This window comes from Pinus tabuliformis, chromosome 3_2 (genome assembly GCF_031772625.1).
Source record: "Pinus tabuliformis cultivar Carrire ecotype Pingquan chromosome 3_2, CPIR1, whole genome shotgun sequence".
NCBI classification, from domain to species: domain Eukaryota; kingdom Viridiplantae; phylum Streptophyta; class Pinopsida; order Pinales; family Pinaceae; genus Pinus; species Pinus tabuliformis.
Window position 1 is genome coordinate 1,078,003,813 of NC_142302.1, and position 144,179 is coordinate 1,078,147,991.

Genomic DNA, 144,179 nt, shown 5'->3' on the forward strand with positions numbered 1-144,179 from the left:
CTCCCGTACAAACAGTACGGGGGCTCCCCAAGGGGGCACGTTGGGGCGGATATACTTTTTATCCAAAAGCTCTTGGAGCTACATTTTGAATTCTGTTAATTCAGGTATGCTCATGTGATAAGGAGCCCTGGATACAGGGGTTGCACCAGGAATTAGTTCGATAGTGAAATCAATATCACACTTGGGTGGTAATCCAGGAATGGATTCAGGAAATACATCAACAAATTCCTGAATGATAGGAATGTTTTCCAAGGAGGTCATTTTATTTTTGGAGTTCGTAAATCCCACCTGAACAACATATATCTAACAACCCTTCCTAATACATCTTCTTAGCTGACTAGAAATAATAGGACGCAATTTGGTATTTGTCTTGATCCCTTGAAGTTCCTTCCTTTGTCCTGATTTAGTGATAAAACTGATGGTTTTCTGCTTGCAATCAACTAGGGACCAATATTTTCCCAATCAATCCATCCCTATTAAAATATCATATGAACCCAAAGGGAGTATATTAAGGTCAACGTGAATGGGTTGTCCTAAAATTGTTAGAGGACAACGTTATGTTTTTGCAATTACCCTTGTTTTTGCCCCGATGGCTAATTGAACTAACCATGGTTTTGGAAACTTACTTCTCTGCAGTTGACACTTTTCTACCACTTAAGACTAACATAGCTTAGACTAGCAGTGAGATCAAACAAAACAGAAACATGTTGCTTAGCAATCATACCTTCACATTCGATCATGGTGGGTTGGTATTCTTCTTGATGATTGTCCAAAGCAGCATTAATTCTGGGCATGCTCCTCACCACTTCTCCAACCGTGGATGCTTCCTGCATATTTGATAGTTGTTTCATCCTTGCCTTATGCAGACAATTTTTGTAATAGTAGGGTTCTCCGCATCCCCAGCATTGCAGTAGGGGTTTTGATTGTTTGTCATTAATAAATTTATTAACTCCTTCTGACTGTCTATTTTCAGAATATGCAACTTTGGGTTGGTTCATTGCTGGGAATTTACTGAGAGGTTTTACTGTATATTTTTGCCATTAGTAAATTTTTCTTGTTTGTTTGGGATCAGGCTCCTTCTCTTCCTATTCAATCCTCCTTTAGGTCCTTCATTTTTCTGTTTCATTTGCTGGTAGCAGATGCGGGTTTTCCGCACTGCATCATCCACCGTTCTTGGGTAATCAAACTCAAGCTTCTCCTTCATAAAATTGGGTAGGCTACTAATAAAACGCTGAATTTTGGCCTTTTCTTCTTGCATATAAGGCACATAGTGCAATAAGGAGGTGAATTGTTTCACATATTCGTCCATGGTTAAGGTTCCCAATCTTAACTCGTGAAATTACTTTTCTTTTTCTTCATAATAATGTTCAGTTAGATACTTATCCTTGAAATTCTTTCCACATAACCTGTTCTTCGTCGATTTTCCTCACCGTTTTGATTTCTTCCCACCAAAGAGTAGCCTTACCCCTTAACTGATAAACTGCCAAACGTGCTTTCAGTTTATTGGTGTAATCATAAATCTGAAAATATTTGCTCATATCAATTAACCAAGTTTTAGCTGCCTCTTCAGATTCCCCTTCAAAGAGTGACGGTTTAATCTTTTTAAATTCTCCTTGTAATTCAAATTTCTGTCTTTTTGTCTTGCGCTGGTTGGAAACATTTTCCGAGCATCCTTCTTTGTCTTCCCCATGTTTTTCAGCTGACTCAACATTTTCTTCTCCATGCTGAGCCGATGGGGTCTTCTCTCTGTCTTTAGCACTGGGGTTTGAATTTCGTTAGTTCTATCGATTGGATAGACTTCTGAGAATTCTCTCCTGTTCTAGTCGTAGCCGTTCATTATCTGTTCTTAAATTTGTCATCTCAGCACGCAACCGCTGAACAATTTCGAGTAAAACAACATTAGCTTGACGAGATTCCTCTCCCAGCTGTATCCAAATATCAGGGTTAACATTCATGTAAGTTGTTTCTGGCGGGTTTGGTGGTCCTGGGCTCCTCTGCATTCTGACCCTTTTTGTATTGATGCGGGTCTCTATGTTCACATACATATTTATTTAGTTAAATTAAAGAAATCACATTCATTTCATATACATATAATTCCCAAAGAGTCTCAATGTACAAACCTGAGCTCTGATACCATTTGTAACACCATACACACCTATTATACAGAATATGCGACATAAATTTCAAATTTAAAACTAAGATTATTATTTATTATACATAAGGTGGCGGATGTGGAATTTAATGGCAACATACTCTGATTTGAACATTTGAATAAATGTTACGCAGTTCATAGTGTTGGATCTACCTTACATTAAATTGTCACATGACTTCACTCGGGGTGTTAGGCCCGTAACCAGACCCCTAATTAAATATCGTTGGTACGTCGATACACGTGGCATAATCCTGGTATGTTCTACTGCATGTATCCGTCCGCGAGTTAAGTTTGTCTGTGACAGATGGCCTAGCCCTCATCCATTGATTTGTGGTGGGCAATCCAACGATGAGGAGGGTTTAGGGTTTTTCCAACTAACCACGTCACCACGTCCGGTTGGATGGGAGGTCATTTCTTGTTGGATGGTTGAGGTCTCTGCCGCTCTACAACGAGATTGGCCTTCGGGTTCCCAGTCGGCCCATAAACTCTTCTACTGTTTGCTATGGTGATAATTGTCCACTTTTCACAGGAAGGTATCCAAAAACACTTACCCTTGCACCATTCAAGTTTTCTATGCCATTTGAGTTTAGTTGTTGCCTCAATCTTTCATCTGGTTCGGTGGTTAATGGATGGATTTCATCGTCCAAGGATGGTTTGAGGGTTCTCTGGTTCTGCAGGAGGTTGCTGGTTCTGACACTGGTTTCCGGAAGGTAAGCATGTAATTCCTTCAAGTCCATGACTTCCATGGTTTCTCCTTACAGTTCTTCACATTTTTCTAGATCTAAATCTGACTAATTGATAATTCTTGATGTAATGAAGGTGGACTACCAACTGTTTGAACCCTCCAAGGTCAGGTAAAGTTGCCGCCCTCTGGGTCATTGTTTTTGCTGGTTTACTTAGCAGGTTTTCTTCCTAATGATTCTGAGATCGATAGCATATGTTTGCAGGTAATCTGTTGTGGCCGCCAGGATCTTTTCGTGGTCATATCAACGTCTCTTGAGGTTTTACGAACTTATAATCAACGTGGTTGTTTACAGGTTGGGAAACACTTACCTCTGGTTCACAATGTTTGATTGTTATGAGTTAAATGCTTTGCGGAAGAACTGTTTGTCAGCAGAGGTTTTATGCCGGAACTTGCCGAGATCCTTTTTCGTTTGGAAGACTGGGTATAAATGTTAAATTTTGTGCCTGACATGCACAAGGGTTTGACTTGTTGATATGTTTCAGTTTTCGAGTTTACAAGACTATTTGTTCTCTGAAGGACCATGTTTAACAAGGATTTCTTGTAATACATAAATCCCGATATGGTTATGAACTCGAGGGTTTTGGGTCTATTTAATGGTTGGACACATTCATGCCGTTGAGCTGTTTTCTTGTGGATAACTTAAGTTATTCTTATCTTTACAATTGGATATACATGATCCATCTTTTATTAAAAGAATGAATATGTGGTTTGCTTTATTACTGTCTTTTCTTGAATGATCGATAGGTTTATTTCAGTTTTCGTTTTAATGGAAAAGCTTGCTAACATATACAAATTTTCTATAGGTTAGACTAAGTTTTCTCCTTCTTGTTCTTTCTGTTCGGAATTCCCAGTTACAGTTTACCAAAAGATTATTCTTACAGTTAATCGGAAGGAATTACGTCATAAAGGTCATTCTTTTCTCTGTTACAGTTTACCAAAAAGATTATTCTTACAGTTAATCGGAGCTATGTAATAGAGGGAAATACTCTTCGTGCATTGCTTGTATAATTACTATCTTTTATGCATTACTGTAACATTTACTGTTTTCTCCTTTAATTGCAAATTCAACTCTGTTTTTTGTTCTAATATTCTTTCAAGAAATATTTAATTTATTCTATCACTTTAAACGAGTAATTTCTATAATCCAATATCATTTCTTAAATGAAATCTAGTTACTTATAACCTTAATACTTGTAACCATATAACTCCAATTCTATTTGGAAAGTCTCTCCTCCCATCAGCGAGCTTGGCGATCACGTCCAAACTCTCCCCAGGCACTTTAATTTCTTCACAGTTAGATTAGATTCAGCTACAGTCAAGTATCTTGGGCCTAAGGACTTATTGCACTTTCTTTCTTCACAGTTAGATTAGATCCAACTATAGTCGGGTACTGGACTATTGCACTTTCTTTTCTTCACAGTTAGATTAGATGCAGCTACAGTCGGGTACCTTGGGCCTCTCCAGCTACAGTCGGGTACCTTGGGCCTCAGAACTCATTGTCCAACCTCAAGTCATGTACTTTTCAGACTGTCTTGTCCTCTCCAGCCACAGTCGGGTAACTTAGGCCTCAGGACTCATTGTCCAGCCTCAAGTCCTGTACTTTTCAGACTGTCTTTTAGTAAGTTCCCGCTGGTTTATTCCACCCAGCTCTAGGATCTCTCACTGGACTTTTTCTCCATCTATATCTCCCTTTCTAGGGCAGATAGGTAACTATTTCTTTTAACTATGGCAAACAATTTTTATTTTTATTAACATATCTGAACTCCTAATTACCCATTAATTAGGTAACCAAATGTATCTTGGCCTTCCAGGTTCAGTCATTATCGTAAAGTAAGAAATTAATGCAGTAAAATATAAAAATGGATAACTGTTTCTTTTAACTATTGCAAACAATTTTTATTTTTATTAACATACATGAACTCCTAATTACCCATTAATTAGGTAACCAAATGTATCTTGGCCTTCCAGCGTCGGTCATTATTTGTAAAGTAAGAAATTAAAGTAGTAAGACATAAAAATGAAACATAGTAACTATAGTAATTTCTTTATGTAGCCCGGGGTGTTACAGGAACACTTTACATTTAATGATTATACCACTCAAACTTGAATACTAAAAAATTAATACTTGCATTTAAGACAATTTTAATAGAATAAAAATAAAATCTAATATTTAACTTATGCATTTCACATAATTATAATTAAAAAAATTTCTATTATCTAATTTATGCTTATAACATTATCATTAAACTAAAATACATATTTTATTTATCTGTTAATTATATAATATTTGAACTTAATTTAGTGTATTTGCTTAATGGAACTTTGGATTACATAGAAGGTTAAACAATTGTCCATTATAATTTTGTTGGCATTAGTATTGTTGTAGTTTGTTTGATTTTAATAGTAATTATAGATATAGTTTTGTTGGCATTGGCATTGTTGTAGTTTATTTGATTTTAATAGTAATTATAGAAAAAGTTAAGAGCTTTCTCAATTTTATGATTTTAAGTTTTTTAAATTTTCTTGCAAAATATTATGATTATTTTGTTTTTCAGTTTTGCCTATTGTTCTTTTAGTTTTGGTTTTTGGTTTCTGCATGTAGGTTTCCATTTTTAGTTTTGGTTTGTGGTTTATGCATGTAGGCATCCATTTTGCCAAATCTTCACAATTTTCATAGTTTTTTACTTTAATTTAGCTATATTTAAACGAAATAGAAGATACTCACTACTATGTAACTTGTTATTATATCTCTGAAGTAATTGAAAATTATCTGGCCTCAAAAAACTAAAATGAGAAATATTAAAAAGCACATAATACATTTAAGAGGTTTGTAGTAAATAACATAAAATTAAAACTATGCTCGGAGGATAGTAGGTTATACAACTTGAGTGGGCCTAATGGTTAAGAGCATGTGTTTCCTCCTAAGAGGTTACAGGTTCAAAACTAGAGGGGGGTAGAGTATGTATGCCTTCGTAGACTTAGAGTATGTATGTATGCCATATATTGGATATTTAATGTCTTTAGAACAGCACGCCACTTAGCTCAATACAAATATTATTTAATGCCGAATTTGCCCGCTCGCATGTTATCGCGTTAAGTAGCGTGCTGCTCTGAGAACATTAAATACCCAATATATAGCTGGTTAGCCCTTTCCGCACAGGAGCACATGGATTGATCAGTACGATGTGTACTTTTCAGATCGTCTCAAGATTGTCGACTCTCAATCTAAGATTTCGCTTTAACCACGTCGTTTCCTAGGTTTTCTCAGTACCCACTGTGTTGTCCTAAATTTTCTTGGCACGCATCGAAAGAATATTTATCGGTACAAATTGAAGGGTTACAGCTATTAGCTGTCGTGGTATTTGAGATATGTCGTGTGAAAAAAGCCAATATGGTAGCTTAGGTACTCTGTTGAAGTATCAAATACAGATTAAATTGCAGGTTGTTCTGTTGGAGATACAGATTAAATTGCAGGTTGTGTTAGTAATAGTGGGTGTATCACAGAGAAGTTTCAATGTTAGACGGGGAGCTACCTGCACACAGTGGTCGTAAATGGCTTAACAGAAAGCCCCGCCCTATGCGATCAGGCAGCAGCAGCAATTGGAGACCAAAGAGCAATAGCAACACGCTCTGTAACTCATGGTGTGGGGGCAATTCTGCATTTTCAAGTGAGCAGCATCGCATATCCAGGTTTAAATTTCGGCCATCTTCATCAGAAATTGAGAGATGGTTGGAAAATCAGGTTACAATTCCTACAACGCATCTCATTTCTTATCTCAGCTCACCTGAAGGCCTTCACATGCTGACGCAGATAGTAGACAACCGTTCTCTGTCGTCTGAAATTGTCATCAAATTAACCAAACTTGTAACGCAGAACGGTATAAGATCCAGCGCAGAAAAGCATGATACCAATAAAATATACGGAGTATTTCTGGGATCGGCTTTTCTCACGCAAATTCAAGCTTATATTGGAGATATCATCGAGCCAAGGGCCCAGGATTTGTGGCCTTTTATTCATCTTTTGGATGAGATGCAGAAGCGAACAGCTGATGGATGGAGGTTCCTTCCGGTCGAGACTCTCAGAGAAGCCATTAATGGGATTGCAGAGGATGCTGAAAAGATTGAACTGTATCAACATTTCTCTAACCTCGTAGAATATCGAAATGGACTTAAAAGGCTTCAGCAACTGTCCACGTCCGAAGGTTGTTCCCAGGTAAAGACCTATCCAAAAAATCCATATCACCGTTGTTTATATATGTCAGTTTTCACATTAATGTTTCTTATTTACAGATTAACTGGGTGCTATGATCCATATTATATGTCTTTCGTTCCTTTTAGCCCTGGCTCAACAACATTTATTTAGTTTCTCCCCCATAATGTAATTCGCAGTTTCTCCCATAATCGAATTCGCTTAGATTTCAATTTCATTTAACTATTTTTTTTTTTTTTTCTAAGAACATTTATTTACATTATATTAGTGAAAAATACAGATGCTACATTTTGAAATCATGGGGATTGTGCCTCTAGCCCACCAGAAATCTCTACCCGTGAGCGGGGAAACCAGAGGAAAAGTCACAATAAATTCTCTGCCCTTGGAAGGGAAACCAGAAATGGAAGTTGTGCTAGTCATGCTACTCAAATTGAAGTGAGGTTGACAAAAAAAAAATCAAAATTCAGAAGTATGATCCTAGTGATTCTGAGCCAAGTGCCGACAAACCGAACCAACGGGCTAAAATTGACCGGCCTGTGATAATCCATGCACCCCAAGCAATTAACGCCGTCCTGTGGTGGGGTCGCACTGGAGCTGCCTTGCACCTGTGTGCTGCCCGCTTTGTCTGACACTTGTTCGAGAATGTAACAGTGGATGAGGGGAGGAAGGGGGGCCTCCGGTGCGGGCGGAGGCCGAGCACGAATAGCGTCGCTGAAAATGGGGGAGGGATGACAAGCAGGGGCTAGGATGACTGGGGAGAGGATGAGCCCACAGGGGGAGAGTTCAAAGGCGAGGTAGCAAGGGAGGAGGGGAAGGCATATTAGGAGGGGAGTCAATGTTTAAGTATCTGGTAAGTTTTTGAGGGAGGAGGAGGCATGGCTGTGATAAGTTAAGAGAGGGAGGAAGAGGCATGGCTGATAAGTCAAGAGCTCTGGAATCCATCTAATTGCTTTCAATTTCTCTCTTTCCCTTTTTTTTCATTTAATTGTGTTGAAAATATAATTTCAACTGCGATACAGTTGAGCCATGCAGCAGCATGAGGTCTCTAACCGTGCAATTCACCGAGAATCAGGAGGCAAAAACACTCCAAGATCAAATTGCAGCTGCAGCGATATGAATATCGCCGACGAGCGATCGCCGATATCGCATCGGCAAAGTCGAAGTGAAGGAATTATAAAGGAGCTTTTGTGTTTCCGACGAGCGATCGCCGATATCGCTATCGGCAATATCATAAGGTCGGGGTCTTTGACATGAGTAAAGTTGCGATGCGATGAAGCGCGGACCCGATGGCTTCCCAAAACCAAATTGTATAATGTTTGTCTTTTCCGTTGACCGCCGTGGAGGAAACGCTGAGGTCTTTAATGCATTTACGAAGGTTGGTGGAGGCCCGTCTTAAATGATCATGGGCACATACGTAATTTTTGGTGGAGTCCCATTAATATGGGCATGGGCGCATAGTTTTAATTTCTTTTATATATTTGTTTACATACGGCATGTGAAGTTTATGTATATGTGTTAGTTGTAGGATTTAATATGTATGCTTTCATATTAAGTTTTTGATATGTGTATGAGTCACGAAAAATGTGCTCATTTATTACTGTGTTGACCATTGTTTCTTGTATGGCACACGGGAGGTGAATGTTATGTGTTCGCAGCAGCGAAAAGAAGAACCAGAGGATGTAAGCACAGCAGTGCAAAAATATATTTTGTAATATTTTGTGGGGCATTGAAAAACAGAGGTGAAAGAAAACCATGTGTGGTTTTTGCACAGCAGTGCATAAAGATAATGGTGGAGCGAGTTTTTGTAACTCTGTAAGTTTTGTTTTTACAGCAGCATGTAAAAGTGTTTTACACCAGTAAATGTGAATGGAGGTTTTACAGCAGTAAATGTTATTGGGAATTTTCCAGCAGTGTAAATTCTCATATGAAGACAGAGTGAATTTTTTAATGAATAGAAATCTCTTATGGTGAAATACTCTGTCTCTGAGTGAAATTTTTTAAGTCTTCCTGCATAAAAGATCCTGGAGCAAAGTAAAAACAGAGCATTGCCTCTGTGTGTTTGAATATTTGGTTTTTTTGGTATTTTCCCCATTTAGAAAAATACCCAACAAATTGCTTTCAATTTCTCTCTTTCCCGTTTCTTAACTGGCCAGCCAAGAAGTTGTGAAGAGCCCAGAACGTAAGCCGACCACGACTCGTCTCAACTTCCTCTGAATCACACACCCAACGCCTTATATGGGGGGAGGAATACCATAATCAAAGAGAGTCTCCATAGTGTTGTCGTCGAGGGTGTCTCTTCCCCTCCCCTGCTGGGACGCTGGGAGGGCGCGGAAAGGAGGTTGGCCAGCGTGAGAGACCATGCTCTCAGAAGAACGACTAGGGAATAAAATGCAGGGAACTCATGTTGCTGAGAGTTGTACACTCAGGAATGATAGGGGAGGCAGGGGGATGTGCATGCGAGGATAGACCTCAGTGACTGGAATTTATTGCACACATTGTAGTTGTTTGTAGGAGGATTGTTACCGGGTAGGGAGAGCTGTTTGATGGCAACAAATAACCAGCTTGGCCATGGGACATAAATGCAGGGCAACATGGGACATAAATGTATGGGACTAAATGCATGGAAGTATATGTGAGGATAGATCTTAGTGACTCTGGACATAAATGTATGGGACTAAATGCATGGAAGTATATGTGAGGATAGATCTTAGTGACTCTAGAATTTATTGCACATTGAAGTTGTTTGTAGGAGGGTTGTTACTGGGTAAGGAGAGCTGTTTGATGGCAACAAATAGCCAGTCTGCTCATGGGACATAAATGCAGGGGACGTGTATGTGACGAAAGATCTTAGTGGAATTTATTAGATATTGAAGTTGTTTGTAGGACGATTGTTAATGGGAAAGAGTGCTGTTTGATGGCAACAAATAACCAGCTTGCCCAAGGGACATAAATGCATGGGACATGTATGTGAGGACAGTCAGCGACTGGGACATAAATGCATGGGACGTGTATGTGACCAAAGATCTTAGTGGAATTTATTAGATATTGAAGTTGTTTGTAGGACGATTGTTAATGGGGAAAGAGTGTTGTTTGACGGCAACAAATAACCAGCTTGCCCAAGGGACATAAATGCATGGGACATGTATGTGAGGACAGTCGCTGACTGTGGAATTTATTGCACATTGAAGTTGTTTGTAGGAGGATGGTTACCGGGGAAGGAGGTAGAGGAATGTGCATGCGAGGATAGACCTCAGTGACTGGAATTTATTGCACATTGAAGTTGTTTGCAGGAGGATTGTTACCGGATAGGGAGAGCTGTTTGATGGCAACAAATAACCAGCCTGTGTATGGGACATAAATGCATGTTACTTGTATGTGATGATAGATCTTAGCGACCATGGAATTTATTGCACATTGAAGTTGTTTGTAGGAGGATTGTTACCGGGTAAAGAGAGCTGTTTGATGGCAATAAATAACCACCTTGCCCATGGGACATAAATGCATAGGACGTGTATGTGAGACAAATCTCAGTGACTGGTATTTATTGCACATTGAAGTTGTTTGTAGGAGGATTGTTACCCGGTAGGGAGTGCGGGCAACAAATAACCAGCCTGCCCATGGGACATAAATGCATGGGGTTGTATCTGCCTGTCATTGGATCACTGATCTGCCAAAATCCAATAGTGGACGTATACAACCCCGTGCATTTATGGCCCATTGACAGGGTGGTTATTTTCAGCCTTGGTTTGGCCAAGAACATAGCCTTGTCCATACAAGATCCAGAGCTCATTTAAAGTAACCTAAACATACTATAAAGCAATTACTATGATATAGAGATAGCTAACTATTTAAATTTAATAGGTATGAGTAAAAGATGGAAAAACTCAAAAACACTTATATTATAATACATTTCACATTATTTAAAATAAAAAAGCAAAGCATCTATATTATAATACATTTTTTTATTGTTTACTCTAAATTTTTTATAACATATTAAAAATAAAAATTTATAACATATTAAAAATAAAAAATTATAAATTTATCTTAAATAATTATTATTATTAATTCAAAAATAATAAAATATGTAACATAATTTTTGTATTTAAAAATTTAACCTATTTTATTATAAAAATGTTCTATCATGTAAAATAATCCAGATTCCTTTTATTTATTTAACATTTTCAAATAAATTTACTCTAACCAAATTTATATATATATATATATAATCCTTATACATTTATGAGCGGAATGAACATTCTGACTTTTTGGGTACACAAAGATAAGTATTATCCTTTCTTTTATTTATCTAAAATTCTTCATTTTAAATTACTATATACATGAATATTGTGATCTTTTTAGAAAATATATATACTCTAAAATAATTATTTTTAAAATATTATGTGGTTTAAATTTTTAGTTAAATAATATTTAAATTTAATTATATAATTTTTTTGTAAAGTTATATGTTTTATTATTAAAATAATATTTTTTTAATATATAAATAAATTTAATATTTTAAAAATATTTTTTTTATTTAAATTATATAATTTTAATAATTATTATTCACAGTTTTATTATATTTTTTAAAATATATTTTAAATTTCAACAAAAATAATATTTCAAAATTATTTATAAACTATTTAGTGAAAAGATATATTGTTAAACCCTCCAAAAAATCAAATCACCAAATTCCCAGTAAAAAGGTTTTATTTTAAAATTACTAATTTTGAAATTCAAGCTACTGGGATCCATAACTTGTTTATTCATGAAAATTTTCGGAAAAAATCATATTGAAAATATTTGTTCCACGCGTTTCGAACTAGCCAATGCATTTCATCTTTAGAAAAACTTAGACCAAATATTTTCAATATAATTTTTCCCAAAAATTTCCAATGTAATTTTTTCCAAAAATTTTCAAATTACTAATTTGTTCAGAATTATTACTCACCCTTGGATGCAAATATTTAAAACCGGATCCAAATATTTAAAACCAATCCAAACTGCTATCACTGATAGATAAACTAAGACGCGGGGGAGAAGTGTTACCGTTTTAGTTAATTCTCTTCACATGTAAAATCTTAATTCATTCTGTGTTTTTTATTCAATTTTGTTTATTTTTTAAATATTTATTTCTTTAAAAATTGATTTAGTATTATTATGAGTGATCATTATATCAACAAAATTAATGTGTTTCTACGTTTTGATATTAGTAATATTTAGTTTAATGCAGCAAAAAATATTATTAATGTATTTATTATTAAAGGGCATGTTTAATTGGTTTTTTTTTAATAATTGAATATCTTTTAGAGTAATAATAGTCTAGTTCTAAGCTTAAAAGTAACAGTTTTACAAAATTTTAGCTGAAATTTTCTCTAACTCTAGTGTTGTGATAATGTTTTTTTTCCTTAAACAACTTTTTATGGCACATGCCATGGGAGGGAGTGATACTCCCTCCTACAAATTGTAGCAAATGGTAGAACTTCTGAGAAATATAAGGCTACAAATTCAAATTCCTTTGGGCTGATTCTGCATATAAATCAGCAAGACTTGCAACAAGAAGTTAGACAAGCTAGGATATAGAGACCAAGTAGTTGCTTACCAAAAGTAGTCGTAGACCCTAAATTTGAATTCTAGTCTAATTGAATTGGGGAATATATACAGTACATGTGTAACCATGCTCTCATAGGGAATTTTTTGGAGATATGGCCCTCTGGAAAATCCCTAATCTAATGGATCCAAAACAAATGGAAGCCAAAAGGTCACATCAAGCTGGAGCTCAATGACAAGGGTTTTTTCACCATAATTATTGCTAGCTTAGAAGATTAGGCAAAATGTTTGAGAATGGACAATACTTTTTTAATTTTACTGGTCTTTATCTCGGATTTCAGACAAATCATTTCGTCCTAGACAAGGAAGACTTCACGACAACTCTGGTGTGCATACAAATGTATTCACTCACAAGAGAGTTATGGGATGAGGAGACATTGGTTGGAATAGGCAATGTTGTTGGGAATTCCGTCAAAGCATCAATGACAATGAAGTAGGTGTGATATATTTCATATGCATGTACATGAATATTTTTGAGCCTCTTCTAGAATCACTTGACATCTATCTCTAGGACGAGCTATGGAAACAAATGCTCGAATGTGAGCAAATTCTCTTCAAGTGAAAAAGATGTCATGAGTATGGGCATTTATATTGTGATTTTTGATTAGTGAAACATAATAAAACCCCAAAAGCAACACTGGCTCAAACCAATGATGGGTTTACAGTGGTTGAGAGCCTTAAGTAACCACCCCCTCGGAACCCAACAGAGAAGAAGGAAACATTGACTAATTGCTTTGATCCTCTTGTGTCGTTGAATACCACTAACACTCCTACTTTGGACCAACCAACTAATGTTGAAATAAAAGAGCCTGTGAGACCTTCCTCAACTTCGATGGAACCCCAATGCTAACAACTCCTCCCGCTTAGTCGTTGGTAAATCCTTCAAATTTTGACCAATTGCGCCTTGACTCCACCTCCCCACCACTTTATCCCCCCCCCCTTGTGCTCCATACAATGCCTGAGCGGGCTAAAGCTTTGCTAGGCCAAGTGGAGGACATGGATTTGGACCTAGATGCGCTCAACGTCTTGGAAATAATGAAAGCTTGGAAATGTAAGGATCCATTTACTCTCTGAGAGTATTAATTGTTTCTTCTAGGACAAGCATATATGAATTATAAACATATAGCAGCCAATTGAACTCAGGATCTCGACCCTTTGGGGTCCAAGCACAATCATTGAAAGAGTTAGGAAATCTGCATAGGAAGGAGAAAAGATGGGGATGTCAAAGAAATTTACAAATTTTGGATCAATTGGGTGGTAATTTGGAAAACTCTAGAAATGTTGGGGTTATCACGTAGGTGTTATGTGGCACTAACAAATCTCAACCATGAAGATTATATCTGTTGAAATATGGCAACAAGAATATTCCAATTTAATTTGTCCTTGAATTAAATTGTGAATTAAAATCGAATTTAGTCTTAACAACTACTTGGAAATAATTAATTAATTAATTTTAAATTAATTAGTTCGAGAAATTCAAGTTAGAAGTCTTTCTGAAGTCATGCAAGAGTTATCCCTTAAATTAAGGAGATAAGATTTAATTATATTTGAGTTGTAATTAGACTGAGTTAAGTCCAGTTAAATTAGTTCCAAATTGTTTGAGAAACTAATAGAGAGTTAACAGTGAGTTGATGCATGCATGCACTCAACTAGTGTTACTCCAGTTAACTGAAGATTCCCTCATCAAAAACTCATGCATATCTATTATGAGAAAGACCCAGTTGAGATTAAAGTCAAGGACAATGTACTATCAGTTGCATGTGTTTTCTTATAAAGAAAACTCATGCATGCAGTCAAGGAATCATCCTTGAAGATTGCGTAGTTTTGGAGGCCTGATCATCCACTGGGTAGGAGGCTTTCCACTTGGTGAGGTGAAGATCATCCACTAGGAACAACGCAAGGAAATAGGAGCTTGGAGGGCAAAGAGGAAGGTTGGAGAGAAGCCAAGATTGCCTGTGAGCATCTGTGAGGATTGTACTGAGAGCTGGCTAGCTGTGAGAGCTAAAGCTTCGTATAATTCATATGCATTTCCACCTTGTATGATAATACAGATAGTGGGGTTTTTAGCTTAGGCTTTCCCCAAAGTATTTTCATGTGTATTGTGCGATTGATTCTTCTTCTTTTGGTTATATTGTTCAGCTCGATCTTTAAGCGTCCGCAAATTGATAGTAGAAGTAGGTTATAGTATTCTGCTTTAATTTATATTGCATTGTCGGGTTAACCTACAATTATAATTTCTACATGGTATCAGAGCTAGATTTGTAGAAATTTCCTACATGGTATCAGAGTTGTGAACAATATACTGAGAAGAGAATTCGAAGTTTGAAGTTCGGGGTTGCAGGTGCAAATTGAATTCATATCATACTTCAAGGTTGGCCAATGGCGTTCTATGGCTTGAGACTTGAGTATGCCTTGGAAGGTAGCTCGAATTACATAGCATGGAAAGATAGAATGGAGGTTGTATTAGAAGACAATGGCTTGAAGGAATTCATTGATCAAGAAATCCCAAAGCTAGCTTCAACTAATGCACAAGAGTTGGCTGAGTAGAAGAAGTGTGTGGCGAAGGCGAGACGGATCATCTTTGAGGGAGTTCGAGACCATATTGTCTCAAGTCTCCATGGGAAGGATACTCCATTTTCAATGTGGAAGACATTGAAGGACCTCTACTAGAACAATAGCGACCAAAGGAAATTGGCGCTCAAGGATAAGCTTCGAAGAATCAAGATGGAGAAGGGCGATACTATATCCACATATTCGAACAAGCTCACCACCTACAGAAATGAGCTTGGCAGTGTGTGAATAACAACTGTCGATGATGATATGGTGAGCCTTACTCTCCTTGGCCTTCCAAAGAGTTGGAATAGCTACTAGGACTCTGTGAATAGAAGGGAGAAACTATCAGATTGGGAACGAATGTGGTTGGATCTTATGCAGGAGGAGATCAGGTGGAGCACACAAGATGGTTCTTTATCCAAGGATGATTATGAAGAAAATTTGGCCTTAGCAAGTAAGGCAAGGAAAGGGAAGGGGAAGGCTTCCCATTCCAAATCGAATTCTTCTCATGGAGGGAAGAAGGGTCACATGTTTAAAGTGAGATGATTTAATTGTCATGAGATGGGACATTATGCGACTAATTGCCCACCGAAGAAGTCCAATAAGGGATCCTCGGAAGAATCGGAAGGTGAGGCATTAACCTCTCAGTTCGAAATGGACTTTACCCTCATCGCATGCATGGTATCATTGATGATGGGTTGTGTCTGGTATCTTGACAGTGGAGCCTCATTCCACATGACTGGTGATAAAAAATTATTTAGCGCCTTGGAGGAGAAAGACCTCAAGATGCGCATAGAGGTGGGTGACGATGGAAGGTATAGTGTTTTAGGAGTGGGCACAATTGCTTTTCAGAGGGAGAATGGAGCTCCTCTCACCTTGACAGATGTGATGTATGTGCCTGGACTGAAGAAGAACTTGGTATCGGTTGCGATGTTGGAGGACAAAGGCTATGATGTTGTCTTCAATAAAGGAAAGGCATTCCTAAGATACATAGCCACGCGTCAAACCAAGAGGATAGGGATTTGGGTGAAGAATATTTATAAACTAGAGGTAGATGATTGTGCAACATTGAGTATGAAAGCATAATTGGTGCAAAGCCAAGACATTGGTGAGTTGTGGCACAGGAGGTAAGGCCATTTGCATCATGGGGCTTTGAAGATAATGCAACAGATATCTATAGGACTTCCAAAAGGTAAACTTGAGCAAGTTGACACATGCAAAGGTTGTACCTTGGGAAAGTACACCAACTCTTCCTTTCATGATCGAGACAGTTGAGCAGAGGCTATCTTAGAGCGAGTTCATACTGATTTGTGTGAACCATTCTTGACGACATCCACAACGAAGCAAAGGTATTATGTGATTTTCATTAATGACTATTCTCGTAAATGCTAGATTTATTTCATGCAGAAGAAGGACCAACCCTTCACAAAGTTTTTTGAGTTCAAAGCTTTAGTCGAGAAAGAGTTAGGGAAGAAGATCAAGGCCTTGAGAAGCGACAATGGTGGAGAATATGTCTCTCAAGAGTTTAAGGACTTCTTTGCAGCGGAAGGAATTAAACAAGAGTTGACGGCACCTCATAACCCACAATAGAATTGGGTGGCCGAGAGGAAGAACAAAACTATTGTAGGGGCAGCAAGAGCAATGTTGCATGACCAAGGCCTACCACTTCACTTGTGGGCTGAGGCATGCAACACAACACTCTATTTGCAGAATAGAAGCCCGCATCGCATACTTGGGATGAAAACACCAGAGGAAGCTTTCTCTGGTAAGAGACCAAATGTGGGTCACTTCAGGTTCTTTGGCTCATCGGTATATTTCCATCTGACAAAGGATGCACGGAAGAAGCTTAAGCCGGCAACAGAGTTGGGGATACTTGTGGGGTACACTGATACACCTCACAACTATCAGGTGTACTTGCCTACCAGTCGAAGGGCAATGGTTCGCAGAGATCTCAAGTTTGATGAGCAGAAGGCCATGCGAGTTTCCCTTGAGAGGGAGCTCCAACCATAGGGTGTGGAGGAATAGTTGGTTCCTACGGAGCAGGAGCCTCAGATTGATGCGGAGCAGCTGCATGCAGAGGTTCCAGGAGTGGAGACATCCACTCAAGCAGAGTCTTCTAAAGATGGACGAAAGCGCACAAGAGAAACTGATAGGTTGTTGGAGGATGCGAGAGAGAATGTGGGAGCACCATCTTCTCAGTGCGGATAGAGGAGGTCACCTGAGAGGTACACTGGATACATGGCCCTTGCTGGGGAATGTGTTGAGACCAAGCCATCTTCCTTTGAGGAAGCAGTGCAGTAGCCGATTTAGGTTGATGCTATGGTGGAGGAGTATGACTCCATAGTTCGTAATAGTGTTTGGGACGTGGTTCCGAGACTGGAGAACAAGTCAGTTGTGAGTTCCCATTGGCTTTACAAGGTAAAGCAAGCTGTTGATGGTAGTGTGGAGAAGCATAAGGCAAGATTTGTTGCTCGTGGCCTTTCACAGATCGAGAGGATCATGTTGTTGCCGTATATTTCGACAGAGGAGCAAGACACTGACATTTTGACAAAGGCATTGTCAAAGTGTAAATTTGAGTTCCATAGAGACAGGATCGGGGCGACAGATAATCCCTTTCTTGTTGAGAGGGAGTGTTGAAATATGGCAACAAGAATATTCCAATTTAATTTGTCCTTGAATTAAATTGTCAATTAAAATTGAATTTAGTCTTAATAGCTACTTGGAAATAATTAATCAATTCATTTTAAATTAATTAGTTGGAGAAATTCAAGTTAGAAGTCTTTCTGAAGTCATGCAAGAGTTATCCCTTAAATTAAGGAGATAAGATTGAGTTATATTTGAGTTGTAATCAGTTAACTCAGTTTACTGAGTTAAGTCCAGTTAAATTAGTTCCAAACTATTTGAGTAACTAATAGAGAGTTAATAGTCAATTGATGCATGCATGCGCTCAACTAGTGCTACTTCAGTTAACTTAAGATTCCCTTATCAGAAACTCATGCATGTTTATTTTGAGAAATACCCAGTTGAGATTAAAGTCAAGGATAGTGTACTATCAGTTGCATGTGTTTTCTTATAAAGAAAACTCATGCATGCAGTCAAGGAATCATCCTTGAAGATTGCGTAGTTTTGGAGGCTTGATCATCCACTGGGTAAGAGGTTTTGCACTTGGTGAGGGGAAGATCATCCACTAGGAACAACGCAAGGAAATAGGAGCTTGGAGGGCAGAGAGGAAGGCTCCAGAGAAGCCAAGATTTCCTGTGAGCATCTGTGAGGATTGTATTGAGAGCTGGCTAGCTGTGAGAGCTAAGGCTTTGTATAATTCCCATGTATTTCCACCTTGTATGATAATACAGATAGTTGGGTTTTTAGCTTAGGCTTTCCCCAAAGTATTTTCATGTGTATTGTGCGATTGATTCTTCTTCTTTTGGTTATATTTTTCAGATCGATCTTTAAGCTTTTGTAAATTGATAGTAGAAGTAGATTATAGTATTCTGATTTGATTTATATTGCGTTATCGGGTTAACCTACAATCAGATTTTCTACATGGTATCAGAGCTAGATTTGTAGAAATTTTCTACAATATCATGGAACACGAGGGTTCTTTGTAGAAGATACAAACAAAGGCTCCTAAAAGACAAGTGGTTGGAGGAAAAACTAGGCATTATGATGATACAAGAAACCAAATTCTCAGGGGAGGATTTATCCAATCTTACTAGCAATTGGAGAAGGAAATGCTAGACAACGGCAATAGATGCCCACGTGCACTTAGGAGGATTAGCAGTAATATGGGATGATAAAAAAATTATATTGATCAATATGTTTGCTACATTTCGAGTTTTGATATTGCAATTCCAGATTGTCGAGTCAGGGGAGGTGTGTCACATATCTAATGTGTATGAATTAAATCTCTTGTATTATAAGTCCACGTTTCTGAAGTCGATCTCCCAAGTTGGCAATGTGATATCCCCCTCTTTATAGATGATTGGTGGATACTTTAACCTAATCAAGTTGCTCAATGAGAAGAAGAGGGTAATCTAACAGTGGAGGCGGACAATACTTTAGTTTACGAAGCCATTGATTCCTTAGGGTTCATCGAGATGGAAACAATTAATGGGGAGTTCACTTGGAATAATCAATGAGGGGGCCGACAACAAATTTCATCAATATTATATTACTTTCTCATTTCAGAGAAAATTATGGTCTGGGATGTCTTTCTTGAAGCATCCATCCTTCTTATCCATGGATTAGATTATTGGGCTATATTGATCCCAAGGATTTCCCTTGCAATCGTTTATTTAAAATTGAGAAGTTTTGGCATCGTTGCCCAGATTTTCTATCAAATATCTATAAGTGGTGGGAGGAGATATGAAACATTGATTGGTCAATAATGTTTTCTCTATACAAAAAGCTAAGACACGTCAAATGGCAATTAGAGGGTTGGAATAAGGGGTAGTTTGGTGACAGTGTGGAAGAAGAAAAAAAGAAACTAGAACTTAAAATTGTAGAGATACAACAAGAATATATTTTGAATGGTTGCTCAGAGAATCTAATTAAGGCAGAGGTAGAGACCCTTCAAGCATTTGAAGAGCATACGAGGCAGGAGGAAATTTTGTGGCGACAAAAATCCTGTATTCAATGGTTGAAAGAGGGGGGCAAATATGGCTTTTTTCCATAAATGTATGCTTCATCGCATACACAACAACAACATCTCTTTGCTAAAAGGCTCTGATAGCAGGAAATTAGAATCGCACTAGGAGATATCTCAAGATTTGATTCAATTCTTCTAAAATATTCTTATTGACCATACAAGGAGACATTTTGCAGGTCGCCAAGTATATCCCATTGCTTATAACAGTTGGTCAAAATGCACCACTTCTTAGGGAGAAATCCAATGAGGAAGTTGAATATAGCATCAAGGAAATGCCTCCCAACAAGGCCCCTGGGCTAGACGGGTGTACGATCAAGTTCTTTCAATCTTGCTAGTCCAATGATTGGGGAGGATGTCTAGAGAGCAGTGGAGGAATCTTGGCAGTCAAAGTCCATTCTCAGGGCATTAGATGCCACATTCATAACCCTGGTTCCGAAAGACGATAAGTTTAGATACCCTAATGAGTATAGGTTGATTTCTCTATGCATTGTAATATACAAAGTTATTACTAACAAATAGGCTCAAGCCTTTCCTTCCCAAACTTATCTCACATGAACATATAGGGTTTGTAGAAGGGTGACAGATTCTAGATGGCATAATTGTGGCTCATGAGGCCATTCATTCTTTGAAAATCACTAAGAAACTGGGAACGATGCTTAAGTTAGACTTGTCTAAAGCTTATGATAAAATGAATTGGGAATTTCTATGTATATTGTGAGGGCATTCGGGTTTGAAAATGAGTGGATCACATGGGTGCATAACCTAGTCTCCTCTGACCCTTTTTTTATTTTGGTTGATTGTTTCACTTTTGCACCCTTTCAGTCCTCTCAGGGGATTCAAGAGAGAGTCAGGCTCTCTCCATTCCTCTTCATTCTAGTAGTGGAAGGTTTAGGATGCTTGTTTAAGGAAAGAACTGCATAGTGCAAGCTCAAAGGGCTATGCCTTTATGGGGAATATTTTCCCCTCACCTATCAATAGTTTGTCAATGAGACAATGGGACTTGGTACCCGCACGATACAGGAAGCATGGGATTTCAACCAAATCCTAGATCATTTCTCTGCAGCCTCGGGTATGTTGAATCAACAAAATTAAATCCTAGGACTTTTTCTTAAATACTCCTATGGTTATAAAGAGACATACAACATGAAACTTGGAGATCCAGATCAATAAATTACCATCTAAATATTTAGGTGCTCCCTTGATGAATATTTCTCTCAGATAGTGTTGTCTAAGAGGAACTTCTAACGAAATTTCATAGTAACCTATCAAGTTGAAATTTTAGATATTTGAATATGGTGGGCCACCTAGTCCTACTCAAAGTTGTATTACAAGCTCTCCTTGTGTATCTATGCTTTGCCATGATAGCACCAACGATAATTATTTTGGAATTGTGAATAATTTAATGGTTATTCCTGCGGGGTGGCTAAGAAATGGCCTCTAGTATCATGGGACAAGATGTTTAGGACAAAAACTGAAAGGAATTTGCTTGCAGATCCCTCTATAATGGTAATCGTGCTAGGTACTAAAATATGGTGGAGGTGGCTCCAAGGAGGTATGGGTCTATGGAAAAATATATGGACACACAAATATGCCCCTTTGACCCCTCCTCAAAAACTAATAAGATTGAACACATCAATTCCTAGATCATCCATCTTGACTTCAACAAAAAAGGGTATTGGATTGATTCAGAAGCATTACTTCTGGGAAGTCAAGAATGGGAGCACTGTTAAACACACACATGGCAGCAAGATAATATGAAAGATAAAACATGAGAGTACATTTTTTATTAACAAATGATATACATTTATAGTACATGGTTTGACCATTGGGTTCCACATCCCAAGGTCTCTTGGACTCCTTTAGTCTATTCGGCTTCCACACTAACCCTTAGAGGATTAGGTGTCCAACATTCCCCCCTTTAATCCAAAGGGTTATGTATGAGTCCAAGAAGAGAGCTGTAATACAAAATGTGCAAAAATGCATGGCAACACTAGGCTGAATGTGCTCTCTGAAATGTTGGTATAAAGGGCGGTGGTTTAAGGATGACCACCAACACTGGAATGCTTAATGCAATTCCTAGAACTCTTCCAAAACTGGTAAGACGCTGAAGTCTTCTGTTAGAGGAAGTGCTCCTGTTGTTTTGAAAAGGGGAACTTTCAACCATGAAAGGGAGGTCTAACCCCACATAAAAGGGAGAACTTCAACGTGAAAAAGGAAGTCTCAACTTGTGATGGTTTAAGGATGACCAACAACTCTAGAATGCTTAATGCAATTCCTGAAACTCTTTTGAAGCTGGCAAGAAGCTGAAGTCTTTTGCTAGAGGAAGTGTCCCAGATTACCAACTGAAGACATGCTCAGGGGCATCTTTGTCTTTGGCTACAACTCTGAATCTGGTATGGCAGGTTGTGGCTCAGGCTCGCTTGATGTGGCTTTGAATCTTGTAGATGACCATCATTTCCCCCCCTGTCAGATACAAGGTGAGATGATGGAGAAAACTCAACTGCAAAACTGTTTAATACTCTAGAACAAATTTTGACATGTGACTGGAATATCTTTTTGGCTGTTGATGCTTATTGCCAAGAAGTGATCCATCCAAGATGAATCTTTGTTCTTGCAGGAGGTTTGTTTCTGAAGCATGTATTTGAAGAATGACTGGTTTTATGACAGTGCTTACATGGATGAAGATCAAAACAATGATCTTTCAGATGGCCAACTCGGTCACAATGTTGGCATTTCACAATTTGTTGTAGTGGAGGAGGGGTAGAATCTGGAACCGCTGAAGGTGAATTGTCATGAGGAGCAGGTGAAGATGAATAGTCTTTAAGAAATCCAACACTTTGAAATTGGATTGGCTTGGAGTAGTCTGGAATATGAAAGGACACGTCCTTGTCATATCCAAGACTAGTTCTGTGCTTGTTGTGGACAAGCTGTTCCCAAGGTCTGATGATGGGCTTGGGATGTGCAAACTGAATTTCTGCATCTGCATGTACAACTGCTGCTTTATTGGGCACTAAATCTGAATCAACTTCAACAATATTGACTTGCTGTTTATGGGACTCTGTTTCATTGTTCTGAACAGAAATAGGTTCAGAATAACGACTCCGTTGTTGTAATTTTGCTTTTTGTAGCTGAGATTCAAGCTCTAAAAATTCAATCTTGTCATGTACATCTTGTAAACAACTGTGAATATTGGTGAGAAAATCCTTGCTGATTTTGATTGTATTATCCATAGTAGAGAGTATTAGATTGTCCAGTGACTCTAATATTGCACCAATTGGAGCCATCCTCAAAAAATAGTAAAACAATGAAGATCTCAATGCACTGCAAACTCTAATACAATGCTAAGACAAAGAAGCTCTCAATAAGGTCTAATCTCCATATTAGTTCAAATATCAAAAACCCCACATGCCATTCTGTCCATAAAATGAATTGATAATTTTGCATTAAAATAGAACATGGATTTTTTTTTTTTTTTTTACCACCATCCAAAAATCTCATTATATAACCATTATATACCGCCATCCAAAAATCTCATTATATAACCATTATATACCACCATCCAAAACATTTCAACGAACTTTAATAGACTACCACCGTCTTTAATCGAACTTAATCCACGTGAGTGATGGCTTTAAAAAGGATTTAACATATGTCTATTATAACCCATATACAACCAATTCTAATCCATTTTCTGTACGGTTTCAAGGTATATTTGACACCATCACACAACTTCAATCAAAATAAATACATACCAATTTCAACGAACAATGATCAACAGAGGGTTTGGCGCCATATGGTATCCGTTCATGTGCAGGAATCATCAATGAACAACATTCCAACACCATTTTTTTTTAATACACAACAACATGCACAGTTTGACCAATGTTCACCAGCAACCGAATATCACAAATCCACTTTCAATACCCACTTTCAATTCAGGTTTCGATGGCAAAAGTCAGTCCGCGAACAAATCCAACACGATGTCCTTCAACAACATGCATATCCATTCCCTGCTCTTCAGTATCAGTATCAGTTGAAATCTGTTGCAGTTTTTATTGTTTTCTCTGGAAATGGCGTTTCTATGGCTGGTTTCGTTGGGTCTCCTTTCAATGCTCCGAGCTGCGCATGGTTCCGGATGGACCAGTGCTCATGCTATGTTCTACGGTGGCGGTGACGCTACTGGCACAATGGGCGGTGCTTGTGGTTATGGCAATCTGTACAGCCAGGGCTACGGTACCAACATCGCGGCTCTGAGCACTGCATTGTTCAATAATGGTTTCAGTTGGGGTGCTTGCTATGAAATCCAATGCAACGATGATCCACAATGGTGCCTTCCCGGCTCTATCGTTGTCACCGCTACTAACTTTTGCCCGCCCAACAATGCGCTTCCAAATGACGACGGTGGTTGGTGCAACCCTCCTCTGGAGCACTTTGATCTCTTGGAGCTTGTTTTTCAGCACATTGCTAAGTTTCAACCAGAATCAACAGAGGGTTTGAATCTTTAATGCTGTCAACACATATGGTCAGATTTTCCTTTATATGCCATGGATTACTGCCGAATTACAAAGCACAAAAGCTCGATTTCACAGCGCAAAATTTATTCAGCTCTACTATCCGAAATCGAATTCAATCGCAGGACTGCTAAATTCAGTGATCTGGAAATGGCGAAATGGGGTATGGCCGAGGTGAGTAGCACAGCGTGGGAGGAGAGGCGTTCATATTGAACAACGCCCGCAAGGTCTTTGCTATGTCCTTCAATGTTAAATCACATCTTTCTTTCATTTGAGCATTAGATATCAAGTCCAAGATAGTTTTATGAAAATGAGAGAATGTTGGCATTCACCACTGCAAGCTGGAGTTTTGCAAACACAACAGATTCAAAACAATATAAAAACACATCGTATACCACAACTTCAAAACAACCGGATGCGGTGAGTGTGGAAATGGAAGCAAAGTTCAGGACCTTCATTCAACGTAACTGGAACCTGCATCATACACTATGTCCGATAGCATTTCGCTACGCCATCATCAGAATGACCTTCAAATGAATATTCCATGGCACTATCACCAGAACGACCTTCAAATGACCATCACTAGAATGACCTTGTTGTTCAATGCAACATATATACCATAGTCTTCGCACAGTTCAATGCAACATAGGTTGGTTACTTATTCAATTCCAATAGCGCTTCCAAAAAATATTTGACGCATAGTTAAAGGCAACGGTAAGAGCGGCATTATTAGACTATGTCAGTGAGCATTTTGTATGTAGGTGGAGCAGCGACAAGAGCAGGGCAGCAGAGAATTATAGTGAATAATGCATTTAGGCCAGTGGAAGCGTCAAAGCTGCTAGGCTAGCCAGTCTGCATAGGATTCAAAATACCATAGGTAGAATAAGGAGTTACAAAGCAGAGGGAAGCCAAAAATGGCGCTGGAGAAATGACAGAGGTTGCAGCTAGAATTTAGTTGAGAAAATATTCATGAAATGCAGAACTGATGGCAGAAATGACCTGCACAGAAAGGCCATAAAACAAATGGCTCAAATATGAGTAGGGCAGGATATCGCCCGCTCTGATACCATGTTAAACACACACATGGCAGCAAGATAATATGAAAGATAAAACATGAGAGTACATTTTTTATTAACAAATGATATACATTTATAGTACATGGTTTGACTGTTGGGTTCCACATCTGAAGGTCTCTTGGACTCCTTTAGTCTATTTGGCTTCCACAAGCACAACTTTATTTTGGGAAAACTCTTGGGAATAATTGCCTAAGTTAGAGGAACATGTGGAGCTAGAGAAACCTAGATTACAAATAACATTCGAAGGCAAAGTAAAAAAATAAAGATTACTGGGTAGAGGAGAAAATTGACCAAATATGGCATAAACGGATACCTCAAGAGAATTGGCATCCAAAACAAAATGGTGAGATTTGGCGAAACTTTTGGAACTTGAAGCGTTGCTAGAACCTAGTCTCACATCAAGTTGATAACCTAAGATGGGGTTATAGTTCCAAGGGCATCTTCTCAGTGAATGAAGCATATCATTTGGAAGCTTGGATATCATGATCAACTTCTGGACGAGGTTTGGGTCAATATTTTGAAATAACACTTGTGGCCAAAATTTCTATTTTTTTTGTGGTTGTTGTTAGAGAATAAACCTTTAACATGGGACGATATTTAAAAGAGGAACTTTTAGGGCCCCTCCCACTGCCCTCTATGTTGAGTGAACGCTGAAACCTTAGATCATTTGTTGGGTCTTTGTACATTTTTCAAAGCTCTAAGGAATAAGATTCAAAATTGCCTTTCAAAATTAGACTCCAGAACACTCAGAGCAACTGGAGGATACAAGCTTTTGACAATCCAATCCTCAACTGCTTTTGGAACATTACCCATGGCTTCCTCCTTTGGGGCATCCAGAAAGAAATAAATAAAAGGATCTTAAAGGCCAAGCAATACCGATGGAATCCATTTGGAATTCCTTTGTTAAAAATGTTAAATAAATAGTGTTTGCCTTAACCTAGTCAACCCAAGATTGGCAGGCCTCAAGTGTTGATTCCCATATTTTATGTAATTGGTTTCCTTCCTTTCCTATGGGTTCATTCATTGACTTCCCTACTACTATAATTGCCTTCAACCTAGTGAATTGGTATACCCCTTCTCCCTCTTTCTTGGAATTGAATTTTGATGGTGCTGTGAAGGGTAACCTGGGTCCCATAAGATTTGGAGGCATTGTTAGAGATCATACAGGGATGCTAGGGATCAACACTAATAATGTAGTGAGATTTACATGCTTAAGAATGGGCTTGAAGTATGCCTAGACTCAAGTCTACAATAATCCCTTTGTGGAAGCGGACTCACAACTTGATATCAACATGATTCATATACTCCAAGTTGGATCCCATATCCATTAGGCTTCTAAAAGTTGAAGATTGGAATCATTGTTAGGATAAGTGGCACTCCTCATATCAAACACTTTAGTTCTTATCCCATTGTACGTAAGACAAAACATAAACAAAGTTGTGAATTTTCTAGCCAATTCTGGTTGCTTGTAATATTCTCATCCTATGGTGTCAGCTTGGAATAACCTACCTAATTCTCCTCTAAAGGTGACATTTTAGTAGATAGTGTAGAAATATTGCCCAATCCCAGATGGGGTGGCTTTTGAGACAGGGGTTGGGGTTTCCACTGCCTCATAGGACCAATGGGTTGGGGGACGTGGCACCACACACTTGGAAAGTGTAATAGCTGCATGGTGGGCATTAATCTCACACTAGATTGGGCAAATGAAAGGACATATTGGGGAAAACGTATTAATGGCCTAAAGCATGTGAGGAAGGTGGCCATGTTGGTTTGCATGTTCCTGATAAATTATTTGTGCATATCCACGACTTAGAATGATGGAATGGCATATTAGCTTGTTGTTTAACACTCATAGACTACTACTAGGTATGAGGCTATAAGGAGTACGAGTGAGAGTATCCAAAAGAGAATTTGTCATGTTGAGGATCTTTTCACATTTTGGTGCACTCAAGGGGGGGAATACTTGGGTTCTCAATTGGGGCTTGTAATTCTGGCAAGTTCTAATTTAGTTTGGAGTGATGACTATGGTAATTGTCACCTTTCATGGATGAAGTAAAAATCTCTAGGTTCTCAGGTAATGAAGATGGTAGTGTTGTTGCTTTTTCTGGCTCAAATCAAGCACCTAAGGTGGAATTTCTCCCTTCTCCCACTTGGTAACCACTATTGTCATCTTTGGATTCTTTTTTTTTTTTTGGTCGTGTCTACTATTTTTTATGTCAAGAAGGGATTTTGGGTGCCTTATCCTTCATTGATGGGAGTCTGGTGGTGGGTGGTATCTTCCTTTATGATGTTCATCTCTTGGCCTTTGGGATTTGGGGAAGTTTGTGGAGGCTAAGGGGATACTTGCCTTGTGGTGGTAAGGTTTGGGGTGGATTGTGAGGGTATTTCTTTTGTCTTCTCCGTCAAGAAATTATTTTGATTTCTTTATCTTTTGAATGCTAGGGATTTCTTGCTTTTATTGTTATTATATTCAAGACCTAGGGAAGTTGGATTTGGGTTTGTGTCCCTTTGGAAGTTAGTGGTGTTTGATTTTTAGGGTTTATTAGGTTTATGTTGGTCCCCCAACTCTCAATTATCAAACTTGGTTGGGTGGTGGTCAAATATTCTGTCTCAGATTGTTGGTCTAGTGTCAAAATTGCCTAATGGTGGCTTTTCGAACTCTCTACTGTTGAGTGTTTGGGAGTTGACAAGGGTTGGAGTATTATAGTCACTTTGGTGAATGTGTGCCTGGTTGGTAAGGTTGCCATGCAGGTGGAACGTCATACCATTCATCTAGTAGCTTTGGTCAATTTAGTGTATGGTGGATTTATGTGGGAGGCGTTTATTTTGTTCAACACAGATTTTGTTCCAACTCCCAGGGCCCAAGTGTTGTCCATGCCATGCCTCGACAGAGGGACATAGTAAGAAGAGGGTTCGCTTATTATTAAGAGCGCCCACAAAGGAAATACTTGTACATATAACAAAGTTGAAGGCTTCATGACACGATACAGGGAGCATACCTTGGCCCATGTGCGGGAGGAATTGGCTCGGTTGGGGGGGGGCATCTTCCTAAAGAATATCTCTTTGGGATACTAAAGTTATAGCAAAGTGAACAAATTGGATCCTTGATATGGGATACACGAGATGAAGATTTGATCAATATATTTAGATGATATATTTGTATTGGAAAATGAAATTCCTTTTGGTGCGAACTCTATTATATCACCATGAATCTTGAGCATTTGATCACATGCATGAACATTTGAGGGATTATGATTGCAGGTTGGAGAGAATTGACGAGAGGCTGGAGAGGATAAAACAACATCTTGACATCCCTTTGGAAGTTGGTAGACATTTGATAGATCCAATAGCTCCTATCCCAGTGGCAGGCTCTAATTTTGAACCCCTTGCTTGACCTTGTTATGGTTTTGGTTTCTGGTTCCATATTTGTAGCTATTTTGTTTGAGACTAGTTAGGCCACTATTTAGGTTAAAGTTTGGTTTATGTTGTTTCTGTTAGTTTTCAATTGTCTCTCTTGTCTCTATGGAGAGTTCATTTTTGGTTATGGTTTGGTCTCCCTTGTAGGAGCGTAGAGTGACTTATTATAATCCTTGATTTAATGTTGTTTTTTGCAGTTAATAGAATTCACCCAAAAACAAATTCATAACAATGGAGCGATATAATTCTTGATAAAATTTCCATTTTTTTCTTAAATTTAAATGGTAAATGTAATAATAATTAATGCATCTAAATTTAGTTCCAAGGGTTAGCTCAATTGGTCGAGTTCCCATTGTTAAAGCACCTTTGCTATTGAAAACTCATGGGTTCAATGCTCTTGAAACTCGCGAGGTTAGGCTCCATGGTTGAGCAGACACGAAGGATCCCTTAGGGTGGATTTGCTTGGTACAAACATTTTTTGTATGTAGCGGTCACCGATCTCCGTGGTCCATGAACCATATAAAAAAATAATGAAAAAATAATGTATCTAAGTTTAACACGTTAAATTTATATTCTATACCAAATTTTCAAATAACTCACGGGAAAGTATACTTGTAAAAAGACAATAATATTAAAAAATTATGTTGTGCCTGTACAACTTATATATATTGCACGAGGACCCATGCCCACCAAAAACACCCTCGTAGTTTGACGTTTCGAGGTACCGGATGTTGAAGAATGTAGTTATGGCCGTCTTCATAATCCTTGATGTATTTATAACACTATGTAAAAACACGAAAGAAAAATAATTTTAAATTAGAAGAAATAAAAGAAAATCAACAAAACCACGTAAAATTAAAATCCTTGAAAATAGCTCATACTCACGTAAATAACATATTTGCCATCAGTTACTACCCACCAACTTCAGAGAGGGCTCTCTCTGTAAGATTTAACTTTGTTGTATTGAATATTAGGCTAGTTATGAAGTTTAAGGTTTGATTTGTATTTGAATGGTTGGTTGATAACTAGATTACCATTGGGCTATGGAGTCTGTTTCATAAAGTACGGATCGATTTCAGTGTTTACAGATAGATCTCACAAGGCAGGGTAGCCAAACTGATTGGATTCTTTTAGTTTATGAGATGGGGAAGGAAGAACAAATTAAGATTCACTTTAGATATAGAGCATTGTTACCTGAATTCTATATTTAAAGTTCAATAGAAAACATGGAAATTATTCAAAGCCGGGAGCAGTGTAGATTTAAACAAATTTTGTCCTTTAATTATCTATTGAATAATTTAGATTAAGAAACAAATATGTGTGATAAACAGAGAAATATAAACACATAGAACGATAGAGGCACTTCACCAACAACTTGACACAAGAATCATGTGAAAGAGCTTTCTGTATTACTGGTAAATCCGTTGATGCTTCAACAATGTACAATAGTGTTCTTCTGTATAAAAACCAACCCTTGATACTTCTAAAGATGAAGTATTTATAACTCATTTACAAAAATATCCTGTCAAAACTAACTAGGATGTATCCAAGAATTATTAAACTGAATCTATCTAACTTATTACAAAAAAATTCAGGGAAACTCGAACTGTTTGAATTGGTGGAACAGCTAGCTGTATGGCCCTCGAATTCTACAGTGTTGTTGACGTTGAGCTGCGTAGTCAAACTTTTTGTTTACTCCAGTAATTCACATAGTTAATCCTAGCGTTGTTCACTTAGGATAGTCGTCTTTAGTAACCTTTTGTAAACTTCGTCGACTTCAATGTGTTTAGAAAATGTCGGCTTGGAAATGAATGTGTTTAATTGCATACTGAATTTCCAGGTCATATGCCAACGCTTCCAAGAACGCCTTTCCTGTCATACTGAATCTTCCACCTGCAACCTTTGAACTGTCTCTCGCCTTGGTCATTAGTTTCTCATTGTAATCAGACCACATGCTGAGCTTATCATTAATAACTAATAAATTTGGAAGTCCTTTCTTGTAGAGGGGTCCCAGCTTGGTGAAGAATCTCTGTACACCAGTGTCCAGAATCTAACATTTTTCTTCAAGTCGTCTTATTAGATTTCTCTTAGTCAACACCTTCTTGACTTCCAATATTGTTTCAGTTCTATCTTTAATCTCTAACTCTTCTAATTCATGTTTGTTTTTGGAGTTAAGGAATTTGATGAGCTTAGTGGCTTCACTGGGTTTGTCACCCAATTGCTTTCTGACTTCTTCGATGGCTTCATTGGACCTTTGAATCAGTTCCTGTTGTTCAAAAATTATTTGTATTGAAGGCCAAATGTCTATCATGTCTTCATTGATTCGCTTCCAAATATTCTCTTTTACTTTTGCCAATGTATTACCCATGGCACTGTCTTTTTCCATCTTCTGCAATCTCTGGGACAATGTTTGGGATCTTTGTATTTCTGTTAGGAGGGAATTCTCAAATCTTACTTTTTGCTCCTATAGGACTTTCACCTCTTGTCTTAGTTTCTTTATCTCTTCTCCATGTATAGACATGTTTTCCATGGATTCAGCCAACTTAATTGAATCATCTGCAACTGATGTGGGAAGTACTATAGAAGAGGATGTTCCTGCTGTTGTGGCTATTGTAGGGATACCTGTTTGAAGTAGAGATGCAATTGGTACTGCATCAAGAGGAACCACTGCTAGTTGTGAACTCTGTTCCTTTTCTTTGATCAGCTTGTCCATCTTTGCTTCCATCTCTTTGATTTGTGCACTCTGCTCCACTAGGAGCTTCAACATCTCTTCTTTTTGTAACTCTGTCTCTCCTAGCTCTTTTGCCTGGGGATCTTCAGTCGCAGGAAGCTTCAACTGCTTCTTCAAGGCTGCTATGTCAGCATTCTTCTTCTTAATTATCTCCTCCATGGCCTTTGAGTTACCAGGATCAAAACCTGCTTTGATCACCATTTCCTCCAAATGTTTGATTCTGTTGTCTTTAGCAAGGGAGGACACTTTCTCTAGTTTAAGCTGAGACTGAACATTGTTTAAAGAAAGTTGTTTGGAAGCAGTGAGAGTAGTCTATGTAAAGGTTGAGTAGACCATTTCTCTAGTTTGCCTGTGCATATCCATTTGATCCAAAGGATGAACATCCTTTGCCTCAAACTCAAAGGTAGTTTCTTTGAAGTCTGATGTTGCCTTTGGTTGTGGAACATGTCCCTATAATAAGGCCATATGTATTCTTCCATTTTCTATGTCATAGGCTGAAATGAGCTTGTGCTGGATTGAGGAAGATTGCTTCCTGAATTGAGCAGAGATATTGTCATGAATGGCTTCATTCCTCTGTTTAATCTCTTTATATCTCTGGAAAATATCCAGTTGCCTTTGTTTTGTAGATGACTCTGGTGTGTGAGGTATTGTAGCTGGAATCTCTTTAGTAGTCAAGGATGATGGAGAATCTGTGGTACTGCTATCAAACTTAAAAGTTTGAAAGCTTGAGAGTACAATGGTACCCTATGTTTCCTCCAGTGGTGGGAAGTCTATCTTAGAGCCTGTCTTAACCTTCTTTGTATATATCTTGAACTCTTTGGTTGAGACTTCTGTAATTGAAGGAGAGTTTTCCTTTAGCAGTCTCTTCTCGGTCTTTTCTCTGGGTATAGGAGTCTCTGAAGTTGTTCTAGAAATTACTTGCTCTTCAGCCTCCTGCGATGTGTTTTCTACCCAAATGTGCCGGTTCATGTACTTCTCTATTTTTGGTCTTTGGATATGCACTTATGGAGTTTCCTTATGTTCCACTCTTAACTTAGAAATTACCCCAAAGGGGTCATACGACCAAGTAAAACTAAGAGGGAAATTCATTTGTTTTAGCAGGAGGTTTGCTTCCTCTCCTACTGCTCTACTGTTGTAGATGAAAGGTCCTATCTGTGTCTTAATTCGGAACTGAGACTTCTTCTTGGCTGCCACGAAATGGATGTTGTCATAGTGAATTATTTGTTTGATGTACTCCAAGGCAATTATTATCATTGGAAGGTAGTACTTGGGCAACTTATATGGTGGCAACTATGAGCCATAAAATCTGATCTTTGTAAATGATTGGTATAGGTACAAATCTCCTGTCTTCACCCGTTCACTGAGTTGTAGCACTTTCTGAATATCCTCATTGATCCTTGGAATCTACTGGCCACTCATCAGACAAGCTGCTCGATACACAAACTGACAAATAAACTCTGTAAAATTGAATTCTTGTGATTGCCTTCTGATCATGGAGGTCCAGAAGACAATGGACTAAGGCTCTCCTTGTTGATCAAGCTTTTGCACTGTAAAGGGAAACCTATCTGTCTGAAAGAAAATGAACATATACATAAGAATAAAAGATTATTGGAACATTCCTTTAGTTAGAAAATGAAGGAATATTTCATGAATTACATTTTCCAAGAAGTGACCATAGTCAAAGGTGACTAATAGTCCTTATTTTGTAGAAAGGGTGGATAGGAAGCCTAAAATAGGCTCATATGCCCATTCATCCGAAAAGTAACCAAGTAGGCATGAAAAGACAGAGATAATTTGTCTAGTCCTTCAAGGGAGAATAGAAGATGGATAAGGGGGATTTTTCTTGGGAAGTTGAGAATTTTCAGGGAGGAAGACTTCAAAAATCTTGGCTCTCTAGGGAAAGGTGAGTTTCTGGTATATTTCTTTAAGGACTTCAAGGGAAAAGGGAGTCAAAGAGTCACTGTATGGGACTTGCAACATTTGTTTTATATTTTTAAAAGTAATGGTGAAAAGAATTTCACCATTGGGGGAAATGATAGCCCTTTTACTTGATAAGTAAGAAGCATGACACTTTAGGAAGAATTCGGGGAAGTAATAAGGCTGGGGGAAAACGAACATGGGTAGTTTGGATTGCCAGAGGCTGATTTCATCAGATTGGTCAAGGTAATTGTCACGAAACCAACAATGTAATTCGAAGAGGTCAAATTCACACTGTGTCTCGGCTATCTTATAGTCTCTGTTAGCAAGAGGGATGTGTTCTAAATCCATAAGGGGAGCATGGGATTCACCATAGTGGCAATTTTGGGGGCCATCGTGGTAACATAATGAATGCGAGAGAGATTAGTCAAGGGAATTTGTAGAAGATCTTAGTAATGCTCGGGAAAACGCTAGGTGGGATTTCCTCTGTAAACAATTAGAGATTGGCAATTTGTATGTGAATAGTTGCAGATAGGTGCGAAACCGAGGGCGGGAGCAATGTACAATAGGCAAAAGGAGAAAAGGATGTGATTGCAGGAGAAAATGGATCTTTATAGTTTAAAGATGGGTCGGAACTATTGGATCAACGGTTGTGAGTTGCATTTACTTTGCAATGGAATGGAGGAAATGGGAGGAAAATGCAATGGGACGGGTGCAACGGTCGTCGACATGGCAGATTAGGATAGGCGGATGAAGGCGCGGGGCCGTTGGCGGGAAGTGAATGGAGGAGGGATACATGGCGTCAATGGAATGGAGGTTGAGCAAGGACGTGGTGGGTGAACATTGGCGGGAAGGTAGGTTGCGACGGGATGGCGGAAACCACTTTCGAGGGGGGGTTATGAAAATATGAGGAGGGGACACGTAGCGAAGGGAAAACCATTTTTCAGACCCCCCCCCCTCGCCGTTAACGAGAATCATTGCCGTGGGGGGGGGGGGGGGGGTCCGAAAAGAATTAGGACCGTCAGATTGAAACAGGATGGTGATCAGGGAAGGTGAAGTGTGCGAAGTTTAGGCCGATGGTCCCACAACACATTTTGGGCAAATAACTTTTGCAGTAGAGTCCAAACTTTGGACAAATGACCAAATTCACCAATTATATAATAAATCAATTTTTTTTCTACATTAATGTAACTTTAAATCAATGAGGGTGCATTTAAACGTGCAAACCCTATTTATTTTGTCATTCTTAAAGGACTAAGAATATTTATTTCAAACAACTAAACTAATCTAACAACTGCATTAATCCAGATTAAACTATTGGATTAACTTATTCACCTATTCTACCTATCTAATCTCAGCCAAGATTACACTATTTGGCTAAGTTATTTACTCTATTCTAATTAACATAAATTGAAACTTGCTTGAACATGATTAAACTATATGTTTCAAGCACAAAGGTATTGTGGCATTTAGACAACTTGCACACAATTTCATGCATTTATTTATTTTTGCAAAACCAATAGACTATCAGTGGCACTTCAGCTAGCACCACTTTCACATTTATTCATTTTTTGTGGGGTTCTTTTATCATTTCTTTTTCTTTTTCTATTTATACCCTCTTTTCATTTTTTTTTATTTTAATATATATATATATATAAATATATATATATATATATATATATATATATATATATATATATATATATATATATATATATATATATATATATATATATATATATATCTATTTTTTAGAAATCATTTGCAGTGTGAAATATTATTTATAATATGAAATAATGAAAGAAATCATTCAATCATCATTTGATCCTATAAATTATAGGACCCTAACAGACACCTAATCCTCTATGGGTTGGTGTGGAATGTGAAAAATCATCGTAGTCCAAGAGACGTTGGAAGATGAATCCAACAGTCATGTACAATGTACTATAAATGTATATCATATCAATAATATATTCTTCAAAAACAAGCCCCTTGCAAGAACAAAGATTCATCTTGGATGGATCGCTTCTTAGCAATGGGCATCAAAAACCAAGAAGATATTTTAGTCATATGTCAGAACTTGTTTTAGAGTATTTAATAGTCTTGCAGTTGAGTTTTCTCCATCATCTCACCTTGTATCTTACGGGGGGGGAAGTGATGGTCATCTACAAGCTTAAAAGCCACATCAAGTGAGCCTGAGCCACAAATTGCCATACCAGATTCAGAGTTGTGTGGAATGTGAACAATCATCGTAGTCCAAGAGACGTTGGAAGATGAATCCAACAGTGATGTACAATGTACTATAAATGTATATCATATCAATAATATATTCTTCAAAAACAAGCCTCCTGCAAGAACAAAGATTCATCTTGGATGGATCGCTTCTTAGCAATGGGCATCAAAAACCAAGAAGATATTTTAGTCATATGTCAGAACTTGTTCTAGAGTAATTAATAGTCTTACAGTTGAGTTTTCTCCATCATCTCACCTTGTATCTTACGGGGGGGGGAAGTGATGGTCATCTACAAGCTTCAAAGCCACATCAAGTGAGCCAGAGCCACAAATTGCCATACTAGATTCAGAGTTGTAGCTAGAAACAAAGATGCCCCTGAGCATGCCTTCGGTTGGTGATCAGCCCTAAACCATTTATGTAGAGTTGATACATCATGTCAAATAATTGGGGACACTTCCTCTAGCAGAAGACTTTAGCTTCTTGCCAGATTTGGGAGAGTTCCAGGAATTGCATTAAGCATTCCAGAGGTGGTGGTCATTCTTAAACCATCACAGGTTGAGACCTCCCTTTTTAGGTTGAGGTTCTCCCTTTTTATGCAGGGTGAGGCCTCCCTGTCAAGGTTGAAGGTTTCCCTCTTCCAAACATGAGGGGCACTTCCTCTAGGAGAAGACCTTAGCTTCATGCCAGATTTGGAAGAGTTACGGGAACTACACTAAGCGTTCCAGTGTTGGTGGTCATCCTTAAACCACCCCCTTATACCAACATTTCAGAGAGAATATTCAGCCTAGTGCTGCCATGCATGTTTGCACATTTTGTATTACAACTCTCTTCTTGGACTCATACATACCCCTTTGGATTGAGGCGGGGAATGTTGGACACCTAATCCTCTATGGGTTGGTGTGGAATGGGAACAATGATCGGAGTCCAAGAGACGTTGGGAGATGAATCCAATAGTCATGTACAATGTACTATAGATGTATATCATGTCAATAATATATGCAACTCAATTTTCTATCATTTATCATTGTTTACATTCCATGTATGTTTAACATATTGTCATCCCCAACTTGTCGTCTCATGGAAAATTTGGCGGCGCGCTCTAACCATACCGAAAACTTCTCCTCGTCACCCCATTGTCTCTAAAGGCAATGATATATATATATATATATATATAGATATATATATATATATATATATATATATATATATATATATATATATATATATATATATATATATATATATATATATATATATATATATATATATATATATATATATAAGTTTCTTCACTTCCATCATCCAATGGTAGAAAATTTGTTTTAGGTTAAACTAATAATGCCATATAAATCAAAGCAGAATACTACAACCTACTTATATTTTCAATTTGCGGAAGCTTAAATATCGAGCTGAACAATATAACTAGAAGAAGAAGAATCAATTGCACAATACACATGAAAATAATTTGGGGAAGCCTCAGCTAAAAACCCCACTATCTGTATCATCATAGTGATTTAATTAGCGCGAAAAGACAAAATCAAATCGATTATCAAAATAAAGGGAGTGATTTACAAAATTTTGTGAATCATATTCCTTAAACTGAGTCTTTTATCTTATGGCTTAACTAGTTGGTTGACTTGAATGGTTTTCATTATGGGTTGTTTAGTTGAAGTATGAAACCATACTTCAATTATATAGCTATATTTTGTTGATATTGTAAATACGTTTGTTTTTGTTTTTGTTGTTTTGTTAAAGGATATGGTAAACATGTTTATATATTTTTCTTCAATAGGCATATTTTTAATTTTTTTTCACATTGTAAATGTGTTTATCTTTTTTTTTTGAATATGTACATTCGCAAGAGTTACTTCACTCATTAATAATTTTTCTAACAAAATGATATTTAATATCAATGTGGTTGGCAAAATGTGTTTGCCTTGTCCTATATTTCACTATTCCAAACTCACTTAATAGACTTTTTAACCAAATCCTTTCTTTGCATTTATATGAGACGATCCTATACATTCAAACTTTAGAAGTGGAAAAGACAACAATTTATTGATTCTTTTACATCCAACTAATATATCTTGTAGGAGTAAATGTTGAAGAAAGTGTAACTAGGTTCGGTATTTAAAAATGTAATTTTGATCTTTGTACTTGTTAAGAAAAAGAAATATTATTTTTGTAATGAGTTTCTTGCTCATTTCATAGGTCTAGGAGAGTCAAAGTCATGTTAAAGAGCCCTTCTTGAGCATGTATGTTATGAATATAAGTCAACCTAATGTATACTAGAGTCTAAAAGCCCTCCAATGACAAGCATGATCACTCTTGATGAAGTCGGCCAGCAAAACGAAGTTAAAGCAGACAAGTCAGCTTACATAAATGACACACCTCTTTAATGGGTCAAGTCAAACTATTATGTAGATATGACCACTATATATGTGCAACTAAGGGTCACCATAGTAATGTAGAAAATATATAACTCCTCATAAACTCTCTATGGGCACAACGAAGTATAGGATCTCAACGTGATCTGACTGTAACATGTCTCGGTGGATACTCGGTTTCGGTGTATGGTCTGTCTTCTTATCTATGCTAATAATCTCAGTGAATTGAAGTCACTGTAATATATTCTTGGCACACCTGTGATGAGGAGATACAATCTCAACATACATGTAATAAAGAATGATCACGTGACATCTCAATCATAGTCTCGGGGTAGATGTGTGACATACTCTCGATAGCCTGAACGAAGTCATAATCAAATGCAGTTATAATGTATCTCGATGATCCCATTAGTCTCGACACAATTATGATGATCTCGCAAATCCTACAGGAACACCCAGTTTCGGTGGAGAGTATCATGATGATCTCACTGTATCTCAGCATATACTCTGTCTTGGGAGCAACATATCTAAAATGATGAAGACCTCAACGCAGGAGGAAAAATCATAGTCATAAGTCTCGGTATACTTGTGATGACTATGTCTCTGTCTAGGCATACTTACGATCTTGATGGATTTGCAGTACTACATGTTATGATGAAAGATCTATATGAATGTACAACAGTGCTACAACCTCGGTGAAATAGAAGTAATGATGACCTCGGTGAAGCAGTAGTAATAATGATGATTTCAAACGAAGAAGAGGATTGGTGTCTTGGCCTTGGAGTGGCTTAGGAAGTCAAGGGTCATGATCTTGGTGTTCATCAATTGGAATCTCTATAAGAAGAATTTTGTGTGGGTTGTCCTCTTCAAGAGGGAGAGGTTTTGGCCCTGGCAGAAAGCCAACATTTTGTGTTCTTGTCTCTTTGTTATGGTAGCTATTTGATGAATTAAAGAAGACACACTAACATTAAAGAATATGCTAATAAGCTAAATGTTAAATACCTCACAAATAGTTATCATGCTAAGAAGAATCTCATTAACTCCATGCCCTAGATTCTTCAACATGGTATCAAAGCTATGGTTACAGTCAAAGGAAGGGCAGAAAAGAGACATTTCAAGGATCAAGTTTCTAGCAGGGCATCAAAGCAAGTTGAAGGACATCAAGATCTGCATTAAAGAAACAAACCTTGATCTTGATCAAACCCTAGCAATCTACAACAACAGTCTACATCAACAAGGGTTTTTGTCTATGCAATCAAGGAGACAGTCTACAACAACAAGAACTTGTGTCTCCACAGTCATCATCAAAAGGCCACCAAGACCCTTATCAAGATGTCTACAAAACAAGAGAGCTCGAAGGATTTAAAAATGTAGATCACATCAACTTGGAGAAAGTTGAAACGCTAGCAACAATCCTAATCCAGAAAAGAAGGCAAAGCATATTGAAGAAGAAAAAGTATTTTCATCATATTCAAGGTTATAAAAGCAAAGGATAATTCCCTTTCCCTAGAAGAAGATCATCCGAGGAAGCAGCGAATCATCCTCATCAAAAGGCAAAACCTTTTTCTTTTGAGGAAAGGCTTTCTCATTTGAAAGATCACCCAAGAAGAATCCCTCATACATCTTCTTCAACTAGCATCAAAGTGATCAAGGTGAAAATTTTATCTTCACATGCCAAGTAAGTATCTTTCAATTTTATAATCAAGTTTATTTAATGACATCATGTTTGCAAGGAGATCTATAAATTGGTTGGGTCATCGAAATTCCTTTCATAAGAAAGGAGGATAGATATAATCCTCGGAAGAGAAGTCATTGATGTCTATGGAAAGGTCTATGAAGGTCAAGCATTATTTGAATGCATCAAGAGACTCATAGGATTTGTATGAAATCACTCAAAGTTTTTCTCATGCCTATGTAGCAGAAGAGGATACATAAAGAGTGATATGAAATGCTGGAATATATATTAAAAAAGTTCATATCATCGGAAAGATGGAGGAAGCCGAAGAAAAGGGCCAAGGAAAGAGGGAGCAACAGATATCCACTATGATTAGATGACCTCCCTCACAAAAGGGTTCCTATCATAAGCTTCTAAATCTTTAGATATGACCATGATATTAAGATGCATCATGGCATCATGAGAGAATTAGAAGCAAGATCTTGTGGCATCACCATGGGAATCATGAAGGATAAAATCCATGACAGTCAAACATGAAGGATATAATTCTTGAGAACCTCATTGGACATTGAAGGAAATGAAGAAGTCATCCAGGACAGGTCTCATCATACATCAAGTAAAAAAGGAAACATCTGCCAAATGGGGATATGCAAGATCCTCAAGATTCTTTGATGGAATCCTTATCGGAAAATTCACTAACCTAGAGAGGAAGCAAGTGTTTCATAAAGAACTCCAACTCATGGATGATGTATGGTGACATAATAAAAGAAGCAGATCAAGGGATTGAAGACACTTCAATCAAGAAAGTTGTTGGAAGAAGCCTAGATGACCTAATGGTAAAATAAGGTATGTATGTTTATGTTTAAATTGTATAATGTCATGTCGTATGGTTGCATGTAACATGGATCAATACTTCTATCTTGAGAAGCATGATCAAGGAAAAATGATATCCTCCTTTGAAAGGATGCAAAAAGGCACAAGTCACACTAGATAAAATCAACATAATATGTCCTCATATAAAGTATGAGGGGATTAACTACGATTACAGAACTCTGATTAGAAACTCCTGAGAATGGAATGTGTGAGGAAGGAGGAGATCATGAGCTATGCAACTATGATGAAGGAAATCAACAACCAAAAGACCAAGAAGATTTCACTAGGAAATCTCCATGAAAGATAAGAAGACTTTGATGGAAGTCTGGAAAAGATAGAGGCCCTTAACAATGTATATCTTTTGGAAATGTGTCAACATATATGCAGGATGTTGATACCTACAGAAAGATGTCATGATGAAGAGTAATCTCGAAAGGTATGATTTGATTTAATGTTATGCTTTGATTTATTGAATAATATTTGGATGAGTTCATGCAGGGCTATTGGAACAAAAGTTGTAAGTACAAGTAAAACCAACATTTGTGTGATGGATGGAAACGACTGAAAGAGCATGAAGAGAAAAGAAGTAGGCATATGAAGGGGGTTCCAAATATGTACCAAAAAGCCCGCTTTCCATGAAGAGAGAAATGACATGACGAATCAAGAAGGAAAGTGATCAAGGGTTGTTGCCCTACAAGGGAGAAGCTCAATTGAATTTCATGACATCAAGAAGAGAAGTTGATCAAGCAACTGAGGGAACCATGAAGAATAATTTGTTGATGTATGGAAGAGTCCCTAGCTAAGAGGGAGCTCTGACAAGTTCTTGATTAAAAGGGAGCTTGGGCAAGCTTCTGATCAGCGGAAACTTGGGCATATCTTCCCCAGTTGAGAGGGAGAGATAGACACAACATTCTTGTCTTCACTTTGGAAGACAGAATGGAGGATTGGGTAATCATCTAGGATCCGATGCTCTTTGAGGATGTGTAGGGCATCCAAGACAAGAGTAGGCAAGAGGACCGATATTCTTTGAGGGCTGGGAACCCAAGATAAGAATAGTCCTAGAAGGGCATAGTGAACACACGGGTGGGTATGTACGTTGAGAGACAATGATGAAGGTGTCTATAGTCATTGGTCTCGCCAACATTGTGCTCTGATCTAATAAGATATAGAGTTGTCAGTCAAGCAATTGTTGTGGAAAGAATGTTGGTTACTATGATGCTATAACAGAGGTTACCAATCCAATTCTTCTTATGGGAAATTATTCAGATTAAGAATGACCAAGTAGCATTATAAATATAAGATGGAGTGTTGAAGAAAGTGTAACTAAGTTCAGTATTTACAAATGTAATTTTGATCTTTGTACTTATCAAGAAAAAGAAATATTATTTTTGTAATGAGTTTCTTGCTCATTGCATAGGTTTAGGAGAGTCAAAGTCATGTTAAAGAGCTCTTCTTGAGCATGCATGTAATGAATATAAGTCAACCTAATGTATACTAGAGTCGAAAATCCCTCAAGCATGATCACTCTTGATGAAGTTGGCTAGCAAAACAAAGTGAAAGCAGACAAGTTGACTTGCATAAACGACACAACTCTTCAATGGATCAAGTTGGACTATTATGGAGATATGACCACTATATATATATGCAGCTAAGGGTCACCACAGTAACGTAGAAAAGATAGAACTCCTATGAAACTCTCGATGGGCACAACGAAGTATATGATCTCGATGTGACCTGACTGTAACATGTCTCGGTGGATACTCTACCTCAGTGTATGCTCTGTCTCGATGGATGCTCTGTCTCCTTCTCAATGGTTATTATCTCAGTGAATTGGAGTCACTGTAATATTCTCTTGACACACTTGTGATGAGGAGATACAATCTTAGCATACGTGTAATAAAGGAGGATCACATGACATCTTAGTCATATTCTTAGGGTAGATATGTGACATACTCTTGACATCCTGAACAAGTCATAATCAAATGAAGTCATAATGTATCTTGGTGATCCCATCAGTCTCGACACAATTATGATGATCTCGCAGATCCTACAACAACACTCAGTTTGATGATCTCACTGTATCTTGGTATATAGTCTCTCTCAGGAGCAACATATCTAAATTGATGAAGACCTCAACGCACGAGGAAAAATCACTGTCATAAGTATCAGTATACTTGTGATGAGGATATCTCTGTCTAGGCATACTCACGATCTTGATGGAAGATCATAATCTCAATGGATCTGCAATACTACCATATGTTATGATGAAAGATCTATATGAATGTACAACAATGCTAAAACCTGGATGAAACAACAATAATGATGACCTCGGTGAAGCAGTGGTAATAATGATTATCTTAGACAAAGAAGAAGATTGGTGTCTTCGTCTTGGAGTGGCTCAGGAAGTCAAGGGTCATGGTCTTGGTGTTCCGTTGTAGCGCCTACAACCACCCTCCAAAATTTTGATTTAGTTTCATTTTGGAGCCTCCCTACCAACCTTCACAACAGCATGCCTTGCTTTGCCAAGTACAAAAGCTCTAGAGAGATAGCTTGTCGATCAAACCTTGATGCATTTCCCTCACGGGTTGTTCATCTGGACTTGGTCTAGCAGCAAGATGAACAACTCCTTCAAGAATTTGTGCAAATATGGAGGGCAACCAGCCTTCCCTCTAGAAATTGTGCAATCCTGGCTGGCAGCCTACTGGGCCCCAGAATTGCGCAATTCTGCTGAGCAACCTTCACCCAAAAATTGCGCAATCCTTCCTCGTTGGGCTGCTCAGCCCAAAAATTGCACAAATCTGGGCAGTAGTCAGGTGCTTTGCCCAGAAATTGTCAAATCTTCTAAGCAGCCAGCCCAGCTTCCAGCCTGAAATGCGCATTTTCTCCCAACAGATTGAGCAGCCTCTTGCATGTGCGATGGAGTTGACCGGTTCCCTCTGGGACCAAGGAAAAAAGAGTTGCATGCATGGGCATGGGCTGCTTCTCCCAAGGCAGCATGCAAATGCATCCCTTGTTTCAGGGATCTATTTTTGGCAGTTGGAGGTTACATGCGAGGATCATTTCAGAAACCTCTTGCCAAGTGTCGCTCTCCCTAGATTTGTGGCATGCGCAACACAACCTTGATTTTATTAAAACTCAAGAACCGGACGCTGCAGAGCTCACTCCTCACATCGACCTTGCAACTCTGATATCCCACATTGCATCTAGGAGTCATCGGCACATTCAGCGCAGTTTTTTGGTAAGCCCGCCTTCCATGTCTTATGTTGCATTTCTGGTGCTTTTTGTGTTTCGCTTCATATGAAGGTTGTTTGATTGATTTCAGTGAGCGCCTGTTGTCATTTTGATACATACTAGCTTTTACTAGCATCATTTCATTTTTCATTAACATCTCACTATTGTCGCATGCATGAAATTGTTTTTCACAAACGGTCGCCGATTCAGCGACTCGCCTCACCCACATGCATGTTGTTCCATTTTCTGAATCTGTCATTCACCGTTTGCATGCACGATCATTCACTTATGCTTACACTCAGTATTGCCATGCATTTGCATTCACATTCGCTTTCAGTCGCCCATCGGTGAGTCTGGCCAACCTTGGCCCAGACTTTGCTTTCACTGAGACAACATTGCGTAATCCAAGGAAGGAAGGCTCTGTCTTCCTCTCTAGAAATGCGCATTTCTGCCCAGGCATTGTCCTCCAGGACTTTTTTGCGCATTTCCGAGGGACAGTGACTGCTGGCCCAGAAAATTGTGCAATGTAGTCCTTGAGTCTGCAGTCACTCCTAGTTGGAATTACGCATTGTGAAATTCTAGCAGTCAGTAGCTAGACTGGACTATGCATTGCTCAATTTCAAGAATCAGTCAGCCTCCCAACAGCCCAGACTGTGCCTTGCGTAGTCTTGGCAGTCAGTGTCCCGACCTCCCGATGAAAATTGCGCGACCTTCATGATTAGTCACACAGGCATGTTGCAAGTCAGTTCTCAAGTTCATTTTGGTTTTCGACTAATAGATTGCTTGCCATGAGTGTTGCCATGTCTCCAGGAATCGTAGGTGTTCATCTGCTTCTCAGCAGCATAGGTACAATGGTTTTTAGGAGAGCAAAGTCGAAGACACCGTTCAAAGCACACTTGGGGATGCAGTCGATCAAGTGTCTATGAGCTTGCCTACTTACAAAGACATCAAGTTGTTTGTAGACAAGGACATCAAGATATGATGGCAGCAAAGCAACATCATGAACAACAATTGAAGGCAACATATTGGATGCAACGAATGCAAGAGGAAGGTTATTGACAACACAGAGGCGGAACAAAGTTGCAAGCTCAAGCAGATCCACCGATGATGAAAGAAACTTTGGAGACTCAAGCTATGAGGTGATGACGTGATTGCACGAAGACATAAAATGGAACAAAGGAGGAGTTGCATGTACTGAAGCAACAACTCAAGGAAGAACATGAGTTGCACAGACAAGTGAATGAGTTGCAACAGGAACATGAAAAACATGGGGTGCAACATGTACTCGCGGATGAAACTATGCCTGTACAAGTTATAGGTCCATTCCAGTAGCTGGCATGGTGCAGACATGGTGTGCAGTGTTTTTGAACGCATGAAAGGGATTCAATAGCATGTATGTCATTATGCGCACGCAAGCGATCCAACCCATTCAACGCAATCACCAAGGCAAAGACAAGAAGCAAGTCTGCCTGGAGTTGGGCATATAATTGACAGTTGATGTGCATGACCACCAGCACACACTGGAAGATCAACACAGACACTATGCATTAGTGTGTTGCCGGTTCGGTTGCACCAAGAATATGTGCATGCTAGCAGACGCGTTGGATGAATGAGCCACACTAATGCACTCAGATGCAACAGAGGCAAGAGTTCGCTTTAGCAAGATGTCACCATGGGGTGCATGCACACCATCACAGACGACCAAGCTTGGCATCAGCTCACCATCTTCACCATCACAAGCACGTCAAAGAGTTGGTGTCACCACAACGGACCGAGTGTTAGTGATGTCTTGCATGGCTTGCTCATGCCATTTTGTTTCACATGAGCACATGTGCATTGCAATGTAACGTCGCGTCAAGTGGAAGTTCAAGTGTCAATAGTTGGATGTAACAGTGATAGAGTATATGAAGAGTCATGAGGGTAGACGAATTGTTACAAAGGGGAATATCAAGGGTTACCCCACCCTTTGCTATAAATAGAACCTCATAACTCAATTGTAAAGGGTTTTGGTTAGCCAAGCTTCCATAGGAGTATCTTACAGAAAGCCTGGACAATATTGTAATGAGCCTTGGCTTCTCCACTACGCAGAGCTAGTACATCTCTTGGAGGAGTAGGCGGTTGTGGTTGTAATGTTCCACTATCGAAACTAGTGGTTGGACATGGATGTATTGTATGACCGAAACTTACACTTCTTAATATAACAAGAGCCAACAAATTTCATGCAAATTGTATTCTATGCTATCTGGTTTACTCTAAATGATATATGTATTTGCTTTCTTACGCATGCATGTATAGACTATTCTATATAAGTATGTACGAATCTTTATGAAATGTGCTGTTGGTTTAACCATCACTTTGGATTGCTCGCTAACTTGCCTTCCATGTTGTGATGTATCTTTTCTCGTGTGTTCCCTTCCAAGTTGAGTGCTATCACAGGTTTCCAAGGGGCACACTCACCTCACCCTCAGTGTGTTAGAACCTTTCATGCACCTTCCTTGTCTTACTGTAGCTGTCACACCCTTGCTACCAACAGAGACATCTTACTTGCCTCTGTGCGAAATCACGGTCAAGGCATTACCATACGACCCACTGCTGGGACTCCTACACCAAACAGTCTGAGGTCTAATTGGGACTTCTTACCGGTGAGATCCCCTTACATGTTGGCAAGTCTAACACTGTCAACATGTTCATCAATTAGAATCTCTATAAGAAGAATTTTGTGAGGGTTTTCCTCTCCAAGAAGGAGAGGTTTTGACCTTGGCAAAAAGCCAACATTTTGTGTTCTTGTCTCTTTGTTATGGTAGCTATTTGATGAATTAAAAAAGACACACTAACATTAAAGAATATGCTAATAAGCTATGGTAAATACCTCACAAATAGTTAACATGCTAGGAAGAATCTCATTAACTCCATACCCTAGATTCTTCAACATTAAAGACATAACCTGAAGTAGATCTCTTTTTTTTTTTAAATTACCTACAAAATGGTGTTTCCTTAAAAGTGAGATGGCTAAGCACCCCACCTCTTAGAAAACACCCATGGTGTTCCCCAATTTTTTTTTAATCTAAATACTCATGAAAATTTAAAAAAATAGAGAGATAAAGCTTTGAAGAGTGTAGGAACTCAATAATTAATGGTATTATTAAATTCTTAAAAGATAGTACGAATAAATCTTATACTTTCTATGTTTTAGATAAATTATTTCAAAGCATTTCATATATAAAGTAGAATTTCACATCCCAATCAAAATTTAGTAAAATTTAGATTTCAGAATTGACAAGATTATAGCATTTCCACTAAATTACACCTTAATAAATTTACATAAAATAAATTGTTATTATTGAAATTTTACCAAAAATAAATGGTTATATTTTATAAGTTTAAAACCAGAACCCCTATACCAGAAAAGTACCATCTAAATTTTCCTAAAATTTGGAACTTCTCTCGCGAACCCACCCATTTGATAGCAGTTAGATCGTTAAATACAATGTCTGAAAACCAAATTTAAGCCATAAAGAATGTAATTAGAATCGATATAGAAAATATGGGATCTTCACACAATCATGTAAAATCCTCATAACTTACAAATTACAAGTGATGATTTCAATATCATACCAACAAAAATAAGGAGACATAAGTCTTTGGATTGACGATCAGTAAGGAGGAAAATGTGGGTACTTGGTGTAAGAAGTGGGTTGGTTGGATGTAGGAGCTGGGGGAGGGAGTCTCCACTTCCTGACCAACGCCATGCGGCGGATTGAAGGTGGTGTCGAAGAAGAACATCGATTCGGTTCAACTTGAATACATGGATTCCTCCCTGTATCCATCACCACCTCTTCCTTAAATATATTTCTATGTCCCTTGATCGTTGTTTCTCCTTCATGCTTAGGCTCATGCACCCTTATAAACAGCCCTTCTGCAACCAGAAACATAACCATCCATAACTATAACCATTGAGACAATTAGATAGAAAATTAATATAGAGGGATGAAAATTAATGGAATACCTGATGATCTCGCAGCAGTCCGGCTTGAAAACCCAACAATCAGCAGCAGCAGTATCAGAAAGTAAGCCATGCTTCTCTGTGGATCCATGTTGTACAGGGCTGCTTCCAATAGTTCTGCATTTAGGCCTATATATATTCAATGGTTTCTTGAGTGGGCATTAAAGTCTGTAGGAATTCCATCGACTTGGCAGATTTGATTCCTGTGAATGAAATCGCTTCAAACATGGGCAACTCTGCGGCTGCAAGTAATACATTGGAGGCCTAAAACGTTCGTTTGTTTAACATGCTTGGTGTCCATTCAGAACGATACTAAGCAAGCACGACTCTGTAACCTTGGTAACGAAGGGCGGAAACTAATGGCGGGCAGGGAGCTCTCACCCCACGATCAACCTCCAGCTGTTTGTTCAATTAAATTCAAGTTATCTGAAAAGTGGGTATGTCGTTAATTTTACTCAACTGAAAAGCGATGGACTGCACTGTAGGAGAATGCTTCATCCTGTCTGCTTGATAATAAAAATATAGGTAATCACTGGACGTGTGCCTTTTCTCAAAAGGACATCACATCTGAGCTGGTTTTCATTTATTTATTTAATGCATTCTATGATTGCTGCAAGTTTTGCTGCACTATTCTTTGATTGCTTTTTCCCGTTCCTATGATTGGACCCTAATTTGTTCATATTTCATATGCTCAAAAGCCATATTTCATATTCTTAAAAACAAAAAAGGTGATATATACATATTATTACACTTTACCTAGCATAGATAAGTAAACTGTGTAACATTTAAAAACACTACAATAATGTTAGTTATAAACCTTGGTGGTTGACTTTTGTAAAGCGTTTTGTCCTCCCCAACCAACCCAACTCTTTGGCCACCTCGTTATTGACAGCGACAAGCATCCTCATGAGTATCACAATATCATGTTGATAACTTGGACACTCAAACATTACGGTTCTTCATCCCTTGCACACATGGAAGTTGACTATTCAATATCGTGGAGATCTAGGAGTGCTTTGAGCAATGATAGCGAAGTTCACGGAGGAGAGTGTTAGCATTTTTGGGAATAGGAATTTTATTTCCTTGCAAAGTTGGTAAAAGGTTTTTTATTCTATCCTTGTCATATCTAATGTGTTACGTGTATCAATATAAAAAATAAGCATGAACATAGCAATTTATTTGATTTCATTATTTATCAGTTGAAGTATAAAAAAATGTATAGGTCAAAAATATAGGTTTTAGTCACAAATGGCATTGTACACTAGTACTGAAAGTACTCATTGCAAAGGCCCATCATAGGTTAGATTTTTGCACATTTTTGGGCAATTGTACCTTCTAGTTTTATTGTTGGCTTTCTTCATATTCCTAGCCATGTTGATCTTTGCATTTTTTCCTAATATTTTAGACAATGTATCTGGTGAAGTCTCCCTAGTAGTAGACACCTGCTACTTCTTCAATATCCTTACATTCGTATGCTTCTTTGTTTTGATCCAAATCCCATTTTTGTTTGAGCAAGACATGTGTTGAACTTCAGTCCAACCCATCTTGTACCCATAGCTTGTATTGATTGCTTATATAGTGTTGTCCTTGCTATAGTAACCTATGAATAGTAAGTAAATGAGGTTCTCTAATTTCAAGGTCCTCAATCACTCATGCCTTGCCCACGAGGATAACGCTATTAGTTTCAGGTCTCCCATGCAAGGGTTAGGGTCCCATGTACGTAGATGAGAAAGGGTGATTCCTCAAATATTCATGTCTTATCCATGAGGCGAGGGCCATCAATTGCACATATCCCATGTAAGGGTTAGGGTCTTAACTCTGTAGATGAGAAAGGATGAAGTTGTGAAGGTAGAATTCACATCGGCTTTACTCTTCCTCCACACTGCTATTTTGATATGTTTGTATTAATGCTTGCGATGTTTGATTGTTGAACTCTCCTAGTTGTGTTAAGTTAGAAATTTGTTCCTTGCACCAATGTTCTTTGAGGAACAAGGCATAGGTCATGGTAGGTGACCTATGTTCTATCATTTCCATAGCTAAATGAGGCATTGTCGTTAGGGATTCTCCCAATAAGTCTGTTGGGTCCCTATAATACTAGTGATTACCCCATTACTATTGTAGTTATACCCCTTATTTATATTGTTGTGCCCCTATTACCCCCATATTGTTATTATTGTGCCACATAGAAGCCCACTATTGTTATTGTTGTGCCTACAATATTATTGTTATGTCGGCTTGGATTGTATTGGGACCCTTAGACTCCTATATATAGAAAGGAGGTATTTTCATTTGTATCATCCAAGAATTGTTCATTTATGTAATGTAAAGGAGGTTGCCCCCTCGAAGAGGCTGAATTCTAAGGCGTTGATCTTTCTTTTCTATCTTTTCTTGAGCTGGTTTCATAACATTTGGTATCAGAGCTTTGGATTCTAGGGTTTCGCTGCTCCAAACAGGTCATCGTGGCATTTTCGCTATAACTTTTTTTCTGTGACGTTTCAGAAGTCGCAAAAAAAACCCATTTGAGAAGAATTGGCGCTGAACCTTGGGTCCGAATTTCAGAGCTTTTCGCGCGATATTTTCGGAGATATGATCTGAGGAAGTTGGCCTTTTTGCAGACTCCTGAATTACATTCAAAACAGGTGACCTGGGGAAAATCGTCATAACTCTCTCTCTGAGGATCGGATTGAAATTTCGTAAAAAGGTACAGAAAGAGGACGGACTGTAGTTTCTTGTATGTGTTTTTCAGATTCAAAGGTTGAAACAGTGACTCGTGGCACGTCGTACAAGTTCGCTCTACTGAACCAGTCTAAAAGCAAGTCACTGTGGGAGATTTCACATAACTCTTCCTTGGAGAATCCAATTGGGCTCAGACTTGTGGCATTGGAAAGAGGACGCAGAAGGCTACTACAGGTAGCAATTTCAGAATTGGATGATCTGAAATTACAGAGATACATCAGATTCAATATCAGGCTTCTATAAAGTGAAAAAAGGTGTGTAGTTTTTTTTAAATTTTTGTGTAAGCTTGGTTTAATGGAATTCAAAGGGCATAGTAAAGCATTATTATCGGTAACTGATGCCCCGAGGAAAGAAAATGCAAACACCTAGTAAGGAACCTGAAAGCTCTAGCATGACTCATGAAGAAGAGGAAGAAATGCTACATGATATATCAAAATTACAAGAACAAGTGCAACATATGTCACGCTCACAAAAGCTAACAGAAGCTAAGATAAATGGTGTGGAATCTAAGATAAATGGCGTGGAATCTAAGATGAAGGGAATGGAAGCTAAGATGGATGATTTGAAGACAAACATGGCAGATTTGAAGACAGATTTGAAGACAGACATGGCAGATTTGAAGACAGATTTGACAAATTTTCTACAAGAAATACTTACTAATGGTGAAAAGGTAGTAAAGGAAACTCATGATGAGAACAAAAGAAATGTTAATCATGATTCCATAGACTCTAATGTTGGATCGAAGACTCACCATGTTCCAAAAATCGATATGAGGAAGTTTGATGGCAAGGATCCCGCCACATGGATATTACAGATGGAGCAATTCTTCGATCTCAATAATGTGCAAAACACACAAAAGGTACGTATGGCAACTTTATATTTGGAACCAAATCAGTTTGTATGGTATCAATGGCTTTGTTCTCGTAAACAATTTATCACTTGGGCAATTTTTACGGAAGAATTGATAGCACATTATGAGGATACAAAAAGCAACACTTTTTTTAGCCAATTGATAAGTCTCAAACAAAAGGGTTCAATAATGGAGCACATTGAGGAGTTCCAAAAATTGAACATAAGGGTAAAAGATATTCCAGAGGAGCATAGGATTGATGTGTTCATAGGGTCTTTAAAGGATAATATCCAACATGATGTTCGCCTTTGGGAACCTGATTCATTAGAGAAGGCATTCAGGTTAGCAAGAAAAATGGAAAGCAAAATTATGGCAACTAGGAAGCATACCACTCACAACTATAAAGACGGAAGTGTTGCCCATAGTCTTCCACAACCTACAAGGTTGACACCACAACAATTGGAAGAAAAAAGAGCAAAAGGGCTTTGTTACAATTGTGATAGCAAATACACAAAAGGTCATAAGTGTGCTGAGAAGAAATTATTCTACATAGATTGTGAAGAGGAAGAAGAAAAGGAGCAAGAAAGGTCAAAAGAAGAGGATATATTCCAGGAACAAAGCCTAGATGAAGAACAAATAAATCCGACCATATCTTGTAATGCATTGGCGGGAATTACCACTCCTCAAACCATCAAGATAGAAGGACAAATCAAGAAGAAAAAGGTAATAGTGTTGATTGATTCAGGAAGCACCCACAATTTTATTCATTGTAGGGTAGCAAAAGAATTGAATTGCTTCCTATATCCAGCACCAGAGTGTCAAGTGATGATTGCAAATGGAGGAACAATAAATTGCTCTGGAAAGTGCCATAATATCAAGCTATCCATGGGAGAATATGTATTGACTAGCCCAATGCTTTCCATTCCAATGGGAGGTGCTGATGTTGTACTAGGAGTCCAATGGCTACAATCCTTGGGTACAATAGCTTTTAATTTTCAAGAACTTTTCATCAAATTTTCTGTGGAAGGAAAGGAAGTTGAATTAAGGGGTATTGCAGGGAAACCAGGAAAGATAATCAGCTCTAATGGTATGACAAAGCTTCTAAAAAAGGAGCAAAGAGGTGTAATTGCACAATTATGTTCGCTAGATGTTTCCACATTGGAATCATCTATTTCTCCAGATCTCCAAAAAGTCTTGGACAATCATTCCAAGGTATTTGAGACTCCCAAAGGTCTCCCACCTATGCGTGATCATGATCATGCTATTCATCTGATTCCAGGAAGTGTTCCTCCAAACATCAGGCCGTACAGATATCCCTATGTCCAAAAAAGTGAAATTGAACGTATGGTTGCAGAAATGCTAGAGGCTGGTATAATTCAACCGAGTCAAAGTTCTTTCTCAGCTCCAGTAGTATTGGTGCACAAGAAGGATGGATCATGGCGCATGTGTCCAGATTATAGGGAGCTCAACAAGCTCACTATTAAAGATAAGTTCCCCATTCCTGTCATTGATGAATTACTGGATGAATTGCATGGATCAATTTACTTCACCAAGTTGGATCTTCGTTCGGGATATCATCAAATCAGAATGAAGATTGAAGACATTCCAAAACGGCATTTAGAACTCATGAGGGTCATTATGAATTTTTGGTCATGCCTTTTGGCCTTACCAATGCACCTTCAACATTTCAAGGTTTGATGAATTCAATTTTCAAACCATTCCTTAGAAAATTTGTGTTAGTATTTTTTGATGATATACTAATCTACAGCAAGTCTTGGAAGGATCATGTTGAACATGTTGACAGGGTGCTACAACTATTGGAGGAGAAACAATTATATGCAAAAAGATCCAAATGTTTCTTTGGAGTCCAGGAGGTGGAATATTTGGGTCATATTGTATCTCATGAAGGAGTTAAGGTAGACCCTAGCAAAATTAAAGCCATTAAGGAATGGAAAATCCCCACATCCATAAAGCATCTGCGAGGATTTCTTGGGTTGACAGGGTATTATCGCAAGTTTGTTAAGAATTATGGGAGAATAGCAGCACCTCTAACAACATTATTGAAGAAAGATTCATTTTCATGGACTCCGGAAGCAACAAAGGCCTTTGAACATCTTAAAGAGGCAATGTGCCAAGCACCGGTCTTAGCTACACCGGACTTCACAAAAACCTTTATTGTGGAATGTGATGCTTCAGGAAATGGAATTGGTGCTGTTCTAATGCAAGATGAAAGACCCATTGCTTTTGAAAGTCGTCCAATCAAGGGAAAGTTTTTAAGCAAAGCTATTTATGAGAAGGAAATGTTGGCAATACTCCATGCACTTAAGAAATGGCGACCCTACCTAATGGGAAGACACTTCAAGGTAAAAACGGATCATGATAGCCTTAAATACTTTTTAGAACAAAGATTATCCTCTGAAGAGCAACAAAAGTGGGTCACAAAGATGTTGGGTTATGACTTTGAAATCATCTACAAAAAAGGGAAGCAAAATGTGGTGGCAGATGCACTCTCAAGAAAGGATGAGGATGTGGAAGCATTGTTGTGTGCCATTTCTATTATCCAACCAGATTGGATAAACGAAGCAAGGGAGGAATGGAAGAATGACGAAGAAGTGTGGGCACTTATTCGAAAGCTACAACAAGATTCCAGTACTTCTGATACATTTAGCTGGAAAAATGATTCGTTATGGTACAAAGATCGCTTATACCTCTGTAAGAATTCCCAGCTAAAACAAAAGATTCTTATGGAATTGCACACTTCTCCCTTAGGAGGGCACTCAGGATTTTTAAAAACTTACCACAGGGTTAAGAAGGAATTTTTTTGGGATGGCCTTAAATCAGATATTCAAAAGTTTGTGGCGGAATGTTTGGTTTGCCAACAAAATAAAGTTGAAACAATTAAGACACCGGGTCTATTACAACCTTTATCCATTCCAAGCCAACGTTGGGAGGAGGTTTCAATGGATTTTATCACAGGTTTACCCAAGTCTGAGGGAAAGAGTGTCATCATGGTGGTAGTTGACAGACTTACCAAGTATGCACACTTTTGTGCATTATCACATCCATTTAAAGCCAGTACAGTTTCTACTGCATTTATGGAAACAGTTCAAAAGCTACATGGAAACCCAAAGATTATTGTAAGTGACAGAGATCCCATTTTCACTGGAAATTTTTGGACAGAATTATTTTCTTGTCTTGGTACTCAGTTAGCTCATAGCTCATCTTATCATCCTCAATCTGATGGGCAAACTGAGATAGTAAACAAATGTTTGGAAGGATATCTTCGTTGCTTTGTATCTGATAAACAGACACAATGGGTCAAATGGTTGCCTCTGGCTGAATGGTGGTATAACACTTCCTTCCATACAGCAACAAAAATGACCCCATTTATGGCACTTTATGGGTATCAACCACCATCCATCACATCATATTTAAGAGAAAATTCTAAGGTTCAGGCAGTGGAACATCACATCGAACATCAACAACAAGTCCTCCAACTCTTAAAGGATAACCTCGTGTTGGCACAAAATAGAATGAAACAACAGGCAGATCAACATCGCAGTGAAAGAAGTTTTGATGTAGGTGATTGGGTATTCCTACGGCTACAACCATATAAGCAAATGTCCCTAAAGCAAGCTAAGAAGGATAATAAATTATCACCAAAGTATTATGGTCCGTACAAGGTGTTGCAAAAGATTGGTACTATGGCATACAAATTGGAGCTTCCTGCAGCTTCTCGATTGCACCCAGTTTTCCATGTTTCATGTTTAAAGAAGGTTATAGGTGACAAGCTCCCAATTCAAACAATATTGCCAGAACTTGACGAGGAAGGAAAAATTATATTGGAACCGGAAGCAGTCACAGAAACAAGAACTCGACAGCTACGAAATCGATCAATTTCAGAGTATCTTATCAAGTGGAAGAACTTATCCGCTGAAGATTCCACATGGGAGGATGAGAATTTTATGCAGAAGTATCCAGAACTACTCAAGCGTTGAGGACAACACTTTTTTGAAGGAGAGGGGCATGTTGGGTCCCTATAATACTAGTGATTACCCCATTACTATTGTAGTTATACCCCTTATTTATATTGTTGTGCCCCTATTACCCCCATATTGTTATTATTGTGCCCCATAGAATCCCTCTATTGTTATTTTTGTGGCTTATATTATTATTGTTAGGTCGGCTGGATTATATTGTGACTCCTTAGACTCCTATATATAGAAAGGAGGTTTTTCATTTGTATCATCCAAGAATTGTTCATTTATGTAATGTAAAGGAGGTTGCCCCCTCGAAGAGGCTGAATTCTAAGGCGTTGATCTTTCTTTTCTATCTTTTCTTGAGCTGGTTTCATAACAAAGTCAATTATATTATCTCTAATAACTACTTCCTTTTTAACATCTTCTAATTCCTACCTGAGTGCTTTGTTTTCCTTGAGGAATTGTTGTTTTCTACTCTCTTATTGCAATCTCAAAACCATCATATCTTCTCTTAATTGTTTTAGCTATTCTCATAGCTTTACATAATCTCCCAGCCTTTGGTATGATGGCTCCTCTTCTCATTTATGTTCTTCATTTCTAGGTTTCTCAAGTTCCAGCATAGTACGGGTTAGAAGGAATGCGACAGTAATTCTATTTGGGCACAGAACACTTGCTATTGCTATGGGTTCTTGGTTTGCTTGGGGTATCTATTTTGGCTTATGTACTTCCTATTTTGTTGCAGGTGCTTCTGTAGAGTTCGGTGAATCTTCAATTTATACCATTGTAGTGGAATGTGGTGTTGTTTTCTTAGAGGCCACTTGGTATACAATCCTCTTTCTACTGTAGATTTGGGGACACAGTTGTAGGGTTGGTGTGATTCTCTTAGGTTTTAGAGGTTTGATCAAGGTGGTAACTACCTCATTGTCTAAAGGGATCTATTTTAACCTTTTTATTTTCCTTTTGCTTAGAGGGTCTCAAGGCTTTGAGTTTTTTTATCTGAAATGATCATATGTTAAATTGAAGTAGAATTGATTAATGGCAACAATGAATTGAATGTTAACTTAAAGTGCTCTAACCCTGAGAGCTGCTTGAAAAGGAATGAATTGATGACAGAATTGAAATATAAGCAAAGATGCAAACAAAAGTGAAAAGCAGCAAAAACACAATGATACCAGACAACAAGATTGATTACGGAGTTCATCCCTGATGGACTACATCTCCGAGTCTGCTTTCAAGATGGGCATCTGCTTTATTAGGATTGAATCCAAGGAGGTCAATTAGACAACAAATTAACCACACTGATTGTGCACACGAGCACTTCTGGTCACTATTACAAGAAAGCTCTCTGAAATAGCTCTCCAATACTTGTCACGTTTCCCAATTCTGATTTCGGATGCTCCTGTTACACTAAAAACAAAAACTGCCTATAACCTCCAGAATCTGCACACGAAACTTCAAAAACCACTCTCCCCTACCTCCAAAGCACCAATCTGCCTTTATAGTCCTTCAGATGCATTTGAACCCCTTTATACTGAGCTTAGAAATGGATTAGCTAATCTTTAGGATTAAGTTAGGGTTTATGGTTAAGTTTTAATGTCACATAGTGACATTCACCATTTAGGAATTAATTGATTTATCCAAACCGCAACTAAAAACCCACTTTAGAACTTTAGTTTAACGCGAATCCATTAGCGGCAAGCTAACCGGGCGTAGGAAATGCAGACAGCATATGTGATCAGGTGAGATAAACCGTTTGTGGTAACCTCCAGGTCGGCAGTTCCGGTGACTCACCCACTGATTGTTCTCATGTGCGGTGATGGTTGGCAGTTATTCCGGTGGTTTCAATGCGATCTCCCCACCGTGGTTTGCAGAGTAGTACACATGTCATAGCTAACCCTGACCACAACTGTCAACCCGAGAGGCGGAGACTAATCCTCTGTTTGCACGGTCTGCTGCCTTGTGTTCACACGCCTGTGGTTTCGACGCGGTCTAAACTTGCAGTTAAGGACCTGTGGGTGTTTTATATGGTTTTGTAATGTTTTTATGTGTTTTTTATTGTATTTCATAACCCGAGAGGGTTTAGAGTTTAGGATTAATGTATTTTAATACATGAATTGAAGGATTTAGGATTGTAGACTTAGGTTAAGGTCAAAGTGTTAGGGTTTAGGTGTAGGTCTTTGGATCTTTACATCTAAGAACAAATCCTTTTACAACAATTGTCACAATGTGACATACAACCACATTACGATACCTGAATCCTTTTTGACAACCAAACTCTGGCGGAACGGATGATGACGATGTCGACAACCAAACCCCGACGGAACTGACGAAAAACACATTTCGACTACCAAACCCCAACGGAATTGACGAAAAACACATGTCGACAACCAAACCCTGACGGAACTGACGAAAAACACATGTCGACAACCAAACCCCGACGAAACTGACGAAAAACACATGTCGACAACCAGGTACAAAACCCTATCCTTTGAACACCATGAAAACCTTATCAACTATTGACATCATCCGACAACCATAACATTACTGTTTGAGCTGAAGATATCAGGCATTGAATGTTGACGACGAAACTGGTGAAGCTGATAAAGTTCAAGACCTCATCGACCATGATCATTTAACGATCACTTCGACTTTGAACCACTGAAGATTCCGCTTATGCTTGACTAACAAGATCCTCCTGGATCATTTTTACTTTCCTTTTACTATAATATTTTTTTTCCTCTCATGGCTTCTTAGGTTTCCAGGAAGGCCTACTTATCCATGTTCCTAAAACAAGGCTACAAAATTTTTGTTTTGGATTATCCAGTGTGGCAAACTATTAGATGAATGAGCCCATATTGGGCTTATGCTTCCTATTTTCCTCCCTTTAGTTGAGTACTCATCTCATTTAGAAATTGTAGCAAAAATTATGGTACACCAAGAGTTGGTTTACAATGCAAGTGGGGTTGGTGCCACTTCATTCCATGGGAAAGGTAGGTTGTTCTAGTTCAAGCTTGAAAAAATATCCTACAATCCATGTTTATGGTGCACTTTCCTTAACAAGTTTGCACCTTTCTCTGTAATAAAAATGTGAAGGAAACTTTTTTGATTTTAGATAGTGACAAATTAAGGGGAAGGTGCTTAGATGGAAAATAAGTGTTCATTCGGGAACTAATCATCCATAATTTTTCCATCTACTGGATTGGCTAGTTTTTGAAAAATTCCGCAACAAAATTTTGGCTTTCTAGTCTGTCCACTATATTTCAGGGTATTTTTTAAGGATTCAATAAATTATGTCTATGTATGGTATTATAAGTGAATATTCTGGTTTGAAAAGTCATACATATAGAATGTAGGTGAATATTGAATCAAAAGCATGCAATTAAATATTACAATTGGTAAATTTTTGGCTAATTTCATTCATTTAATCATATATATGTAAAAAATAGGTGAATTTTTAACCAAATGGATGAATATTTTTTAGAAAATGTCCAAAAAATATCCAATTAGCGAAATTTCAGCGCTAAAATTTTCCTTGCTATATTGAGATCAAATTGTCGTAACAGTAGAATCCATCTGATAACTTTGTCATTAATATCATGTTTGTTCTCTTGGTTTTGTAAACATGTCTAGACAATTTTCTCAAGTATGCACTTTCTTAAGAGTTACTTCACCTCTATCGATAATTAGTCTAACAAAATTGTATTTGATATCAATATTGTGGGTCTTATTATGATGAGATATATTGATAGACAAATGAATAACTATTTGAATATCCCAAAATACATTCACCTTGCCCTATACTTTTTACAAACCCACTCAATAGACCCTTTAACCAATTTTTTACCTTGCATGTATGTGAGATAGTTATATATTCTACCTTTGTACTGGATAAAGGCACTGCTTCTAAATTCTTTGACCTCCAACTAATATATCCTCCTGCAAGAGTAAACACATAACCTGAAATAGATCTCATTTGGTTGAAATCGCCTACAAAATATAAGTGATCTATGTGGATGCGTCCCCAAGGGTACGGGTGCACCCCCCTCATTTTCCACACTTTAGGGAAAAGGGGATCCATGGGGAAACAATTTCTCATGTCGCCCCTTTGAGGGAATCTCAAGTAAACACACGAGGAAATGTATCCTTGATGTGACTGATGCATTTACCCAAAAGTGGGATGGTTCATTATGACATGCATGGAGAATATGATGCAGTTCATCCTCCTTTGCACATCTTCTCAAGATATGTTCCAGTTCAAACTTGAATAAACATCCAATAATCCAAGTATATGATGCACTTTACTTGACAAGTTTTCATATTTCCTTGTCGGGAAAATGTGAAAGAAACTTCTTTGATGTTAGATAGTTGGATGTCAGCGAACCAGGGGACGTGTTAAGATGGAAAAGAGTTGTTCATTAAAGAACTTGTTATCACTTAAGAAGAAATTTCTAAATTGTTCACATCAGATTGATTGTAAAGGTTAGGTGTTAGTCCAAGTTCAGTTTTTCCATCTTTACTTTAGTGTCTAAGTCCTAGGAGTCTTGGTGGTATGGTTAAATAAAGGTCAACAATCCATTCTCATTCATCACTGGTCCCACAACTCACGTAGATTTCATGTATCAAAATTGTTTCAAGGTTCTTATGCGCTACGAAATTGTGTAGGAGTTTTCGTAGTGCAAAAACCCAGTCTAGGTGTTTTCGTAGCGCAAAACCCAGATTTTGCACTGGTTGCGCTACGAAATCGGGGATTCGTGCAGATTCGTAGCAAATCTCACCCAGCTGTCAAATCTATCAAAATCCGTTATCCTTACATCATCAGTGGTCAGTCCATACACTTTTCCTATCACATTCAACCGCTTATCCTCATCATTAGGCTCATTAAATGTCTTGGTACGCTCAGGTTACAAGTTTCAAAAAGAGGCTAAATACTCACAGTCATAATTATGTTTGAGTTCGTGCATGAGGAGTAACTTAGCAAGCGTCCAGTTTGAATTCCTTGAAGATCAAGAAAGGCAATTTTCAAGCAAGGTAGCTTTCAAGCGAGGCAGTAGTTGAAGATTGAGACAGTGCCAGTTTTTCAAATCTTCATTCCGCTGGAATTTCATGGAGGGGTCTGCAGAAAGAAAGGATCATAGGTCAGGGAAATGTCTAAGGAATGAACTTGAGGGTTTAGATATCCTCCTAAAGAACGATGAAATCGAACAAGCCTTCAAAAAGGTTGACTGTTGGAGGTTTTGCGAAAAACTTCAAGGAGGCCATATGCAAGTCACTAAGGAATTTGCTTTAAATTTCACAGGACTGAATTCGAAAGTTGGGGTGCTTGAATTGCCAATTTCTCCAGAGGTTATATCTGCAGTCACTGAGATTCCAAGGGGACAGGAAAGATGGTTTAAAAATTTCAAGTTTGATATGACCCCCTGCAAAGAGTTTCTGAAGCCGGAGTTCATTGATTCAGACTTAAACAAGTCTGTGCCCAGGAGTTTTGTCAAGGACTCATATGCCAATTTACTTACCTGCATACAGAGGTACTTCACCTGCGAGGGGAGGTATCATAAGGTGTATTCATATCACTTCAAGCTTCTGCTGCATTTCACAGGAAAGATATCTCTTGATTTTCCTTTCTACTTGTTTCGTAGCCTAGGCAAAATGTGTGACAAAGTTCAGTTAAAGAAGGAAGCCTGTGAGACCTCATTGTTTCATCACGGATTAGTCAAATTGATCGTTTTGCATGAGCTCCAAAAAGTTGATAGGGAATGGTCCATGTTCATGTTTATGTTTGGCTTCAAAAATGAAACTGGCCTCAACCCTTAGGCTACGAAGAGTTCTCCACCGGCAGTTAGTCATCGTGCAGAAACAAGATCGAGGAGATTCGTAAAATTGAAGGCTAGGAAACAAGTAAAGGGGCCCACCAGACCACTGGTAATCCAAGACACACCCCAACAGTCACAGAAAGAGAAAAATCAGTTCAAAGAGGGTGTACATGAACCATCTACAGGTGAAGCAGTCCAGAGAAGAATAACTAGGAGCCAGTTCGCTAAAGAAAAAGGCAAGACAGTGGTGACTGAGGAAAGGTTGGTTTCAAAGGGAAGTCTGAATGACTTGCTTCAAGCTATTGATATTGAGGAGTCTCCTCTGGTTCGAGCAGACTTGATAGAATCAAGTAAAGAAAAAACCCAGAAGGCTAAAGCCTCTAAAAAGCTCAAATTTGATGATCAGGTTTTTAAGTTTGTCTTTAATCCAAGAAGACCTATGACGAGGCGTTCAAAGGAGGTACAAGAGGAGCTGCCAGAGTTAAGTGAAACAGAGGAGTTAGCAAAAGCTCATGAAGAACCTGTGACTACATCAGAAACACCATCTCAGCTGCATAAAACGATAAAGGTAAGGCAGTTATCCCTCAAGAGGAATATAGTGTTGAAGAGTTGAAAAAGAAGTTGAAATTAACAAACCTTGAAATTGCTAAACTGAAGAAAGCCTCAATGATTCATGCAATCAAGGAAGCTCATTTTAATAAAACGGAGGCTCTATGGGAAGACAAAACAATTTCAATACCCGAGGTGGTCAACTGTCATGCTCAATACTACACCTGGTCAGTCTCTGCAATAAAGGAAGCAAAATTCATCAGAAAAGTTAATACAAGACGAAGAGCTAGGATCATAATTATGAAGAGGAAAATCGAGGATTTGAAGATACAACTAAGCCAGCGGGAAGGATTTTCTTAGCTAAGGAAAATCACACAACAAGTAAGGTTAAGTCCTAAATTTTGATGACTTATCTTTTTGAAAGTTTTCCTTGAAGAATGGTGCCTATTCATTCAGTTTTGAACAGCTTCAGAGCAGATGAAAAGGACATTTCAAGATAAAGAAGCTCAAGACAGTTGAATTTTGGCATTAAAACTGTGTTTTTGAAATTACGCAGCAGTTTCGTAGTGCGCTACGAAACTGTTGTAGGTGATGCCTAATGCACAGCAGTTTCGTAGCGCGCTACGAAACTGCTGTAGTTGCATGTTATAATTCGGTTGACCAATTGTGAGTAACAAAGGGCATATATTTTTGAAAGGAAGCTACGAAACTGCTGTAGTTGCATGTTATAATTCGGTTGACCAATTGTGAGTGACAAAGGGCAAATATTTTTGAAAGGAAGTTTATGAAGAGGATCATTAACAAAGTGTGAGCATCCAGCAAGGGCAAAACAAGCAGAGAAAGGACATATATGAACTCTAAAGCTATGTGTTATAAAAATGGTCATTATTCATAGCTAGTTTTGTTCATGATGCTTCAGGCAACATTAAAGAGGTTTTGTCTTCACATGTATACATGGGCCAGGTCTATAGTGCATGAAAAACATGGCAGTCCAATACATTTTTGTGTAATTAAAGAAGAACAACAGGGATAATTGATTTCGAAGACCCTTGTGGAGGCCAAAACAGAAAAATAGGAACAACTTCCTAGTTTTCATGAACAGGTGTCATAGTAGGCAGAATTCGAGTTCTCCTCATGCTAGAGGAGGAATCTCAGCTATGTAAAAATTATATATATAGGAGAAAGAGCAATGTACCAAGGGTTGGAAAATTATTTAGAAAAGCTCTCATATTGTGCTTTGTGTAAAGACTCTGTTTTTAGTAATACAGTACTTTGGCTTTGCTTCTCAGGAATCAGAAGGAATTAGATGTTCTGAATGTCTTGTATTGTGCTCTTCCTATTATCTATAGTGTTATGAATGTGTGATTAGTTAGAAATCACTAACAGTGCTCTAATTTCCTTCATGCATTTGTAAACTGTATTGGTCCTATGTGTTTCTGGTGTATTCTATATGCATTGAATTCTAAATGCCCTGACTTCTATGTAAAGCTAACTTTACTGTCAATACTGAAGCATACCTGACTCGATAAGCCCAATCGATGTTTATTGATTGTGTTTCAACCACTTACACTTTTTCATTCGTTTAATAGAGTTAGCCATCTAATCCATTATCAATATCAGTGATCCTTTGAGAGAGCCCTCTTAGGTTGAGGAGGCTAAGCCTCAGCCAAAAGTAGGTTTGAAACAATTACTCAAGGTCTACTTGATCAGCAGCCTATCAGGGCTAGGATCCTGTGATAACAGAACTAATCATCCATCATTTTTCCATTTGTTGGATTGGTTAGCTTTTGGAAAAATTGTGTAACACCATGTTGGCTTCCTAGCTTGTCAACTATTGTGAGATCAAATTTTTGTAATAATAGAATCCATCTAATAACTATGACCTTAATATCAGGTTTGTTCTCTTGGTTTAGAAAAAATTTCTACATAATTTTCTTGTGTATACACTTTCTTAAGAGCTAGTCCACCCCTATCAATAACTTGTCTAACAAATGGTATTTAATAACAATATTGTTGGTCTTATTGTGATTAGATGGATTGATATCTAAATGAATAATTATTTGAATATTACAAAATACATTCACCTTGTCCTATACTTTTCCAAACTCACCCAATAGACCCTTTGACCAAATTGTTTCATTGCATGTATGTGAGACAACTATATATTCTGCTTTAGTAGTGGATAAATCAATTGTTTCTTAATGCATTGCCATCCAACTAATATATCCTCTTGCAAGAAAGTTATAGCCTGAAATAGATCTCCTTTTGTCAAAATCACCTACAAAATCTCAGTATTCTATGTGGACGCATGCCCAAGGGCAGGGGTGCGCACCCATGCTTTTCACACTCCAGGGATAGGGGGATAAATAGGGAAACATTTTTTCATGTCCCCCTTGTAGGGAAATTTGGATAAACACATGAGGAAATGTATCCCCAGTGTGAGGGATGTGTTTTCCCAAAAGTGGGATGTCTAACCTCCCAAAGGGGATATGCCTAGGCACTCACCCCAAGAATTTTGGTCTAACAACCCATGAAGTAAGGGATAGATATTTTACGAGTCTAGAACCTTGGTAATTAATTATAGTCTTAAATTTTTGAAAGGATACTAAGGTTTGTTACATTTTCTATCCTTTTACTTAAATTTTTAACATTACCATTAATTGTTTCAAAATATTTGACAATGATTCCAATGTCATTAAATGCCATATGGAGATATTATAATTTCATATCCTGTTTAAGATTTAGTAGACTTGACAAATTTTAGGATTGGCGAGATTATACCATTTCCCTTGGATCACACAATGATGAATTTGGATGGGATGAATTGTATTATTGGGATTTTACCATTATGATTTCTATTTTTATAATTTTAGAGATGAGGAATCCTATGCTAGGGACCATGAAGTCCCTCTCATCTCCCTTAAATATCCCTAAAATTTAGGGGTACTCCCACATGGCCCCCTTGTGTGTTTCCTTTCTCTCGTACTCCCCCCTCCTAAGAACTTGGCAGAACATAGAAAAATATAAATTAACATAACCACATATTGAATCATGACAACTATAAAAGGTGATGCAACAATTACTTGCGCCTCTAAGATATCAAAGTGCACATTTTACTATTTCCCAATGCTCTTTATTTGGATTTTATATGTATTTATTGAGAACACAAATTTCATGTAAAATATATGTTCTAGTACATAACATTGCATACATTAAACTTACTATTGGACTCACATATATTACATGAGACATATAATCATTTTCTTCCTTAGGATTAGTACATAAACTTGAAGAAAGCTTAAAATTGAAAGCCAATGAGATATTTACAGGTTTCACATTATTTATATTAGATTTCACGAGTATTTTATCCATATACTTTTGTTTTGATAACCATATCTTACCATTTTTCTTGTTTCTGTGTATTTCTATGCCCAAAAATTGTTTTGTTGCTCCTATGTCTTTATTCATGTCAAAGTCCTAGTCATTTGAGTCTTTAATTTGTTAATATCAACATGCTTTTGCTTGCAACAAGCATACTTTTGAAGTAAACATAATGGTTGTACTCCCTTCTAGTAAAATTTTGACTCAACATGCATGAATCGAACTTTTGCTACGATTGACTAGGATATTACTTCGAGCCATATAACGACTTCTTGAATTTGCAAACAATTCTTCCTTTGTGATCTTAAAGAAGACCTAATTATATAGCCGTATATTTTTTCTCATTCGAATGTACATTTAAAAATGTTGTCTTAATATCTAATTGATGTAATTCAAGATAAAATTACCTAACTAGTACTTGTAGGTTTTAACCCCATACATAAATTACTTGCATACGAATTCTAAAACACAAAAAAAAAACAATGTGAGAGCATAACACATAAAACACATATACACAGATATTTTCCCTGGATCCCAAAACCGGGACTACCAGCTTCATTTTTCATTATATTTATTTCAATGTTACAATACATATATATACATGCTGAAGCATCCAATACCATGGACTGAAAACCATTGCGCCTAAAACCATGTACGAAAACCATGCAAAAAACCATAGGTAGGTTCGCCCACCTAATATAGGATCCAAAAAAAATTCCCCGGTGCGTTGCCCCAAACCCCATAGAGGGGGGCTAACTGCGCCCCTCAAACCCCCTATGACCCCCTCACTGTGCAATCGGCACAACAAAAGGGGGGCTTCGCCCCCCCTCTAACTCTCCGGTTAACTAGGAAGGCTAGTCGTGGAAAGAATATAACACAACCTAACAATACTAATACCTTTTTTTCTATGTGATTCACAGACCTTGGAGATCGGTGACGACTACTTCCACGAAATATTTGTACCAAGCAGATCCACTCAAAGGGATCACTTCCTGTCAGCTCAACCACAGAGGCTGACCCCAAGGGTGTCAAGAGAATTGAATTCACGACATATCAATGGCAAAGGTGCTTTAATGATAAGTACTCGACCAATTGAGCAAACCCTCAGGGCTAGCTAGTGCTAATACTACACGAATATAAACAATTTTAGTGATAGGTGGAAATATTTCATTGAAATCATTATCTTTCCATTTGAGAATACCATTTCTATACCAATCTTTCTTTGTACTTTTCAACCTTACCAAGAACTCCCTTTTACATGATGTATACACATTTTCACAGAACAACGTTTCGATCTTAGGAATTCTACTAGGTCCTAAGTTTTGTTATTGCCCAAGTCATCAATTTCTTCTTTCATTGCTATTTTCCATTTAGCTCTTTCAATATCATCCATCGCTTCATGATAGCAAGAAGGTTCCCCATAATTAGTAATCAATGCAATGGATTAAACATAATCTTCATACCTCTTAGCAACAATTTTTCTCATATAACTCTCTTCGTTGTTGGTTGTGGTATTTCCACAATTTTTGTATATTTTTTGCATCCACATATTCTTCCTTCTTAATTTTTTTAGATAAATGAATTTCTTATTGAATTTATTTATTTTGTTGTACTTGTTCTTGTTACAATTCAAATTCTACAATGTCTGATTTTATGAGAGGGGATTAATCATATACTACATCTCTACTAATGATGATTTTATGGGTAATAGGATCCTATGACCTATATTTCTCAACTACATCATCATACCCAACAAAGATATGCTTCTTAGGTATGGGGTATAACATAAAATGTTGATTTTAGGTGTAAGAGCATAAGCTTCATAACCAATATATTTTTTTTTAACTTTGAGGAATCGTAAGAATTACCCATCCATAACATTTCAAGAATCTTATAGTGTATTTAACATTAATGTAATATTCCTTTTTCTTGATATGGTCAAGTGGACGAAATATGCCCATGGTATTTGCTTTCATTTTTCGAAGGAAAACAACAAAATAAGGTTTCTAGAGAGTCCATCAAGCCTATAAAGGGGGATAGGAGCTAGAAAGTTGGATCATATTGAGTTGTCTATGTTATTGTGTTTGTTGAGACTGGCGTGGCCAGTTCCACTTCGATCCCAGGGTGAAAACTCATGGTGAATTTGTTTGGTGGATCCAGCTAGGATTCACAAAGGTGCTTAAGTGTCTTAGATCAATATTTTAATGAGCAGCCATGCATGCCATTTGCAGGGGTTCCAATCTTATTTGTATGGGCATGTATCTTTGTTTTCAGTTATTAATATAAATATGAGGCTGCATTTTCATATTCCCTTGTGTTTTTGTTATTGTTGAAAGCTTATTTTAATCAGAACACTAAAGTGTACTAGATTTGTTAAAAATTTCGATTTTTGGGATCTTACAAGTAAGGGGGCTTTAATTTCTTAATTAGATGTCTCATCAATTTGAAGAATTCATATTCCTCTGCTTTGGTATGTGACAAGATGGGTTGTCTTGAAGAGATCCCAGAAAACAACCAGAGACTTCTTGACAATCTAGTGAAAGCATATGGGTCCTTTACACACCAATACCTCCTTAGACCAAAATAATGGTCAAAGAATCAGACCATTCTTTAAAAGGTTCTATGCCATTTTGCAGTAGAAACACCCATGGGAAGTGAAGGAAGGACAAGGAAGAGGGGCTAAGCTCTTTGCACTTGGAACTTAATTGCAACGAACAAAGTCAGTCATAGACCTTCGTAAGTTGGAGGAATTAGACATGTGTCTGTCCGGGGTGGGGCAGCGAGAATGGAAGAAACTTAGTTGGGCTCTCAATCCATCCATGCTTGTGTCGATACAACCCAAATTATGGGAACATTCTTGTGAAGAGGTGAGTCTCACAATTGCTTCTTGTCTCAACAGGATCATAGCTTTAACATCGTCACTACTGCCTTACAATAATGATATCATGAGGGAGATATTGCAGTTGATAGTAGAATCCCTTCAAGGGTTGAACAACATCATGCTTCCTACCTTTCAGAAGCGGTGAAAATCTTAGAACTCATGGCAGAGTTCAACTTTGGCACATTCATGCTGAATCTGGAATGTGACGACTTAATTTTTTAGGTGTTTCAAAACTTTTACACCAACACTACATTAGCTCATCCAGACTGTGTCAAAACGAGCATGCAAAAGATTGTGTCCTTGTTCCTAGAAGGAAACGCTGATATCTGTAGGATACTAAGATCCAAATTGTTGACCGTTTGGAGGAAGGAACCAATTGTTTCACTAGTTGGTCATGCAAAAGATAAAATTGCTCAGAATGGTGCTGACTAAGAAGGAGCTTAAAACGATTGATAGAGGAAGCAAGAACAAAGGTAGTAAAACCTACAACAAGAATGAACTAAGAAGGAGAGGACTATGCTTTATCTGCAAGGGATCTTGGGCACTTAACCATTCATGTCCAGGTGATAGGAGGCAACAAGGACAAAACAAGAGGAGATTCCTTCAGATCATGGGGATTCTTCTACAGTTGGGTCTATTGATTTTCAGGATGGTGAGCACAATGTGATGTTATTCAGGGAGACAACCGAAAATTCTACCTAATGATACAATCGAGTCCATAGGTCTCTAGGAGGATATCCATAAAGGATATGAATAGTCAAGTATAGATAAAACTCCACTGGTGCATCTTATGTTTGACAACTAGAGAGGATGAATAATAGATTGTCTTCGCAGGTTGAGGAGGCCAAGGAGACTTGAGTGAGGAGACAACAATAGTGAATCGACAAGATGAGCATGATCATGAGGGGGGGCATGACAAACATAATGTGCATGATGAACCATTCCCAGAGGGTCGGTTAATGGATCAAGTTGGAGCTGTGATAGTTGGGCATCCAGTGCAGGCAGATACAAAGACATTCAGCAGGGCACTAGAATTTCTAGTAGAGGACGTTTGGGAAAATATCAAGCATTTCAAGATAGATATTATTATGTTAAAGCAGAAAGTTTGGACCAGTGTTGATAATATCGCCGAAATATCGACGATATTCAAAAATATCGCGATATTTTCGGCAAGTTGAAATATTGCCTAGAAAATATCATGATATTTCTGAAATATCACCGATATTTTGGCAAAATATCGTGCAACGACCCTAAAAATCGTTGTGCAGGCTAGGTCGCGGCTAGAAAAAGCAATTTTGGTCATTTCATTTGCTCATTTTGGTTTTCGAGTCTTGGAGAAGGAAGGGGAAGAGCTTTGTGGTGGTTGTTAGGGAGGGATTGAGAATCAAACAACCATTATCACCCACCAACTAAATTTGTTTGTGGATCAAAGATTGAAGATTAGTAAGACAAATTTCATTTCTTCCATTAACATTTATGTTCTTACAAACCCCTTTGTTAATGATTTTTTTCATAGATTTAGGTTTATGCTTTCTTTCCTCTTTGCATACCAACATTTTGCTTCTTTGTTTTTTTTTCCATTTGCTATGATTTTCATGCCCATGAGCCAATGCAAGGGTTTTATCCATATATGGATAGAAAAATTTTTTCCCTTGTTTTTTTTTGTTTTATCTTTTGTTTGGTTGTTGTTGTTGTTGTTTGTTTCTCTGTAATTTGTTCGGTTAGTTGTTCTTTTTTGTTTTGTTCTTTTAACTTTCTTATGCACCCTATTATTGCCAGTTTTCATTCACATTGCCAATAATGTAGTCAAAAATTATTTTTTAATAAATGAGGTGGTTATTACTTATTATTTTTGGTGTTGGGGTGTTTAATGCCATTTTTCTTTTTTTGGTGCCCTAGGTTTTTATTAGTTCACTAAAAATATGCCAAAATCCTTGGACCCATTTTGGGAGCCATGGGGACTCTGATGGTTGGACAAATCGAGCATACCTATCATGCAAATTGTGTGGGACCAAGATGGCAGGAGGGGTTACGTGATTGAAATACCATCTTGTTAGACTTTTTGGACATGATGTAATGCTTTGTATGGTTTCTAGTGCAGAGTTATACAAAAAGCTCTTGAAGCAATTGATGAAAAAGACAGAAAGATAATTGCTAGGGAGAGGGCATTGATCTCAGATAGATATTTGTTAGTTTTATTTATTTTGCTACATATAACTCATGATGATGAGATACTTTTAAATATGTAAAGTTATTTTGTATTGATTCTCCATATTTGAGTCCTTGATTGGACAATTGTCAAGTATCAACAAGATTTGGTATCGCCTTAGATGTATCATTTTTATTTTACATCCACTACATCATATATATCAGTTCTTTCTTCATATTTATGTGCCAATGTGTTTATTTCATGTTGTTATTGCTTTATATGTTTAAAATTTTGAAGAAAAAAAATGAATATACTATGCATTTTTTATGTTTGTCGATATTTATTGATATTTTGCCGATATTGTCGATAAGATGTTTTTTGGACCCTCGTTGATAGTTTCCTGATATTGATATTTTCAATATTGGTCTGAACAACCTGAGACACTTACTTATAGGAGAACAAAAAATAGAGGGGCTCATAGGGGTATGTGCCGAGTCAGCGGCCAAGTTTTCTAGTGTAGAGGAACGTCTCAAGTCTCTCATAAGAAAAAAAGAGAAGTACATTTGGGAGTTCCAGAGCATCCCCCTACAGGGGTACATAGATAGGGCTTGTGGCACTACTAACCCGCCTTTATACATTAGGGAGAGGAGGCTAGAGTTCTCGAAATGGATCATGTTGGATGATCATGTGGAGCAACATGAGTTGAGCATTGGGCAACATCAACATAGTAGACTTGTTCCATGTGTAGGTATTCATCTTTCATCGATGAGTGATAATGAGTTGGTACTCTATTGATGGGATGATTCTTAGGAGGATAGTCTTAGCCAAGGGCATATCATAGCATGGGCCCTTGGGCACAGACAATGATGGAGGGTTGAGGTGGTATCATAACCCATAAGTCCCAGGACTTAGGTGGCATTCGGATACAGGTGGATCTATTGATAACATGATTAGTTGGGATCCAAGTATGAAAGGATCCATTCATGTCCATTTTGCAGGGAAGAATAGAGTAGCACAATGGTTTGTATGTGATCTTCATATTAGAATACAAATGTGCATATTATGGATATAGATGTGGATTGCTTGAGGGAAAGCAATCTTGGGGCGGGAGGATTCGTAATATTCCATTTTCTTGATATGGTCAAGTGGACAGAATCTGCCCAATGGAATTTACCGTGGTATTTTCCCATGGTATTTGCCTTCATTTTTCGAAGGAAAACAATAAAATAAGGTTTCTAGAGAGTCCATCAAGCCTATAAAAAGGGATAGGAGCTAGATAGTTGGATCATTCTGAGTTGTATATATTATTGTGTTTGATGAGAACTTGATGTGGCTAGTTCCACTTTGATCTTGGGACGAAAAATCGATAGTGAATTTGTTTGGTGGATCCATCCAGGTTTCACAAAGGTGCTTCAATGTCTTAGATTAATCTTTTAATGAGCATCCATTCATGCCATTTGCAGGGGCTCCAATGTTAATTGTATGGGCATGTATATTTGTTATTAGTTATTAATATAAATAAGAGGTTGCATTTTCAGATCCCCTTGTGTTCTTGTTCTTGTTGAAAGTTTACTTTAATTAGAACACTAAAGTGTGCTGGATCTGTTAAAAAATTTGATGTTTGGGATCTTACAACTAATTTATCATATATCAAGCTATATTAATTGTTTTTGACCATAACGCTTGTTCCAAATTGATGTTACTTAGTGTCATGCGTCTTGTTCCCTATAGAAGAGATTTTCTCAATGCATTTTTATATTATAGTTGTATACCTTGAGATCCCAACTTTCTTGCAATATATTTCAAATTTCAATGATGTGAACTAGCCTTACATTATATATTCTTGAACATTTGATGGACCTACTCATTCTTTTTTCAAGCAAAGCTCTAAATTTCTTAAATACCTTTAACAAATCAACTTTTTTTCTAAGATCATAGACCCACACCTTTTTATATTAGTCATCTATAAATGTTACAAAATATGATGATATTCCAAAAGAAACTATGGGGGATGGCCCCCAAATATCTAAATATATATAATTTAGAATAATTTTATGACTATTACATTTAAATTTTTGTCTACACTACTTCCCAAAATCACAATGTTTGTATAAATTCAAATTCAAATATTTTAAATATTGAAATAACTTGCATTTTATAAGCATCTTGATCCCTTTCTAGTTCATATGACCTAATTCATGATGCCATAATGAGTAGATTAATTTTCTTCCTTAGATACTGTCGTTGCTTCATTTATTGAGTATTCCCTTCCAAAGTGTAAAGGTTCCTAATATTTTTAGCTTTCGTAACCACCTGTTGTTGGGAAAAGTATCCAATACGGAATGACCCTATCCCACTCTAAGGGTGATAGTACCTCAACAACAATCAAAGCAAAGCTATTTGAGATTACTTCTTTATGAGATGTAAGAGAGGGGAGAAAGAGATCCACTAACCGTTGTCTTCCGCTAATGATTGATCCAATCTTCTCTCTTTGTTGCTTGCTCCCAGCTCCTTGCTCTTTCACTGGCCCAGCTACACCAAGATCCTGCAAAATAACAAGAAGGAGAAACTACAAGAAGCATACATTCATAATTGATTCAAGGAATAGAATAAATCAAATATACAAGTATCAATACGCCATTGAGACACATGCAATAGAAGAACCTCAAATGCTTTATTAATGGAAGAAGTAAAGTTCAGGAAGTAATACAACCATAAAAGGCCCAATCCAGCATCACCTCCCAGCAGAAAGAAATCTCCTCTTCACCTCCTTCAAGCAAATCACCCAATAGTTCTATACTCAAACCAACAGCACTTCCTTACATTCACAAGATTCCAGCCTCTCTAGACCTCATGAGAGAGCTCTATATATAGGAGTTTTGGAGAAAGGATGAGTCAGTTTGAGCTTGGCATGGAGCTGACTAGTGTCCTCTCCCACTTCAGTTATTCTTCAGTTCTTGAGTCCACTTGGAGGTTCTTGCTTCCACTTGGAGATCTAGATCCTCTTACTCATCACAAGGCGAATTCCCTGATCCAAGTGTCATTTTGGAAGCTTCCTGGGCATTGACACCTTGAGGAATGACTGTGCCACTTGGCCAAACTCGCCCAGCGCAGGTAGCCTTCTTTGCAGTTGACATTCAACGCAGGTACACAGTGGAGCAGTTGACATTCAGCGCAGATGCTCAGTGGAGCAGTTGACATGATCCAGAATTAGCTTGTTTTTGAGTGTTTTCAGGTGGAGAACTGATATTTAGTGCTGTGGTTTGCTGACCTTGTTCCTCTAGGGGTAGGAACAACATGTTTAGGGACTTTGGATCCCTTAGATTATTGACATTTCATGCTTCATGCTGTAAGGCACAAAAATGTCTATAACAGTTGCCCCCTAAAGTATGAGGTCGTTTATCGGGTGAAATGCTTTATCAGGAGGATCCGAAGTTCATTCAATCGCTGAGAGGTGACCTGTAATAAAATACAATACAATACATTATTTTTCATTCTGCTTTCATGATCTAGCTGAGGCGGGCATTCCCATGCTCAGCTTTATAAATTCATTTTGGTACATATAACAGACGATCGTCTGATGATAGACTGATAATTCTCTGCTGAAATTATCATCCTTTGAGTAGGATGATCATCTGCTGCAATGATGTACATATCAAATGTCTTTATTTTTCCTGAATATATATCGCAGCCCGGATGGATGAAACTAGATCCGGGGTCTTCAAACTCGTTCGATCTTCACTCTAAGTACAAGTCGATCCATGTGAGAATTGCGCTGAAGTCGAACATGGAAAGACATCGCTTGATTACCGGTCAATAATGTAAACCGTTAACAAGCGCGAGAGGAATCACCGATAATGATAATGACCCTCAAGGTACTGCAGTACAATTCACGTGGTGTGAATAAAGGACTTGGCGTCGAACACCACGCAAAATCTTCTGGTCGAAGGTCATTGATGTATACCTGTCGCCGGAAGTGAGAAACTTGCCATTGAGGCATGCAAGCTTCAAAGTACTGGGGGGTGTTCCTAGATCAACTTCTTGGATAATGAGCTGAAGTCGACAAGAAGCGATCCGTCAAAGGAGGGCCTTAATGAATCCCACATCAGTGACACGGAACGGAGCTAATGATTTTAGTGGAGGTGAAAACAATCTGTGAAATATGATTCAGGGTGGCGATCATGGGTGGATGAAGGATAATGTATGGCAGTGGATGGGACACGGTTGACTCTTTCTGAACAACATCTCTTGAACATATAACGACACTGATGTGATGGATCGGTAGCATTACCCCAAATGTGGATGGTTTGGCGAAGACCATGGTGATGAGACCGGTGAATGAAACAACCCAACCCGATGTGATACGGAGGAAAAGTGTCATGTTCAAGAGCGACTTGCTACCATTAAAGCTTTGAGGTTCTCCCAATTTTTCCCCAGTCATTTCTGACCAGTACCTCTTTATTTTTGTCAAGCTTGAGGAGGATAACATATGCTTGTTCTATAACCTGCCCTTCGGGCAAGCCCATCGCTATGTTTTAACGAGCCTAGCGATAGGGAAACTCGTTCTCGTCTAAAGACAAGTTTGTCGCTATTTAATCATTTTAACGAGTCTAACGACAAGGAAAACTCGGTCCTTTTCATTTTTAGAGAGTCTGAAAAGGTACAGAAAGTTAACTCCAAAATTCCTTTTTCGTCATCTAATCCCTTAAGTCCGAAAAAGTATAAAACAATACAGAAGGGATGAGTTTTCGATAATTTTAACGAGCCGAATAAAACAAGCGCTCGACCTTTTTGTGCAATAATCCCTCAGGTCCAAAAAGATTAAAATCTATGGGAGGGATAGCTCTTCCGGTCCTTTTAACGAGCTGGAAGGCCAAAACTCGGCAAACTTTTCATATTTTACGAGTCAGGAGAAAAGAGCTCAAAGAAGACTCGTCTTTTGAGGAACGAGTGATAAACAGGGATAGCAGCAGATTCCAGGTACAGGTTGGAATTTTCCAATCACGGCAGTGTCACAAGGATGGCTAGGTGAAATCACTCTTCGCAGCTGTTCCTCAAAATGGGTAAACAATCATATGGAGGTGAACGATTGGCCAAATGGAATGGAGGTGGCAGGTGCAAACACGACCAAGGCTTTTTATGGCTAATAAATTTACGATCACAATGGTTATTTACCGGGGTATGTTCATTTTTTAATGAGCTTGACTGCTCAATCTTATGTTTATTTTTTAACGAGCATGAACTATGTATTAAAACTGCTCGGATCTCGCTTTTCTATTTTTTAACGAGCATAAATTCCGCGGTAAAACTGCTCGATATACCAGTCATAAGATAAGAAATGTCTCCTGCAAGATTCCATTTTTTATAGAGCTCGCACCTCACATAAGCTATGCTCCCTCTCCTCCTTTCTTTATGCAAGTTCAGAAACGGCTAATCCCAAAAACAGATAAATAATCGCTCTTAGCTTGCACTCCAAAAGGTTTGCATGCCCCCAGGTATAAAGTATAATTTCAAGGCTGCCCCTACTTATCCGATAAAACATTTGTTTTAAAGGGTGAGGCTTGCCTCTTTCTGGTTACCCAAAGATTGTCTTGTTAACTTCTTCAAACGAAAACATTTCCTCGGCACTGTCTACCGAAGTAGACAATGGTGAATGACCTTTTTCAAACAAGTAACCTTGACAAAAGAATCCTGTTCTAGAACAACCCCTCTTCCTTCCACGGACGGGGTACGGACTAGTCATATTCTTTCGCGGAAATTCTACCTTATACCCAAGGTTTCCTCTGCCCAAAGCAGACCAGGATGCATGCCCCCTGGGTTCCAGTCCCATCTTTCCGAATCACTCGCACTCATCGAGAAGGAGGACTGGGGGTGGAGACATTTCTTGAGTGAATAGACCATTGAGGGTTGGTATGTGACTATTTGCGATGCGTGATCCCGGAAATGAAAGTTGGTCTACGAGCTTGACCATTCTTCCTTCGTGTGGAAAACACATTACTCTAAAGAGTGAGGAGACTATAGCTCCCATGCAATATATATAGTCTCGTCCAAGGAGTAGGTTATAATCCAAGGGTCCTTGAACGACCATCACGTTCATTTGAACGGTCTTCCCTTTCAATGTAACAGGCACATTGGGGAGGATCCCTAATGGTCGACTGGTTCCTTTATCAAAACCCGAGAGATTTCTTATCTCAGGCAAAAGCTCCGGGGAACCCAGTGCTTTCCAAGCAATAGAGGAAAGGATACTCACAGATGCCCCTTCATCAATGATAGTGCCAGCCATTACCATTCTATAAATTTGGACTATGATTCTGAATGGTATACTGGCTGGCAACCGGGGTCTGCCTAGTTGGTTCCAATCAAAGGACACAACCAGGTTGCTTGGTGGTGGGACCGAATACACGGCCGGATATGACCCTGACGATGTTCCTTCCTGCGATAAAGGAATGGGCGCATTGCCCTGATGCTCATCAGAGTCGGTGTTGATGAAAAGAATCTGGATGGTGTCATCCTTATTCTCTTCAGTGAGGGTGTCATTTGAAGATGAATCTTCATTGACGGTGTCATTTGAAGATGAAACCTCTGAAGGCGGAACCGGGTCAACTGCCGTTTCGACCTTTGGACTTTCGTCCGGTCTGGATTCAGTAGGTTCATTTTCAATGACTGACGCTTCAGCTGACCACTTGAGCGGGCCAGCTGTATTTTCAACCAACGAAGGACTTGGCACGAGTTTTTTGTATCCAGGAGGAAGTCTTAACGGTGAAACCGGTCGATCTTCCAAAACTCTCTTCGCTTCGTCTAAGAAGGGACAACGGTGGATGGCGTGATCGCCTTCACACAGTCTGCAGGGGGATCTTGATCCCCCTCTTTGTCTTGAACCTTCACTTTCGCTGGTTGACGGTAAGCATTCAACATGGCTATCAGAGGTTGATGCTCCCGAATTGTGCAAACGAGGGGACCAGTCCCTTAGTATCCGGGGAATACAGGGACAATCTCTATGGAAGTGGTCTCCTCTACATATGACACATGGCGATTTAGGCCCGGTCTGTGCTGTGTGTGGATTTTTGTCAGATGTCTTTTGCTTGCCCCCAGTCGCCTTAGGCTCCTTCTTCTTCTTCTCTTTCTTCTTCTTCTCCTTCTTCTCCATGGGAGCTTGGCTTTTGCCGGCTCTACCTTGCGAAGATGAAGGATCGGAGGAAGAGTTATAGGAAGTAGAAGGCTGGTGGGCAGCTCTAGACTGATCTAACTGTTGACTCGACTGTTCAGGAACCATGGTGTTCTGAACTACATTGGTTGAGAATAGCCAAATTGGCAGGCCAATTGTCAGTCCTGGAAGCGACAATGTGGCCATGTGGGGCGCACCAACTTCTCCCCAAGAGGAGAAAGGACTAGGATTTCCATCATGTGGAATTCCTTGGTTGGGGCGTTCCATGTTCTCAACCTAAAGATCAACGTAGGAATAGGAGGTGATTATGTTCCGTTTAAAATAAATTTTATAACGACGCTTTAGACACAACTTGCTTTTTCACTTTTTAAGAGTCGAGAAAAAGCTAAAGATGACTCTAGTCTCCTTCGATGTTTTAACGAGCCCGAAGTGACAAATGCTCGGATGGACTTTTTCAGTTATAGAGTTTGAAAAAGGCCAAAAGAAACTACTCTGGAGTTCTAGGCAGAGGGTGTGCCAAACTTTTCGCAAAACCACAGAATACGTTTTACGGTACGAGTGGTCGATCTTCGTGAATGCTGTGTTCACTGCATTGCGATCAGTAGGGCGGCCGACACGATTTCCTATGGATAAAGGCTTTGTTCCTATAGGGGTCTCCCAATATATACGCGACGGTACGTGGGAGCACAAGTCCGTATTGATACTTATCGCTTCACCGTGGAGGAATCACCCAACCACTCAACGCTAAGATATCACGTTTAACGACGCCGGAACACGTCTCTAGCTTAGACCTCTATGTGTTTGCGTTATGTTTCAATGCGTTGTTATGTAAATTCAATTTATTTTAAGGTTGATCTTGTTTAGCAGTTTGCCTTTATGGATCACCACGAGATGTATAGTAACACTCCTAAATGCAGTCTAAGATGATAAGCAAGCTTTTCAATCTTTCAACTTTGAAAATCTTAACTACTGAGGGAAAAGAAAGACAACATCTTTTCACACAGATCATAGAGCACACACTAATGCACTTTTTCCTAAATCAACATGCAAGCTGTCAAAATGCACATGCACAATGCAGGTATTTCTTTTCTCTTTCTTAATGTTGGTGCAATACAAAAAGAAAGCTGTTGTATAATTTTGAATTCAATTTCAAGTGAAAGCAAACAAGCTTGTCCAAAATCAAAAGACACCTTAAGATTTACTTGTTTCGACACTAGAAATATATAAATTCAAACCATATGATGAAAGCAAAAGCTCAATCAGCTATGAACAACAAACAAACTAACTCTTAAGATCAAAACGACACTTATCACAGGTCTAGATCTAAGAGGCCACAGCAAGACTAGTTCACTTTTCGTTATGGGAAACTGCAAATGATATAAGAAATACACAAAGAACAAATACAGTTTCTTTATACAACCGAGGCAGAATAGTGGTAAGGAAAGTTGGTTTCAGATAGGTACATTGACTGGTAACAGGCAACAAAAACAAGGATGAAAACAGGGCAAGAAACAGCAGGAAACCCCAGTAGCACAAGGCAAGACTGGTTCAGCGCAGGTAGTACACTGTCAGTTTGACATTCAGCGCAGGTAGCCCCTTCGGGAACTGCGCTGAAATGCAGACAGCCTTCACACAGCCTGCACTGAAGAACGAAACTTTCGTTTCTCTTGGTTTCCGGGTCACAGATTGCTAAAAAATTCACAGTTTTTGGCCAAATCAGAAGCTATCAGTCAAGTACACACTAAGGGATGAAAAGGAGGATGAAAAGCTATCACTAAGAGCTGTTCAGAGTCCTTGTGGATCAGCTCTTCAAATCATAAACTTGCCCAGAAACTGAGCTAGAGTAGCTGCCCTCTACTTTGCATTTGAAAGATCCAAATGCAGTTCGATTCGGTACTCCCTGTGTTTATGAAATGAATAGCAAAAAACACAAACAACCAACAAGATACGATCCCCAACGGAGTCGCCAATTTGTTGTTGGGAAAAGTATCCAATACGGAATGACCCTATCCCACTCTAAGGGTGATAGTACCTCAGCAACAATCAAAGCAAAGCTATTCGAGATTACTTCTTTATGAGATGTAAGAGAGGGGAGAAAGAGATCCACTAACCATTGTCTTCCGCTAATGATTGATCCAATCTTCTCTCTTTGCTGCTTGCTCCCAGCTCCTTGCTCTTTCACTGGCCCAGCTACACCAAGATCCTGCAAAATAACAAGAAGGAGAAACTACAAGAAGCATACATTCATAATTGATTCAAGGATTAGAATAAATCAAATATACAAGTATCAATACGCCATTGAGACACATGCATATAGAAGAACCTCAAATGCTTTATTAATGGAAGAAGTAAAGTTCAGGAAGTAATACAACCATAAAAGGCCCAATCCAGCATCACCTCCCAGCAGAAAGAAATCTCCTCTTCACCTCCTTCAAGCAAATCACCCAATAGTTCTATACTCAAACCAACAGCACTTCCTTACATTCACAAGATTCCAGCCTCTCTAGACCTCATGAGAGAGCTCTATATATAGGAGTTTTGGAGAAAGGATGAGTCAGCTTGAGCTTGGCATGGAGCTGACTAGTGTCCTCTCCCACTTCAGTTATTCTTCAGTTCTTGAGTCCACTTGGAGGTTCTTGCTTCCACTTGGAGATCTAGATCCTCTTACTCATCACAAGGCGAATTCCCTGATCCAAGTGTCATTTTGGAAGCTTCCTGGGCATTGACACCTTGAGGAATGACTGTGCCACTTGGCCAAACTCGCCCAGCACAGGTAGCCTTCTTTGCAGTTGACATTCAGCGCAGGTACACAGTGGAGCAGTGGACATTCAGCGCAGATGCTCAGTGGAGCAGTTGACATGATCCAGAATTAGCTTGTTTTTGAGTGTTTTCAGGTGGAGAACTGATATTTAGTGCTGTGGTTTGCTGACCTTGTTCCTCTAGGGGTAGGAACAACATATTTAGGGACTTTGGATCCCTTAGATTATTGACATTTCATGCTTCATGATGTAAGGCACAAAAATGTCTATAACACCACCAAAATGCCTTTGGACACCTTAAGTGCTCCAACTTGACCTATAAATTCTGCCATAATCCAAAATTTCCAAGGAAATTAAATTATTTTTGAGTTTTGGTACATGTCTCACCTTTGTCAACGACCTCACAATACCATAAAATTTTTTAATATTAATCCTCCCAACTCTAACAATCTTACAAGAAAAAATATTTTCCATAAGAACAATACCACCATCAACAACTTCATAAAAGGAAAATCAATTCCTATGTTGACACATGTGATGTAAAGCACCATAACATTAAGGAAATTTTGAGGTCTAAAATGGACCTCCTAAGAAAAGAATAAAAGAATAGTTAAAATAATGAAATAATAGTTATGGATTTTCAAGATTTTTTGTTTGTTGAAATTGTATTCTTAGCTTATCTCCTTGTAACTTTATTCAAATGTCCAAGTGTAGGGACCTGTTGGATGCATATTTAAATTTTAGATCCAACAAATACATAATTTATATACTTTTTATTATATACACACCAAATAAATTGAAAATACATGAGAACAATGTGTTTTCTTAAGTAACATGTGTTCTCAAGTATTTTCGGGTTTTTCGAGGTGTGAGTCTACCAAAAAGTATGTAGAGTACCCACTTGTTGGTTATGCGATTTAATTTTTCATATAACAATTATCTACACTTTAACATTTGAATATTTATCGATAATAAGATAAACCGAAACTATAATTACAAGTAGTTTTCTTCTTTTTCCTCCAAAAATATATACCATTAGGGATGACATCATCATCTTGAATCTTATTGGTTCTTTTAAAGTTGACTTTGTTAGTAGATTTTTGTAGATAGAGTTTAGGCTTCTGTGAACCATATCTAGTTTCTAAGAAATATTTTTCGGTGATAATCACGTCAAGATTCATTTGTTGACGTGCTTCAAACCAACCAGTGTGGTTCATTGCCAAGACACTATGAAATATTAGATCATGGCAACAAAGAATCTGATTCTTCATCTTGTCTTGACAATGAACCAAACTTGTTGGTTTGAAACACGTCGACAAATGAATCTTGATGTGATTATCACCAAAAAGGATTTCTTAGAAACAAGATTTTTGTTTTGAGGCTCTTTTTTTACCTCAAAAATCTCCTAATCATTAATAACCATTATTCATGGTATTATTTGATGTTTAGAAATAGGTAAAATGTTATCAATTATACCTAGACTTTCCTCAACTAGATTTGTGTTAGATGTTGTCAACTATTTCCCTATATTCTTGGGGCAATAGCTAAATTTGGTTCCTTTGGCTTGGTTTGTTTTTCCTAATTTAAGTTTTTGGAAAAAACACATAAAAATAATTTTTTTTTAATGTAAAAAGTTTCTTATGTAACTGCTTTAAAATTTGTGGACGAATTTGAAAAAAATTGACAGGTTTCTATTCATACATGTAAGCCTATAGAGGAAATAAGAAAACATAAAACGAATGGAGAGTGGGTTGAATGGTTGGATAATGTATGCCTGTGAGTTGGTTGTTGTAAATCTCCCTTGAATAATAAGAATACCGATTATCATTGCCCCATGGATGTTTCCCTCACAAGGAGGGTTTTACCACGTAAAACGTTGTGTCAATCTTTGTGTTTGATTGTTCTGCTATCTTGTTTATTTGCCATTATTTTCTACAATTTCAATTTATTTGTAGGTTATGCTTTCGCTGCTCAACTCAACAAGTGGTATCAAAGCTTTCGGGAAAAGTTTTTGTTAATGGCAAAGATGCAGAGTGAAGTTTGAAATTGAAAAGTTCAATGGGAGTAACAAGTTTGAGTTATGGAAGGTTAAGATGCGGGATATGATCCTACAACAAACAGTGGCAAAGGCGTTGCTGGATAGGGCAAAGAAACTTGTGGGCATTGATAATAACGAATGGGAGGACATGGATGCAAGAGCCCTCAGTGGTATTCATCCGTGCCTTGGCAGATGATGTGTTGTTTAACATCATTGGAGAGAAAACAACTGTAGAGTTATGGACCAAGTTAGAAAGCCTTTATGTGACGAAGTCCTTGACCAATAGAATCTACTTGAAGCGACAATTATATAGTTTGCGGATGAAGGGAGGTACAAAGACCTCTGATCATTTGAATTATTTCAATGCTATTTTATGTCAGTTGTCTAGTATAGATGTAAATCTCGAAGGGGAAGACAAAGTAGTTACACTATTGTGTTCTTTGCCCAAGTCTTGGGATCATTTTGTAACCTCTATCAGTTTTAGTTCTACTGATACCACTGATTTTGCTGCTGTTGTGGGAGCTTTTTTGTCTGAGGAAACTCAGCGGAAATCTAGGCTTGAAACCTTAACATCAAAAGAAAAATATTAGAATTTGAGAGACACGTCAAGATCGAATTCAAGAGGCAAGAAAACTAAGTTGAAGTGTTGGTAATGTAACAAATCGGGGCTTCTTAAGAAGAATTGCTGGAAAAGAAAGTAATAAGTTGCTAAAAAGGACTCTACGAAGGAAGATAATTCAACTGAAACTAGTGCAGGTATTGTCCACTTGTACTGTTTCTCAACATCATCATAATTGGTTGCTAGATTCTAGTGCTTCCCATCATATGTGTCTTCATAGGAATTGGTTCTCTTCATACCAATCTATTGATGACGGTGTGGTTTTCATGGGTAATGATGTTACATGCAAAATTGTTGGGATTGGTAGTATCAGGATTAAAATGTATGATGGTATTGTTAGAACATTAACAAAGGTGAGGCATGTTCCTGAGCTTAGAAAGAACTTAATATCTTTGGGAATATTAGATTTTGTTGGTTATAAATGTACAGTTCAAGGTGGAGTTATGAAGGTGACGAAAGGAATCTTGGTAATCATGAAGGATAAAAGGTTTGGGAACCTTTATAATCTTGAAGGAAGGACAAAAACAGATCATGCAACAATAGCATATGAAGGGGCGAGTGACTCTACTTGTTTATAGCATCAACGCTTGGGTCATATGAGCGAGAAAGGGGTGAAGGTATTGGTTGATTGTAAGTTACTTCCAAGCTTGAAATCTTTAAATTTGAATTTCTATGAGCATTGTGTTTATGGAAAGCAATTTAGACAGAAATGTAAAACAAGAAAACATCTTAGTGAAGGTATCCTTGATTACATCCCATTCAGAGCTTTGGGGACCATTTCCTAAAGTCTCTTTTGGAGTATCTTCATCTTTTGTAACATTTATAGATTATTACTTTAGAAAGGTGTGGATCTATATACTGAAAAGAAAAGTTGATGTATTTGACGCTTCTAAGCGATATAGATATTTGGTTGAAAAGAGCACTAGTAGGTCAATTAAATGTTTAAAAAATGAAAATAGTATTGAGTTAACATCAAGGGAATTTGAAAATTATTATAAGGAAGCTAGAATTGAAAGACATAAAACCACAGTTTATACTTTTCAACAAAATGGTGTTGCTGAACCCATGAATGGGACTCTTCTAGAGAGAGAAAGGAGTATGCTCAGTGATGCCAAGTTACAACATGCTATCTGGTAAATCAGTCACCATCAATTGCAATTCACTGTAATATTCCATAAGACGTATGGACAGTTCAACCTTGTGATTATTCAAATCTTAAAGTGTTTGGTTGTGATGCTTATGCTCTTATTCCAAAGAGTCAACGTTCTAAGTTATATCCAAAATAAAAAAGACTAATATTCGTTGGAGATGGTGATGGAGTTAAGGGATATAGATTATGGGATCCTACTACCCACAAAATCATCATTAACAAAGATGTCATATTTGATGAATCATCACTCATAAAATCAGATGTAGATGGTGAAATGAAATAGGTAGAAGTACAATAGATTCAACAAGTTCAATTGGAAACTCAATCATCTTCAAGGGAGGAGGATCATGAAGAAACTCCTACATAAGCAGATGAGGATACATAAATTTCTCAAGAAACTGAGGAAATATCGCAACAAATTGTATGAAGGTCTACACAGATTGGATCTTTTCCTAAAAGGTGTGACAATTTTGCTATATCTGTTGCTTTAATTGATAATGATGGAGAACCTAGTTTTTAGCATGAGGCAATCGAAGTGTCTGATAATAATAAATGGAAAGTAGCAATCAAAGAAGAAATGAATGCCCTAAAAAGAAATAAGACATGGGATTTGGTGGAACTTCCTAATGATAGGAAGGTTGTCGGTTGCAAGTGGGTTTACAAATTGAATAAAGGAGTTGATGATATTGTTCAGAAGTATAAAGCAAAACTGGTTGCAAAAGGATATTCTCAGAAGGAAGGTATTGATTTCCATGAGATTTTTTCAGGAGTTATTAAGCTTGTTTCAATTCGAGTTGTGTTAGCATTAGTTGCATTACCTGATATAGAGTTAGAGTAGTTAGATGTTAAAACATCATTCTTACATGGAGATTTGGATGAGGATATATATATGGAACAACCAAAAGGGTTTGTTCATAATCGCAACCATTACGGGAATTTTGAGGTCTAAAATGGGCCTCATAAAGAAATTATAAAATAATAGTGGAAATAATAAAATAAGATTAGATTACATCATCAAGTTTTAGAGGAAAAAAAAACTATTTTTTCAACTCGTATTTTCAACTCATCTCCCTATGGGTTTAATCAAATTTCGAGTGACAACATTTGTTGGATGCAAAATTTGATTCTTCATCCAAGGAGTACCCATGTTTCATACTTTCAATGGGATTTACTACACGAAAAATGAGAAATACATGAAAAACGTGATTGCAATCATGTTTTTTCCTGTATTTCTCATTTTTCGTGTAGCAGGGTCCATTGAAAGTATGCAACATGGGTACTCCTTAGATGAGAAATTAAATTTTGCATCCAATGAGTACTCTTGCTCGAAATTTGAGTAAAACCTTGGGGAGATAAGTTGAAAATACGAGTTGAAAAAATAGTTTTATTATTTTATTATTTTTACTTTTTTACTCCAAAAATGGTGAATCATCCCCCATGGTTGACATTATCATCTTGAATCCTACTGGTTCTTATAAAGTTTATTTTGGTTGTCCATTTTCTTAGGAGGCCCATTTTAGACTTCAAAATTCCCCTAATGAAGAGGTTTGTTTGCAAACTGAAGAATGCATTGTATGGCATGAAGTAGTTTCCCAGGGAATGGTACAAGAAGTTTGATTCCTTCATGATGAGCCACAATTTTACCAGAAGTGAGTATGATCATTGTGTTTACTTTCAAAAGTTGGAAAATGGCATATTCATTATTTTGGTGTTATATGTTGATGATATGCTTGTAGCAAGCAAAATCATGGTTGAGATCAATAGGTTAAAGGCTCAGTTGGCTAGGACTTTCGAAATGAAGGATCTTGGAGTAGCAAAACAAATCTTGGGCATGGAGATACACAGAGACAGGAAAAATGGTAAGTTGTGGTTATCACAACAGAAGTATGTGGAGAAAATACTTCTAAGATTCGATATGAATAATGTGAAACCTGTTCAAATCCCTTTAGCTTCTCATTTCAAGCTTTCTTCAGGTTTGTGTCCTAGTAATGATGAAGAAAAGGAGTATATGTCTCGTGTACCATATGCTAATGCAGTAGGATGCTTAATGTATGCGATGGTTAGTACAAGGCCAAATATTTCACATGCAATTGGTGTTGTCAGTAGATACATGGCAAATCCAGGTAAAGAGCATTGGGAAACAGTGAAATGGATGCTTCGGTATCTTAAAGGAACAAGTAATTACTGTATCACCTATAATGGTAGTAGTGATTTAGTCTGTGGTTATGTTGATTCAGATTTTGTAGGTGACGTGGACAAGAGGAGATCCAATTCCAGATATCTTTTTACTCTTCTAGGTGGAGCTATTAGTTGGATGTCAAAGCTTTAGAACATAGTTTCTTTATCCACTACAGAGGCAGATACATAGATGTCTCACATGCTTTCAAAGAGGCAATTTGGGTAAAAGGTCTGCTAGGTGAGTTTGGAAGGATGAAGGGCAAGGTGAAAGTATTTTTTGATAGTCAAAGTGTTATTCATTTAGAAAGGAATCCAACTTATCATAGTAAGACAAAACATATACCTGTTAAATACCATTTTGTAAGACATGTTATTGATGAAAATGGCGTGGTGGCTTTGGTAAAATTCCATATAAAGAAAAATTGTGCAGACATGGTCACAAAACCAGTTTTGTCAGGGTAACTTCTCTTGGCTTTCAAGGAAGGTGGTGGGTATTTGGGCATGATATATTAGGTAAATTGTTGTCAAGGTGGAGATTGTTAGATGTTTCCAACTATTTCCCTATATTCTTAGGATAATAGCTAAGATTGGTTTTTTTGGCTTGGTTTATTTTTCCTAATCTAAGTTTTTGGAAAAAGCGTATAAAAATAACTTTTTTGTTTTATGTAAGAAGTTTCTTATGTAACTGCGTTAAAAGATGTGGACGAATTTAGAAAAAATATGATAGGTTGCTATTCATACATGTAAGCCTATAAAGGCAATAAGAAAACATAAAACGAATGGAGAGTGGGTTGAATGGTTGGATAATGTATGCGTGTGAGTTGTATGTTGTAAATCTGCCTTGAATAATAAGAATATTGATTATCGTTGCCTCGTGGATATTTGCTTCATAAGGAGGGTTTTACCACATAAAATGTTGTGTCAATCTTTGTGTTTGATTGTTTTTCTTTCTTGTTTATTTTCCATTTTGCAAATTCAAGTTAATTGCAAGTTATGCTTTCCTTGCTCAACTCAACAATTTGCTTCCTTTGTGGAGTCTGCCTTCGATTCTTTCATTTTCCAACAATATTTCATGGGATGCCTTAATTTATTGAAGTTCCAACATTTTTGTTAACCCTTCTTTCCTTTTGACTCTTGACTTCTCCCCTAGCCACCATTGTTTTTAGTGTGGAGATTTTTATACTAGATTTCCTCCTCACCACCTCAGAGAACAAGGCTCCCACAACAAAATCATAATCAAGAGTGTTAATTGTGCTAAAGCTAATAAAAGTGATTAAATGTTTCCAAGATTTAGGTAATGAACACAATAACACAATTGTCTTACCTTTTTCGTCAATTTTTACATCCATAGTAGATAACTGACATATACAGGTATTGAAAACATTTAAATGATCAACAATGTTGGTGCCTTATTTCATTCATAAATTGTACAAATATATGTTCAAGTAGATTCATTTTGTTAAATATTTTTTCATATAAAGACACTCCATTCTATTCCATAAACTTGTCATTATTTTCTCTCCAACAATATTGAAAAGAACATATGCTAAAAATGATAGAATAGTGTTGATATCTCTTGCTTCCAGATCTTCCCAATGCTCATTGGTCATACTAATAGGCTTTTTTTCTTTGCCATCCAATGTCTTGTGTAGTCCTTGTTACACCAATTGATCATGCATCTTGAGCTTCCATCGCTTAAATTTATTTTTTTCGTTGCACTTCTCCACCTTGAACTTTGCATTCAAAATTTTATCTATTAACTCGACATAGGTTCCCACCAACTTGAACTCTTTTATTTTCAATACCTCCACCAAATTGGGAAAACCTCCCCCAAAACGAACTTTGTTGTGTGTGTACTTAACACCAAATTAAACTTTCAATTTTTTTTAGTTCTTTTAAAATATACCTCCATTGAGTCGAGTGGACCTCCAAATGAAACTTTGGATATTACAGACACACACGCTCCCCACCAAAGTGGTAGACCGAGCTACACATTGTCCACTAAATTATGCATGAATAAATGTTTGCAGCATTTTCCAAATTGTGTAGGGTTTGCATTCGACCTCGAGACCTAATACCACTTGTTGGAAACATGAGCAAAAAAATAAATATTGATGTGTAAGATAAATGTGAAGAAATAATGAATAGTAAACCAAGATAACATGAATTTACTCTGTAAAACCATGACAACACGTTAAAAAAAATTTGTATTCTTATTACTTATGAACAAATAGTACAATATTATCACATTAGACCTATAAAAATAACATTTATGTTTCTCATGATACATAGTGTTGTAGCGCTACAACCACCCTCCAAAATTTTGGCTCGCATGCAAATTTGGGAGCCTACCTTGGATCTTGCTATCAATCATTCTTGGTCACTTATTGGTAAGATGATGATTTCAATCTCCCCTCTTTGATCTTAAGAGTTGTCTGTGTTCTCATCTTTACGCAACATGTGTCATCTTTGGGCATAGGGGTTGTTGTCTGTCATGCACAGGGGATGGTTTTTTTTTTTGAAGGGAAAGCATGCGCGCATGAGTTGTTATCATCACATAGTCATGTTTCATACTCACTACACGTACTCGTCACGAAGGTTGTTGCATCAAGTAAAGTATATTTATACATTTTGGATGGTATACATTGTATTAAGTGTTCGTGTGCGATCAAAGTCAAGTCTTATCAATGTTTACATATGTTTCATTGATCTTACACTTAGCCAATTTCCCAATCAACTTAAACTCACCCAAACTCTCGGAACTATGCACTTTGTTTTTGCAACCATCAAGCTTCCTCCCTTTCTTGTTGAAACCCCGCAGTGAGCAAAGACCCCAGCCAGCACTGCTCTCTAGAAATGCGCAAAGCAGTCCGACAGCCAACACTGCTCTCCATAAATGCGCAGAAAAGTCCAACTGCCCTGCAGTCGGACGTTGTGCAGAGGTGTCCTCCCAGGACCCCCATCCCGCAGCAATGTATTGTGCCTCAAAACTGCGCAGTGTTGTACAAGTTGCCTTGACTGTCTTGCATGCAGAAACTGTGCAGTTGGGCCTCCCAGGACCTCATTCTAGCAGCAGTCCCAACAAGCACTTCTCTCCAGAAATGCGCAAAGCAGTCTGACAGCGAACACTGCTCTCCAGAAATGCATAGAGTAGTCCGACTGCCCTGCACTCAGACGTTGTGCAGAGGTGTCCTCCCAGGACCCCCATCCCACAGTAGTGTCTTGTTCCTCAAAACTGCGCAATGTTGTACAAATATCCCTGACTGTCTTGCATGCAGAAACTGTGCAGTTGGGCATCCCAAGACCTCATTCCAGCAACAGTCACTGCCCGTTGAAACAACGCTAATCTATCTCTTAGTGACTACAGGAAAAGGTGACATGCTGAGATCACTCCCAAGGAGTTGAGGAGAAGGACAAAGAGACTAAGTGATGGCAAAAGATCAGGATCACACGCAAACTCGGTCGAATGCATGATCATCTCGAGAGTAAGCATGGGAAGTAAAGAACAGCTTTCGAAATACACCTCTTAGTTGAGTTTGTAGGACTGCTTGTTATTGTCATATCATCCTATTTTCAGTAACATGCATGTGCGAAAACACGAGGTCATTTCATGTGTTTCCTCTACATGTCTTGCTTCCTTTTCACTTGTTTGACCAATTGTCATCTTCAACATGATGATTGCTATGTAATTCTTGTGACCTTGTTCTGGTGATGCTGAAGGTTGTTTTTGTGTGAATGAGTTGTGTTCGCTATGTAAACATACATTGCACTCACGCACGGTGTTGTAAGAAATGTTGCGCAAGTGTTGTCATAGTCGTTCGAAGATCTATTTGAAGTGTCACACTCGTCGCCTTCACCACTAGACAGTCCCACAGTTAGTCACACTTAGACATATTGTCTTGTTGATTTGAGGTGTCTTGTCTTCAAGTCATGTTGAGGGTGTTTTTGCAAGGTCATGTATGCACGAGTTCATTAGCTCACACACTTAACCATTTTGCCGAAAATTTGTCGACCAGACTACCCTCCATCAGCTGGACCCCCACTGAGCTGCACTGCGCACTCTCAACCCTCAATGACCAAGCACTATTGCCCAAAATTACACAAAGCTTGAGGCTGCCTCCCAAGCAGTTTGCACTGTGCAATCCCGGAATCAACTTGGTTGATTGTCACCCAAAACAACACAAAAGTTGCCCAATAAGCTATCTCAATCTGCACTTCCCGAAATCCTATCCATCACACCTCTCAAAAATTATGCAGACGCTGTGAGCCAGCCTACCAACACTAACTGACTAAATTGCGCAAACAAGAGGGATAGACACTTGTTGTTTGTCACTGCATTGTTTCTGAAAATTGCGCAGTTTTGTCAGTTAGTCTCATTTTCGGTCGGCCTGCTACTCCTCTTGAAAATTACGCAATTTTCTTAGACAGTCTACTAGTTTCCCGACACCCTGCTCAGCGCGGAAACTGCGCAAACATGTTCTGCATGACTGCCTCCCAGATCTGCGCAGTTTTGGCTCCTCTGAAAATCTGCGCAGTTTTCACTGTCAGGGCATGACGCTGCCTGCACTACCTTCCCCATAAAAATTACACAGTTCTGCGTTCCAGCTGAGCCAAATCTCGCAGATGTCACTGTTGTCCTAGATTGATCAATCCAACCTCTCAGTGACCTCTGTGCAATTTTTCCAAACAGTACCTTGAAGCCTTGCATCCTCTGGCCCGACATGTTCTCTGCATTGTTTCAGAGCTTTTTCCTCTCTCTTGGTTGCACCCAGAAATGAAAGACAATACAACATGGTAAACTAGGGGATTTCTGGATTTGATGTCGTCTCATCATGAGTAATTGGAGAACCATGTACATGGATGAGACATGGCGCGATGACGAACAGGATGAACAAAGAGCACATGCTAGAAGACTTGCTCACGGTTGGACGAACAAACGAAGCATACCAAGTAGCAAGCGAAGGATACACATGCACACGCATGAACCATCAAGCGAACACCAAGACCATTGGAGACTCCACGCACTTTGCCATGTGAAGGTGAAGCTATGGTATACCAAGGGCACACTCATCACTTAGCATCACAACATCTCGACACGAACACAACAACCAGCATGTGCACATCAACAGTGTCATGTCGAGTTGTGTCATGAGTTGCCTTGGCCACATCACTACATTGGTCATAATTGTGTAATCAATGTAATGTAACGTGGAAGTCCAATAGATCTACGGATGAAGTCAAACAGTCATGTAAGTCGAATAGTCACGAGGGTCAGTTTCACCTTTGGCTATATATACCCCTCATTTGTACATGCAAAAGATTTTTCACCTTTGCTCTTTCCACATAGCCTTGAGAGTCGGTAATATTTTCTTTGAGGAGCGAGCAGTGGCTTCAATGCCCTGCTATCGGGGTTAGTGATGTATTGTGTACGAATGTGTCTTGGAACTTTTGCTTAATTCAGAAGCATGTTAAAAGGCCAACACATTTTCACACATGTATTGTATTCGTTTCTAAGATTATTCTTTGGATGCTTGTAATGCATGTGGTTTTAACCTGTACTAAGATAGTTGAACTATTTCGGTTGTTTTAGTGCATATGATGTTGGAAATGTGTTGGATCACTTGTTAATGTTGTCTTGTTTGTGTGGTCTATTCCGTCGGACACTAGATAGATTCATTCTTGTAAAGTTGTTATAATGACAGTCACACTCGTGTGGACTACTCCATTGGTTGTTGTACGTGTTATCTGTTCATTTTGTGTTTGTGACTGCCGCATCTGTGTGGATTACTCCTTCGGAAGCTGCCCAGATCTTGCTGTGTTGTGTGTTTCTAATAGAGTTGAGACTATTCCTTTTCAACTTGAGACTCACTCTCACCCTCTCCCTCTATAGTGAAAGAGCTTTGACACAAGCGACACTAAGCACTCACCAGGTACGCGAACCTCATTGTTTGAAGCACTGTTGATAATATCGGCGATATTCGGAAATATCGCGATATTTTCGGCAAAACGATATATCGCCGAGAAAATATCGCGATATTTTCAAAATATCGGCAAATATCGGAAAATATCGGCAAAATATCGCGGTATTTTGAAAATATCGGCAAAATATCGGCTATATTTTAAAATTTGAAAAAATTATTTTTTATGCTTGCCGATATTTGCCGATATTTTGCCGATATTTTCGCCGATATTGCCGATAAGATATTTTCTGGACCCTCGCCGATATTTTGCCGATACCGATATTTTCAACACTGGTTTGAAGAGTAAGTATAACAATATCATGCGCTGACAAGAAAGAGCTAAAGCATATCTTTAAGATAATTACAATCGGGCCATCGCACTGCATGGGGCTCCTACATCAAATGGTGTGAGGTCTAGATGGGACTTCATATCGGGAGATTCCCTGAATGTTGGCGGGTCTAGCACCGTCAACATAAAGATATATAATTATCTTGGCACTGTAACATGTGTTGCATGAATTTCCACTATTAGTTGAACCACCATTATTATACAAACTACCATATATATATATATAAAACTATTGCCACAATTCCAATAAACCTATCCTAACTTTAGTTTTTCCAAATTGTGTACGGTTAGCATTCAACCTCAAAACCTAATGCCGCTTGTTGGAAACATAAGCCAAAAAATATATATTGATGTGTAAGATAAATGTGAAGAAATAATGAAAAGTAAACTAAGATAACACGAATTTACTTTGTAAAACCATGACAACGCGTTAAGAAAACATCCTCACAAATATTACCATATTACAATAGTATCACATTAGACTTGAAAAGTAACGTTTATGCCTCTCAGGATACATAGATATATAATTACCCTTGCATGGTAACATGTGTTGCATGAATTTCCACTATTACTTGAAGCACCATTATTATACAAACTACGATATATATATATATATATATATATATATATATATATATATATATATATATTTCCACAATTGCAATAACGCTGTCATAATTTAGTTGCCAATTAGTAGTGGGGACAATGCTAATTGGTTATTATTTACAAGTACGAGTTGAATCATCATTATTATCTAGAGAAAACCATGTCACTTTGTTAGTGGTTTTTAAGGGGTAGGGTTTCACTCATCACTGTTATTCAAGGAAATCTATGCAACTCTATTAACGGTTTGTAATGTAGACTTTCATTCCTATAAATGCCTCTAGGCCATGGATCATTAACCTATTTACTTATGTCTAAGGAAGATAAGCTCTGACTCAGAAAAAATATTTGTAGGTCATACTTTAAAACCAATAGATTCAAATCTTTATCATCAAGACTAGAAAAGAAAATTAATGACTATGATTAATATTTCCATCAATATGATCTTTTTAAATATTTGATTTATTTGTAGTTAATATTATTTTTCTAATATTTAGCCTCCAGAATTAATTGGTCGATTTCTTGTAGTTAAACACATCAGCAATTGAGAGGTCACAGGTTCATATTTTCTTGACACTCAACCTTTGTATTTGAGCTGGCAGGAAGTGATCTGTTTGGATAGATTCACTTAGAAAAATATTAAGTGGACGTAGTGAGTCACTAATCTCTGAAAACCATAAATCATATAGAAAAAAATATTTTATTTTCTTAATATATATAAAGGAAACTAATGACTAATTAATTAAAATATATTGAAAATAGTTTAAATTTAAATTAATATTTAATGCATTGATGCATAATAACAGCCCATTGATGCATTTTATTCATCAATACAATACAATATAATAGAATTAAAAACAAACCCTAAGTTGCAGATGAAATCTTTTATATAAAGTTTTAATGTGCAACATTGCTAGCAACTGAACAGTATGGGCTTTCCATCTAGACCCGAATTTCCATTGATCCAGTGCGGAATGCAACCAGGGTGCTAACATTGCTAGCAACTGAACGGTATGGGCTTTCCATCTAGACCCGAATTTCCATTGATCCAGTGCGGAATGCAACCAGGGTGCTAACATTGCTAGCAACTGAACAGTATGGGCTTTCCATCTAGACCCGAATTTCCATTGATCCAGTGCGGAATGCAAGCAGGGTGCTAATATTGCTAGCAACTGAACAGTATGGGCTTTCCATCTAGACCCGAATTTCCATTGATCCAGTGCGGAATGCAACCAGGGTGCTTACTGTGCACCTGTTACACAAATATTCAATGAGTAGTCTATACACATCATATGGTTTTTCATGTCCGTAACTATTTCGTACTGGTTGGGTCACAAAGCCAAACATGGCACTCTGATTCCAGATCTCAGCCTGTAATGTAATCTTTCCACTAAAATTCTGATTACACTAAAACTCTGCGATGTAATCCTTCCAGGCTTCCTCAAGGCAAAAATATCGTGAATGATTTGAAGCTTGAGATGGATTGAAACGCCCGTCTTTATCGCATCGAACCGAAGAGCCTGTCAATCTCTTGCTTCGGTAAATCTATGCGGTTTTAAGTTATTGGTTTTTGCAAAAGTTTCTGGATTTACGAGTGGCAGTCACTGAAGCAATAGATTTACGACTTATACTTTGAAATTTTGTTATATGTTGTATTTGAGGATAATTTTGAATTAGAATTTTAATCTCAGGTTGTTATACGCAGGGTTCAAACTTGGGGTTTATACTTTGAAATTTTGTTATATGTTGTATTTGAGGATAATTTTGAATTAGAATTTTAATCTCAAGTTGTTATATGCAGGGTTCAAACCTGGGGACTTTGCCAATTATCCCAACTGAAGATGAAATATCTTCCCATCGCCCAGAGCAATTGCCAGTCAACCGAATATGCCAGACTTATAACAGTGTTGACGAATACTTGTCCACAAACTTTCATTTGGTCCGTGAGGACTGCTTCGCCTCTCTGAGGCGTGCTATTCAGGACTTCCGCAAGAATCTTGTCCCAGATAATATTAAGAGATACAAGGAAGTGAAATTAATGTGGATCCAATGCGGGGATCAAGGTCTGGAGCACTGCATCCGTTTCAGAGCAACAAAAGAGAATCCAGTTGATTGGAGCTCGTCGAAACAAATTATGTCTGGTGCACTGCTGTGCATTTCCTCCGATGGATTTCGGAACTATGCATGGGGAATTGTCAAGGAGAGAGATATCAAAAGCCTTGAGAAGGGAATTGTTGTTTTGCAGCTGATTGAAGGTAAGTTTGAGAGTTTAGAAAAACACAAATGTTATGAAATGATTGAGTCAACTGCAGCTTACTTTGAAGCGTATGTCCATGTTTTGAAATGCCTTCAACGGCCAGAAATGAAAGAGCTTCCTTTCTTGGAGCACTTTTTGTCATTACAACCCCAAGTTATGGAGCCGGGTTATCTGAAAAAGAGGCAATTAAAGGATGCATATAATCTAGAATGTGCATTTCCAAGGATCAAAAGTTATTTGGGCAGAAGCACAATCCACATCTTGGAGAAATGGCCTCTGTGGAATTCCAACCTAGATGACAGTCAGATGGAAGCCGTGAAGCTGGGCCTGACAAAGAGGCTGGCCCTTATTCAGGGCCCTCCTGGAACTGGGAAAACCTTCGTCGGCTTAACCATTGCCAGAATCCTCCTATCTAACATCCAGTGCGGTCCTATTCTGGTCATCTGTTATACCAACCATGCACTGGATCAGTTCCTGGAAGCCATTTATTCAGTAGAAACTAACATTGTTAGACTGGGTGGTAGATCTACTAATGAAACTTTGTTGAAGCGAAGCTTGAAGGAGCTCAAACATGGTGCTAGTATTTCTGGGACACTTCGTTCCCGGCATGGAGAACTATTGCGTACAAAAGTGCATTTGGAAGAGCAGATCAAAAGATGTGTATTTCCTTTGAGAGCATGGCGAATCTCCAGGAGGATGCTACCGGGTATAGCTTCACAACAACAAATTGAGTCCCTCTATAGCAAGTATTCAACTAATGATAAGCCAATAGAAGAGGTATGGTTGGAAGGGAACGAAGATGAACTGGTAGCTGATAAAGGGGGTTGGAAACGGAAAGGGAAGCAGAACATGTTGTCAAACATGCATGTAACAACATATAATACATTCTCCTCACTAGACAAAGCTGATGATCATGATGAACCTAATGTTATTCCTACTACTGCTGATGAGGGTGGTGAACCTAGAGTTATTCTTACTGCTGATGATGATAATGGTGAGTCTAACGGTATTCATGGTGATGATGATGAAGTTGTGCCTGCAAATTGTTGAAATATAATTTCAACGCAGCCGTACGCTCCCCAAAACCGCCAGCAAAAACCACAAACCGGTTTAAAGATTTCTCGGACCGCCTACCTGCAGAGAATGGTTTTCGTACACAAGGGCCCGAGAAAATGTGGAGCTGACACGTGGTTCAGCCCTGACGTAACGCAACGTCATTTTCTCGGAGGTTAATGTTCAGCACTTGTTGCGTTTCCGATATTGTTGTCCACCGTTGGATGTGCTCCCGTGTTCTCCGCCATTGATCACCTGGAGCTGCATATGAACCCACATCAATTCAATGTTTTGCGTGGAGTAAATTAAAAGCATGGTTGACCATACCTTTCATTAATGCTTGTCATAAACTTAGGTGAATAGTTAAGTTTTTTTACATAGGGCACGTAATGCATTTAGTTTTATATATACGGCATATATTTATTTAAGTGTTGACCATATGTAATGTAAAAAAAAGGGGCCACGGTAATATAGAGTTTTTACGCATTATGTTTTATATAGCGAGCAAAACATATATGCTTGTTTTTTTTTGCTCATTGTATTTTTGAAAAAGGGAAAACACACAGCAGTGTGTAGAAAAACAAGAACAGGGGTGTGAGTTTTTTTTTGGCGATGTAATTTTTTTTGTGTTGGCCATAGCTAAAAACCATGTGTGGTTTTGCACAGCAGTGCATAAGGAAAATGGTGGAGCGAATTTTGTAAGCCTGTGTAAGTTTTGCTTTTACAGCAGTATGTAAAATTGTTTTACACCAGTAAATGTGAATGGAGGTTTTACAGCAGTAAATGTTAATGGGAATTTTTCCAGCAGTGTAAATTCTCATATGGAGACAGAGTGAATGTTTTTTTTGTTTTAATGAATAGAAATATTTTATGGTGAAATCCTCTGTTCCTCAGTGAATTTTTTTTAAGTCTTCTGTGTGCACAAAAGATCCTGGAGCAAAAGAAACAGAGCATTGCCTCTGTGTGTTTGAATATTTGGTTTTTGGTATTTTCCCCATCAAAAATACCCAACAGTGGTATCAGAGCAGGCTTAGGCTCTTTAAAAAAAGTTAAAGAAGCTGAAGGGAGAAGGTTGTTGCTGCAGCAAAACTTCTCAGGCAGACAGAAGACTCAGACAACAAAGGATTCAGGTATTCTTCATAGCTATCTTGTTTGTTATTGAAGAGACAGTCAGTGTTTTAAATACACAGTCAAGGAATGGCCAGCACAAGCACTGGTATGGGTTTGTTTAACACCCAGCTCCCACAGTTTAATGGGAAGAACTATGACTACTGGTCAATAACTATGACAGCTCTGCTTGCTTCCCAAGATTTATGGGAAATAGTTGAAGAAGGCTTTGAAGAACCAGCAGATGAAACTGAGTTCAATGCATTAACTCAAGGAGAGAAGGATCTGCTGAAGAACAATAGGAAGAAAGATTCAAAAGCCCGTGTGTTGTTGTATCTAGCAGTAGACCAGAGTATGTTTCCAAGGTTAGCAGCAGCTAAGACAGCCAATGAAGCATGGCAAACCCTCAAGACAGCCTATCAAGGCATGGAGAGAGTGAAGACAGCAAAGCTACAATCGCTGAGAAAGGATTTTGAGAACTTGAACATGAAGGAGTCAGATAACATTGACTCATTCTTCACTCATGTGATTGGTGTAATCACACAAATGAGAACTCATGGAGAAACCATTGAAGACAAAAGAATTGTGGAGAAAATATTGAGGGTCTTACCCTCAAGGTTTGATGCCATAGTCACCACCATTGAAGAGACAAAGGATCTCTCAAGCTATTCAGTTGATGAGCTGCATGCATCACTGATAACACATGAGCAGAGGTTGAGTAGGAATGAAAACTCATCTCTTGAGCAAGCCTTCAAGACCCAGATGTCCTTTGGAAGAGGCAGAGGTCAAGGCAGAGGAAACAAAAGAGGAAGAGGCAGAAGCCAGAATAGAGGTGGAAGGAACAACTCATCAAATGCACAAGGAAGAGGCAACAATCCAAATCAAAACCAAGGCCAAGGCAGCAGCCAACAAGGAGGACAACATCATGCTCAAGGACAAAGGTATGATAAATCTAATGTTCAATGCTATTATTGCAAAAAGTATGGACATTATGCAAGTGATTGTAGAAAGAAACAGCATGATATGAACAGCAGACAAAATGCAAATGTTACAAGAGAAAACAGCAGTCAAAATAATGTCCTGTTAGCTTGTAACATGGCTGAAACACATAGTGAGGACATATGGTTTTTAGACTCAGGTTGCAGCAACCATATGACAGGGAATATAGCCCTCTTTTCAGCCTTAAATCAGAATTTGAAATCAGAGGTCACACTAGGAACTGATAGTAAAGTGTCTGTTATGGGAAAAGGGGAGGTAAAAATATTTACAAAACAAGGAGAAAGGAAAACCATAGCAGATGTATACTATGTCCCCGGAATGAGATGTAATCTCTTGAGTATTGGACAGCTTGTCCATAAGGGCTACAATGTTTTCTTTAAAAATGATGTGTGCACCATCATGGACATACCACCCAGCAAAAGATGCATTGCTGAAGTGAAGATGACAAGGAACAGGATGTTCCCTTTGAGGATCAGGGCAGATTTGAAAAACAAAAATGAAATTGCAGCAGTTACCCAAGAGGCCTTCCAAAGCGTGCCAAAGGATGAAAATTGGTTGTGGCACTTGAGATTTGGGCATCTCAATTTTGGAGGTCTAAATTTGTTGAGTAGGAAAGGAATGGTAAAGGGATTACCATTGATAGAGAAACCGGACAGCCTATGTGAAGGCTGCATTTTGGGAAAACAACATAGAGAAAGTTTTCCATCAGGGAAAAGCATAAGGGCAAAGACACCCTTAGAGATTATCCACTCAGATTTGTGTGGACCAATGCAAGCTCCATCGTTAGCTGGCAGCCTATATTTCTTGACATTCATTGATGATTTTACAAGAAAGACTTGGATATATTTCCTCAAGAACAAAAGTGAAGTCTTTGAGAAATTCCAAAATTTCAAAGCACTTGTGGAGAACCAAAGCGGGCTGCACATAAAAGTATTGAGAACTGATAGAGGAGGTGAGTATATCTCAAATGAATTCCTAAAGTTTTGTAGAGAAAATGGAATACATAAACAGTTTACAGCAAGGTACACTCCGCAGCAAAATGGAGTTGCTGAAAGGAAGAACAGGACCATCATGGATATGGCAAGGAGCATGTTAAAGGCAAAGCATTTGCCAAATGAGTATTGGGCTGAAGCTGTAAATTGTGCAGTGTATATTTTGAACAGGTGTCCTACAAAAGCAGTCATGAACAAAGTGCCAGAAGAGGCATGGAGTGGGAGAAAGCAAGGAGTCACCCACATGAGAGTTTTTGGGTGTGTGGGCTATGCACACATACCAGATCAGCTAAGGAGGAAGTTGGACAGCAAAGGGGAGAAATGCATCTTCATTGGATACAGTGATGAATCCAAAGCCTACAGGCTGTACATTCCATCTACCAAGAAGTTCTTTGTCAGCAGGGATGTTCAATTCATTGAAGAGGAAGCTTGGGATGGAAGCATAGAGAAGACAGTTAATGTTAAACACTGTTTGTCTCATGATGAAGATGAAGAGGAGGTGGCTGAAATGAATCCCCAAACAGCAGCACCAACACAAGGACAGCAAGGGACACCATTGAGGATCAATGAGAGTGCTTCTCCAAGCACACCACAAGGAGGAAATTCAAGTGCATCTCCAAGCACTTGCACACCAAGTGAACGAGGTAAGAAGTTTAGAAATCTAAGTGAAATTTATGAAGAAGGAATGAATTCCTTATTTGCCTTGTATTGTCATGTTGATGATCCTATTCATTTCGAAGAAGCAATCAAAGATAGGAAATGGATAGAAGCTATGGATGAGGAGATGAACGCCATAGAGAGAAACAAAACATGGGATTTGGTTGAGTTACCAAAAGGCAAAGAAGTCATTGGAGTGAAATGGGTCTACAAGACCAAAAGCAATGCTGAAGGCAAGATTGAAAGGCATAAAGCAAGGCTGGTTGTTAAAGGCTACAAGCAGCAGTATGGAAGAGATTATGAGGAGACTTTCGCCCCGGTTGCAAGAATGGAAACAGTGAGAGCAGTGCTGTCCATAGCAGCTCAAAACAAATGGAAAGTCTACCAAATGGACGTGAAGTCAGCATTCCTAAATGGAGTGTTAATGGAAGAGGTCTATGTGGAACAGCCTCTTGGATATGAGAAGAAAGGTGAAGAGCACAAAGTGTGCAAATTGAAGAAAGCTCTTTATGGGCTGAAGCAAGCGCCAAGAGCATGGTACAGCAGGATAGATTCATATCTATTGGATAATGAATTTGACAAGTGTGAAGGAGAACCCACAGTCTACATCAAGGAAAAGGATGGTAAGATTTTAATTGTTGTTTTGTATGTTGATGATGTGATTTTCACAGGTAATGATGATCAGCTCATTAAAAATTTTAAATCAGTCATGAAGGATGAATTTGAAATGACTGACATGGGTTTCTTGAGATACTTCTTAGGCATAGAAGTAGATCAAAATGAAAAAGGAATTTTTATATCTCAAGCAAGATATGTAAATCAAGTTTTGGACAGATTTAACATGCAAGAATGCAAGGCAGCCATCACTCCCACAGTAATGGGATTAAAACTCAGCAGAGAGGACAGCAGCAAGGATTTTGATCCTAGCTTGTATAAAAGTATTGTGGGCAGCCTTATGTATTTAACAGCAACTAGGCCTGATTTAATGTATGCAGTTAGTTTAATTTCCAGGTTCATGGAGAGGCCGAAGGAGGCACATTGGCAGGCAGCAAAGAGAATTTTGAGGTATGTCAAAGGTACCAAAATGTTTGGAATTTTATATCATGCCTCAGAACATTCAGATTTGGTTGGATACACAGACAGCGATTGGGCTGGAAGTGTAGATGATCGGAAGAGCACTTCCGGTTATGTTTTTAATATGGGTTCAGGAGCCATTTCATGGGCTTCTAAGAAGCAGTCCATTGTAGCATTGTCTACAGCAGAGGCTGAATATGTGGCAGCTACAGCAGCAGCATGTCAAGCAGTGTGGATGAGAAGAATGTTGAGAAGCTTAGGCCAAGAGCAGGCAAAAGCGACAGTGATTTTTTGTGACAATAGCTCAGCTATTGCTTTGTCAAAGAATTCAGTGTTTCATAAGAGAACGAAACACATTGATACAAGGTTTCACTACATCAGAGAATTAGTGAACAATGGAGAAATTGTCCTAGAACATTGCAGGACTCAAGAACAGGTAGCAGACATCTTGACAAAGCCACTTGATCAGAAGAGCTTTGAATTTTTGAGAAAGTGTCTCGGTATGACCGAATGCCCAGCTGTTGAAATTAAAGGGGAGTGTTGAAATATAATTTCAACGCAGCCGTACGCTCCCCAAAACCGCCAGCAAAAACCACAAACCGGTTTAAAGATTTCTCGGACCGCCTACCTGCAGAGAATGGTTTTCGTACACAAGGGCCCGAGAAAATGTGGAGCTGACACGTGGTTCAGCCCTGACGTAACGCAACGTCATTTTCTCGGAGGTTAATGTTCAGCACTTGTTGCGTTTCCGATATTGTTGTCCACCGTTGGATGTGCTCCCGTGTTCTCCGCCGTTGATCACCTGGAGCTGCATACGAACCCACATCAATTCAATGTTTTGCGTGGAGTAAATTAAAAGCATGGTTGACCATACCTTTCATTAATGCTTGTCATAAACTTAGGTGAATAGTTAAGTTTTTTTACATAGGGCACGTAATGCATTTAGTTTTATATATACGGCATATATTTATTTAAGTGTTGACCATATGTAATGTAAAAAAAAGGGGCCACGGTAATATAGAGTTTTTACGCATTATGTTTTATATAGCGAGCAAAACATATATGCTTGTTTTTTTTTGCTCATTGTATTTTTGAAAAAGGGAAAACACACAGCAGTGTGTAGAAAAACAAGAATAGGGGTGTGAGTTTTTTTTGGCGATGTAATTTTTTTTGTGTTGGCCATAGCTAAAAACCATGTGTGGTTTTGCACAGCAGTGCATAAGGAAAATCGTGGAGCGAATTTTGTAAGCCTGTGTAAGTTTTGCTTTTACAGCAGTATGTAAAATTGTTTTACACCAGTAAATGTGAATGGAGGTTTTACAGCAGTAAATGTTAATGGGAATTTTTCCAGCAGTGTAAATTCTCATATGGAGACACAGTGAATGTTTTTTTTGTTCTAATGAATAGAAATATTTTATGGTGAAATCCTCTGTTCCTCAGTGAATTTTTTTTAAGTCTTCTGTGTGCACAAAAGATCCTGGAGCAAAAGAAACAGAGCATTGCCTCTGTGTGTTTGAATATTTGGTTTTTGGTATTTTCCCCATCAAAAATACCCAACACAAATCCAGCTAATAAATCTTCTCTAGAAAGAATCCTTGGTTCCGAGGATGTATGGCTATTACCAAAAAAATCAAGGATCAGGCTTCATAATTATTGGTTGCAGAGAGCCATTGAAAATGCTGAAGAGGAACTGCATCGCTTGTCTGAGATATACAAAGAAGTCTGTGATGGGTTACTTCAGCTTGATCGTAAGCTATGCCTGCAAATTCTAAGACAAGCAAAAGTTGTGGGAATGACAACCACTGGGGCAGCTAAAAATTATGATGTTCTCCAGGCGTTGAGAGCAGAAATAGTGGTCATAGAAGAAGCTGCCGAGGTTCTGGAGGCCCATGTTTTGCCATGCATTGGCTCCTTCACCCAACATCTTATTCTTCTTGGCGATCACATTCAGCTGCGTCCTTCTGTTGCAGAGTATGAGCTAGCCACGAAACACAAATTGGAGATCTCAATGTTTGAGCGATTGATAAGCGGAGGGATCGAACACGTCACCTTAAGATGCCAAAGAAGAATGAAGCCTTCAATTTCAAGATTAATATCTGATCTCTATCCTTCCTTGCGAGACCATGTTAACGTCACCAAGTATGAAAACATCAAAGGAATTAGAAATGATGTGTTTTTCTTGGATCACAAAGCCATGGAATCGCAGACCAGTGAAGCAAACAGCAAAGTTAACGTAAGTGAAGCGCGGATTGCTGTGGAACTTTGTGTTTATCTTCTCAGACAAGGATACGACAACAGTGACATTACAATTCTGACAATGTATAAGGGCCAGATGAATGAAATTCAAGGGGACCTGAACAACCGTTTTCGTTATAGGAATAGGCAAACTGAGAATGAGAAGGTAAATGACACCCGTCCAGCTACTCCTCGAGTTTGTTCTGTGGATAACTATCAGGGTGAAGAATGCAACATTATCATATTATCTCTGGTTAGAAGCAATAAAAAGTTGGGAATTGGAGGGTCAAGAGGCAATATTGGTTTTCTCAAGATAGCAAACAGGGTCTGTGTGGCATTGTCGAGAGCCAAGATTGGGCTGTACATCCTCGGCAATGCGGAGCTTCTAGGCTCTAAAAGTAATCTGTGGGACTCAATAATTCAGAAATTAAGTAGTTCCAATTCCATTGGGCCAGCGTTAACACTGGCCTGCCAAAACCATCCTCAAACAGAAACAAAAGTCTCTGTAACCGAAGATTTCAGACAAGTGGAGGATGGAGGGTGCAACAGACCTTGCGAATATCAGTTAAAATGCGGCCATGCTTGTCCAAGGAGGTGCCATCCATCTGACCATGACTCCATTGTCTGCCCCAAGCCTTGTCCTCATAAATTCGAGGCTACATGCGGTCATCAATGCACCAAGATCTGTCATTTTCTCACAGATTGTCCTCCTTGCTAGGTGCCCGTGTCCAAGATTCTTCCAGGATGTGGCCACCGTATAACTCTTCCTTGCTCCACTGTTGTTGAGGAAGCCATCTGCAATGAACCGTGCCCTGTTCAACTTGATTGCGGTCATCCATGTAAACTAAAATGTGGAAGGCCTTGCGGACCGTGTAAAGTAAATGTTTTAAAAATTTTGCAATGCGGACATGGGGCACGCTTGCCATGTTTTGAAGACCCTGATAAATTTCATTGTGATCGGCCCTGTGGTCAGGTTCTGAGACCTGGATGTGAGCATATTTGCAAAGGAACATGCTGGTCATGTAAGCAAGGCACTTCACACATTCCATGCAAGGAGCGATGCTCCAGAGATCTCCCATGTGGTCACCAATGCATGGCCGGTTGCTCCGAGAACTGCCCTCCCTGCAAGTATCCTTGCGAAAAACGTTGCTTGCATAGTCGCTGCATTTTTATCTGCGGAAGCTTATGCACGCCTTGCATGGAGAAATGTGACTGGAAATGCCAACATCATACTTGTGATCTCCTTTGCCATGAAACTTGCACCAGGCCACGTTGTGAGGAACCTTGCCAAGAAATTCGAAGGTGTGGGCATCCGTGTATAGGTCTATGCGGGGAGCCTTGCCCCAGGGTCTGCAGGATTTGCCATCCCGAGCATTTGGATGTCATTACGCAGATGACTTTAGAAGAGTGTGATCCATCTGACAGGTTTGTGGAGCTTGTAGACTGTGGATATGTATTTGAAGTAAGTGGGCTAGATACTTGGATGGACATGGACGATGCAGTAGCTGAGGCTGGTGCTGCTGCCATCAAGCTAAAACAGTTGGTAAGTATAAATATCCCGAGTTCTCATTGTTCCGTAATCTTTTGATTTTGAATAAAGATTGCTAAAATATACTATGAACCTTCTGAAATGCTTTACCACGCAGTCCCGGATGTAGATCACCTATTAGAAGAACGCTGCGGTATTCAAATATTGTGAAGATGAAGTTGCAACAGATTGAAGGAGTGAAGAAGCGGGTGATTGGATTCGAAAAAGTGAAAATAGGGAACGATATGCTGGCGATGAAAAATTATGAAAAAGCAATGTTGGAATTCAAAGTAGCTCTCAGCAGCAATCCAGGGTTTCTTGAAGCCCATCTAGGCCAGGCCCGTGCTTGTTGGGTATTTTTAAATGGAGAAATACCAAAACCAAATAAAATTAACCACCACAGAGACAATGCTCTGTTTACTCTGTCCAGGATCTTTTGTAGACAACCTCTTAAAAATCAAAATGACTCAGAAGACACCATTACACAGTCACAACACATTTCTATTAATTTAAAACAAGCATTCTGTTACATATTTCTTCCTCTGTGCAAAGAGGGAATCAAAAAAAATAAAACTCTGCTTCTCTCACAGATTTACCACTGCTGTGGATTTTACAAAAACAGCTCTCTGTTCTTCAATGGCTGAAATCAAAACATTACAATTCCATTTCTATAACGCACTGCTGTGCAATTACAAAATGAAAAACACACACTCTCGTGCGTAGCCACTCCACTCACTACATAAAAAAAACTACACACAAAACTACAGCACACGGGCTATATTCAACATATGACAACGTGTTATAAAAAAATAAAGAAAACGTATGCCCATAACTATTTTAAATACATGCCCGTAACAATATTAAAGCCTCACTTAAATCTATATAAAACATATATAAAAGATATATGGGACGTATGCCCATTACCAAACTTAAAGCCTCCACCTAAAAACTACGGAACACATTAAACTCTATTTAATTCCTCCCACGGCGGTCAACGGATAAACTTTCACTCCACGTAAAAATTGACTTGTCGTGGGCCCGTGCACCTTCCGGAGATCGACGGCGGAGATCGCGCGTCCAAAATACTTGGCTGATCCAACGAGGTTCGCACACCAACCTCGGGCAAAACAAACGAACTTTACTGTCCGGGGAAAATGGTTTTGGGGGGTTCGTACAAGAGACGCGTGGCGGCAGGTGAGAGTGTTCGGAGGGCTCCAAGGAAAAACAGCCTTTGTCAAAAGGCGGTGCGATATCCCTTCAGTCGGTTTGTGGTTTTGCTGAAAACCACCGCGCGCTGTAAAATTACAAATTTAACACTCCCCTTTAATTTTAACAGCTGCGCGTTCAGTCATTCCCAAACACTTTCTCAAAAATTCGAAACTCTTCTGAACCAGTGGCTTTGTCAAGATGTCTGCTACCTGTTCCTGGGTCCTGCAATGTTCTAGGACAATTTCTCCATTGCTCACCAATTCTCTGATGTAGTGAAACCTTGTGTCAATGTGTTTCGTTCTCTTATGAAACACTGAATTCTTTGACAAAGCAATAGCTGAGCTATTGTCACAAAAGACCACTGTTGCTTTTGCCTGCTCTTGGCCTAAGCTTCTCAACATTCTTCTCATCCATACTGCCTGACATGCTGCTGCTGTCGCTGCCACATATTCTGCCTCTGCTGTAGATAATGCTACAATGGACTGCTTCTTAGAAGCCCATGAAATGGCTCCTGAACCCATGTTAAAAACATAACCGGAAGTGCTCTTCCGATCATCTACACTTCCAGCCCAATCGCTATCAGTGTATCCAATTAAATCTGAACTTTCTGAGGCATGATATAAAATTCCAAACATTTTGGTACCTTTGACATACCTCAAAATTCTCTTTGCTGCCTGCCAATGTGTCTCCTTTGGCCTCTCCATAAATCTGGAAATCAAACTAACAGCATACATAATATCAGGCCTAGTAGCTGTTAAATACATAAGGCTGCCCACAATGCTTTTATACAAACTAGGATCAAAATCCTTGCTGCTGTCCTCTCTGCTGAGTTTTAATCCCATCACTGTGGGAGTGATGGCTGCCTTGCATTCTTGCATCTTAAATCTGCCCAAAACTTGATTTACATATCTTGCTTGAGATATAAAAATTCCTTTTTCATTTTGATCTACTTCTATGCCTAAGAAGTATCTCAAGAAACCCATGTCAGTCATTTCAAATTCATTCTTCATGACTGATTTAAAATTCTCAATAAGATAAATATCATTTCCAGTGAAAATAACATCATCTACATACAAGACAACAATTAAAATTTTACCATCCTTTTCCTTGATGTAGACTGTGGGTTCTCCTTCACATTTGTCAAATTCATTATCCAATAGATATGAATCTATCCGGCTGTACCATGCTCTTGGCGCTTGCTTCAGCCCATAAAGAGCTTTCTTCAATTTGCACACTTTGTGCTCTTCTCCTTTCTTCTCATATCCGAGAGGCTGTTCCACATAGACCTCTTCCATTAACACTCCATTTAGGAATGCTGATTTCACATCCATTTGGTAGACTTTCCATTTGTTTTGAGCTGCTATGGACAACACTGCTCTCACGGTTTCCATTCTTGCAACCGGGGCGAAAGTCTCCTCATAATCTCTCCCATACTGCTGCTTGTACCCTTTGACAACCAGCCTTGCTTTATGCCTTTCAATCTTGCCTTCAGCATTGCTCTTGGTCTTGTAGACCCATTTCACACCAATGACTTCTTTGCCTTTTGGTAATTCAACCAAATCCCATGTTTTGTTTCTCTCTATGGCATTCATCTCTTCATCCATAGCTTCTATCCATTTCCTATCTTTAATAGCTTCTTCAAAATGAATAGGATCATCAACATGACAAAACAAGGCAAATAAGGAATTCATTCCTTCTTCATAAATCTCACTTAAATTTCTAAACTTCTTACCTCGTTCACTTGGTGTGCAAGTGCTTGAAGATGCACTTGAGTTTCCTCCTTGTGGTGTGCTTGGAGAAGCACTCTCATTGATCCTCAATGGTGTACCTTGCTGTTCTTGTGTTGGTGCTGCTGTTTGGGGATTCATTTCAGCCACCTCCTCTTCATCCTCATCATGAGACAAACAGTTTTTAATGTTCACTGTTTTCTCTATGCTTCCATCCCAAGCTTCCTCTTCAATGAATTGAACATCCCTGCTTACAAAGAACTTCTTGGTAGATGGAATGTACAGCCTGTAGGCTTTGGATTCATCACTGTATCCAATGAAGATGCATTTCTCCCCTTTGCTGTCCAACTTCCTCCTTAGTTTATCTGGAATGTGTGCATAGGCCACACACCCAAAAACTCTCATGTGGGTGACTCCTTGCTTTCTCCCACTCCATGCCTCTTCAGGCACTTTGTTCATGACTGCTTTTGTAGGACACCTGTTCAGTATATACACTGCACAATGTACAGCTTCAGCCCAATACTCATTTGGCAAATGCTTTGCCTTCAACATGCTCCTTGCCATCTCCATGATGGTTCTGTTCTTCCTTTCAGCAACTCCATTTTGCTGTGGGGTGTACCGAGTTGTGAACTGTTTATGTATTCCATTTTCTCTACAAAACTTTAGGAATTCATTTGAGATATACTCACCTCCTCTATCAGTTCTCAATACTTTTATGTGCAGCCCGCTTTGGTTCTCCACTAGTGCTTTGAAGTTTTGGAATTTCTCAAAGACTTCACTTTTGTTCTTGAGGAAATATATCCAAGTCTTTCTTGTAAAATCATCAATGAATGTCAAGAAATATAGGCTGCCAGCTAAAGATGGAGCTTGCATTGGTCCACACAAATCTGAGTGGATAATCTCTAAGGGTGCCTTTGCCCTTATGCTTTTCCCTGATGGAAAACTTTCTCTATGTTGTTTGCCCAATATACAACCTTCACAAAGGCTGTCCGGCTTCTCTATCAATGGTAATCCCTTTACCATTCCTTTTCTGCTCAATAAGTTTAGACCTCCAAAATTTAGATGCCCGAATCTCAAGTGCCATAACCAGTTCTCATCCTTTGGCACGCTTTGGAAGGCCTCTTGGGTGACTGCTGCCATTTCCTTCTTGTTCTTCAAGTCTGCCCGGATCCGGAGAGGGAACATCCTGTTCCTTGTCATCTTCACTTCAGCAATGCATCTTTTGCTGGGTGGTATGTCCATGATGGTGCACACATCATTTACAAAATAAACATTGTAACCCTTTTGGATAAGCTGTCCAACACTCAATAGGTTACATCTCATTCCGGGGACATAGTAGACATCTGCTATGGTTTTCCTTTCTCCTTGCTTTGTAAATATTTTTACCTCCCCTTTTCTCATAACAGACACTTTACTATCAGTTCCTAGTGTGACCTCTGATTTCAAATTCTGATTTAAGGCTGAAAAGAGGGCTATATTCCCTGTCATATGGTTGCTGCAACCTGAGTCTAAAAACCATATGTCTTCACTATGTGTTTCAGCCATGTTACAAGCTAACAGGACATTTTCTTGACTGCTGTTTTCTCTTGTAACATTTGCATTTTGTCTGTTGTTCATATCATGCTGTTTCTTTCTACAATCACTAGCATAATGTCCATACTTTTTGCAATAATAGCATTGAACATTAGATTTATCATACCTTTGTCCTTGAGCATGATACTGATCTCTTTGTTGGCTGCTGCCTTGACCTTGGTTCTGATTTGGATTGCTGCCTCTTCCTTGTGCATTTGATGCGCTGTTCCTTCCACCTCTGTTCTGGCTTCTGCCTCTTCCTCTTCGATTTCCTGTTCCTTGACCTCTTCCTCTTCCAAGGGACAACTGGGTCTTGAAAGCTTGCTCAAGAGATGAGTTTTCATTCCTACTCAACCTCTGCTCATGAGTTATCAGTGATGCATGTAGCTCATCAACTGAATATTTTGAGAGATCCTTTGTCTCTTCAATGGTGGTGACTATGGCATCGAACCTTGAGGGTAAGACCCTCAATATTTTCTCCACTATTCTTCTATCTTCAATTGTTTCTCCATGAGTTCTCATTTGTGTGATTACACCAATCACATGAGTGAAGAATGAGTCAATATTATCTGACTCCTTCATGTTCAAGTTTTCAAAATCCTTTCTCAGCATTTGCAATTTTGCTGTCTTCACTCTCTCCATGCCTTGATAGGCTGTCTTGAGAGTTTGCCATGCTTCATGTGATGTTGTAGCTGTTGCTATCCTTGGGAATATACTCTGGTCCACTGCTTGATACAACAAGACAATGGCCTTTGCATCCTTCTTCCTATTGAGCTTCAGCTGATCCTTCTCTCCCTGAGTTAATGCATTGAACTCAGTTTCATCTGCTGGTTCCTCAAACCCATATTCTACTAGTTCCCATATATCTTGAGCGATGAACAAAGCTCTCATGGTTATAGACCAGTAGTCATAGTTCTTCCCATTAAAGTGTGGGAGCTGGGTGTTGAACATACCCATGCTTGTGCTTGCCATTCCTTGCATCTTGAACTATGGTTTTAAATCCTTGACTGTGATTTTTTTTAAAAAAAACTGACTGTCTTCAGCAATAACAAGAGAAATGCTTTTGGGGAATACCTGAAACCTGAGCTGTGTGAGTCTTCTAACTGCCTGAGGGGTTTTGCTGCAGCAACAACCTTCTCCTTTCAGCTTCTTTGTCTCCTACAAAGAGCCTAAGCCTTGCTCTGATACCACTGTTGGGTATTTTTAAATGGAGAAATACCAAAACCAAATAAAATTAACCACCACAGAGACAATGCTCTGTTTACTCTGTCCAGGATCTTTTGTAGACAACCTCTTAAAAATCAAAATGACTCAGAAGACACCATTACACAGTCACAACACATTTCTATTAATTTAAAACAAGCATTCTGTTACATATTTCTTCCTCTGTGCAAAGAGGGAATCAAAAAAAATAAAACTCTGCTTCTCTCACAGATTTACCACTGCTGTGGATTTTACAAAAACAGCTCTCTGTTCTTCAATGGCTGAAATCAAAACATTACAATTCCATTTCTATAACGCACTGCTGTGCAATTACAAAATGAAAAACACACACTCTCGTGCGTAGCCACTCCACTCACTACATAAAAAAAACTACACACAAAACTACAGCACACGGGCTATATTCAACATATGACAACGTGTTATAAAAAAATAAAGAAAACGTATGCCCATAACTATTTTAAATACATGCCCGTAACAATATTAAAGCCTCACTTAAATCTATATAAAACATATATAAAAGATATATGGGACGTATGCCCATTACCAAACTTAAAGCCTCCACCTAAAAACTACGGAACACATTAAACTCTATTTAATTCCTCCCACGGCGGTCAACGGATAAACTTTCACTCCACGTAAAAATTGACTTGTCGTGGGCCCGTGCACCTTCCGGAGATTGACGGCGGAGATCGCGCGTCCAAAATACTTGGCTGATCCAACGAGGTTCGCACACCAACCTCGGGCAAAACAAACGAACTTTACTGTCCGGGGAAAATGGTTTTGGGGGGTTCGTACAAGAGACGCGTGGCGGCAGGTGAGAGTGTTCGGAGGGCTCCAAGGAAAAACAACCTTTGTCAAAAGGCGGTGCGATATCCCTTTAGCCGGTTTGTGGTTTTGCTGAAAACCACCGCGCGCTGTAAAATTACAAATTTAACAGTGCTCACTGTGGATTGCATAATTATGAACAAGCAATACAACATCTCTCTTTCATCATAGAGAACAGCTCCTACAAGGTGCTTATGCTTGAAAAGCTTCCCATACTGAGTCTGAAATCTAGTTTAAGCGCCAATATTGTTATCTCTAAATTGGCAGATAATGAGTTGGCCATTGATGCACTTCTTCAATGGGCCTTGGTTTTCTCCGCCCGTTATGACTTCGCCACTGGGTTGGCGATTTGCGACATTATTATGAAGAAAAACCCTCACCATGCAAAGACTAGGAAAATCCGAGAAGAGATGACAGGAAATCGAGTTAGGCGAGAGGTTATTGAAGTTATTACTAAAGAGGTGGGAGGAAGAGGGCACTGGTATCAATGTCCGAACGGCCATTACTACGTGGTGGGAGAATGCGGAGGACCTATGCAGACATCTCAATGCCCAGATTGCAGGGCCACAGTGGGAGGAGAGTCTCACCGTCCAGCAGAGGGAAATCGCCATGCAGATATTGATGGCAGTTCTCATCCTGCCTGGAGCAATGCCACAGGTTTGGGTGGGCTTTAACGAATGTCAGACATCTGTGGGAAGCTTTAATGTTCACTAGATATTTTACCAAGTTTACCATGAAACGGTGTTCTAACGTACAGGTGCAGTTTAGTGGTTGGAAGTTTTTTTAGTCAAACTATCCTGAATATAGTCATAACGTACAGGTGCAGTTTAGTGGTTGGAAGTTTTTTTTAGTCAAACTATCCTGAATATAGTCATATATAGGTAAATGTTCTGTACCACAATACTATAGTTGATTAAATGGCGAGAAAGATATTTTCCAATTATCTCAGGTTTATTTGTGTATGTCCAAGTATTTGCTATTATTTAGTCTTATATGGCACGTGCTATTCCAAAGATTAAAAATATTATATACTGATTGAGAGGGTTTTTCAATTATTATTTTTATTTTTTTAAATATATTGATACTAATAATTTAGTTGTATGAAATATTTTTATTGGGAATACTTTGTGATATTTGATACTAAAAATATTTTTTATTGGGTATACTTTGATATATGATACTAAAAGTGATGGTGGTAAACATAATTTAATTTATAATTTGTAATAACTCATATGAAACATAGTTTTAATTATTAAATTTAATACTAGTTTAGATTTATTATTTTAGATTTATCAAAGCTAAAGATGAGATTTTTTGTATCCAAGGATATTAACATTTCGAAGAAATTTGACCTTTCTCAATCTTTGATGCTTGGTAGTTCAGGAGTTAAAGATGGATCTAGCGTAGTTTAATTCTCCTTTTAAATAAGCTTATATTCCACATGAATACCATAGGTTGGATTCTACAAACCACTCAACCTTTTTTTTTTGTAAGCTACTGTAGGATCTTATCTATTATATACAACCAAAAGAGAATATGTACATTCAATGATGACCTCAACCCGCCCCGAGGGGAAACCAGGTCTGAAGGTCACCTTAACTCTGAGAATGTCAGCTTATAACATATGCAAATACTTAACCGGGTTTAAACTTTAACCTTAACCCTACCAACATACTATTGCTATATTCCTATCAGCTATTACAGTTCTATAACGTGTCCACAAAACTGATTCTCATAGACCTAACAGAAAGTTCATTTGAAAACATAGCAGAACACATCAATCTACCATGAAATCCGGCTTTATCTCCTCGCGCTGCATGGTAGTTGTCTTTTTCAGCAGAATTTGAATTTCCTCTAGCTTGTTGTCCTGCATCAGGAGCGTGAGTTGGAGGTTTTTCATCTCCCTTTTTAAATTCGGGATTCCTTGAGCTATTTCCGTCATCTCCTCGGCGACCTGTTCCATGGCTTTTGCTAAAAGACGCTTTACAACCCAATAGATATGCAAAGCCTGTTTATACTGAGATAGACGCCCCCTCGTGTTCCCTAGGTCCGGAAGAAGAATGCCCCATTCCTCCATTTCTGGATCCGATGCCTCCTGCAGAACTTTATTCTCCATCTCTTCGATAATTCTTCTTATCTCCGCGTTGGTCCCTTCATTGTATGCTCTTTCTGCTTCCTGAGCTATTTGCTCAGTAGTGCGTCGACCTCTGTTTTGACGATTTGGGGGTGGCGACTCAGCTTCATAGCAGTCTGCGTGCCTAATTCTCCCACGGCCCCCGCGCCTTCTGCCCTTACCTCTTCTAGAGGGTCTTCCCCTGATGTTACCCCGACTACCTTGACCAGCCTCGGAAGTCCCCTTCATCATGCACTCTTCCTTGCCGTTCTCCATTTCTCCTTCCCTGCGAATTCCTTCTTCTTCCGTCTGCTCCTTCTCCGTCCTGTTATATCTTACCTCTCTTTCTTTGGATAGCTGGTGTTTTTTGGTCTCCTGCAGGCTTTCTTTCTCCTCTGCCCTTTGCTTAACATTCTTTCTTATGTTCCGGGCTTCCTGCTAATCCTTTTCTTGGCCCATCCGTCTGCCTTCTTCTTCATTGTTTTCTCCCGCCTTCTTTCCTCTCTCCGCCATTGGGCCTTGCCCTCTTCGGAGATGGTCACCAGGGTTTCTTTCCCAGATAGCCTCTACCTTCACCACCTTTCTAATCCTCAGTTTATCTGCTGTAATACCTTCCCCTGCTCCTGGCAATTTATCGCCACCTATCCTGCACTCCACCGACTGAACGCCGCCGTCCTTCTCCCCTGCCTTCTCCATTATTCTTTCACTTCCTTGTCTCGGGTTTCGGCCGCACCTGCATGCCATCTCTGCATTCCTTGATATGATTGTCTTAAGATGTGTGTTGTACTGCCACGCCCTGACCCCCATCATTTCTTCATACATGTCCCTTTTCTCCACCCCGATCGGGGTTTGGATGTAGCCTTGATCATAACTGTGTTGTATCATTAATATCCTACTTGGTGATTAGATTTAAGTTCTCCCATCGTGGTCCTGCCAGCTGAGTTTGCCATATGTTGTCCACTTTCCTGTCCGATTCGCTACAGCTCTATTACCTTCTCTCCTCACATGGTGGATAATCTTATACTCTATATGCTCCATACTCTGCCAGGTCCTGGATTAGACCCGCCGTTCTCCAGCTCTTTGCCACCTGTTCCCATTCCTTCCCATTATTCAGTTTTCTGATAGTCTCAATTACTAAATTTGAATTGCCTTCTATTTCTAGCTTCCTATATCCGTTTCTTATTGCAACTCTAATTCCTTGATAGGCAGCCATAAATTCTGCTTCATTATTACTCATTATACCTCCTTTGTCTGCATAAATCCACCTGGTGTGACCTTGGCTATCTCTGAAAATCCCTCCGTATCCTGCTGGCCCCGGGTTTCCTTTGGAAGCCCCGTCAAAGTTTAGTTTGATGAAGCCATCCTGGGGACGAATGAACACAGCTGGGCTTTGGATCTGTATGCTCTGAGTTTTTTGCTTCTGTGGATGCACCATTCCTTGTTCTAGATTTAACCTTCTTAAGATTTGTTTTTCTTCCGCAGTAGTTTTCCAATCCTCCTGGTCCCAAGCTTCCGATAGGATTGTTTCCCTTATAAGACTTTGAGTTCTTTTCCATAACACCTCTGGGGAATTGATCTTGCCTTGAAAAACCTTTCTATTTCTCTCTTTCCAGATAAGCCATATGTTGAATCCCGCTACCAGACTCCATGCTCTCCTCACTACTGGGCTTAGAAATTGGCCTTTCCCCCATTGGAGGATGGTTTGAACTATGTCTTGAGGGTTCCGGTTTGTCTTTCCGAATAGGTTTCTGGTCTCTTCCCACTGTTGCTGAGCTACCGGCAAGAATTTAAGATATGTTCCTGAGTTTCTATGTCTTGTTTACATAAACTGCATCTGGGTGGTCCTTGGAACCCTCGTTTCTGAATTTGATCCCATGTCAGAATGCGTCTTCTTCCCACTAACCAAGCGAACATGGTGACCTTTGGCCACCATCTGTTCTTCCATAATTGTTTCCATTCTTGTGACTGTTCTTCCTGCGCTTGTTCAGACTTTATGAGGTATGCTTCCTTAACCGTAAAGGTACCTTTCGTAGATCCGCCCCATCTGAGAATGTCCGGCCCAGTTCTGTTTTTAATTCTTCTTGAATCCATCTCTTTTACTATCTTTGCTTTTAGATCTTCATTGATATTATTATCCCATTCTTCTGGTTCTTTCCATTCCCTCCAAATCTCATTCTCTCTTCCTTCCTTCCAGTAATCGCTGACATAATTTAAGCCTTTGGCTTTGGCTTCCCTGTAAGTTTTTTGCATCCCCTGAATTTCCACCATTCTTCCCCTCTACTGCCAGGGTTCCTCCCAAAATTTTGCTGACTTTCCATCTCTGATTTCCCAAAAAGCATGCATATTTATGATATCTCTATTCTGACACGCCAGATCCCATATCGTAGAGCCTTTTGGCATCACTTCCTTTCTCAAAATTTCTTCAGTTGTAGTAGGAATGTTATATTGTTGAGTCCATATTTCTTTCAATAAATCTTTGCCCCCATTCATCCATCGCCACCATAGTTTCGCCACTAGGACTTGGTTCAAGGTAAGTGGGTGTCTTAGCCCTAGTCCCCCTGCCTCCTTTGCTTTTGTTAGGCTATTCCATGATATTAAGGCCCATTTCTTCTGTTGTTTTGGCCCTCCCCATAAGAATTTCCGGAAGATTTCAATCATTCTGGTGCATATCCCTTTCGGAACAGCCATTACCGATAGAGGGTAGATGGGAATTGATTGGAGAGTCGATTTCAGTAGCACTAATCTTGCTGCTATATTAAGAGACCTGAAGGACTAGTTGGCTAATCTGTTCTTGAGTTTCTCTAAGGTAGGCTGCCAATTAGCTATCCTCAACGGGTTTACAGCAAGCAAGGTGCCCAAGTATTTTGTAGGTAATTCTCCCTTTCTGAACCCCAACGTTCTTGTCAAATGGTTTTTAACCATTTCAGGTGTATTGAAGATAAAGGTGCTAGATTTGTCCTTGTTAATTTCAGTACCTGAAGCTTCCATGAATAACTCAAGGACCCCTTTTACCCTTTTGACTTCTCTCAGTGAGACGTTACAGAATAGCATAATATCGTCTACGAACTGTTGGTGTGTAACTAGGAGGTTGTTTCCCCATGGTCTCAGCCCTCTTATTTTCCTCTCTCTCAGCTCTTTTTTGAGGTATCTTCCCAATCCTTCAGCCGCTATTATAAACAAGAATGGAGATAAGGGGTCTCCTTGGCGCAGTCCTCTTGTAGCATTAAAGGTCGCGGTTGGAGTACCGTTCAAAAGGATGGAGAAATTAGGCGTAGAGATCATGCTGAGAATCCATTTCACCCATCTGTTACAGAACCCGTAAGCCTGTAGAATTGACTCTAAACAGTTCCAATTTAGGTGATCATAGGGTTTTGAAAGATTGAGTTTAATCATCATTCCTGGTTCTTTTTTTTGTTTCAAAGTATGGATTACTTCCTGAGAAACTACCAGACCATCTAAGATTTGTCTCCCTTCCACAAACCCTGTTTGTTCTGGGGAGATTATACTGGAAAGGATTGGCTTTAGTCTTTTGACCATTAAGGTGGCAATGATCTTATAGATTACATTACAGAGAGCAATCGAGCGGAATCCCTCTGCTGTTTCCGAATGAGCAGTTTTAGGAATAAGAGTTAAAAGAGTAGAGTTTAGACCTGGCCATACCTTTTGTTGTCTACGCGCTTCCTCCACAACTTCTAAGATTTCTTTTCCTATGAACTGCCAACTTGCTTGGTAGAATTCTGTTGTATATCTGTTTGGTTTTGGGGCTTTATTTCTTCTCAGGCTCTTTACTATTTCCTCCACTTCCTCCAGGGTTGCTGCCCTCATCAAAGCTAGATTTTGGTCCCTGGTTACCATCTTTGGGATTTCATTGCTTATCCTGCCTATAGCCTCTGATCTGTTCCTTTGAGGTTCGGTGAGAATATCTTTAAAATGTCCTACTAGCTCCTGTTCCATTTCTTCGTGCTGGGTTATACAGTTCCCTCCCTTATCTTTAATTAAGAAAATCCTATTTCTCTGACGATGCTGGATCATGGCTTTATGGAAGAACTTTGTATTCCTTTCTCCTTCTCTGAGCCACTGCATTCGGGACTTTTGTTTCCATAAGATCTCTTCCTGTTTTCTTCGCTCCTCAAGTTGCCCTATTACTATGCCCTCTTCTCTACTTCTCTCCTCATTCCTGCCTTCTGATATAATCACCTGTTGCAGCTCACTCATTTTTTGCTCTAAGCGTTGTTGTTCTTTGAATATATCCCCAAATTCTTCTTTATTCCACTTTTTTATTTTCCCCCTGAGTTCTTTCAATTTTAATTGGAATGTGTGCATCTTACTTCACCCACTTTGTCTGCTCGTAGTCCACCATTCTTCTACTTTTGGTAAAAACTGTTGGTTCCTGAGCCAAAATGATTCAAACCTGAACGGTCTTCTTTTAGGACCCTGCTTAAGGTCAATTTATAACTTTATTGGCTAGTGATCTGAGCCTACTACTGGAAGGATCATAGCCTCTATGTATACATCTCTCATCATGATTTGTTCCGAAACTAGGAATCTATCCAATCTCGAAGCTATTTGATTTGTTCTGCCTCTACGATTATTCCATGTATGGGTACCATTTATTGTTTGAATATCCACCATTCTTTGCTCCGATATCATGTCTCTAAATGCTTCCATATCTGGATCTATTCTTCTCAATCCTCCTCTCTTTTCTGCTAAGGTCGTGATCATATTGAAATCACCACCTATAATCCATGGCATTTCTGGGTAGAGTCTTCGGATTGATTTCATATTCTGTAGGAATCCTTTGCGTTCATTTGGTGAGTGCGGTCCATAAACTCCTGAGAGGACTACCCACTCAGATGACCCTATCAATCTAAAAATGCCTGAGAGGATCCGAGGAAAGCTTATCCAATTTCCAAATTGTATTTCCTCCGGGTTCCATAGGATTGCCAATCCTCCTGCGCTGCCTACCGCATCCTGCCCCATTACCTCATACTGAGTATTACCCCTGCTCATTATTTCTTCCATTTTTTGCATGCTGATCTTTGTTTCTTGAACTATCATTATACTTGGTTTGTCTTTTTTCAATCTGTCTCTCAAATATCTCTGTTTACCCCTGCTGTTAAGACCTCTAATGTTCCAGCTTGTAATTATCATTTTAATAATTTTGGGGTTTGTTGGAATACCTCTGATAGAGGTATGACTCTTCCTGAATTCACCAGCGTCTCTCCCACCTCTTGAATTGTTTCGCTCATCGAACGCCTGCCTCTTTTTTTTCCTCCTTTGCCAGAGCTGCCCATTCCTGAGTTCTGAGTCCCTTGCATTTCTATCTGTTCCAGTTTGTTTGCTGTTGTTGCCCCTGCCTTTTCCTTATATTTTTGAAATGCTTCTTTATATATTTGCTTCTGTTCCTCAGGGATGAATCTTTCATCTAAAAACCTCCATTCCTGTAGCAATTTCCTCATTATTCGCTCCTCTTCTCCTCCTTTGTCTTTATGTGGGTCTATCTCCATTTGAGTTTGTTCATTTGTCTGTTCCCCTTTCTCTTCTACCTCCCCTTGTTCTGTATCTCCTTGTCCTGATTCCTGTTTTCCTGTCTCTTTTAAAATTTCCATTGGCTCCTCGTCGCTGCCTTCCTTTTCCATCCCTACTTCCTCCTCCTGGAGGACTTTGAATTTATTTTGCGTTTCCAAGGGTATATTTTCCTTGGGTATTTGTCGCTGGGGTGTACTTTTCCCTGATTTCCTTTTGTTCTGTACTTCTTTAAATCCCTCTTCCTCTCGCTCTGGGTCCTCTGCTGGTGCCCTCTCTTCTTCGCTCTTATCCGTTGCTTCCTCTGTTCTATTTAAGGGGCATTGTCTGTAGAGATGGCCATATTCATGACATCTTCTACACCGGAACGGTATATGTTCGTAATCCACTGGTTGTTGCCAGACCTCATCATGATATTCTAATTCAATAAATTCTGGGAGGGGTTCAGTTATATTCATATACACACATATCCTGGCGTATGACGTATATCTCCCTCTTTTGGTGGATTCAGCTACTTTCACGAATGATCCTATTGCATTACCTATCCCTTCTAGAATCTCCGGATCCCAAAACTCCATTGGAAGCCCAAAAAGTCTTATCCAAACAGGGGCTGCTAGCATTTTCTCCTTGTCTGGATTGTAGCAATCTTCCCAGTGTCAGATAAATAGGCCAACGTTGTTCATAAAGTAGGGGCCTCCCTCGAAAATCCTTTTTTCTTCTATGTTGGAGAATATTACTGTAAAAAAACCCTTGGCTCCTAGTTTTAATTCAACATGACCCTTAGGTTTCCATATCTATTGTATCCATTTGGATAGATCTTTCTCAGATGGCCAAAACCCTACAAATTTACATATTAATGCATAGTCTCTCATGTAACTTCTATACTCTTCAAGTTTGTTGTTCGGTATTACAAACCTGGGTTTCTTCGATGCCCTAGGGAGACATTTTCCGCTTAATCCCGTATGCTAGCCGGTTCCCTTTGTTGGGTTCTCTCTATTGTTTGCCCTCGACCCATTTTGCGTTCGTTCCTTACTTGTCTCCCTTGCTGCCATGCTCTTATAGGAGGGGATCTCTCCCCTCCCGTCACTTGCTGCCATTAAACCTTCAGCGCCTGCTGCTTTCTGCGCACTCTCCTTAGCTAATGTCTGTAAATCTCCGGCTTGATCTTCCGTAGGTGGATCCAAACTCCCTGCGTTTCGTCTTAGCGCCTATGCTGCATATAAGGTTGGCTGTTCGAACCTTCACCTTCTCTTACAAACCACTCAACCTTTGATGCTTGGTAGTTCGAGAGTTAAAGATGGATCTAGGCTAGTTTAATTTTCCTTTTAAATAAGCTTATATTCCACATGAATACCATAGGTTGGATTCTACAAACCACCAAATGACCAAACCGGTAAGTCAAATTTCAAGTTTACCTTAATAAAATTTTTATTTTAACAAAATTATTTCCGCAGGTGGATCCAAGCTCCCTGTGTTTTGTCTTAGCGCCTATGCTACATACAAGGTTCGCTGTTCGAACCTTCACCTTCTCTTACAAACCACTCAACCTTTGATGCTTGGTAGTTCAAGAGTTAAAGATGGATCTAGGATAGTTTAATTCCCCTTTTAAATAAGCTTATATTCCACATGAGTACCATAGGTTGGATTCTACAAACCACCGATAACTTGACCAAGTCAAATTTCAAATTTACCTGAATAAAAATTTTATTTTAACAAAATTATTTTTATTTTAATCCAATGAATGTGGCTAGATTTTTTATTAATACATTTTTGTTAAATCTGTAATTCTCTTATTCATTTACCTCACCCAAAATCCAATAATAATATATAATGCACTTGACAATAACCATCACTTTAAAATTCAACAAAAAACATCACCAAATATCAATCAAAACCATCACTTTAAAATTCAGCGATGAACATCACCAATAACAATCAAACGTTCAATATAATGAAGCATATGTAACTAATTTGCATGTTCAGTTTTTTCAGCAACTAAACTAATTAGTCAAACAATTGTTAGAAAACATAGAGAGCTGAGATAATTACACATAAATTACTCGTTTATTTTTTTATTGATTTCAATGGTTACACATTTATAGTATATAGATCATCGACTAAGATAGATTTAAATAGCTAATACAACTCACACATAGAAAAACAACTACTACTAGATTGACACAATGACACTGGAAGCATTATTTCCAAGGCCGTCCCCTTAATTCTTACACGTAACAAATACAGAAAACACACATTACAATAACAATATAATCTTTGTCTGACTCGTCTTCATCAGTGTTCGCATCAACTCTGGAATTTCGCATTTCTCTTTCTTCACCACCACATCTTCACACTGTTACTTGACCTCCATTTAAAACATAACTGCCTCAAGGCCATCCTTAGCAATTTTTGTACAATTGATGCTTTTTGACTGCTTCGAAAAATAGCCTAGACACTGAGTATCTCTATAGACATACTTTCATCCTAGTAGTATGCATCCAAATACATACTTTTACATACTTTCATCCTAGTAGAATGCATCCAAATACATACTTCTAGTCCATCACACAACTGCTATTTTCTACAAACACACTTACATATTCACAAAAACATCATATATTTGATGCTCGTGAAGCCTGAAACACAACAAAATCCATAAATATATAACAAACTCACATAAACAATGATATATTCTATTGGCACCCAAAAAAACCCTCAAAAACCATTGACTTGAATGATGCACCACACAAATTTTTTATTGCAATTGGTGAAACTAGACCACTAATAAACCCACAGACAAGAAAAAATATTACTCAGCAACAATGGCATCTTGATGGCACCTAATTGCCGTTATATCGGAGTGCTTGGAACAAAACATCAAACTGACCTCTTTGCCTATGGTAGCATAGCGACCTTGCACCCTGCTCAACAACTTGGAGGTGGGATCTGGACCACAAACAATCGGTTCGAAGCCTTTGAAGCGTTGCCACTCTCGATCACACAGCTCACAGAATTCAAACTCAACAACACAGTCAGACCCCATTAAGCAGCTCACGTCCTCGTTCACTTTGAATCTCGTTGTTGTTCAACCGAGGGACTGCAATTATTGATATTTCCAAGGCATTCCTTCCGCTAAGGATACACTGTCTATTGGCCGGCTCTCTATCGACAATTTCTCATTCTCTATGAACTTGCTCGAATCGATGAACAAGTAGGCTCTTTCCAGAGCTTGCATAGGAGGACAACGTCATACAAACACAGGGTGTCGCTGAAGAATAAATCAAAACATACACGATCCACTATAATTTCGGTAGTCCTTGCTTGATGGAGTATTTTCTGCAAAATGATGTCGGACTGCGGAAAGGCTTGGCCAGCATGCTGCAAAATACACTCACAATACACCCAAAATTCATAAATCCCGGAGCTCATCTAAATTTTGGATGTGTTCTGCCACAAATGCCTCATCTCTGTCGCTCTGCGGACTCCTCACGCAAACATATCCGTGCCCAGATCTGAGAATTACATGAGATTGTGATAATACTCGGGTCATCGAATCCATTCAGGTCCGAAAATACCGCCAATTATTGAATTCCTTTGACAGCAGCATGTGTTGTCGGTTTTTTTCTCACAATCACGCCCAACAATTTGCATGGACTCTTACAATTAGGGGTGGTTTCTATTTTGTATTCTATCAGTTTTTTGGATGGTATAAAGACTCATCTAATACTTGCATCAATTTCAAATCTTTTCTCTCTCTAGTATGTGGAGGCAATTGTTTTTGGATATGTCTTTTCTCCTGTTTTTTTTTAAATACTCAGTTCCTGGAAAGGGCTGATATATTATAACTATCATATTTTCCTCTTACTAATATAAATACCGCTTTTTTTTTTCCTCTTATTAATATAAATATCGTTTTTTTTCGTGCTGAATTTTTTTTTACACAGACTCAATCTACACAATAAACCAATCTATGCATAAAAATATTTTTCCCAGCAAGAAAAAACACTCTATTTATATTGATATGTATAAACTAGTACATTTGATAATACTCTGGTCATCGAGTCCATTTAGGACCGAAAATACCGCCAATTATTGAATTCCTTTTACAGCAGCACGTGTACACTTTTGACAACGATTTCACACTCCGTTTTTTTCTCACAATCACGCTCAACAATTTGCATGGACTCAATCTACACAATAAATAAACAAATTTATCCACAAAAAATCCTTTTTTCACCGAGAAAAAACACTGTATTTATATTGATATGTATAAACCAGTGTATTTGTCGATATATCATATACATCTTGACATCTCTTTCATATAGAAAAACTATCTACTCCTTAGTATAGATCTTGTCCACATAATAAGTATCTTTACTTTGCTATCTCATCATCATAAAATAGGAAAAATAGTAAGGAAGAGTATAATTGATCCCCTATAAAAGAGCACATATATGCTTCATCAGTGTTAACTACAGAGAGCCTGTTTAACAGTGATGTATCCAAAATTACAAAAGCAAAAGATAAAATAGTCTATGAAATCTTCGTCTACATAAGACGACAAAAAATATATCTCCTATCCAGGGAGGGGAAGTGTCCCCAGATCCATTGTAATGCTGCCCAATCTTAGCTCAATATGCATCCCGTCCATGGAGTCCATAAGTCCCATCTTTGACAACAAATCAACATTTTGGTTGAAATCCTGACTGATATGTTGGATCGAATATTCACTATGAGAGTCCCATAATGACCCAATATGATTGAGCCATCCCTGAAGATGAAATTGAGTGATATTGCTATTTCCCAATATATGTTCAATGATAGCCTTTGAGTTGCCAAATATGTGAACACTGGGAATATCCAAGAAAGTAGCAAAATAAAGCAATCTCCATATAGCAATAATCTCAGCCTTCATGTTTGTTCCTCTGCCAGCATGCTAATGAACCTAGTACCTCTGCTCCTCTAAAATCTTGAGTCAGAAATCACAACCACAAACATCCCTTTGTGCTGCCCCATCAAAAAAAGCAGTCGAATATATATCTCCAGGCTCCGACATCTTTTTATGAGTGGCCATGGTATCCTTTTTGTGATTTTTTGTTGTATGATACCATTCAAGGATGTGATCCACAACCCTTGAGGAGTGCTCCCTGAAATTTTCAAATATAATCTTGTTTCACCACCTCCATATTTCCCAAAAATATATTAAAGGAATAGATCTCCATATACTATTTTGTTTACACCACCATCCCAAATAGTCCAAGATGTCAGAGAAGCTTGTTTGAGGGAAATCTATATGCAGCGCAATCTGGCACCAGATCTTTATAGAAACCGGACATCTGAGAAATATATGATCATTATTTTCTTCTGCCTCCCTACATAACACACAAATACTTGGCCCTTGCCAATTTCTCTTCTGTAGATTTTCCCAAGTTAAGTTCTTGTTTTTCCAAACAAGCCATACAAAAACAATGATTTTAATGGGAACTTTTGTTTTCCAAAATTTGTAAAATTCACATACCTCCACACTGAGTGACCCCCAAAGACAAAGTGTGTGATAAATATCCGCCACAACAACACAGTTGGATTTCATCTTACCCCGCCATGTAATCCTGTTTGCACCTTGCTCCCTTTTGACGCCTACCCACCGCAGCTCCAATCGTATCCGAGCCCACTCCCCAACCAGATTGTGCGCCAAGCCCATCTCATTTGTCGTGCACCATATAGGGAAATGTCCATTCCATGCAGAGATAACCTGATTCCAATAAAATATTCCCGAATTGTGAAGGCGTTGTACGAGCTCCTCCGAGATAGTGATAGTATTACTAATACCCAGAATGTAATCATGACCAATCAAAGTCCGATGTCCCGAACCAAAAGCCCAGCAAATGTTCTGTAAAAAATAGTGACTGATTTTCTTGAAGCTACGCCAAATAGCCGACCCCGATGGAGTCCCAATAAGATCCCGACGCACCCATACAACAAAATCTTGATCCTTTAAATATTTATGTTTTAAAATATTACTCCATATGCCTCCGCCAAATATGCCCCACCATAATGCCTTTTGTAACAGAGTGCCCCCAAAACGCCTCAAATCCAGGATACCCCATCCCCCCATCCTCTTTGGAGTGGTGATATTGGCAAGTTTTGTCAAATGGTATTTTTGTTTGGTAATACCCCCTGTCCAGATATAATGAGCCATGATACTATTCAATTTTTTAATGATAGCAATCGAAATAAAGTATAAGTGAGCCAATACACACAGCTGTGTAATCACTGATTGAGTAAGTGTAATGCGGCCCCCCAGTGAGAGACATCTGTTCTCCCAGCTCGAAATCCTCTTATAATACTGATCCACCAGCCACATCCAATCTATAATTTTGTATTTGTTGGGCTTTATGATATATCCCAAGTATTTCAATCCACCCTCCAATGATGCTGCACAGATATGAAATGTATCCTTAATGTATTCAATATACTCTTGACCGCAATTCCCATATAGAATAATAGATTTCAATAGATTCATGTAGAGACTCGAGGCTCTCCCAAATATGTCAAAAATATATGATAAAACCCTCCACGCCATCCTATTAATCATGCCCATAATCAATACATCATCCTGTTGTGGCCAACAACAACCCCCCTTCTTATTTAGTGTTATTCCTAATACTAAATAAGTGGGGACCCTTAACTAAAAATTTAAAAAATCAATTAGTTTTTAGATTTCCTTTTCAAATAAAAGCTTACCATCATAAGCTTAGGAAGACCTCCTTGAAAAATCTAAAAATCTAAGTTTTATGATAAGGTAAGACAGAAATCTTTCCTTAGGAAATATCGCATCCCAAAAGGATAACAGGATACCACCTTACAAGCGGAATTCCAACATTGCGAGATCGCGATACGCGATAATAAACAAATATCGCATCGCATATATCAAGCACAACTTACATTGAAACACTTTAATTTGCCGATATGTGATGATGGCGATCGCAAATCGCATTTTGCAGGAAATAGAATAACAAAGGTTGTCATATATCACGTTCCTGCGATTTGCAATATTGCGATGTCACGATACAGCGATAATGCGATAATGCGATGTCACGAGCGATAAACTCTGCGATGTTATGATTCTGCGATATTGTGATTCTGCGATGTTGCGATCTACGATATTGCGAAGCAAATCGCAAAATCGCTTCATCGTAGATCTTTCGGGCTCGTTATTCAAAAAATATTTTCCATAAACTGACACCTGGTTATGCGTTTTAATGCTAATAAATGAGTTAGTTGCTAGTTATTATAGAATATGGTTTCGTGCTTATCAAAAAATCATCTCACGTAAGGTGGTATACTTTATGCATCTTCAGTGTTTAAAACTTTCCCATCATTCTTTTCACTTCACTTGTGAATTACAGGAACAGAGAATAGAAAACAATACAAAGCAATACGCAGGATATTATGGGAAAGAAAAGCAAAGCTCCGAGCTCTGAAGAGAAAGAAATGGGGCCCTTGTATACAGACACGGCCTGTAACAGAGACGCAGGAATTGCTACGTGGGAAGGCATGTATAATCTGCTTGAAGAGAAGAATCCCAGAGTAATGGAAGTCACTGCTACTGCGGGCTCACATAGTTCTTCTGAGGCATCCATCACAGAGTTAGTTTGCTCATTCTTACACCGGATAGCAGCAAGACCCAAAATTCTCCCATATACAGACATGGTTAAGTGGATACTGGACAATGTTGATATCAGAAATAAACAGTTTAAAACTCAGGGTCGAGTTTATGAAATCATTATTTTCACAAAATTTGAACTTTATATCCGCTAAAAGGAAAAAGCGCAAAAGGCGAAAAACACATCAAGGAAACCCGGATCAAGAAACGGAGGTAGTTTCCGGAGAAAAAATTCTCGAAAAGGAAAGCTTCTAATTGCTCAGTTACTTGCAAGCCCCAAAAATTGCACAGCAGCAAACAGTGTTATTGATTGTGTAAATGAAAATCTGCACAGGGCAAATTTGATCGCAGAAACCATTCCAGGGTATTTACCTAACGTACAACAATTACAAACAGATTGGACGCAGAAAACTCAAGAAAAGGCACAAGCAATCCAAGGGTTAACCAAGTTGAACTGGGATTATTACTGGGCATACTTGGTAAAGCCACATAGCCAGTGGATGACTATCAAGTGTATCATCAATTTGGCTGAAAAGATGGCGCCAGCTCTTGTCGATTTTTTTTTCTCAGCTCAGCGAAAATCGGAAGTCCGCCAACGGACTCTTCTCAAACAGATGCTGTATGCATGCGATTTCAAGGACCAGATACAGAAGTAGTTTTAATTTTTCAATTTTAGTTTTAATTTTGTTTTATTTTGCCAGAAATGGGGACAGTCATTTAAACCGCATCCTACATTTTTGTAATAAGTTATTTTTAGATTTAGTTAGTATTATTTAAACCCTTCTCATGAATTTAGAGAAGGGTCCTGAAATTTGTCAAAAACTTATCCCCAGAACATGCACTTCTGTACCCTCTGAGGAGGTTTTGATGAATGAATGGAACATGATTTATTGATATTTGCATTTGATATCTACTACTGATGTTGCACTTTTGTACGCTTAGTGGATGTTAGATCAAGAAGAGATAAATAATTATCACTTGAAGCTCATGAGTAGGACTAGTTATAAATGGTACTTCTATCTCTTAACTATTTCTGTCTTTGTGTTAAAGTGATTTTCATGTTCAGTTATTTATATATTGATGTATGAATGCCTGAGTTATCATTTGGCACTTTTGTACGATGATATCTATTTATTTATGCTTAATGTATGAATAGCTTATTATGCGATATATTTTTCACAACTGTTTCGTCTAACTTTTTATACGAAGTGGTTCGTCTTTATTGAATTCTTTTCTCATAACAGTTGAATAATCTTTATTACCAGTTGTTATTTGAAATCATTTTAGATCGCATAAAAGAAATGTTACACCTCGGGTTAGTGTAGATTTAGATATTTCTGCTTATTAGAATACAATTTTTATATTATTAGATTAGAGTTAAAGTAAAAGTATTCCATTTAGAAACTGTTAGAAAGAGAAATATCAGTCTATCACACACACACACACATAAATTGGGAAACTGGTTCCATATCCCCAGTCGGACCCACTATACCAAACGGAAAATGAGCCGCTAACCAAGGTTCGGACCGGGTGGGTATCCCCCTTGTTGTAGACCCGATTTTCGGGGCTTCAACACAACCACAAAAAAGTTGTAGGATACTTGAATATTGCAGCCCATATCCAACGGAACGAAAATACAAGTCTCCACAACATGTTTAATATGTGCACTTAGACCATCCATAGCCAATATAAAAAGTAATGGGGATAGGGAACAATCCTACCTGAGACCTCGACCTGCTCGAAGAAATTGGTGGGAATACCATTGATTAAAACAACAAATCGCACATTTGAAATACAAGCCATAATCCACTCCAAATTCCTGGCCTGCAAACCAATTTTGTTAAGAACCATTCTCATTAACCCCAGTCAAGACAATCATATGCTTTTTGTAGATCAACCTTCATAACAACAACATTTAATTTTCTAATATGAATGGCATGTAAGCACTCCTGGGCAATGGCAATGACATCCTGATGGAAGAAAACCAAATTGCTCATGCGATATATATTTGGATAGAATAGACTTCATTCTTTCAACAATAGCCTTAGAAATAATCTTATAAATAAGATTACACAGAGAAATCGGCCTGAAATCCGAAAAGGTCCCAGAGGAAGACCCCTTTGGAATGAGAGCAATGAAAGTCGAATTTATATGTGGATGGATATACCCTCGAATTCTTGACTCCTCGACCATGGCAAATATATCCCCCTGGAATATTTCGAAGACGTGTAAATAGTTCGACATTCCACCCGCAAAATTTCATCATGAGTGTGGCATTTGTTTCCATTAAAATCCATGATTTCCCATACACTGTTAATGTTCCTTCTGTGGTTGGCAAAGCGATGAAAAAATTTGGTATTCTGATCCCCCTCTTGGATCCAAATAACCTTGCTTTTCAGCCTCCATGTAGCCTTCCGCAGCGTCAAAATATGACTTCGCTTCGTCTCTAATGTGTCACTGTCCAACATGATGGACGCTGGGGGATTTGGGAGGATAAGCACCTGCCTCAGATTATCTAGAGCCCTCGAAACCTCATTTAGCTCATGCTTCATTTGGGACATTTTTTGTTGCTCCCGTTACTTGACCATATTCTTTAACTCCATGAGCTTGTTTACGATATTTGACATAGGGGATATACCCCTCGCCGGTGGCCTCCACCAACACTCCCGCACAAGAGCATTAAAATTCGGGTCCTGTAACCAAATGTGATTAAATTTGAATGGAATACCAAAATGGAGTTCTCCCCATCGCCACAAAAGTAATATGGGTCTGTGATCCAATATAAAGTTACTCAAGATACCGCATTGTACAAAGCCAAGTTTGTCCACCAGATCTTCGTGTATAAGGAACCTATCCAGACGTTTCGCCACATAGCCATTACCCGTCCGCCCATTATCCCAAGTAGGGCCGATCTTGGGAGGACATATATCAACATAGTTGTGGTCCAGCATAATATCTTTGAACATATCAGACGTTGTATCAGATCTTTTTGAGCCCCCCCATATCTCATCAGCCCCTATCGTGCAATTCATATCCCCCACCAAAATGAGAGACTGTAGATCTAAAATCTGGGATGCAACCAAACATTCCCAGAATATGTGACGTTCTTTGTATGGAGCATATATGTTGAGAATATGTATATGTCCCGAGAAACTCCGAATACCATTTGCAAGTAGAATACCCGCAAAACATGAAAAAGCCCTCATGTGAACCCACCTGGGGTCCCATAAGGAAGCCAGTGCACCCCACTGGACAACATCATCTGTAGCAACCATGTACTAATCCAGAAACATTCTCTTGAAATATACAATCGCCTATTGTGCAGAGTGCATAGTCTCTTATATAAGAATAATATATGGTCTAGAGGAGAGGAACAATTCTTTGAGAGCCAAAAAATTTGGAGCGGCCCCCAGTCCCCGAATATTCATAGAAATAATGAAATTCATGGCAGACCCGATGAGGCCGCATTTTCTCTAAGGGCCCAAGTGGGAATGGAGGTAGCAATGGGAACATCAACCAGGTCATTAGATTCAGAAGGACAAAAAGGGATAGTCTTAGCACGACCCCTAAAATGTCGGCTGTCCCTACCCTTTTTACGACGAACAGTGATATTACCTGCAGAATTAGGACTGATAAGAGGAGATGTAGCACCAGGGGGTTTATGAATGGTAAGAGAGCGGAGGTCTAAGGTCTTGCGTTGCAGTAAACATTCCAAGTCACTATCCACTGAATTTGTAGGGGAGGTTATAGGAGAACATGGCGAAATGGGACGGGTCTTGGTGTCCGGAGAAGTATGAGGAGCCGGTGGAGTAGTAATTTTGGGGATATACATGATATGTGATGGAGAGATATCACCATGTGACATCAGGAGGGGAGGCATCACCCCAGATGTAGATAGGTCCATACTAAAGAAAAGAATATTTTGGTCCGACATGGGCAATGAGTCATTAGACAGAGCAGTCCCAGTACCCTTAGAGGAAGGGGATGTGGGAATCTCGATAGGCACGAGATTTACGCGTTTAGGTGACAAAAAGCCAGAAAGAGAGCAAGGGAGAGAGAAAGGTGGTGTACCTGATATACGATGTATATCACCCGATTTTTCACCAAGCGCCATGCCAGCAGCAGATTCAACATTCCTGCCACCCTTGGACACTGGTTGTGCATGTAATTTATGTCAAAATGCCGAGCGTCTAGCCCCCAATCGACGTAGACATTGAGCCATCAGATGGCCTGTATGGTGGCAAATGAGACATCTGAATGAAATACCCCAGAAATCCAATCTTTGATACAAATGAGTATCCTCCCAGTGGATTTCAATATGGTCAAGGAAGCCCCCACTGTAATCTTTCTCAATCAATATCCAAGCAATGCGTTTGTCCCGAGCACCCAAACATTGAGGATCGATGTATACAAATTTCCCAATGGCATTACCTATATCCATGAAAACCTGCCATGTCCAGAATTCAATAGGTAAACCAGGTAATTTAACCCAAATCAACGTATTTTTGGGCGTCTCCTTCAAAGGGTTAAAGCCAATATACCATGCATGGAGGGCAAAAAAACCCCGCCCACGTACCCATGGAATTCCTTTGATCTTCTGTAAATCCTCTTGACACAGAAAATGGAAGCTATACCACTCATTCATGAGCCGCACCACCGATGACATATAACCCAGAATGGACTTCCACTTAGATTCCACCCATTTCCTCATCTCACCTTCCCCCATCGCTGCAAAATGCCATCTACCCACTAATGCCCGTTTTTGTAAACTGCTCACCCGATCCTGTAGAACGTCGTAGCCAAAACTAAGAATAGGTGCAGGGGAACAAATTTTGATAGAATGTCCATTCCAGGATTGATTATGTCGATAACCACGCGGACCCTGAAGTGGATTGAATTGTGCATGTGCACCACCTAGGACACCTCCAGAAATATCTACGTGGCCACCATTTCGGGATCCACACACTAAACGAAAACCAATGCCCCGGACATACCATATAACCCCCACATAATCATCAAAGAATGAAACCACCGGTGGGGATAAGTGCGAAAAGGGAATGTGGCAGACGCTGCTATAAAAAAATGTTATATCCATAAACGGACATATCCCCCACATCATCCCTTGTTAGAGGGAACAGGAAGAATACAACACAGAATTAATAGTATAACAACCCACGTCCCATCACATTATATCCATCCTCGCGTCCCGCCTTTTGAAAAACTCAAAAACTAAATCGGAAAAAAGGTGGTGGATGGAAAATGATATCCGGCCCCCGGAAAAACCAGACCAAGCCCTGTTCATGGAGGCAGAACCAACCCGATAAACCATCGACCCTGTCACCCTACCCTTCACAGCAGCAACATACCCTACAAGACCACCACTGATCGCATAACCTAATACCAATTTCTTTGCAGGGCCGAGAGATAATGAAGGAGTCAATCCACTGATTCCAAATGGAATAGAAATCAGCGGGATAAAAACAGAGACCAGCACTTCCACGCAGTTGTGGGCAAGCAATGTTAAGAAAAACAGCCCAGTGGGACATCAATATCTTCGGAGATGTAGAACTTGACGATGATACATACAAATTAAAATATAGATAGCGGCCAAGAACAACACCATGATATGGATTATCTTCGATAGAAAAACATTCGAGACCATCCGCAATATATACATGTAAACCAGGGAAGCAGAAGTGGTCCCAATATAAAGGTTGACATCGAAAACAATCCTAGAACACCGACATGTACAAACAGACAAGAAATAAATGCAAATACGAGACCAAGGACCGCAATAACAATTCATAAAACCAGTGTTCTGCAAGATGGGAAAACAGAGCACAAACTATATCACCAGAGCTAGATATGAACCACCGAAATTGTCCATATGAAACATACTTGAAACATTCCTGCTTATGAGCTGCCACTCCAATCTATTCCAATCTTAAAGGAAGAAAGCGCACCTAGAGTTGTATCCAAATACCATGGAGGAGTTTCATACCAAACGTCCCTGTTCAGGGGTGTTCCACTATGGACCTCAAAGTCGTGTCTGCTTGGATAGCATAACACTATTTTAGGGTTGAACGTGAAGGTTTCAGCCTTCAAATGATCAAAATTCACACGCACAAAAATCTTTACAGGAACAAAACAAGAAAACAGGCACACATCTAAACTCATCGAGTCTAACCGATTATTCTCTTAGCTCTCACATTTTCTTGACTTTCTCATAACGGAATCAGGTCAGCGCAGGCTGTGATACCAGGGTAGAAAATATAGAGAGTTGAGATAATTATACATAAATCACACAAGCTCGAATACCAGGTTAGAAAACATAGAGAGTTGAGCTAATTACACATAAATCACATGCTGTATCTTTTAATGATCTCAATGGTTACATATTTATAGAATATAGATCACTGGCTACAATAGATCTAGATAGCTAATACCATTCGCACAGAGGAAAACGACTACTTCTACATTAACACATAAGGGCCAACAATAACACATAAAAGCATTAGTTTCAATAACAATAACTTTCAATAAACACAATCAATATTAAATTCTAAGCTTTCAATAAACATAATTATTATTAAATTCTAAACCATAAGCTTAATGAAGCAAAACCAAAAAATGAATAAAATAAATTTTATAACTATTATGCCCATCCATGCAACTTTCATTGCACCACAGAGTGTAATGAGAGAGAACCAATAGTTAAATCATGCAACGAAAGTTGCATGACAAAGTGTAATGAGAGAGGAGCAATAGTTAATATAGGAGGTGCTCAACTAAAGGCCAACCAAATGCCATGTAGATGCTTCCTTGGTATTCAAGAAATATAAACTATTTTGCAATTTAGACCCATGATAAATATTGTCGTATAGTTCTCAATTTGGACACACTAAGTCATTCTTTATTCTTTGTTTAGACACACTCAAAAAATTATCAACTTGAACATAGTAAACAATCTATTCATCCCAGCCTTAACTTTTCAAACAGTCTAACATTTAGCTTAAACACAGAATAAACACAAACATGTCTAACTTTGATCTTTATCACATAGCTTTCATTGTGACATACAATAATCATTATACCCTTCAACAGGATCCATTTTTCATAAAATTTCCTAACACCCCTCTAACACTCACACTTACCTATGGTCACATACTCCGTTCCACCAATCAGATAATAAAAGGTTCGAATGATGAGATGTGGGAAGGGCTTCTTCCTTTGCCCATTTGTCCTTTGAGCAGTGGGCAAGTGAGGGAAGCCCCATCCCTCCCTTTCCTTCCCACATCTTGCTACCTAAATTAGCATTGGTTTTTAAACTATCACTCATTTTAATGACTAATGTGAGAAGGTGGAGGACGAAGAGAGGAGGTGGGTGCAAATGGGTGAGTGGAGAAATGAGAGCCGTTAAAGCTGGTGTTTATTTTATATGCTTGGTGTGGGAAGGTTATTTTTTAATTATATATATATATATATATATATATATATATTATTTTAAAAATCAATTTTTTTTACAAGCTATATATATATATATTTGGCAGGATGAAATTAATAGGAAATTTTCTAATTAGTATTACTCAAAAGAAATCAGTTATAGACATTAACTGAATTCGATCAACTATTTACAAAAAAAAAATTCATTGGTGAATCAAAAGAAACTAAAACAAAAGAAAAAAGCTTTTCTTTTCCTTTTTTGAAAAAAAAGAAATTAGATTCATTCTATTTTGTATCTCAGACACATAACCTTGTTGCTCCCCATTTTGGATGAGTCATCCTTGGAATGCATTGTTAAAATATCATTAATTCTTAATGAAATAGTTGTATCAGTTACTTGTTGAAAACTTGTTTCCCACCACAGGAAATGTATTAACTAATCATCAGTTTTTGTATAAATTTCGTGAACCTGATCAGAAGACATTTCCAACCAATCGTTTGAATAGATCTCTGAGGTGCTCAATGGATTGTGGGTTGTTACCATTCAGAAAAAGTCTTTTACCATTCAGAAAAAGTCTTTTTGGTGTGATGAAAAAGTATATCAAGGTTTTTAAATATTTTTCGTTTTAATATTTTTTTTCCATATATATATAAAATTTGAAGTGGTCTTTTGGATTTTTATTATTAAAAAAAAATGTGAATTTTTTTATTGGAATTTTGATGGTTTATATTTATTTTAATAAAAAATTTAAGGATTTAAAAATGATAAAAAAAAAATAGATTGTTTTTTTTGTTTTTTGTTTTCCTAATTAAATGTAATTTTAGAAATATATTTTCATGTTATATATATAAATAAATTTTCAATTTTCAATTTTAAGATCCATTTAAATTTATTGTTAGGATTATTATCGAGGCTTCAAAGTAATGGTTGTAAATTTTAGGAAAAAAATTATTACTTGTTACATTTTTTTAAAAACTAGTTTCAATGCATCTTAATCCCAAATTTATTAAGCATCGAGAGGGATCAAATCTTTCGAGTTGTAAGCCTTTTTTGAGTGAAAAACTTGAGAAAAGGTTTGCACCTCAAGATATTTGATCCCTCTCAACACTTGTCAGATTAAGGGTTAAGATGGATCTAGGCTAATTTCAGTCGTGTGTGGTCACCGCAAAATTTGTTGAACATCTAATTATTATGATAATTTCAAATATGATAAATATGTCTAAGATCAATCTGGTCATTCTAATTTTAAATTAACTCAATTACCTTAGTTTTTTGAGATGACAAAGACTGTTAATAGCTTGAATGATGAAATAAATATTTTGAATGCAAAATGACAATGTAACAGTGTTGAATGATTGAAAATGTGAATAATAAGAATGTAATCAATTACAAATAGTCTTCATTCTTATAATTCTCAAGGTATTTTCTTTTGTTGTTCATATTGTCACACATGTTAGTTTTTCTATCTTTTCATACCAATCATAGGAAAAGGGTGGTTGAAATCATAGGCCATTCAAATCCTTAACTCGAGCTATTGTAGTAAATGTTATACCTTGTTGCTCTTGCTCTCCAATATTATTAGTAACTTTCTCCAATGTCAATCATCATGACTTATGGACTGTTAAACCCTAAGTAAGTTTCAATGGTAGTTGTTTTCTATTACCTCATTTGAATGCAAAATGACTAACAAATGTTGAACGATGGAAAATGGGAATAATAAGAATATACTCAATTACAAATAATTTATAGTTTCAAGAAGCAAACATTTCATAGGTGAACATTTTATTTAATACGAAAGTTCAATTATTTTATTTTCTATGGTTGAGTTACTATAACACATAAATCAATGCATGCCATCAATAAAATTTTTGTGCTTACTCTAAAATCTATGCACACTATTAATCTAATTACTTTTAAATTAATGTGCATCATACATCTTGTTACATAAATTAGAAATCAACATATGCACTGAAATTCATAGATTTATTTAAGTGAAAAACTAAAATATTCAAGGCTTTATAAACCCAACTTCTTTTACCTTTTGTAAAATCCTTATTTCCTCTTCCTCAGTCATTAATAATGTACAATACTATATAAATATTATAGAATATTTGTATTTTCCGCTACGCATCTCTATTATCTTCCCTATTTCTCTCCCTCCATCTTTGTGTTTGTCTCACTCCCTCTCTCTCTCTCCCTGTCCCTCTCTCCACTATACTTCAAAATAGTTATACTTAAGTAAATAATATATTTACCATCAATTACTTCCCACTGTAATTTAAGCAAGCCTTTGCATAAAATATGGATAGGAATAAGATGTAAATACATATACATACCAGTAATTTAAGCAAGCCTTTGCATAAAATATGGATAGGAATAAGATGTAAATACATATACATACCAGGATTTACTGCCCACCGTTATTTATGTTTTCCTTAGTACTTATGTAGGAGTATAACTGTAAATGTTTAGACTTACTAGTGGTTGCTACACACCAAAATTTATGCAAGTTTTTTTGCCTAAGCTAAATATTTACTTATCCATTTCACATCTCAATTTATTAGTTCCTACCAAAGCAAGACTATAAGATGATTGTCCTATTGACCACTATTAATATAGCATTGACCAATGTCAGTGATAATTATTTATGCAAATTTTATCATCACATAATTTCTAAGTTGAGTTAGAGGGACTAAGCTACCTTACAAAACAAAATTGCATATAATATATTGAATTTTATTATTTTCATTACTTTAAACCTTTCATTAGAGAAATTTTGAGGCCTAAAATGCGACTCCTAAGGAATATTATAAAATAATAGTGGAAATAGTAAAATAAGATTAGATTACATAATCAAATTTTAGAGAATAAATAAATAAATAATAATAAATAATAAATAAAAAATTTCGTATTTTCAACTTATCTCTCTATGATTTTACTCAAATTTTGAGCGGGAGCACTCTTTGGATGCAAAATTTAATTCTTCATCCAAGGAGTACCCATTTTGCATACTTTCCATGGACCCGCTACATGAAAAATGAGAAAATGTATGAAAAATGTGATTGCAATCACGATTTTTTATGTATTTCTCATTTTCCATGTAGCATAGTCCATCGAAAGTATGCAACATGGGTAATCCTTGGATGAGGTATTAAATTTTGCATCCAATGAGTACTCCGCTCGAAATTTGACTAAAACCGTAGGGAGATCAGTTGAAAATACGAGTTGAAAAATAGTTTTTTTTTTTGTTTACTTTTTTACTCCAAAAATAGTGAATCATCTTCCATGATTGGATTCATCATCTCGAATCCTATTGGTTCTTCTAAAGTTGATTTTGGTTGTACATTTTTATTTTGAGACCTATTTTTGACTTCAAAATTTATCTAATGTATTATTAATTAAGAAAATATTTAAATTTCTACACTTATTTACAAACACTGCAACATCTCCTTCATACTGGATATATATTACTTTTAACCTTTTATTATTTTTTAACTGAGTTGACATATAAATGTTAAATGTTTACAAACATTTACACATACACATCTCGCCCTCTACTAAACTATAGAACGCCTCTCGGTATTAAAAAATACAAAATAAAACTATCAAATACCACCCATATATATATATATATATATATAAATAACAACTTAATGATTGAACTCAAAACAATATCACACTACTAATTAATTTCCCTATCTTACTTATCATTCCCTAAATACACATACTTTTATGAAAATCCAATAAAATTGATAGCTAAGTTTTCTTTTTTTATTGAACTCAACACTACACCATAATATAACTAAATATAATCAACTCAACAATACACCATCATATAATTAATAGTATATCTTGTTTTTTTTTTTTTTTTTATCATTTACAATATACATAAGATTGACAATGGCCTTTGTATCATCATCCACACCATTAAATTTTATATAGGTGTGTGGTTATTAACCACTTACGAACATATATCCAATCAACCATCAATAAGATGGTATCAGTTTTTATTTTTTTTCTACTTCTTGAGTTCTCAAGCACATTTCATGAATTTATTTAGGATAATTGTTGTTTCATGCACCACATAGGTACCATGTACCACCCTCACAATTTAACGTTTATGGGGTCACTCAACAAAGATATCTAGGTACAATCTACACGTACAACAATAACACTATCCAATAATCAATGAAATGGTAGTTTTTCAATTGGTTCTTGTAAGCTTTAACATATAAGCATCTCTCTCCTACACTGTTAACACTATGGTGATGATATAAAAATATTCCAGAGTTGATTAACAATGTAGAATGTTGCAATGATTGAGGGTTAAATTAGAAGTTGTTTTTTACACACCAAGAACTATTTTCAATTTTTAACTGATGTATTCAAGAAAATAATTATACAAACAAATATCAAATTTCAATTAAATATAAATAATTAAAATAATTAAAAAATATATTTTATATTTAATTACTTCAATTAATTAAAACATAAATATTAAACTAATTAAAAAAATTATATCCAATTGAATTTAATAATATTTTAAAATCCAAAAAAGATCGTGTTGGTTTGATGCGATATGGCTTCAACAAGCATAATCTCACTAGTTGTCACCAAATTCAGTTCCTCCTAGGGTGTCTCGGCTTTGAATGCACAACACACATATCCCTCGAAGGCTTCTATTGTTGTAAGACCTCCTTTTCGTTGTTGAGGGATTGCTTCCGTGGAGGTCTCCTCTCTGCCTACAACCCAGATCAAGGTTGAAACAAGCAACATTATAGCCACGAAACCTCCTCAAATAGGCTCGATCTGTGATTCCAAAATCAAGATCCTACATAGGGAGGGTTGCCTAACGATGGTTAGTAAATCGACTTTGTTGTTTCCTTCCTCTTGACATTGGAGATCTCTAGTGTTTGTTGTTGTTGTTGTGACTAACCCTAAACCTAGATCTTAGGATATCATTAGTGATGGATCTTGCACTATCCACCAAGCTATCATTAGTGACTTAGATCTTCCAACCTCTTTGGTTCTTTTGAAGCCCCGCTCACGGGGATCATTGTGTTTGTAGGTGCGAGTTGCTAATTTGGTCTCCTCCCTTGTTGCCAAGACTCAAGAAGTTATTTAAATCCCCTATACATTCACACATCTCCTTTATGAGGGACGACAACTTCAAGATATGAATATGCTAAGCGACCACAGTGTAGTAAACAACACTATAATACATCTACTTTCTAGATTGTGAGCTAGAGGTCAAGGAAGGGGTGTACCCTCTTCCTTTCATCCCATATACTTTAAAGAAGCCTTAAATCTAGGGATCATGCACTAGCCCCCTAAATAGCTCTCATGGGATAACCTTTGTTATGGATTAGATCGACAAAATCCTGGCATGTATTGATGTGCCAAAGGATCAATATGACTCTCTCGGTGTTGATGACATGGAGCATGATCTTATTTGTCGATCAAATGGAGTAATGCCTTCAACATCCGCACTTCGGGATTGGGTGTCTAAGATATGGTCTACGAACACATATCAATTCTTCTTCTTTCAAGGTTACTTTATAATATATTTAAAGGATTTGAGGGATTAACAAGGGGTCTTTGATCTTGGACCATGCTTTTGGGGTTGATCTCAACTTTCCATTCAACAATGGCTCATAGATTTTAATCCCCTAACTTTTCCAACTTTGGCCACTCTAGTTTGGTTTTGGCTCCCTAATTTTCCTCTTCACTTGATGCACCAAGATATTCTAGTGGATATTGGTAATGTTTAAGGTCGATTCATTAAGATTGACATAGACATGCTAGCAGAGGCTATTGTAACATTTTCACAAATATGTGTGGAAGTTGATCTCAACAAGGGATTACTTGATAAAATCATCCTGAATTGGAGGGGAGTTTTTTACTCGCAACCACTAGATTAAGAGAATACAACCTTTCATTCTAGGATTTACAACATCCATGTCACCTCAAAAAGGTATGCCCTTCTTCTCAAGGGCCCTCTCCAACCTCAACGAACAAGAAAAAGTCCTGAAGGTGGCAAGATCCTAAACCTACAATGAGTTCTAAGCAACCTTCTACTCCTATGCAAGGCAGTAAGCAATAACCAAAAACACCTTCAAACAACTCAATTCCCATGTAGCACCATCACATTCCACGGATGTTGGGGTACACCCCTCAAACAAAGCCGCTAGATATACAACTATGGTTTTAGCTTCGTCAATAAGCGACCACAAATGCTTCCATGAATCAGGTCACTCTATTAGTGGCAATGAAGAAACTACAAAAACAGACCCCCAATAATTGGATTTGTCTCAAGAAAACACTATGATTATACCATCTACATCCACTCCTAAAAATTTATTAGGGTCGATATTATCCAATTCCTCATATCTTCCATTTGATATTATTGCTTGTTGGATGGTGGCCATCTCTTGTTCTAGATTTAGTTTTTCTTTGTGGATGTTACCAAAATATTCAATATTCCAGTTCTTGATTTTCATTTTGAGATATTTTAACCATTGTTGGAAGTGATACAATAGGGTCCCAGGAAAACTATTTTCTATAGTAGAAAGAAAATCAGGATGTTGTAACAAAAAAACCTCGAATTTGAAGGGCATTTTCCTAGGACTATCAATCAATCCATAGAGAGTTCTATAGGCTAATGATTCGAACCATTGCAAGGGATAATAGAAACCTCCAAATTGGTGCCTGAAATATAGAGAGACTCTGCTATGAGGAATCTATCGATTCTCAAAGCTATTTGAGATGTTCCTCCTCCCTTATTGTTCCAGGTGTATAAGTCGTTATGTGAGCTCAGATCTATACGTTTGAAGTTATTTATAAATTCCACAAAGGGGGGGATTTCTTCATCAAGTCTATGAATCCCACCTTTCTTTTCATTGAGATTTTTTATCATGTTAAAATCCCCACCTATAATCTAGAAGTTTCCCCATATAAGCATTGAGGCTCTTTAGAGGTTTTGAAGAAATACGTGTTTGTCAGCTGGAATACTAGGGCCATAAACATTAGTTATGAAACTTGAACTGGCCTAACTAATGGGCTAAAAGTTAGCAGTTAGGATTTCGAGCAAAGAAAAGGAATCCTAAAGAGTGGCTGAGGAAGGGTTCCATGTAATAACAATACCTCCTTATGGTCCTTAGGCATCCCATTCTAGATAATCATAGTTTCTCCAAACAATCTTTAAATGATTTTTCAAAGACTTGGAAGATCATTTGATTTTCTGAATCATCATGATGTTAGGGTTGTCTTGGCGGATTTATTTTTTAGGAGTCTTTTCTTGGATTTCCCATTAAGGCCCCTACCATTCCATGATATGAATTTCATTGATGATGTTGAGACGTGGGTTGAATAATGGAATCCATTGGTGAGACTTTACTAGTATTCACCAGGTAATCCCCTAGGTCATGTAGTAATTGATTATTACTCTCCTGCCCTTTTTTCTTTGGTTCTTTCGAAATATTAGTTGATCTATGGAAGAATTTATTTTGATTCCATGAGAGGAAAAAGAAGAGCTCTAGTTAGGGGTATTACCTGGTTTGTGAGATTAAAGAATTAAATCTTGATTGTGGATGTATGCTTTAGTGATGATTTGAACTTGCACCTTGAGAATGGTTGTTGCATATTTGTTTCTTTTTTCTTCTACAAGAGATTGCATATCAATGTTTTGCAAGTCCATTTCCTCGAAATATTTTGCATCAAAAAAAACTTGGGTGTTATCCTTCATTTCTAGATCCTCCTGGTAATCTTTGTCAATCAACTGTGCACATATTTTGTTGGTTGGGTTGGTTGCTAACTGGTTTTCCCAATCTGTTCCCTTTTGGGCTTTTCTCCTTTGGTATTTGTCTCATTTTCTTCTAGCTTCTAAAGACCTACAAATTTGTATATTACTACATGCTCTGATCTGTAAACTGACGTGGATATTCCACTGGATAGTTCGTCACAACAAATCTAATAATATTATATTAAAAATGTGAAAATTATACACTATTACAATTTATTAAACTTTAAGATCTGTAGAGTTAACTTTAATTAGTGCATGCATGCGAATGGAAACTATAAAAAAAATTAGAGAACGAAAAAATAAGCACACACACACACAAGACACAAGATATTATCTCTAGGAAACCCTTTCGGGAGAAAACCCAGCTGGAAGGTGATACCACTCCGCTCTCTTTCTCTATTTGAAAATATGGCTGTAGGTACAAAGAAGTAATTCCTATGGCTTATGTGCACATATCCTCTCTGTGTGCTCTATATTATATCTCTCTTGGCTATCTTTTCTCAGCTATGGAACAAAATGCTTTCGAAAGAATGGAATGCCTCTTCCTCCTAGTGGCCTGATTATAACATAGCTTGATAGCCTACTAGTGGTTAAGTTTGACTACATCAACTCTGAAATAGAGTTAAAAAATAGACTCTTCTAGAGTATTTTATATCACAAACACACGACAAACCCCTTTTCCATAAATAATGGGGGTTGACGCCTCATTCTCCTAAAGTATATGTGTGAAAACATGAAGGTCAACTTCTGAGTGACATAACTTTTTCATACGGACTTCGATGGACGCGCTTCTTGCGCCGTTGGAAAGGTATATGTGTGTAGCATAAAAGGAAAAGGTTTGGTGGTAATGCAACATAGTTTTACCCAAAAAAAAGTCATTTGATGCCTCAAAACGCTCCCGAAAGGTTTTAGACCCCGTTTCACCAAACTGGGTTCCCCCTGTAAAAACGATCTCGTGAACTGATTCCTCCACTTTTTCCACTCCAAATGCGCCGAGATGGATGAAAAACAATATAATCATCCAATTTGGATCATGCTCTCTCATATTTTTTATTTTTGCCCCAAATTTTTCTGATGGGATATCTAGGAGGGGAGCTTTGAAAATCTAAGGAAGGAAGGAGCCATTAGCTTTTGGATTGTTTATTGATGGAGTAGAAAAGGTAGTGGCAACAACTTAATTACTAGTCGTATTAGATGGGTTTGCCTCCGCTTGTGGTTGGTAATATAATGAATTGTTTAATTTGTGTGAGTTATCTTGATTAGTTGTGGAAGCGACAACATTTCTGTAGCAGGGGTCACCTCCAACCACCCATGGGGGCACCATTGGAGGGACTAGCACTGACGACCAAGGAAAAAACCCTAGAAGTAGATGTTGTAGAGACAAAAATTAGGTTCTCTTATTTCTCTTGATCAACATTATGTTCATACATTCTACAATCTCATTCTAATAAGGAATATATGGAGTTGACACATGTTTTTCAATGCCCATCTTCTTACAAAACTTATCAAAATATGTTGAACAAAAAGCATCACCATTATTAGTGCTCTACACCTTAATCTTTCTAATATTTTATTTTTCTAGGACAATGTTAAACTCCTTAAACCAAAAAAAATCTTATATCTAATTCTAAGAAAAGATATATCATGTCCTTACAAAATAAGAATTAATGGATGACACATATAAAAATCTTTAGAAGATGAAGGAACTTTAACTCAACCAAGTACATTAGAGTAAATTAAGTCCAACATCCTAGAAGATTTGTGAGAACTAGAGTAAAATTAAAATGGTTATGTTTTAAATAGATGCAACACACACAAAAATCAAATTCAAGAGCACAAATATTCAATTCATTGACATTTTTTTTTTTCAATGTTGGTAAGCCCTTCTAATCTATATGGTCCAAGTTTTGGTGCCACAACATTGAATTCTCTGGAGAAGGTCACTTTATAAAGCAAGCACTTGTTTAGATACCTATAAAGCATGACCATTAGAAGTAGATAGAGATTTTTATTTTGAAATGTAAATTCTTTGGATATCTCCATT

At 38.2% G+C, this 144,179-nt stretch overlaps 1 pseudogene; it reads left to right on the forward strand.

The window, feature by feature from the left end:
* The first annotated feature begins 6,326 nt into the window (after positions 1-6,326).
* Positions 6,327-112,289, forward strand: LOC149184420 (uncharacterized; annotated as a pseudogene).
* Positions 112,290-144,179: the final 31,890 nt, after the last annotated feature.